At 46.7% G+C, this 144,179-nt stretch overlaps 1 protein-coding gene across 5 annotated transcripts; it reads left to right on the top strand.

Moving 5' to 3' along the window:
* The first annotated feature begins 59,138 nt into the window (after positions 1–59,138).
* GGPS1 (geranylgeranyl diphosphate synthase 1) lies at positions 59,139–116,444 on the top strand. Of its 5 annotated transcripts, none has more exons than XM_069215799.1 (4): positions 59,139–59,225; positions 79,493–79,587; positions 111,646–111,716; positions 115,323–116,444. In XM_069215799.1, exons 1-4 carry the CDS (start codon positions 59,146–59,148, stop codon positions 116,109–116,111), a joined length of 1,035 nt encoding a protein of 344 aa, XP_069071900.1. In that variant the 5' UTR covers positions 59,139–59,145; the 3' UTR covers positions 116,112–116,444. The 5 variants fall into 5 exon arrangements, with proteins under 5 accessions (XP_069071900.1, XP_069071903.1, XP_069071899.1 ...); XM_069215802.1 differs by having other exon boundaries at positions 59,140–59,229; XM_069215798.1 differs by having other exon boundaries at positions 59,156–59,351.
* Positions 116,445–144,179: the final 27,735 nt, after the last annotated feature.

Genomic DNA, 144,179 nt, shown 5'->3' on the forward strand with positions numbered 1-144,179 from the left:
CCTGTCATATGCAGGCACCTAAACCTGGCCTTTAGGAGGCCAAAGGTGCGTTCGATCACCCTCCTAGTACGCCCATGGGCCTCATTGTACCGTTCCTCTGCCCTGGTCCGGGGATTCCTTACTGGGGTTAGTAGCCACGACAGGTTGGGGTACCCAGAGTCCCCCACTAGCCATACACGGTGTCTCTGTAGCTGTTCCATCACGTAAGGGATGCTGCTATTCCTGAGGATGTAGGCGTCATGCACTGACCCTGGGAATTTGGCATTGACATGCGAGATGTACTGGTCAGCCAAACACACCACCTGGATGTTCATTGAATGGTAATTTTTTCTGTTCCTGTACACCTGCTCCCTGTCTCTTGGGGGAACCAAAGCCACATGGGTCCCATCAATGGCACCAATTACGTTGGGAATATGTCCAAGGGCGTAGAAATCACCCTTCACTGTAGCCAATTCGCCCACCTCAGGGAAAATGATGTAGCTCCTCACGGATTTCATCAGGGCAGACAACACTCTGGATAACACCTTCGAAAACATGGGCTGAGACATCCCAGAAGCAATTCCCACTGTTGTCTGAAATGACCCACTTGCCAAGAAATGGAGTACTGACATGACCTGCACCAGAGGGGGAATCCCTGTGGGTTGGCGGATGGGGGACATCAGGTCGGGCTCCAGCTGGGCACACAGTTCATGGATAGTGGCACGGTTAAGACGGTAGGTCAGGATAATGTGGCGTTCTTCCATTGTCGACAGGTCCACCAGCGGTCGGTACACAGGAGGATTCATCCGTCTCCTCGCCCAACCCAGCGGACGGTGCCTAGGAAGGACAACATGGAGCACACAGTCAAGCAACCCACAGGTACGTACTCACAGCTAGCACAGTAAACGATTCTCTATGCAGTGAATGGCGTGTCTGAGTGGCTATGCAAGGCCTAGGCCTGTGTGACGCAGTTGAAATTGAGCCATGTGGGCCCTGGAAATGGCGGCTGCCTGACCTGTGAAGTGTGACAATGGGATGTGAGGTCAATGCGCTGGCGTGGCACACCGCGGCGGGCGGCGGGCGAAGACCGCGGCGCGAAGCCGCATTGGTTAACATTGAAGCCTATGGGTTTCAGGAGCCAATGGCGAAGGGCGCCGGCGGTGGCGGGACGAACCGCCGCGGTACGCACCGCCGCGGACGTGACCGCCATTTTCTATCTACTTATCCACTTGCGACTTGAACTTTCACAGGAGAGGACCTATACTGCAAGTGTTGCTGTGACCTCGGTCTGGAAGGGACAATGGCTGCTGCGCCTGGGGAAAGGGCCCCTGCCTTCACTGGAGAGGAGTTGGAGAAACTTGTGGATGGGGTCCTCCCCCAGTATGCGCTACTCTACGGTCCTCCAGACCAACAAGTGAGTTTAATTCAATCTGGATTTGGGGCCACTGGCTGGCTTGGGGGCCTGGCGGGGGGCCTGGCGGGGATGGGGGGCATGTTGGGCCTGGCGGGGGGCATGGCGGGGGGCCTGGCGGGGGGCCTGGCGGGGATGGGGGGCATGTTGGGCATGGCGGGGGGCCTGGCGGGGATGGGGGGCATGTTGGGCATGGCGGGGGCATGGCGGGGGGCCTGGCGGGGATGGGGGGCATGTTGGGCCTGGCGGGGGGCCTGGCGGGGATGGGGGGCATGTTGGGCATGGCGGGGGGCCTGGCGGGGATGGGGGGCATGTTGGGCCTGGCGGGGGCCTGGCGGGGATGGGGGGCATGTTGGGCATGGCGGGGGGCCTGGCGGGGATGGGGGGCATGTTGGGCATGGCGGGGGCCTGGCGGGGATGGGGGGCATGTTGGGCCTGGCGGGGGGCATGGCGGGGGGCCTGGCGGGGATGGGGGGCATGTTGGGCATGGCGGGGGGCCTGGCGGGGATGGGGGGCATGTTGGGCATGGCGGGGGGCATGGCGGGGGGCCTGGCGGGGATGGGGGGCATGTTGGGCCTGGCGGGGGGCCTGGCGGGGATGGGGGGCATGTTGGGCATGGCGGGGGGCCTGGCGGGGATGGGGGGCATGTTGGGCCTGGCGGGGGGCATGGCGGGGGGCCTGGCGGGGATGGGGGGCATGTTGGGCATGGCGGGGGGCCTGGCGGGGATGGGGGGCATGTTGGGCCTGGCGGGGGGCATGGCGGGGGGCCTGGCGGGGATGGGGGGCATGTTGGGCATGGCGGGGGGCCTGGCGGGGATGGGGGGCATGTTGGGCATGGCGGGGGGCATGGCGGGGGGCCTGGCGGGGATGGGGGGCATGTTGGGCCTGGCGGGGGGCCTGGCGGGGATGGGGGGCATGTTGGGCATGGCGGGGGGCCTGGCGGGGTTGGGGGGCATGTTGGGCATGGAGGGGGGCATGGCGGGGATGGGGGGCATGTTGGGCATGGCGGGGGGCATGGCGGGGGTCCTGGCGGGGATGGGGGGCGTTGGGCCACTGGCAAGGAAAATGCTGACAAACTTGAACGTGGTATTTCTCCCTCCCTGTACGTGTCACATAGGTCCGCGCCCATGAGAAGATCGGGATTTGGCGTGCCATCGCCAAGGAAGTCCGGACCCTGGGGGTCCACCATCGACGGGGCACCCACTGCCGCAAGAGGTGGGAGGACATCCGCCGCGGGACCAAGAAGACCGCCGAGTCTCTGCTGGGGATGGCCTCCCAACGTAGGCGGGGTGCCTGCCGTCAACTGAGCCCCCTGATGTTCCGGATCCTGGCGGTGGCCTACCCTGATTTGGATGGGCGCGTGAGGGCAGCACAGCAGACACAAGGGGGTGAGTACAAGCATTATCTACTCTGTTGTCGCGCAGTGGAGGTGTCTGGGTGGGGGAGGAGGGCTGGGGGTCCCCCTAGGCCAGGGCGATATCTGTAGGCTGGGCACCCCCGTAAGCCCCTGTGTCCCCAGCCACCACCCTCAGTAGTTTGTCAGTACAGCCATCCCTGGGCCGTGTCATCCATGGGTGCAGTTGTCAACTCTAGGCGTGTAGGGCATGTTCCACGGAATGCGTAGCGGACCCCAAGTGCGCAACTTAGTGCAGGGGGCATCTGTGTCTGTCATGTCCGCTAACTGTACCGGAGATCCATGTACTCAATATCCCTTTATTTCTCTCTCCCCCCCCTTTTTGTTTGTCTTTCTGTGCTTGTGTGCATCAGCATCATCAGGCGGAGGAGAAGTGGCATCGGGGCAGGAGGGAGCTGCATCTCACATGGCCCAGGAGGGCCATGCCACAGAGTCAGACTGGACCAGTGAGACAGAGGGCGAGGGGAGCTCCACGACGGGGACGACTGGAGCCTGCAGCGACACGGACACGTCCTCGGAAGGGGGCTCCCTTGCGGGGGTGGCACCATCCGTGCCCCCCGCCATTACAGGTACAGCCGCCACCCAGCGCACCATCTCCGCCCTCCCAGCAGCCCCTCAGCGTTCGCCCCGTGCCCGCTCTGCCAGGAAGCCGGGCATCTCCTTCGCCCCAGGCACCTCAGGCCCTGCCCCTGTTACCCCCGCTGCCCTCAGTGAGGAGGTCATTGACCTCCTCCGAACGCTCATTGTTGGGCAGACTACCCTTTTGAATGCCATCCAGGGGGTGGAGAGGGAGGCTCATCGCAGCAATGCGTACCTGGAGGGCATTCATTCGGGTCAGGCTGCCCATCAGCGATCGTTCCAGGCTCTGGCCTCAGCACTGACGGCAGCCATTGTCCCTGTCTCCTGCCTCCCTCTACTAACTCCCTCCTCCCAGTCTCCTGTTCCTCTGCCTGTCCCACCCACACCATCAGACCAGCCTGCACACACCTCAACACCCAAGAGAAGCTCATCCAAACATAAGCACCACAGATCACGCAGACATTCACACACGCAACATTCCGATGCAGACATGCCAACAGTCACTACCACCTCTGTGACCCCCACCTCCTCGTCTCCCTCCTCCCTCCCTGTGACGTCTACACTCACACCTCCATTCACCTCACCATCAGCCAGTGTTTCCATCACCAGCACACCCTCCACTCCAGTCCGCACACGTGCAGTCACCACCCCCACTGCCATTTACACGTCCCCTGTGTCCTCTCCCACTGTGTCTGTCACCCCCTCTTCCACACCACACAAACGCAGCCACCCACCCACCCAACAGCCATCCACCTCACGACAGCCTATCCCTCCTGCACCTGCACCCAAAGACAGCAAACGTGACTCACCTACAACCACATCCTCTCCCTCCACTCCCATTCCCACTGTACCTCCCACTCTCCATTGTCCCAAGAAACTCTTCCTCGCCACTACTAACTTCTTTCCTGACCCTGAGCCCCCCCCTCCTTCTCGTCGGGGTAAGAAGAGCACCTCAGCCACCACCAGCCCTGCAGCCCCCTTGACAAGGGTGCAGGGGTATTGGAGCCCGCCAGCCCGCATGTCTGGATCTTCGCCCAGCAGCAAGGGGACAGCCAGCCCACCCCCTGGGAAGAGGAGCAGAAGGCGGAAGGGGCGCCGCAGGAGCCCGCCTTCTACATCCCCCCCGGACACCACCCAGAGACAGTCACCAGCCACAGCTCCAAAGGGAGGAAAGGGCCACAGGCCCACGACTAAGGAGGGCAAGGGCAGCAAGTCGGAGAGGTCAGGCAGCAGGCCTGCTGCCCAGGAGGAGCCCACAACCCCCATAGCCGCTGCCCCGGGAGGAACCGGCACAGCTGCCCCGGGAGAGCCCACCACCCCCATAGCCGCTGCCCAGGGAGGACCCAGCCCAGCTGGCCAGGAGGGCCCCACCACCCACAGCCCAGGTGGGCATTGAAGGAGCACCATCCCCGCTGCCCAGGAGGGCACCACCAGGCAATGAGCAGTTGGCCATAGACCGGCCGCCGTCTCCAGAACCGCTGAACTGGGCCCCGCCGTCTCCAGAACCGCTGAACTGGGCCCCGCCGTCTCAAGCACCGCTCCGCTGGGCCCCGCCGTCTCAAGAACCGCTGAACTGGGCCCTTCAAGGCAAGGAGCGCTGAACTGGGCCCCGCCGTCTCAAGAACCGCTGAACTGGGCCCCGCCGTCTCCAGAACCGCTGAACTGGGCCCCGCCGTCTCATGAACCGCTGAACTGGGCCCCGCCGTCTCAAGAACCGCTGAACTGGGCCCTTCAAGGCAAGGAGCGCTGAACTGGGCCCCGCCGTCTCAAGAACCGCTGAACTGGGCCCCGCCGTCTCCAGAACCGCTGAACTGGGCCCCGCCGTCTCATGAACCGCTGAACTGGGCCCCGCCGTCTCAAGAACCGCTGAACTGGGCCCTTCAAGGCAAGGAGCGCTGAACTGGGCCCCGCCGTCTCAAGAACCGCTGAACTGGGCCCCGCCGTCTCAAGCACCGCTCCGCTGGGCCCCGCCGGGCCCCGCCGTCTCAAGAACCGCTGAACTGGGCCCTTCAAGGCAAGGAGCGCTGAACTGGGCCCCGCCGTCTCCAGAACCGCTGAAATGGGCCCCGCTGTCTCCAGAACCGCTGAACTGGGCCCCGCCGTCTCATGAACCGCTGAACTGGGCCCCGCCGTCTCAAGAACCCCTGAACTGGGCCCTTCAAGGCAAGGAGCGCTGAACTGGGCCCCGCCGTCTCAAGAACCGCTGAACTGGGCCCCGCCGTCTCAAGCACCGCTCCGCTGGGCCCCGCCGTCTCAAGAACCGCTGAACTGGGCCCTTCAAGGCAAGGAGCGCTGAACTGGGCCCCGCCGTCTCCAGAACCGCTGAAATGGGCCCCGCCGTCTCCAGAACCGCTGAACTGGGCCCCGCCGTCTCCAGAACCGCTGAACTGGGCCCCGCCGTCTCAAGCACCGCTCCGCTGGGCCCCGCCGTCTCAAGCACCGCTCCGCTGGGCCCCGCCGTCTCAAGAACCGCTGAACTGGGCCCTTCAAGGCAAGGAGCACTGAACTGGGCCCCGCCGTCTCAAGAACCGCTGAACTGGGCCCCGCCGTCTCAAGAACCGCTGAACTGGGCCCTTCAAGGCAAGGAGCGCTGAACTGGGCCCCGCCGTCTCAAGAACCGCTGAACTGGGCCCTTCAAGGCAAGAACCGCTGGCCCTTTGGCAGACGTGGCAGGGCAGGATCTATCTCGGGCAGGGCTGCAGGATGTCCTCTGGCCAACTTGCCTCCTCCAGTGGCAGTGGGGTCTGTTATGGACTGTATGGACCGTGGCTTTGCACTCCCCAGGATGGCCCAGTGGGCAGGCCACCCACTGTATGGACTGTATGGACTGTGGCTTTGCTCTCCCCAGGATGGCCCAGTGGGCAGGCCACCCACTGTATGGACTGTTTGGACTGTGGCTTTGCTCTCCCCAGGATGGCCCAGTGGGCAGGCCACCCACTGTATGGACTGTATGGACAGTGGCTTTGCACTCCCCAGGATGGCCCAGTGGGCAGGCCACCCACTGTATGGACTGTATGGACTGTATGGACTGTGGCTTTGCACTCCCCAGAATGGCCCAGTGGGCAGGCCACCCACTGTATGGACTGTTTGGACTGTGGCTTTGCTCTCCCCAGGATGGCCCAGTGGGCAGGCCACCCACTGTATGGACTGTTTGGACTGTGGCTTTGCTCTCCCCAGGATGGCCCAGTGGGCAGGCCACCCACTGTATGGACTGTATGGACTGTGGCTTAGCACTCCCCAGGATGGCCCAGTGGTCATGGAGTCCCCTCGTGGATCTGGCGTCGTGTACTCAAGTGGCTGAGGTGCCCCCCCTTCCCTTCCCCCTGAGGTGCCTGTCCTATTTTCTTTCTGATGCCCCTGCAGTGTTCTCTCCGTGGAGTTCTTGTCGTGGGACTGGGCCTTGCCCCTTTGCACAGGACCCCTGTGATCCACGGACAGTGGTTGGACTACATTTAGTAGCTGTGTATATTTTGTAGATAGTTTATTTATTTATTGGGATTACTGGTGTACATATTTCAATATATCTGCCCGTTTATGATCTCTTCTTTTGGTCTTTGCATTATTTCGGAGGGGGGTGGTTTGTGGGTTGTGACAGTGATCTGTGGGAATGCATTGATGTGTGTGTTGTAGTGGGTGTGGGTGGGTGGGTGTGTGCCGGTAATCTTTTCCCTCCCCTGTGTCGTAGGTGCAGTACTCACCGATGTCTTCCGCGCCGCCGGGCGTGCTCCTGGTATATGAGCAGGTATAGGAGTGCGGGGATGACCTGCAACTCTGGTTCCATACTGCCGGAATCTCGCGTGGAGTGCGTAGAGGTGAGCGTTTTCCCGTTCGTAGTCTGTTTCCGCCGTGTTCTTATCGGCGGTGCTCCCGCCCCGGAAGAGGTGGCGGATTGGTGGGTCGTGATAGGGTGGGCGGTACATTGTCTGCCGCCTGGCTGTTGGCGGGGACCGCCGCGCTGTTTGTTTGTACCGCCGTGGCGGGCGGAGTGTTAATACGGCGGGCTGTGTTGGCGGTTCCCGCCAGGGTCAGAATTGCATATTTTAGACCGCCGGCCTGTTGGCGGCTTGGCCGCCGCTTTATCACCGACCGCCAGGGTCAGAATGAGGGCCTAAGTCTCACTGACTGCTGGATTTGCCGGCACTTGTCTAGACACCCTGAGGATCCTATAGGCCTTTATGAAGTACCAGTATCACCAAGCGAATATGAAAGAGGGGAAGTGTGTCTTGTACCAAATACCACTTGGAGATGTGACCAACAAGAATATCAATGGTACCCTAGGTGTGCGGTGCTCCCTAATACCCAGGCAGAATACAAGCTCTCCCCGATGCCTGGAGAGAATGCCACACTTAAAATGTTTCCCATATGTTTTGGTACCTATTTTTATGGGCAAAACCCAGAGGCAAAATACATGGGAAAGATCCCTCCTGAACAGTGTGTTTACACTTTGTTATTTGATATAAAAACAGGGAATTGGGATCTTGAAGGAGAGGAGAAAATAGACAGAAATTGGACAGCGTTAATTAATGGGACTCATCAAAATTACACTGTAAATTATTGGAACCTGACTGTGGGAGAAAATGAGATTCCGGTAGATCCAGAAGGATTGTTATATGATCCCTCCAGAGAACAAGATAGAAATGGGAAAAATTCACCTGTAATATTATCCCGGGTTTTCCTTGGCCCCCTCTGGACGGCTAGATGTTCATATGTTGCACCCTGGGCAAATGTATCATTGCTAAATACAATCTGGGAGGATTACAAGTATTGCAATAATTCTGAGCATGACACCCCAGAGGGTGTAGGATTGCCCCGAATAAAATACAGCATTATAAATTCACAAATCCAGGGAGGCATGTACTTCGTATGTGGAAGAACTGCATATAAAGTACTACCTCTAAACTGGGAAGGGATATGTTCACTGGCATATTTGGCACCCAACATTACTGTGATATCAAATATATCATCTTCCCAGCCCCTTAACATGGGGAGTTTTGCACATAGGTACAAACGAGGGACACCCATACTGGAGGAGCGAAAGAACTGGGTATTTCAAGTGCTACATGTTCTTATTCCAGGATTTGGAATTTTCGATTTACAACTGGCAATGATGAATATGTCAGCTGAATTAGCCATTGCATTTAATGCCACCAGGGAGGCCATAGGAAGTGTACAGATAGAGATAAACTCTGCAGCCCAATTGGCGATACAAAATCGGCTTGCCCTAGACTTGATTACAGTACAACAAGGAGGAGTATGGGCCTGATTCTAACTTTGGAGGACGGTGTTAAACAGTCCCAAAAGTGGCGGATATACCACCTACCGTATTACGAGTTCCATAGGATATAATGGACTCGTAATACGGTAGGTGGTATATCCGCCACTTTTGGGACGGTTTAACACCGTCCTCCAAAGTTAGAATCAGGCCCTATGTGTTTTAATCCAACATCAGTACCAGCAAAAGTGCTGTTATTTTGTCAACAAGTCATCAGAGATAGAATTGGATATTGGGAAAATAAAAGAAGCAGTACAGGTATTTGAAAAGGGGGGCCAATATGAAGGAGGCGATTTGAGTTTATCATGGTTATGGTCTTGGTTTGGGGGGTGGGGCTGGTTGTTTAAAGACATACTTTTTATAATAATAGCTATTGTATTAAGTTGTTTGTTAGTACAGTGCTTACCTGCTTTCTGTTCCTGTTTAAAATTGTGTAAACTTCCGCCAGTGAAAATACTAGAAACCAATCGAGCTATGATGCAGAGAGAAGAGATAAATTCCCTAATGGCTATTGACCCCACTATCCTCACTACAGATACTGGTTGCTCATACCCATCGGTTGTTTATGTCCCCATGAATGCAAATTTCAAGGAAGTAGGAGTAAAATTCAACATATATGAGGAAATTTAGAACTATTCAAACGTTGATTATGTTCAGAAGAAAAAAAACTCAAAAAGGGTCGATTGTTAGAATCCATTTTGAATTGCTTCGTTTCTTTTACACGTGTAAGTTTGAGCTTTTGTTGTCTCTGAACGCACTGTCTATCACATATGTTATCTTATGTATATTTGTTTAAGTAAAATAAGCCTGGTTCCACACCATAGGCTTGCAGCTGGTTTCTTTCCCTAACTGGGGCACTGTACTCATTATAATTGTGTGTTCAAAATAACTAACTGACCTCGGCTGTGGTATTTTGGGGAGGGAAAGGCTGATATCTATACCTTTGAACCACGTAATCCTTTGAAGGGTCTCAAGAATGTGGGGAGTCAGGCAGCTGCAGAGGGGAGGCAAGGACAAAGCTGGGAATGGAACCGGTGTGTGGAAACTGATTAACTCCTTAAAATATCTGTATGACGTATATCATTATTTACACATTTTATGTATCCTTTGATGTATGAGTATAAATATCACTGTTAAACGCTTCATGCTAGCACACTTTACTTCGGGCCTGGGATGCCAGTGGTAAACCTGTCCTCTTTGCTGCAGCAAAAATAAACAGACCTTTGGTCATTGATTTTTCACTCCGGCTCTCCGTGTCAAAAACTCCTTTGTAAATGCATTTGTAAGTATCTGCAAATATGTGCATTTGACAATACTCACACCTTCATTCACCTCACCATCAGCCAGTGTTTCCATCACCAGCACACCCTCCAGTACAGTCCGCACACGTGCAGTCACCACCCCCACTGCCATTTACACGTCCCCTGTGTCCTCTCCCACTGTGTCTGTCACCCCCTCTTCCACACCACACAAACGCAGCCACCCACCCACCCAACAGCCATCCACCTCACGACAGCCTCCCGCTCCTGCACCTGCACCCAAAGACAGCAAACTTGTCTCGCCTACAACCACATCCTCTCCCTCCACTCCCATACCCACTGTACCTACCACTATCCATTGTCCCAGGAAAATCTATCTCTCTACTGCTACCTTCTTTCCTGACCCTGAGCCCCCCCCTCCTTCTCGTCGGGGTAAGAAGAGCACCTCAGCCACCACCAGCCCTGCAGCCCCCTTGACAAGGGTGCAGGGGTATTGGAGCCCACCAGCCCGCAGGTCTGGATCTTCGCCCAGCAGCAAGGGGACAGCCAGCCCACCCCCTGGGAAGAGGAGCAGAAGGCGGAAGGGCCGCCGCCGGAGCCCGGGTTCTATATCCCCCCAGGACACTAGCCAGCCACCGTCAACAGCCACAGCTCCAAAGGGAGGAAAGGGCCACAGACTCCCGACTAAGGAGGGCAAGGGCAGCAAGGCGGAGAAGTCAGGCAGCAGGCCTGCTGCCCATGGAGGACCCGTCACAGCTGCCCAGGAGGAGCCCGCAACCCCCATAGCCGCTGCCCAGGGAGGAACCGGCACAGCTGCCCCGGGAGAGCCCACCACCCCCATAGCCGCTGCCCAGGGAGGACCCAGCCCAGCTGCCCAGGAGGGCCCCACCACCCACAGCCCAGGTGGGCATTGAAGGAGCACCATCCCCGCTGCCCAGGAGGGCACCACCAGGCAATGAGCAGTTGGCCATAGAATGGCCGCCGTCTCCAGCACCGCTCCGCTGGGGACCGCCATCTCAAGAACCGCTGAACTGGGCCCTTCAAGGCAAGAACCGCTGAACTGGGCCCCGCCGTCTCCAGCACCGCTCCGCTGGGGACCGCCGTCTCAAGAACCGCTGAACTGGGCCCTTCAAGGCAAGAACCGCTGAACTGGGCCCCGCCGTCTCCAGCACCGCTCCGCTGGGGACCGCTGTCTCAAGAACCGCTGAACTGGGCCCTTCAAGGCAAGGACCACTGAACTGGGCCCTTCAAGGCAAGGACCGCTGAACTGGGCCCTTCAAGGCAAGAACCGCTGAACTGGGCCCTTCAAGGCAAGAACCGCTGAACTGGGCCCCGCCGTCTCCAGCACGGCTCCGCTGGGGACCGCCGTCTCAAGAACCGCTGAACTGGGCCCTTCAAGGCAAGGACCGCTGAACTGGGCCCCGCCGTCTCCAGCACCGCTCCGCTGGGGACCGCCGTCTCAAGAACCGCTGAACTGGGCCCTTCAAGGCAAGGACCGCTGAACTGGGCCCCGCCGTCTCCAGCACCGCTCCACTGGGGACCGCCGTCTCAAGAACCGCTGAACTGGGCCCTTCAAGGCAAGGACCGCTGAACTGGGCCCCGCCGTCTCCAGCACCGCTCCGCTGGGGACCGCCGTCTCAAGAACCGCTGAACTGGGCCCTTCAAGGCAAGGACCGCTGAACTGGGCCCCGCCGTCTCCAGCACCGCTCCTCTGGGGACCGCCGTCTCAAGAACCGCTGAACTGGGCCCTTCAAGGCAAGAACCGCTGAACTGGGCCCTTCAAGGCAAGGACCGCTGAACTGGGCCCTTCAAGGCAAGAACCGCTGAACTGGGCCCTTCAAGGCAAGGACCGCTGAACTGGGCCCTTCAAGGCAAGAACCGCTGAACTGGGCCCTTTAAGGCAAGAACCGCTGAACTGGGCCCTTCCAGGCAGGAACCGCTGGCCCTTTGGCAGACGTGGCAGGGCAGGATCTGTCTCGGGCAGGGCTGCAGGATGTCCTCTGGCCAACATGCCTCCTCCAGTGGCAGTGGAGTATGTTATGGACTGTTTGGACTGTGGCTTTGCACTCCCCAGGATGGCCCAGTGGGCAGGCCACCCACTGTATGGACTGTATGGACTGTGGCTTTGCACTCCCCAGGATGGCCCAGTGGGCAGGCCACCCACTGTATGGACTGTATGGACTGTGGCTTTGCACTCCCCAGGATGGCCCAGTGGGCAGGCCACCCACTGTATGGACTGTATGGACTGTGGCTTTGCACTCCCCAGGATGGCCCAGTGGGCAGGCCACCCACTGTATGGACTGTTTGGACTGTGGCTTTGCTCTCCCCAGGATGGCCCAGTGGGCAGGCCACCCACTGTATGGACTGTATGGACTGTGGCTTTGCTCTCCCCAGGATGGCCCAGTGGGCAGGCCACCCACTGTATGGACTGTTTGGACTGTGGCTTTGCACTCCCCAGGATGGCCCAGTGGGCAGGCCACCCACTGTATGGACTGTATGGACTGTGGCTTTGCTCTCCCCAGGATGGCCCAGTGGGCAGGCCACCCACTGTATGGACTGTATGGACTGTGGCTTTGCTCTCCCCAGGATGGCCCAGTGGGCAGGCCACCCACTTTATGGACTGTATGGACTGTGGCTTTGCTCTCCCCAGGATGGCCCAGTGGTCATGGAGTCCCCTCGTGGATCTGGCGTCGTGTACTCAAGTGGCTGAGGTGCCCCCCCTTCCCTTCCCCCTGAGGTGCCTGTCCTTTTTTCTTTCTGATGCCCCTGCAGTGTTCTCTCCGTGGAGTTCTTGTCGTGGGACTGGGCCTTGCCCCTTTGCTCAGGACCCCTGTGGTCCACGGACAGTGGTTGGACTACATTTAGTAGATGTATATATTTTGTACATAGTTTATTTATTTATTTGGATTACTGCTGTCCATTTTTCAATATATCTGCCCGTTTAAGATCTCTTCTTTTGGTCTTTGCATTATTTCGGAGGGGGGGGTTTGTGGGTTGTGACAGTGATCTGTGGGAATGCATTGATGTGTGTGTTGTAGTGGGTGTGGGTGGGTGGGTGTGTGCCGGTAATCTTTTCCCTCCCCTGTGTCGTAGGTGCAGTACTCACCGATGTCTTCCGCGCCGCCGGGCGTGCTCCTGGTACAGGAGCAGGTATAGGAGTGCGGGGATGACCTGCAACTCGGGTTCCATACTGCCGGAATCTCGCGTGGAGTATGTGGAGGTGAGCGTTTTCCCGTTCGTAGTCTGTTTCCGCCGTGTTTTTATCGGCGGTGCTCCCGCCCCGGAAAAGGTGGCGGATTGGTGGGTCGTGATAGGGTGGGCGGTACATTGTCTGCCGCCTGGCTGTTGGCGGGGACCGCCGCGCTGTTTGTTTGTTCCGCCGTGGCGGGCGGAGTGTTAATGCGGCGGGCTGTGTTGGCGGTTCCCGCCAGGGTCAGAATTGCATATTTTGGACCGCCGGCCTGTTGGCGGGTTGGCCGCCGCTTTATCACCGACCGCCAGGGTCAGAATGAGGGCCTATATGTTCTGTCTTAGAGAGGACATTTGGAATCTTAAAAGGGCACTTCAGGTTTCTGCACAAGACTGGTGATGCCCTCCAGTAGTGTCCCCAAACATGCTGCAAAATCATAGCTACATGCGTAATGTTGCACAATTTTTCTATTAATAATTATTTTTAAGGTAAATAAAAAAGGAACATAGGAAATGTAAACAATACCACGTTTGGTGATGGTCTGAAACAAATTATTTCCTTTATTCAGGGTTCATTCTCATTTTGTGTTGAAAGATCAACTAATGTACACCATGAAGAACTTTTTTTTCACAATTGTTCAGTATTTTTCTTTAAGCAAACATGATAAGAAGTGAGATGCATACGAACAGACAATAAACAGATTAGTGCTTTCTACTAGCTCTGCTAGCACTTCTTTTCTAAGCAGTGCCTCCCTGTGTAGTATCACCAACATCTGTACTAAATGCATACTGGTGTGTGAGCCTAAGGTTTGACACATTAGATCCAGAGAGGCTACTTAAGCTTAAGCTTGATGCCTCTTCACTACACCCTAACCCTACTTTTGCAGGCCCTGATATGACACTGGTTTGTATGTTTTCTAGGGTAGCCGTAACTTGCACTAAGCCACAGGCTACATCACTACAGCCGTTACCCATCTGAGTCTTAATGTTGACAGTGCACCTAGATCAACTGCTAGTAGCCTGTGCCAGAGAGTTGATCGATCAGCTTATTGTATAAAACCTTACTATATGCCGGTGATGCCTACGTCTGTGTTGTGCAGTCCTCAGTGCTTAATTTGTGCTTGTTGTTTCCGGTGCTGAGCACCAGCACTTATTTTTGAGGGCCGGAGCTTATTCTTCTGCCTCAAGCATTATCTGCGAGCAAAAGACACATATGGGAAAGACGGAGGAAGGGAAAAACGAAAAAGCATCACAAAGGGAGAATGTAGAAAACTGCTAGAGTGAGCTGAAGGGGCAGGGAGTTGCTTTATATGGACTGAAGAGGCCCGAGATGGCTTCAGGTTTACGCAGCCTCAGTATTCCGTGTTCCCACATATAAATGCAGCAGCCGCGTGTTTAAGAGGAGGGTTTTGGTCACCGGCACGTTTTTATTTACAGATTAAACACTGGCAGTTCTGTTGCATTGCCTAAGTCTTTCAAAGTTTTTCTTCATAATCTGACCATCCTCAACTGTTTTCCCTCGGGTAGGTCGCTTCCCCGCCGCTGCACCTCCGCCTGCCCAGGCCCCTGCCAGGTAGATTCTTGTTTTTCCTCCTTTGTCCTTTTTCGTTCCTTTCTTGTATCTTTTTCTTCCATTTTCTCCTCTCTTGTTTCTTTTTCTTCCATTTTCTCCCATTCTTGTTTCTTTTTCTTCCATTTTCTTCTTTCTTCCATTTTCTTCCATTCTCCATTCTCCTCCTGTCCTTAGCGCTTTGCTCGTTTCCCGCTGCTGCCACCCTTGCGGCCCCGCCCCCCCTGCTCCCATTGGCTCTCCTTCCCTCCCGCCTCCCAGCTGACCCCTTCTCCCCCCTTCCTTCTTATGACGGTCGCTGCGTGGCAGAGACAGCGACCCTTGACCCTCGGGTAGGTCGCTTCCCCACCGCTGCAGCTCCGCCTGCCCAGGCCCCTGCCAGGTAGATTATTGTTTTTCCTCCTTTATCCTTTTTCGTTCCTTTCTTTTTTTTTCTTCCATTTTCTCCTCTCTTGTTTCTTTTTCTTCCATTTTCTTCTTTCCTGTTTCTTTTTCTTCCATTTTCTCCCATTCTTGTTTCTTTTTCTTCCATTTTCTTCTTTCTTGTCTCTTTTTTTTCCATTTTCTTCCATTCTCCATTCTCCTCCTGTCCTTAGCGCTTTGCTCGTTTCCCGCCGCTGCCACCCATGCGGCCCCGCCCCCCGCTCCCATTGGCTCTCCTTCCCTCCTGCCTCCCAGCTGACCCCTCTTCCCCCCTTCCTTCTTATGATGGCCACTGCGCGGCTGCGCCGCAGCGCGCCGAAGGTGTGCCAAAGGCAAGCCCGTCTGCGCCCGTCCGCGTCTGGACCGCACCCAGCGCCAGAACCCCTGGTCCCCACCGCACTCAAAACACCAGTCTAATATACAACGCCACCTCCCTCTACGCCCTCAACACCGGATGAACGGCCACCTGCTACCAAGCCAGCCCTCAACGAACCCCTGGACCCTTCACCTGCCAAGCCTGCAAGTACACATTCCACCGAACCTGCAGATCACCCACCGGCCCTCGCAACAACAACCACCTCAAATGCATCCTCCTCAACACACGCTCCGTCCACAAGCACGCCATCGAACTATGGGACCTCCTGGACACAACAGCACCAGGCATCGCCTTCATCACAGAAACCTGGATGAACGCCTCCTCGGCTCCAGACATCGCCATAGCCATCCCCGGCGGCTACAAGATCGCCCGGAAGGACCGCATCAACCAAACCGGAGGAGGAATCGCCATCATCTACAGGAACACCATCAACATCACGACCACCACCGAAGACACCCCCCTCGCCGCCGAACACATACACTTCCAGATCCACACCGACCCCAGAACCACCCTCAGAGGAACACTCGTCTACAGACCCCCGGGCCCACGCGCCCAATTCAGCGAAACCATCACAGATTTCATCAGCCCGCACGCACTAGCCTCTCCAGACTACATCCTCCTTGGGGACCTGAACTTCCACCTGGAAAAAAACGACAACAACACCGCCACCCTGCTCGCCAACCTCGCCAACCTCGGACTCAAGCAACTGTTGAACACCCCCACCCACACCGCTGGCCACACACTCGACCCCATCTTCTCCGCCAGCAACCACATCTCCTTCAGCCACTCCTCCGAGCTACACTGGACCGACCACAGATGCGTCCACTTCACCTTCAAACGGGAGACTCACCACCATCGCACACAACAAATCCCCTGCAGACGCTGGAGAAAAATCTCCACAGAGCAGCTCCTCTCAACACTGAGCCAAAACCCACCAGCCAACATCATTGACGCCAACAACGCAGCCCACAGCCTCACACAGTGGATCTCCAACTGTGCCGAAAACCTCGCTCCACTTAAAAGCCCCCCAAGCTGGACCAGCATCAGGAAACCCCCATTGTTCACGGACGCCCTCAAAGAATCCAGGAAATCCTGCCGAACCCTCGAAAAAACCTGGCACAGGGAACGTTCCACAGAAAACATGACAGCCCTCAAGATCGCCACCCGTAAACACCACAAGCTGATCCGCTCCACCAAAAGGACTTCATTCAAAGAGCGACTAGACAACAACACCCACAACAGCAAGGAACTCTTCAACATCGTCAAAGAGCTCTCCAACCCTAGCGCCAGCTCCAACGACATCACACCCTCACAAGAACTCTGCAACTCCCTCGCTACGTTCTTCCACAGAAAGATCGCAGATCTACTCGACAGCTTCAGACCCCAGACCCCGCCCCCTACCACCGAACCAGCAGCCCCCACCACTACACTCAGATACTGGACCCCTATCAGTTCAGAAGAGACCAGAAGCATCATGAATACTAACCACTCCGGCTCCCCCTCGGACCCTTGTCCCCATCACATCTTCAACAAAGCTGACTCCGTCATCGCGCCCCATCTCCGGAACATCATCAACAGCTCGTTCGCATCAGCCACCTTCCCCGAGAGCTGTAAACACGCGGAAGTCAATGCCCTCCTGAAAAAACCCATGGCTGATCCCAAAGACCTGAAGAACTTCCGCCCCGTCTCTCTTCTCCCCTTCCCTGCCAAGGTCATCGAGAAGACCGTCAATAAACAGCTGACCGCCTTCCTCGAGGCTAACAACTCGCTCGACCCTTCTCAATCTGGATTTCGAGCCAACCACAGCACAGAAACCGCCCCCATCGCAGTCACCGACGACATCAGGACTCTGATGGACAACGGAGAAACAACCGCCCTCATCCTCCTGGACCTCTCGGCTGCCTTCGACACCGTGTGCCATCGCACCCTAATAACCCGCCTCCGCACCACGGGAATCCTAGGACAGGCCCTAGACTGGATCATCTCGTTCCTCTCCGACAGAACCCAGAGAGTCCACCTCCCTCCCTTCTGCTCAGAACCCACCGAGATCATCTGCGGCGTACCCCAAGGATCCTCGCTCAGCCCAACCCTCTTCAATATCTACATGAGCCCCCTCGCCGCCATCGCACGCAAACACAACATCAACATCATCTCCTACGCCGACGACACCCAGCTGATACTCTCCCTCACCAAAGACCGAACCACTGGCAAAACCAACCTACAGGAAGGAATGAAAGACGTCGTGGAATGGATGCTCAGCCGCCTAAAACTGAACTCAGACAATAAGGAGGTCCTCATCCTCGGACAATCCCCATCCGCCTGGGACGACTCCTGGTGGCCCACGGCGCTGGGCACCGCACCAACCCCCTCGGAGCACGCACACAACCTCGGATTCATCCTGGACCCCCTCCTCACTATGACCAAGCAAGTCAACGCCGTCTCGTCATCATGCTTCAACACCCTACGCATGCTCCGAAAAATCTTCCGATAGATCCCGCCGCAACCAGAAAGACAGTTACCCATGCCCTCGTCACAAGCCGTCTGGACTACGGAAACATCCTATATGCAGGTACCACCGCAAAGCTTCAGAAACATCTACAACGCATACAGAACACCTCCACACGCCCCATCCTCGACATCCCTCGCCACAGCCACATATCCGCCCACCTGAAACACCTGCACTGGCTCCCCGTCAACAAGAGGATCACCTTCAGGCTCCTCACCCACCCACACAAAGCACTCCACAACATGGGCCCCGAATACCTCAACAGCCGCCTCTCGTTCTATGCGCCCACCCGCCAGCTCCGCTAAGCCAGCCTCGCCCTTGCCACCGTCCCACAGATCTGCAGAACCACAGCCGGAGGAAGATCATTCACCTATCTGGCAGCCAAAGCATGGAACTCTCTCCCCGCACACCTAAGAACTACCCAGGACCATCTCGCCTTCAGGAAACTCCTCAAGACATGGCTTTTCAAGCAGCAGTAACTCCCCCCCTTCTCCAGCGCCTTGAGACCCTCTCGGGTGAGTAGCGCGCTCTATAAATGCATTGATTGATTGATTGATTTCCCTAAGATTTGCTTGCCCATTGAGCAGTTGTGCAATTGTGACATTGTGTGATTGATACAAGTAAAATTCCAATTGACATTTTTAGTAATTTTGAAATGCAGCCACTGCATAGAAAGCATAGAGGCATCTAACCCTCGGAACAATTGAGATGTCTCAAAAGCATTTTTCACAGCAAGAAGACCAGCATTACGAGGCGCCTTGGCATGACGCCGCCGATGTAAAGACTTGTGAAGTATCTGTCTCTCAAAGGTGTTGCAGGGCTTTCCCAGGCTGGGGTTGGTTGATCTCCTCTCTCTGGGGAATCAGGGAGTGGTGAAACTGTAACTATTCTTCTAGTTGTTACTTGCTCTGTCTGTGTGGCAGGTATGTTTGTGAATTTCTCAATGTCACAAGGATTCTCATCAGTGCCATCTTGCTCTGTGACATGTTCTGTTGGTTGTGATACATCTCATGACATTGAGTCCAGAATAAACGTGCTCTGAGGAATTATCTGCCCATGAATTTGCATGTATAATATTGAAGCATTTGGTTTATGTTCTGCATGGTAAAAAGAGCATAACTTAATACAGAACAGTTTCAAACGGACGATGTGGAATACCACCAGTCACAGAAAGAAAGCAAGAAAAAAGATGGCATGGAAGGAATGAAAGAAAAAAGGCAGAAAAGAAGGAAGGATAGAATGAAAAAGGGACGAAAGAAGGATACAAAGAAGGAGCAAATAAAAAGAAGGAAAGAGTGTAGGAAAGAGCAAAAAGAATGCAAGAAAGAAGGAAAGAATGAAATAAGGATGCAAATATGGAAAGAAGGAATGAAGGAAAGAAAGGAGGAAAGAAAGAAGGAAGGAAAGGAAGATGGAAAGAAAGAAAGAAAGAAAGAAAGAAAGAAAGAAAGAAAGAAAGAAAGAAAGAAAGAAAGAAAGAAAGAAAAAAGAAAGAAGGAGAGAAAGCAAATCAAATAAAAGCAAGAGAAAAAGAAAGCAAGAAAGGAAAAAGAAGGAAATACATTTTAGAAAATAGTGTTACAACAGATGCAAAATAAACAAGATACAGGCTTGTTCTTTTCCTGGGCAAAGTTTATTAAAGAACCATTGATTAAACTGAGTCCAGAATAAAAGTGTTCTAAAGAATTATCCGATTATGAATCCACATGTATTATATTGAGGGTTTTGTTTAAGTTCTGTATGTATAGTCAGCCAATCAAACAAAGCTTTATTCGGTCATTAAAAAGAACAATCAGCGCATACTTAAAAGAAAGAATAATCCATATAAATAAACCATCAAATAAACACAAACAGCAATGAAAAGACAATCCCTGTGGGCTTGTACCACAAGTCATGCATATTTGCTTGAATAACTTTTAACCATAAATATCATAAGAAAATACAACCATCCCTACAAAATAGAGATGAACATTCTTTTAAAAAATGGATACATATGTGCCATGCGGCAACTAAAAACTCCAGCAAATAGGGTGAATCCACTTACGTCTTGAGATTGCGTATGTTGTGCAAAAAAACTGGAAATGTTCAGCCAAATCCTGGACTAGACCACAGGCCGGGCATAAATTTGATTCAGATGTTTTCCTCCAACTACTACTAAAAAACATTAATGGCAAACACCAGTAATGAAAGCAGTATACAAGCTCTTAGCAAAGGGTTCCGGAATAATGTCTGAAAAAGACTCAAAGCAGGGATTCCACTTTAATTAAAAAAATCGGTTAGTCAACCGCCCATGATTTGATCTGTATGCATAGTAAAAAGAGGATAACTTTATACAGAACATTTTAAAATGGACGCTCTAAAATACCACCAGTCACATAAACAAAAGAAAGAAGGCAAGAAAAAAAGAAGGCATGGAAAAAAGGAAGAAAAAAAAAAGAAATGAAAGAATGAAGGGTAGAAACAAAGAAGGGAAGAAAGAAGGACACACAGATGGAACATAAGAAAAAGAAAAAAGAAGGAAAGAAAGTAGCAAAAACCACAAAGAAAGCAAGAATGAAGGGTAAAATAAAAAAGAAGAATGAAATATGGACAGAAGGAACAAAGGAAAAAGAGGAGGAAAGAAAGAAGAAATTAAAGAAAGGAGGAAAGAAAGAAGAAAGGAAAGGGAGAAGGAAAGAAAGACAGAAGGAAAGAAACAAACAAAGACAGGAGGAAATATAAGCAGAAAGAAGGAAAAACAGAAAGAAAGAAAGAAAGAAAGAAAGAAAGAAAGAAAGAAAGAAAGAAAGAAAGAAAATCAAAGAAAAGAAAAGAAAAGAGAAAAGAAAGGAAGAAAGTAAGAAAGAAGGAAAGAAAAAAGGAAATACATTTTAGAAAAGTGTTACAAGTGCTGCAATTTAAACACAATACAAGCTTGTTTTCTTTCTGGGCAAAGCTTATTAAAGAACCATTGATGAAATTGAGTCCAGAATAAATGTGTTCTGAAGAATTGTCTGCTTATGAATTCACACGAATAATATTGAAGCTTTTGGTTTATGTTCTGCAGGTACAGTAAAACAAGCATCTCAATGCAATAGGTCTCACATTTGTTTGAGTTAGAGCTATTGGTGTTGTAAATGCAGAATTGGACTTTTATTGCCACATAAACTGGTCAACCCTGCTGCATAATTTGGTCCTCTCTGCCACATAATTCCAGTGGCCCTGCATTATTAAATCGCTTCCATTTACCTTCTTCCTTTATCTGCAGCAAAAAAATGAAAATACTGCAATTGTTTACCATCTAGGAGTGCACACCACTGAAAGTTTCCATTAACAGTTCAAATCAGAACAGAAGGAATGACTAGAAAACTACCAACACTGGCGGAAACACACTAATAAATTAAGCAAAGGACAAAACCGGCCTCCAAACTAGACATGTATGGTGTGCCCAGTGTCAGCCTTAATGATCAGTTTTATAGGCAGCTTTAAGGAATGCATATTAGACCTTTCTCCAAACACAAACAAACCACAAAACACCAAACATACTTGCTCCCACACACACTGCAGGCATACCTTAGAAAGTAGGAATGAGTATTCTTTTCTGTTCCTGCACTACTTAACTGCCATGTATTTTCAAATTTTCTTGTTTGTGTTGTAACAAAACTCTAAGTCCACGCCTGTAAAATGAAAACATAGTCACAGCCAATTGTTATGATAATATGAAGCTTATTCAAGCACAAGGCAGTATTAAAATAAGGGCCAGAGGAGCAGATAACCAACTACCAAACGTATAAGAAAAGTCCATACCACTGCTTTGCTAGAAAATAGAAAACGTAGGTTTCTGTCTATTTGGAAGGCTAAAAGTAACTTCTGACACAAACTCCACCTCTGCATACACAGATGCGTTTCAAACAAGCTTATATAGTACTTGAAGTACAACTTTGGTGCAACAGCTTTTAAAAACAACAGTGGCCTCAAAACAGCTTGACTATCTGGGACGAGTTAGGGGGTTATATAGATGACAAATCTAACCAAGCATCCATATGAAAGGGTTCAGCTATAGTACCAAAATGGCAGACAACAGTTTTCACCACATAGGGCTTGATTACAACTTTGGAGGAGGTGTTAATCCGTCCCAAATGTGACGGATATACCACCAGCCGTATTACGAGTTCCATAGGATATAATGGACTCGTAATACGTCTGGTGGTATATCCGTCACTTTACCGTCACTTTTGGGACGGATTAACACTTCCTCCAAAGTTGTAATCAGGCCCTTAATCTCCGCCTTCTACTTTGTCTTAGAGTACAACATTCAGTTATCGAATGCAGCTGCAGATTAAAAGGCCCAATATCTGGGCATACACTCAGTCAGCACCTTAAGAGTGTCAAGTAGCATCAAGCATATCACCACCATCCCCTTTTCACTTTACACATTTGAACATAAGAGACATTTGCCCCAATCTGAGACGCACAAGATATTGTTCTACTTATGAGGGCAGAATGAGTAACAAAATATTCCACTGGTAAAGACACAATGTACATAATTACCTAAAGGGATCTTCCTGATTTACGAGTGTGATGCAATTAGATTTGTCACCCAAGCACACAGAAGCAACACACCTTAAGTGTGTGAGAGAAGCACACTTTATTTCAATGGTTAAGGCATCTGCATTTATGAAAACAATCCACCGGTCAAAAGAATGATTGCATTACCGGCCACAGTTTCCACACCCCACATAAGAGTCTGGATTATTTGTAGGCAAGGGCAACAAACACCACGAGTCACATTTCTAACTCATCTATTGCAGCAGATCTTATAAAACTGGACCCTACTGTGCCTATTTACTTCATACCTGTCCTTAAGCATGGCGGCAACAAGGTTTTTTGCATGATCTAAAAGAAGTGGAGTGATGTTGCTACAGAAGATTCGAGGCAGAAAAATATCATCCATTAACATATCCTTTGGCTACATTCAACATTTCAATTTCACAACGATATACTAATGGGTAAAAACCATCTCTGAGAGGCGTTCAGAATATTTCTGCACATTGCATAACAGCGCCAATTCTTTAACACTGTTTCTACGGGGAGGCAAATTTTGCAAAGCTACAGTACCATGACAACATGCCACTGAATCCCGCTCACAGCGTGGCAATGATGGGATTCAGAAATTCACAATTAAAAGTGCAACTCCAACAGGAAAACTCAGGGATGGGCGGGAGGTGTTGGAGGACGGCAGTGTGAGCCGCTTCAAAGTGTCATGGCCGCCATGAACATGTGCGCCAAGGAAAGACACAAAAAAAGTAGTTTGCTCACAGTAAAACATATCGGCAATCGTGCAATAATCCATATAACAGGGTCAGTCTGCAAGGTGGTAACAAAACCGCCTCAAGGTGGGACAAATGTAAAGCATTTACCAGTGACGTCAAGGGATTTTTGCAAGGCAGGCCCAGTAACAAATGAAAGTGGTGGGCGTGAGATGAGCGTGGTTAAAAGCCCAAAATACTTAAAACAGGCCAAAGCACTTGCACGCTCGACCTAAAAAGGACAACTTAATGCAGAACAATTTCAAATGGATGCTGTAAAATACCACCAGTCACATAAACAAAGGACACTTGAAAAGGAATTTACAACAGCATTCGAGACAGAAACAGATAAAGCATGGAATGTGGCCTATGCTCACATCTGGTATAAAGCACGCTGCTTTCACATCAGCCTCTAAACAAAATGGCAACACTAAAGTAACTATACAATAAAAACAACAAATACAATGGAACTAAAGGGACGAACCTTGTGTGTGGATGTGCTCATTGTGAAAGAGAAAAATGCAGTAATTCAAAATAGAGTTAACCTATGGCTGAGGAAGGCTGACTCATTGCACCATTCTGAATGCTGTAGTGGGTGGAAAAAATGTGAATGACAAAACAACACACCAGTGGATGAAGAGACGTGGCTGAAAGCCCCTTAAAGTAAGTATTTTATAGATAGAATTTTAGTAAAATCAAAAGGTCTTGGCTAATGCCTGACCTACGCATATACCTGGCTTTTAAAGGTAGAATGCTGGAATACAAAAGACTCCAGAGCACGCACAGTGATGGCAGAGAAGCCACTCAGTCAACTTAGCCCACTTCTCCTTGACTGCTTGTGCTACGTAGTCTTCAACTTTTTTTTTGCTCACACTCTTGGTACTCATCTTCTCACAATGTTAAGTTAAAATGCTTATGAATTACCATGCACCACATCACTCTAGCTGAAAGAAGTTTAACAGCATTTACCACTCTAAAAAAAAAACATAACATAAAATAAAAATAAAACATATGTCCTGATGGGTAAAAAAATAAAAGCTTGATGGCTACAAGTGTTTTGATATGTATCTTTAGCCCTGCCAAGTGTCACGCATCTCATGTTAGTATAACGCATTTCTGGTCAGTTTCCCACATTACCTGAGATTGTCACGCATGTCCTGAAGTGCGGTGAAAGCTTCTTGCTCCAGTTTCTCACTTTGCTAGGTAAGCTCTGAGTAGTGTTTATAAAGGCCATAAGGTGGTGTTGGTGTACAACGGGAGGGGTATGATTCTCGATATATTACGATATTTATATGGTTCCCTCGTCTTCATCGCTTGATTTTGCTTACAAGAAAGTGTCACTCATAGTCGTTGAAATGTCACTCATAATTACATTGAAATTATGAAAATGTCACACATCGCAATCTGAAACCCTGGCAGCTATGTATCTTACAGTGGCGAGTCACCACGAGGAGCTGAGCAGATTTAAAAAAACACAAAAGAGACATTATTGGCTGCCTGTCTCGCCCTCGAGTAGTTATGACTGCTGAAGGAGGGGTGGAGTGAGGGGGTGGGGACGATATGAATGCAAAACCAGTGAGGGCCATTCCTCACTGTGACGTCAAGAAGCCTGCAACTGCAAAATGGCACTGCCTGACCTAGCAGGAACTATTGTGCAGGCAGCACACTCAAGCCAAACAAAAAACACAATGGGAAACCACATGTATTCTGGTCGTTGTGTTAAATTTGCAGACATAACTCACTTGAGCTTATTTTGCGTAAATATAGCAATACCTGGAATGTCTGTCTGCCCATTTCATACTGTGCACCCAGTCCCCTTCCCACGTTACATGCAATGCAAGGCAGGCCTGCTGCAACAAGCAGAGAACGAGCGAGAGCGGAGCAACAGGAGCCAGCCCAGTGAGGGCCACGATATTAGCTTGGGGGAAAGAACCACACCCGACTTTATTACGTCACCTCGGTTCCGCATTCCGTACGGATGCGCGGATCTTGATACAAAATAAAGGAGAGTCCAGGTGGCTCTCTACATCCCTCCCATGTTTTACTTCACACAGAATAGAAAAGAAATATACATACAGGCCATATCCAAACAAAGAGAAATCCCACAATAGAATGGTTGAGACTTGAACTAACAAACTACAAGAACATTAGAAATGCAAGGATGAGAGGGAAACACAGTAATAACAGAACAGAACAAAAAGGATACAAAGTCCCGGGCATAATATCCCTCTGGTGAGCAGGCAGCGATGACCCGACCTTATTTCCTAGGGATCCAGGGTACAGACAAAGGGGGTCATTCTGACCCGGGCGGGCGGCGGACGCGGAGGCCATTCTGACTTTCCCGCCGGCCCAGCGGGAAAGGCCCTGCAACATTGAAGCCGGCTCCGAATGGAGCCGGCGGTGTTGCAGGGGTGCGACGGGTGCAGTTGCATCCGTTGCGATTTTCACTGTCTGCAATGCAGACAGTGAAAATCATGCTGGGGCCCTGTTAGGGGGCCCTGCACTGCCCATGCCAGTGGCCCCACGACACCCGTTCCCGCCATCCTGTTTCTGGCGGTGAAAACCACCAGAAACAGGCTGGCGGGAAGGGGGTCGGAATCCCCATGGCGGCGCTGCTTGCAGCGCCGCCATGGAGGATTCTCCCAGCCGGGGGTAATCCGGCGGGAAACCGCCGGACCCGGCTGGGCGACAGCCGCGGTCGGAATGCCAAAGGAAGCACTGCCAGACTGTTGGCGGTGATTCCGTGGCCATCCACCCTGGCGGTCATAGACCGCCAGGGTTGGAATGAGGCCCAAAGTCTCTTAGCTGGCTGTTCGGCACCAGGTTGGGGCGTAGATGAAAACGTCCACCCCTGGGAAGTGATTCTTCCCGGCCGGCGTTTTCACCCGGGGGGTGTCGTGCACTGGGTGCCGCTACCTGAGCATCCTCTATCCATACCTCCTCAGCCGGGGGCTCAACCATTGAGTCGTCGACCTCTCCTTCTTTCCCGGATGTGACCGAAACTCCTGCTCTCCTGAAGTGTGATACGTTCCTGGTTACACGCTGCCTGCCTCGTGCGGCTGTTATCATGGCACCCCGCACACTGACGACCTGCCAGGGTTCAGGCTCAAATGGAGTTTGGAATTTTCCTCCCGGCCGGCGATTCTTCACTACCACCATATCTCCTTCCTGAAAACCCCTGTATCGACCTCGCCATCGTTCAGTGGCTTTCCGATTCATGCGTTCTCGGCACCGCTGGGTGGCTTCAACATCCAGCTCTGGTGATGTCCATTGAGGACCAGATGGGATGCAATCCCAAGGCGGAACTTTAAACATCAGCGCGGCAGGGGCACACCCTGTAGTACTGTGAGGTGTCTGGCGATAAGCACCCAGAAATTGCTGTAGACATTGCTCACTGTCTACTCTTTGTTCAACACCTATTCTGAGGGCTCGGTTTAGAGTTCGCATAAACCTCTCAACATCCCCATTAGCCTGCGGCCGGTAGGGCATGACCTTGCGATGATGTATGGCTAGCCCTTCCAGGTAAGACTGAAATTCCTGTCCATGGAATGTGGGCCATTGTCTGTTCTGACTTCGTCAGGGAGCCCAAACATGGCAAACGCCTTTTGAAGTACTCGAACGCCGTGGACGACACAACGTCAACAACGGGGAACTTTGTGCATGAGTCAATGAGGACGACGGTCAGCCACCCATCCGGGAAGCTCCCAAAATCCATACTCACTTTTGTCCATGGCTTCGGACTAGCCGGCTCAGTGACTACTGGACAGCTGGGTGGTTCCCCTGATGTGATGACGCATGAATGGCATTTTCCCACCAATTCGTCCACCTGACTGTCCATGCCAGGGAACCACACCTTTGCCAGCAATCTTGCCTTGGTTTTCGCAGCACTTTGATGACCCTGATGTGCTAGTTCCACAACTCTGGCCCACAAACTCTGAGGCAGTACAATTCTCCTTCCTCGAAGAACCAGTCCTTGACCATCCGTGGACAACTCATCTTGCACCCTCCACATCCCTTGCATCGCTACTTTGCACTCGTGATTGGCCACTTTTGTCTTTTCCAGGAAAAGCTTCCATTTCCTGTGTTTCAGTGCTTCTTTGACTTGGTTTAGTGCCGTGTCCACCTTGGTGGCGTCCACAATGTCTCTTACACCCAGGGCATTGGGACATGCCGATTGTACCACCATGTTGACACACACCTCAATGCTCTCCTCGTCTTTCTCTTGAGAGTCATCGGTCGTGATTGGGGATGGGTGGCGAGCTAAGTAATTTGCGGGGTTGTTCACCCCCGGTCGATAGATGACAGTAAACCGGTAAGGTTGCAGCAGAACAGTTCACCGCTCTATTTGCGGGGGTGCCAGACGAGGGCACCCGGCAAATAGTGCGACTAGAGGCTTGTGATCGGTCACCACCTGGAATTCTTGTCCATACAGATACAGGTGAAAATGTTTGCATGCCCACCTAATTGCCAAGGCTTCTCGTTCTATCTGGGCATATCGTGTTTCAACCGAAGACAATGCTCTGCTGGCATACGCAACCGGAACCCACTCCTGCGGCTTCTGCTCCTGGAGAAGAAAAGCGCCAAGACCTACTGGACTTGCATCCACTACCACCTCAGTACGTAGGTGCGGGTTAAAGTAAGCCATCGTTGACTTGTCTAGTAGCGCTGTCTTGATGTCAGCAAACGCTTTGTCTGCCATTGGGCTCCATTCCCACCGATGCCCAGTTTTTGTGAGCTGTCTGAGAGGTTCCACCATGGTCGCAAGTTGCGGAATGAACCTTCCACAATAGGTTGCCATGCCCAGGAAGCTTCTTACTTCTGTGGGGTTTTTCGGAATCGGCGCTTGACAGATGGCATCAGCTTTACGGGGGTCCACTTGTAGACCATCTTTTGAGAAGACATAGCCAAAAAACTCCACCGACATCTGATAGAACGCGCATTTCTTCTTGTGGAGTGTTAGCCCTGCCTCCGATAACCTCTGCTGTGTAGCCCTGAGATGTTGATGATGTTCTTCTCTGGTTTTGGAGTAAATGAGGATGTCATCACTCAAACTGATCACCCCTTGCAGTCCTGACAGCGTCTCCCTAATCACATTTTGGAATACTTCGGCGGCCGAAGATACCCCAAAGCTCAGTCTCTTGTATCGCCAAAGCCCCACGTGAGTTGAAAAGGTAGTGATGTTCCTACTATTGGGTTCCAGCTCCAGCTCCAGCTGATGATCCCCGGCATTGAGGAACAATTTCGAGAACCACTGTGCCCCATTCAGATCCGCTATGATGTCATCCATCGTAGGTGTTATGTGCCTCTCTCTTTTAATGGCCTTGTTGGGAATGCGCATATCGACACAGAGACAGATGGTGCCAGGTTGCTTGGGCTTTGGCGCTATCACCAACGGCGAAACCCATGGTGTAGGCCCTTCCACCTTCTCGATCACTCCTTGGTCTTCAAGCAGCTGTGGCTCCTTCTCCACTGCTGGTCGCAAATGGAACGGTATGCGTCGGTGTCTTAGGGCAACGGGCGTAACTCTGTGATTTATGTGTAGCTCAACACTTTTACCTTTAAGTCGTCCCAACCCTTCAAAGAGCTGCGGAAATTCGTTAACCAGGTGTTCAGCATGGGAGTCATATACTTGTCACACGAAGAATACTAATTCTAGCTCTTCTGCAGTGTGGCACCCCAACAGAGTGGCTCGTCTCCAGTCACCACATAGAACATTGCCTGTGTTGACACATGCCCGCTGGATACTGCCACTTCCACCGTGCCCTTTAGAGGAAGCGGCTCTCGGCCCCCGTAGTTATATATTTTAGTGGTAGTTGGGGCAAGCAATGGTGTTGGGGTCAACTGCCTGAATAAAGTCTCATCCATTACGTTCACAGATGCTCCTGTATCTATGAGCACCGTCGCCGATTTGCCGTTGATCTGGATGTTGCTCATGGGTGGTGGTTGCTTTTTCTGTTATCTCCCACCGGTGAACGAGATCACAAAGATGTCTTTGTCCTCGTCTTCTTCGAAGACTGGAGTTCTTTGAGCCGTGGTTTCACTGGATTCATCAGTCTCTTTGGTTACGCTTCTAACCTTGGCGTCCCTTCCTTTCTGGTTTCCTTGCCAGCCTCTTCCTGACCTGCACACTTTTGCAAAGTGGTTGTCTTTGCCACACTTATCACACGTTTTTCCTTTCGCCATGCACCCCATTGGTGGTTTGTGTTCATACCCGCAGCTTCTACAGGTGCGCGCGCTCTGTCTGACAAAGTTCGTTTTTCGTCCTGGCAGTTGACGAGTTTGGATGGCGTCTATCTGCTCTTCTTTCACCTGGACTGGACGTGTTGTTGACGTAGCTGCCAGTGATTGTCCTCTTACTGCCGCCATGGCATCCACCTGCACTTCTGATAGTTCGTGTGAACGTGCCAAAACCAAGATGTCGTCGAGGGGCATGCCTTGCAGGCGTAGGATGAGCTTCCTTAGTGCATTCGATCAGCATCCCTGAATAATCTGTGCCCTCATCTCCTCTTGTTGATTGAGGCCTACGCACAAGATTGATAGCTTCCTTAGTCGTGCATAGAACATGTCCATTGACGCAACATCCGTTTGCTGAGCCTGCCGGAGTTTGAAGCGTTCAAAGTCTGAGTTCAGCTGTGGGTCAAAATGCTTGTTCAGGGCTTCCACTGCTGCGTTGAAATCCGACTTATCACCTGTGTTTGGGAGTGCATCAAACAGTTCTTGCAGCTCGTCTCCTCCCATGAGCAGCATGAGAGATCTGCGCACAGCCCCGTCTGTATCTCTTGTGGCACAGAAGTAGTTTTCTAGTCGGTTTAACCATAGGCGCCATCTTGGCGATGCTGTGGCCGGATCAATCAGTTGGCTGAATGGGGGCAGTGCAGTGACTGAGGAGTGAGCACTGGCGCCTGCTTGCGCAGGCAGCTGGGGGTTTTCCTGCGGTGGGGTGCTTATGATGTCTCTAGTTATGTAGGCGCTTTGCTGTTGTATTGCAGGTTCCTTTCTTGTAGTCTCTATTTAATGATAGTGGTATCTCTTTTTTTTCTTTTGGGGATTCTACCTTTTTTTATTTCTTTTGCTTAGGTCTTTTTATTATTTATTTATTTTTTCCTCCCTTTTTTTCCCTTTCCTTTTTCCCAGTTCCTTTCAGGGCTTTCTGCCCTTCCTCCTTACTTGTCCGGGGCTGCTACCCCTCTGGCTCCTGTGCTGTGTTCCCCTCCCTGGGGAGCACAGCCTGAGCGCCGCGTTGCTTCGCGATGGGGTGTGCGCGTGTGTGTTTAGACGCGCACAGCCCCCATGTGGTGTTACAGGGCCTCTGGGTGAGAGTGCTGCGTTTGATCCAGCGCCGGAGGTGAGGCCGCCTTTGGTTCTTCTCTTGCCGCGAGCACGCCGTCCAGGCCGCGGCAAGGACCCACAGGGCACCGGGGCTTGTACGGAGACTCGCGACGGAAGGGAGGCGGGGCGCACCTCTTATAGCAGGGCGCGGCGCACTTCTTCCATGTTCGGTCGTGCGCCCTTCCTGGCCACATGTTCTTCGGCGCTCCTTTAGCACGGCAAGAGGGCGCTGTGCCAGTCGCGTTTTTCTTTTATTTAGTTATGCTAAGGGCTGCTCGTCGGCCGTAATCGGACCCGTCTGCGACGCGGGAGTATCGAAACCCGCTCGTCGCCACTGTAATGTCGTGAGGGCCACGATATTAGCTTGGGGGAAAGACCCACACATGCACTTTGGTTGTAGTCTCAAGGGGAACTGCGTCAGCGCAGCACCGACTTTATTACGTCACCTCCGTTCCGCGTTCCATCTGGACGCACGGAACCTGATACAAAATAAAGGAGAGTCCTGGTGGCTCTCTACAACCACCACCACACTCATCAAGCCGGCGTGGGGGAGAACTGAGTGGCAAGTGCTGAGCTCCTGTGATGGGTGGGAGCCGAACACTCAACACGCGACGCTTCACCTCACCTTGCCTCATCTCATCAAGAGGAGAGATGTGAGAAAATGAGAAAGGAGTGCTGGGCTGAGGCTGCTTGGTAAGTCCAGAAAGCATGCGGGCGGCAAGTGGCAGGCACACAGGATAGTGCAGTGTAGGCATTATTGCCTTGGGTTGAGCCACGAGCTAGCAGAAGCGACTGACCAGGTTGAGAAACAGCGTGTGGCCGGGTGAGCTCCATACCCACCCACTGTGTTCCCCCTTACCATTGCAGCCTAGCCCATTTCCATCATTCTGCGCCTCAGCAAGCCTGAGGCATCCCGCAGGTAGTCTCCAGCTCCAGCCATGGTGACGATCAGCAGCTCATGCCCCCTGCTACTCTGTGGGCGTCACTGCACTTGGAGGGGGGTGTGAGGCGGCACTAAAAAGAGACTTAATCTCACTCATTTGACACAGACATATGAGGAAGCATGTAGGAACAACAGCCTTTGGTCTTGCCCAGGTGCAATCAGTCAGGCATAAATGGGAGAGCAGCCATTACGCGCTTGGGTCCAACAACTGCACATCGAGTCTGAGCTGTTTTTTTTTTTTTTGCAGGGCTGTGACTGTAGGGGTGACAGTCTGTGTGCACCTGGGTGCAGGCACTGCCGAACCATCACAAAACCTCTTTGCCAGCATTTGACACATACTCGCCACGTGGCATCGGCGGCCTAGTCCTGGCCGGGGCCTCTGCAAACAATTTATAAGCCCTTCTCCATGCTAGCCCTCTCCTATGCAGAGGCCGCCCACAGGCTTCAATACCTGTGACTGCTGAGCCACAAGCTAGTTAATCTGCCCTTACTTAATAGACACTCTTCCACATTGATACTGGCATCGCTGTCCTGGCAAGTGTGGGGCTCCATTCTAAAACTAACAAGTGCTTTTTCACATTAGCCCTCCACCATCCAGAGCCCCCCCAACAGGTTCTACAAATAGTTGCCAGCCTAAGTTTAATGAGGTTGGGGGAAGTCAGGGGGCGATCCCCATAAGGACTGCCAGGGAAAGCCACATTTGCCAAACCAACCAAACAAAGTGACAATTTACCACCAAAGAAAGTCTCCTGTTCCTTACCGATACTGAACCAAAGGACCAGTTTGGAAGCTCAACAACTGGAGCTCATAGTCCTAACAAACGCACCACCAACTTAAAGGCATCATCCCGCAGCTTTCAGTTAAAAATATATACAGAATTCAATTTCTTGAAGGGCACTAGATCTGTCCTCTATTCCAGTAATGAGGGGATAACTGGAATGCTGACACCATTGCAACCGGAGGTTGCTGCCTACCCCTCTGTGGGAGACTGTAGTGACTAAAGCGCTTTGAGTTTTCCTGAAGTTCCAACACAAGGTCTGCGAGAAGGTGCAGCAGCCACTGGCGGGATTCCTTCCAGTGATAGTGACTTGAGCAATCAGATGACTCCCTGTACGGAGGAGGAGGGAAACATCAAGGAGAACACGGAAGGAATCACTGACCCAGGCTACAAGAAGTTTTAGTTGTTCTGATCAGCAGTTCTCTCTGCTAGTGGCAGGAAGCACACCCAACAGCACCACCGACCCCTTTGACGACACTGAAGGAGAAACAGTCATGGACCACAAATTTTTTTTGGGTGAGTTCAAGGTCTCACCCCGTGTAACATCTTCTTTGTCTCACGGAGCACATCAAATAACTTAAAAATCGAATCAAGGAGCAAGCAATTGGGCCACTTCCTCATCAATAGCCACCAAGCATAATCACGTTCTAGATGCCAGGGCTAGCAGGGAGCATCCAGACTAGCAAGACCAGGAAGAGGCCCTGGGGGAAAGCAACGACATCTCCTACCTCACACCTAAGGAATAGGAGGAGATACTAGCGTTGTATGCTCAGGGCCAACGTCACACAGTCAGTCTGCAAGGTACTGAAGCAAAACCAGGGCCCAGAAAAGTACCGTAGACGGATAGCATATGAACATCTCTTTTAAACACCATGCAGTTGTCAGTGTACCCTTGCAATGCAATATCAGTCTATCAAAATGGATATTCAGTTATCATTACTTAATACTACAGCGTACTTTGTTGCCAACACCGATCAGAAATCGATTGGTTGACTTAAACTTGCTTATTTAGCGATGCAATTCAAAGATAGGCAGGGTGGTAGTATTAGTATATTCGCTGAACATCCTATTTAGTGTCAGAAAGTAGATAAGTAGTATACAGTCTGGTATATTAAAACAAATCCCGGAAAAGGTGCTGAATAGTTACCAATGCCCTACTTCCCCAAGGCATAACCATGTACTAACCACAGTACATATAGAACAATAGTCAAGGTGGAACCACAGCACTGAGTGTGCTCCAATATAGTATAATTAATAGTGAAAACATCATAAAAGTTCCAGTCTGATCCAGTCTCTTTTATTGATGAATGCCATATTCTTCTTATACATTCAATTAGTAACATCAGTTTCAGTCAGGGAAAACCAGTCCTTCATGTATCAAACAACTCATCAACAGCCAACACGTGTTTCGTTATGACATGTGACTTTTCCAAGAATAGACTGTGTCAGACAGCATAATGGAAAAATCCACATCAAAGTAGCTGTTCGCAAGAAATACAGTTCGTTATAGTGTTGAAGTACCCAGAGGACCACTTATTATAAATCCAACAAACCAAGTCGTGTCTAGCATCCAAAGCCTTAATACAGGATACTTGGAATGTGACCGAGGACCATGATAGGTCCTAATCCATGTAGTGCTGGATCAGCGTGCAATGTGGCCGTGTCGCAGGAGTTTCAAAGAACTCCCACATCTATTAGACCAACTGAAAATTTCCTCGACTGAAGAACCCTCAGGCCCAACCTATTAGAGGCTCCCCTACCAAGGATACAACATCTTAGGGAAACTAACTGTGACCTTCAGATCATGCTGAATCATTAGCAAGATACAAAGACCATTATCCTCTTGCCAGAATACAAAACCAAAGGTACCTGCAACATCTAAAACAGGGGCAATGTACTTTGCTTATGAGTCCTGATCCTCATCCTGGAATATCTAAGGTCAACAGACCTTGCCTAAATTAAACGTTTCTGCTCTAAAAACTCATTTAGAGATTGAAGCAATGAAGGCTACCTGGAGGTCAACCGAAATTGCTCCGAAAGTGTTAAATGAGCAGTCGACTTTTAAGAAATGGGGAATAAGGTTGAGACCCTATCACAAACCAGGGTACCCTCTTCCTCTGCTATGTTCGGATCAAACAAGAGATGATGTTTGGCCACCCAAGCCTACACACACAGGGCCGTATTTATGACTCACTTTGCATCGCTCCTGCACTACGTATGTGGTGCATGAGCGACACAAACTTTAAGTGAGATTTATGAAACCACGCAAGGCCACCTTGCATGGCCCTGTGGGGCTTCATAAATCTAGAGTAATGTAATGCAGCACAAATCACTGCATTACATTACTCTGCGCCAGCCAGGCATTTCCATGGGTGTTGCATGGGAGTTCCTTTGAAGCCAGCAGCAGCCCAACTTAATGAAACAACACTGATAAATACAGAGGCAAGAGCAGATGTGAGGAGGCACCAGGTCCAAATGGTATTCCTCCTGCCCTGTTTAAGTACGACACAGGATACTGGGCGTAGAAACTTGAACTAGTCTTCCTTCAAATTGCAATTGAGGAAGTAGTACTGGCCTCATCTAGAGGGTCTATATTTGCTCCCCATCTTTAAGAGCGGAAATACATCTTCTGCAAAACACTGTTGACTCATAGAGGTCATTGCCAATGAGGCCAAATACTTTGCCGGGACACTTCTTGAGGAATTGACTAGTTTGGGCCTACGACAATACCATAATCCTGCCAAATTAGACGGGGTTTTCCTAATTGACTGGAACTACAACCAATATTTTGGCCCTATCGATCCTGATTGATGCGGCAAAAAGGCTCAACTATGCCTTTGCATCTTTGCTTCATCGACTATAGGCCAGCTTTTGATCATGTTGATCGGGGCAAACTTTGGAGTAAACTGGTACATCCCTCCGGCCCTATTGAATTTGCTCATACTGTTGCATATGGGCACGTGGGTGCAGATTTAGCTGGGCACTGGAACACACTTCTCTAGACAAATCCCAACAACTAAAGGTTTGAAGAAGGGGTGTGTTCTTGCACCCACTTTGTTCAACCTTTTCCTGGCAGGGCTAACACCAAAGTTAAATACCTGTAACTCACACCGTCCAAAATTAGGAGGTATGATTCTTTCCAGTCTATAATAAGCTGACAACTTGGTTTTAGTAAGCTGCACTCAGGTGGGGCTGCAGCGCTGGCTTAACATCATGCAGGAATATTCAATAGTAAATAAACTGGATATCAACTTAGGAAAAACAAAAACATGTTGATCAACAATGTAAGGAGGTGTGGCCAGCAACATGTCTGGATAGTCTCATTGCGTGCGAACTCCAGTCTCATCAACAATACCCCACCTGTAATCCAGCCATTTGAGATGTTGATGCAGGATCAACGGAGGCCTTCAGGACTGTGAGGAGGCTCTCACTCATGGAGACTGCTGATCCTGTGTCCGCGGGCGCTCCCCTGTACACCTGGCCGTAGAGATTGGAGGGGGAGCAGAACCGCGAAGAGGTCTGCACCCGGGTCAGCTCCTGTGATGACTTAGAGGGGCTGGGCTGCGGCCATTAAGTGCATCAACGAGACCCTCCTGCAATCAACCCCTCATCTCGTTGGTTCGGGGACGGAATTGTCACGACTGATTGGCCGTCCGCCCACGGCCTTGCTTTTGAGGCTGCTCCTGGCGCCGCGGTCCCTGGATGGGCTGCAGGTCCTGAAAAGCCGGTGTGGACCTGAAAGGCACAGGGGCCGTGGGGCTTCCCCTCTGTTTCTCTGTTGGTGGCTGGCAATCGCTGTTCGCCGAGGGGTTCCCTGCCCTGGAGAGACTCCTCATCAGCGGTGAGGACGTGGCACCGAGGGGGGCACCATGCAGGCTGCGATGGGGATATAACTGTTTCCTCCCCCTCTGTGCTAAGGAGAGCCATTAATTGCACTACAACTAGGGGGCCCCTTATGGGACTGGGGAGGCCCGCCTCTCTTCTCAAAATCTTGGCTCCTGCATAGCCCGGCAGCCCCCACCAGGAGACCGAAAGAACATCTAGGGGTGCCGACTGGATCCTTCCACTTGAGGGGCTTGACCACACTGGGGGGGTGGGGGCTCCTCTAGCCCCTCTGAGACGGAAAGCTGAGAGACCATAAGAGACTACTGGATTATTTATCTGAACCCCATAAGGATCAAACCTGTGACGAGTCCTCCCTAGAGACTTGTTGCAGACATGGCCAGAGACAAAAAGCCCAAACAACGTGACAGGGAAAGATGGACTGCTGCATGAGGGCATTTGCGCTACCACCTGAACCTGGTGAGCCCACGGTCCAAGGCGCAAGCAATGCAGACTTACTGCAGCCCATTCAGGCCTATAGGGACATGCTTGACATCAAAATTGGAGAGGTGCGCTCCGTGGTGTCCCTCCCATGCCAGGACTTCCCTCAAGATATCTGATAGGGTAACAGCGGTCAAGACCAGACTCATCGATTTGGAGGAAAAGGTCCCAACCCTCCACACGGGAGCACAAGAACAACACAAAACCAATGCGGAGGTTATGTATGTGGCAGATCAAAGATGCAGAAAATCACATCAGGCGCAATAACCTCCACTTTGTTGGTTCCCAGAAGGGGTCGAGGGCACTACCGTAACAGGATTTCTTTCCACCTGGCTCAGGGCCACTTTCCCTGATGACCAATTCCCCTCCTGTTTTGTAATTGAAAGGGCACACAGAGCCCTGCGGGGTCGGAACCCTCCTGGGCCCCCCCCACACTCTATCATCGCCAAGCTCCTAAATTTTCTAGACACAGATATGATCCTCCGCTTGGCACGCAAGATGGGAGATATACACCATGAGACTCCAGGATAATGATATTTCCCAACTACAGCCTGGAAGTGCACCGCCTCCACCAGACATTTGACGCCGTGAAGACGAAGCTCAGCGCCTTACACCTCCTATACATGCTGCTTTTTCCGGTCCCGCTGAAAGTCCTCTACCAGGGAAAATTTCTCTTTTTCCACTCCCCTGACAAAGCCTGGATGTGGCTGGAGGAGCGCCCCCTGGGCCTAGCCTGGTCCCACAAGCGAAACAAGAGTCTCAACGCCCCACCCAAATGGAGCCAGGCCCATGACTGGTCAGTGGCGACATCGATGTCCGATCCACAGAGCAGCCTCCACCAGACAAGGAACTGGTGACTGGCGAAAAGCTACTATGCCTGGAGGTCACTCCTCCTCAAAAGTGGCAACTGAACAGCCAAAGGGCATAGCAACACCATGGTGCAGGCTCAGAGGCACCACCCGCCTCCAGAAGTGTTTGTTTTGCCACAACGCACTATTGACTTGCTGGCACTGCTTTTTCTCCTCCTATCGACCCTTCTTCGCCCCCTTCGTCCTCCTTCCTCTCCTGTCTTTCTTCCCTTACCTGGCTCTGCCTCCTTTCCTCCATTCCCAGAACTTGTCCCTCCCCCTCCTCTCCATTCTGTTTCATTAAGTTACATTTTGTTTTGATCGGTTGGGATGGGAAGGGCAACAGATCCCCCGTGCTGGGCCTGTGTAGGAGGCTGGCTTGGCTTATAGTGGGTACCTTGTGGTACTTACACCTTGTGCCAGGTCCAGTTATCCCTTATTAGTAGATTAGTCGTGTTCTAGCAGCTTAGGCTGATAGAGGTAGCTATAGCAGAACAGCTTAGGCTGAACTAGGAGACATGCAAAGCTCCTACCATACCACATACATCATGTAGCACTATATCATAAGAAACACAATACTCAGAGTTACTAAAAATAAAGGTACTTTATTTTAGTGACAAAATGCCAAAAGTATCTCAGAGGATATACTCCCTTAGGAGGTAAGTAAAATACACAAAATATACACACAAACCAAAATCAAGTAAGTAAAACACTTGGAAAAGTAGGGCAAACACTGTAGAACACAATAGAATGCAATAGGAGACAATAGGCCTAGGGGCAACACAAACCATATACTCCAAAAGTGGAATGCGAACCACGAATGGACCCCAGGCCTAGTGTGCGTAGAGGGTCGCTGGGAGTGTAAGAAAACACTAAGGGTGTCCAAGATACCCCACCCCAAGACCCTGAAAAGTAGGAGTAAAGTTACCCTACTACCCCAAAAGATAGGGGATTCTGCAAAGACAACTGACTGCAGAGCACTGAAGACGGATTCCTGGACCTGAGGACCTGCAAAGGAAGGGGACCAAGTCCAAGAGTCACACAAGTGTCCAGGGGGGGTAGGAGCCCACTAAACCCTGGATGAAGGTGAAAAAGGGCTGCCTCCGGGTGGAAGAAGCTGAAGATTCTGCAACAACGGAAGGTGCCAGGAACTTCTCCTTTGGTCAGAGGATGTCCCACGATGTGCTGGAGGATGCAAAATTGTTTCCACGCATAAAGACTGCAAACAAGCCTTGCTAGCTGCAAGAGTTGTGGTTGAAGGTTTTGGGTGCTGCCAGGGCCCAGGAAGGACCAGGAGGTTGCCCATTGGATGAGAAGACAGAGGGGGTGCTCAGCAACACAGAGAGCCCATGCAGAAGCAGGCAGCACCCGCAGAAGCACCTGAACAGGCATTGAGGAAATCTGAGCACGGCGGTCATCTTAGCACAACAAAAGGGGGTCCCACGAAGTTGGAGATCAACTCAGCAAGTTGTGCAATGCAGGACGGAGTGCTGGGGACCTGGGCTATGCTGTGCACGAAGGAAGTCTTGCAAAAGTGCACAGAAGCCCTAGCAGCTGCAGATCATGCAGTACACAGGATTACTGTCTGGCGTGGGGAGGCAAGGACTTACCTCCACCAAATTGGGACAGAAGGACCACTGGACTGTCAGGGTCACTTGGATCCAGCTCCTGTGTTCCAGGGACCACGCTAGTCAAGATGAGAGGGGACCCAGAGGACTGGTGATGCAGAAGTTTGGTGCCTGCGTTAGCAGGGGGAAGATTCCGTCGACCCACAGGAGATTTCTTCTTGGCTTCCAGTGCAGGGTGAAGGCAGACAGCCCTCAGAGCATGCGCCACCGGAAACAGTCGAGAAAGCCGGCAGGATTAGGTGCTACAATGTTGCTGGTAGTCATCTTGCTACTTTGTTGTGGATTTGCAGGTGTCCTGGAGCAGTCAGCGGTCGATCCTTGGCAGAAGTCGAAGAGGGAGATGCAGAGGAACTCTGGTGAGCTCTTGCATTCGTTATCTGACGAGAAACCCACAGGAGAGACCCTAAGTAGCCCTCAGAGGATTGGCTACCTAACCAGACAAGAGCCTATCAGGGGGGGTCTCTGACATCACCTGCTGGCACTGGCCACTAGGAGGTTTCCATTGTGCCCTCACACCTCTGCATTCAAGATGGCAGAGGTCTGGGACACACTGGAGGAGCTCTGGGCACCACCCCTGGGATGGTGATGGACAGCGGAGTGGTCACTCCCCTTTCCTTTGTCCAGTTTCGCACCAGAGCAGGGGCTGGGAGATCCCTGAACCGGGCTAGACTGGTTTATGCAAGAAGGGCACCATCTGTGCCCTTTAAAGCATTTCCAGAGGCCAGGAGAGGCTACTCCTCTCAGGACCTTAACACCTATTTCCAAAGGGAGAGGGTGTAACACCCTCTCTCAGAGGAAATCCTTCATTCTGCCTTCCTGGGACTAGGCTGCCCAGGCCCCAGGGGGGCAGAAACCTGTGTGATGGTTGGGAGCAGCGGTAGCTGCAGAGAAAACCCCAGAGAGCTAGTTTGGCAGTACCCGGGGTCCATGCTGGAGCCCCGGAGATGCATGGGATTGTCCCCCCAATACCAGAATGGTACTGGGGGACAATTCCATGATCCTATACATGTTACATGGCCATGTTCGGAGTTACCATTGTGACGCTACACATAGGTATTGACCTATATGTAGTTCACACGTGTAATGGTGTCCCCGCACTCAACAAAGTCCGGGGAAATTGCCCTGGACAATGTAGGGGCACCTTGGCTAGTTCCAGGGGGCCCTCATACTTAGTAACTTTGCACCTAACCTTCACTAAGTGAGGGTTAGACATATAGGTGACTTATAAGTTACTTAAGTGCAGTGTAAAATGGCTGTGAAATAATGTGGATGTTATTTCACTCAGGCTGCAGTGGCAGTCCTGTGTAAGAATTGTCTGAGCTCCCTATGGGTGGCAAAAGAAATGCTGCAGCCCATAGGGATCTCCTGGAACCCCAATACCCTGGCTACCTAGGTACCACATACTAGGGAATCATAAGGGTGTTCCAGTGTGCCAATCAGAATTGGTAAAATTAGTCACTAGCCTGCAGTGACAATTTTTAAAGCAGAGAGATCATAAACACTGAGGTTCTGGTTAGCAGAGCCTCAGTGATACAGTTAGGCACCACACAGGGAACACATACAGGGCACAACTTATGGGCACTGGAGTCCTGGCTAGCAGGAGCCCAGTGACACAGGCAAAAACAAACATACATATAAGTAAAAAATGTGGGTAACATGCCAGGCAAGGTGGTACTTTCCTACAGCCTGTCTCGTGTATGCCTCACATGTTTGAGGGTTTTGCATGATGGCAGGATGGTGTGGAGGGGAGTTACAGTTACACAATAATGTTGGTTTTATTGAAACAGTATTGTTGGGTCATCAACCGACGAGACGATTGCGAAGACGGCTTAGTTCACACACATTGTGTTGGGGGTAGACAACAGATATCACCGATTAGACATAGTACACTCCACTGAGGGGGGCTCACAGCAGCAGCGCTCCGTCCTAACATGGAACATAAATGGGATGAAGAGCAAGATCAAAAGGGAACTTGTCACAGATTGGAAAAAAGACTATATAGGGGTACCCTAATCGAAATAAATGTAGCTCAATCAGGGAAAAATACAAGTAAGGGAAACTACTACGTGAGCTACAAAGTAAATAATATAAGTAGCTGAAGCTGCAGATAAACTTCAGGCTGGTATCCTTATGGGTACTGATGATTAGCTAATGATAATTCAAAATCTTAAATACAAACCATTAGAGGCCGCTGAAAATGAAAAAATGATAACAAAAGATACAAGAAACCTACTCTCAGTTAAATAGACTTTAATGAAGGGTAATAAATCTTTATCAGATGACATGACTACAAGACTCCAGTGCATCAAGCATCCAATGAACAAATAACTTATTAGAGAATTGGCTGCTGAAATTAAACTTTTGTCGTTTTTTACCCACGGGAATGGCCCTGAAGAAGGTGACCTAAATATTATAGGAACACCGAAACGCGCGTAGGCCTTTGGTTTCCCAGCTTATCCCTGCTGGCCCCTGGTTCCCCAGCTTATCCTTGCTGTAACAACACCACTCCGACCTTTTCTTCTCCAACTACAAATCAATTATTTGCTGCTTGGATTGTTATCGATATTTATCCATGTATTTCTGAATATTTTCTCTATATAATTGTATTTATTGTATTTCATGTATGTTAGTCCACTCATGTTGATATATATGTAAACAGTTCTTGGATCCATTTTGTTACTGTCCATACCTATTTTTATTTAGTTTGAGTGTGGTGTGTCTGAATTAGAAGTTTTATGTCATATTATCACATTCATTCTTTTCCCCCTTTCTTCAACATTCTTTTGTTTCCCCCCCCCTTATTTATTACACTTCATTAAAGTCTATTTAACTGAGAGTAGGTTTCTTGTATCTTTTGTTATCATTTTTTCATTTTCAGCGGCCTCTAATGGTTTGTATTTAAGATTTTGAATTATCATTAGCTAATCATCAGTACCCATAAGGATACCAGCCTGAAGTTTATCTGCAGCTTCAGCTACTTATATTATTTACTTTGTAGCTCACGTAGTAGTTTCCCTAACTTGTCACAGATTACCTTAAATGTCTCAAACCTGATGTGGTCCTCTTGCAAGAGATCCTCCTCAAGGGAACACAATGTCCCTTTCTGGGTAGAGGGACATATTCTGCACTGGCACATGCAAGCTTTAGGACTTGGTCGAGGGGAGTGGCGATATTGATCAGGAAGTCCCCTCTCTTCCAAGTGCAGCAACTCTGGTTAGATCCATTAGGAACCTATGCAGCAGTCCAGGGAATCTAGGGTAGGACAACAGTGACCCTGATTAGTGTCCATGCCCCCTCGCCTTCAATTCACACTAACAAAACTTATTAATATCCTACTTGAAGCTCAATCAGCGCCAAATATGGTGGGAGGTGATTTTAACGACATGATAATCCCCGACATTGATAAAACGCGTGCAACACCACACCAGCGCAGGAACACATCCCTGGCTCACTTTGCTGACAAACTGAGCATCAGGGTCCTATGGAGACGTCTCCACCCACATGGTTGCAACTATTTCTACTATTCCAGGGCACAGATAATTCACTTCAGACTTAACTACATTCTAGCACCAGCTGTGGAGGTAGCCACGGTACACAAGGCAGAATATTTGGCACAAGGACTTTCAGACCACTCCCCCTATGGGTGAAAATAGGGCCAAAACCCCAGGACAGCTCCAGTGTTTGGAGACCCAATGCTTTGGAACTCACTGACGAATCCACGATCCGTAAGGTGCGTACCGAAACCGAGCTTTATTTTGCTACCAACGTCAGCTCAGTGAGTTCCCCCGCCATACTGTGGGAAGCCTACAAGGCAGTGATGAGAGAAAGACTCCAAAACATTGTTGAATTTAAGAGGCAGAAAACTACCAAGGCAGTGGAAGCCACAGAAAAAAGACTCCTAACATTAGAAGCTAGACACATCATTTCACCTGACCCACTACTGACTTGGCAACTAGAAACCCTACGCAACGAACACCGGGAATTGACCACTGATGCAGTCCATGTCCAAATGCTGACCACCCATCACCGCCTCTATGAGGTGGGTGACAAGGTTGCGAAACTACTGGCCTGGCCGAACCACAGAGAGCTGGAGACTCCATGGGTTCTACAAATATGAGATGGGGAAGGCTCCCTGCACACTAGTGACGAGGCCATCACAAGAGCGTTTGCATCTTACTTACGAGCTCTTTTTGAGTCTTGTCCCCTAGGGGACGCTACCCAGATCAAAGACTATTTTGGGAATATAGACCTCCCAGCCCTTACTGCTGAGAGCCTTGACTTATTGGACTTAGACATTACCTTAACAGAATTCCATACTACTATATGTCGCCTCCGATCAGGGAAAACCCCAGGACAGAACGGTCTCCTAGCTGAATTTTTCAAGAAACAGTTAGATTTACTTACCCCCCACTTGCTCCAGCTTTACTCTAGAGCACGAGAAGACAGGATACTCCCCCCTGACCTCCAAAAGGCTATGATTGTAGACTTACTTAAGTCAGGAAAACCCCTGACCTCCTGTGGCTCCTACCGACCGATTTCCCTGATAAATGTAGAGACCAAAGTCCTAGCCAACATTTTAGCCACCAGACTTCTTGGAGTGACCACCTCATTGATACACAATGACCAATCAGGCTTCACGCCGAGACGCTCTACCTGGGGAAACCTGTGTAGGCCTCATAAGTGGCTGATGACAGTCATTCCTAAATGAGATACCCACCTACTGGTCCCCCTCAATGCTTAGAAAGCTTTCAAAGCCATCCACTGGCCCTTCATGACTCAGACCTGGCACGAATGAGATTCAGACCATACTTCAGGGATTAGAAGTATGGCTGCAGTGAGGATGAACAGACAGCTGTCCTCCAACTTTCCTGTTAGGTGATGAACCCGACAGGGATGCCCCCTCTCCTCGCTCCTTTGCCCTGACACTAGAAACATTGGCTTGCTTGATCCATGCCCCTCTGGGAATAAAAGGCTTCTGGGTCCAGGGTTCCCGAATTCTGGAAGAAGAAATCTCTTTGTATGCTGATGACATCCTGCTCTGCCTCTCCCATCCTAAGAATCACTCCCGGAGGTCCTTCGCTCCTTTGAGCTTTATATAGCCCCTTCCAGCTATTTGATAAATTGGGGAAAATCTGTAGTATTCCTCCTTGGAGAAAGTCTTGACCCAACGGCCCTTCCCCACACACTTAAAATAACAACAGAGGGATTTCAATACTTGGGGATGTATGTTACACCAGTCCCTGTGAAATGCATAGAACACAATGTCATGCACATCCTAACTGACTTTCAGGCAGACGTACACCGCTGAAAATGTCTTCCCCAGATGCTGCTCGGCAGAGCGCCCTATTTAAAATCATCACCCTCCCGAAATTCCTATACGCCCTACAAAACATATACTATGAGCTCCTGGATGACATTTTCACCAAAATAGACAGTGAATTACAGACACTATTATTAGCGGATGACCACCCCCAAATAGCCCTCCGTAAGCTCCAATGATACAACTACAATGGCGGCATCGCCGTTCCTGACATCAGGACCCACTACTCGGCTTCCCACCTAGTAGTTACCAATGACTAGGACTTCGTAGATGGTGATCAGCCCACCTACGCCCTGGAAAGGCCTTACCAACATTACTTTGATGGAGGTGGAGGACAAAGTGACCTGCTACCCGCCACTCAAGGGACGCTGCAGGCCTAGGATAGGGAAACCTCGTATGTCGGTTGGAAACACAAGATCACCAGCGAAATCCTGCTATGACTGTACAAGACCCTGAAAGAAATTACCAAGCTAGAGGGCTTCAAATCTTGGGACCAAATAGGTATTTTTCAAGTAGAAGATGTCCTGGTGGGGGGGTACCCTAAAGCCATTTGTTTCCCTAAAGAACTAATTCCAACTACATGACCGCCAATATTATAAATAACTGCAATTTTCACATCCTTTGCGGGCTGATCACACACCCCCAGACATTCCAGAGTATGCACCCTTGAAAAGTAGACTCCTAATGGGGGAAGTACCAGAGAAGGCAATATCCTACACTTATAAGACGATCAATAATAACATACCCGATAACCTCATAACATTACGGGCTCTATGGGAGACAGACATCAGTACACTCAACAATCTAGATTGGGAGGCAGCACTGATGTTCCCCCCACTAAGTGGCGATTAGAGCCAGACTACGTCTCATACAATTAAAAATCCTACACCAGATCTAGGCCCTCATTACGACCCTGGCGGTTTGTAACCGCCAGGGCCGCTGGACGCGGAGGCACCGCCGACAGGCCGGCGGTGCCCCGCGGGGCATTCTGACCGCGGTGGCTTAGCCGCGGTCAGAGAAGGGAAACCGGCGGTCTCCCGCCGGTTTCCCGCTGCCCCCAAGGAATCCTCCAAGCCGGCGCAGCTTGCTGCGCCGGCTTGGGGATTCCGACTCCCCCTCCCGCCATCCAGTTCCTGGCGGTTCTCCTGCCGGGAACCGGATGGCGGGAGGGGGAGTCGCGGGGCCCCTGGGGGCCCCTGCAGTGCCCATGCCAACGGCATGGGCACTGCAGGGGCCCCCGTAAGAGGGCCCCAAAATGTATTTCACTGTCTGCCTTGCAGACAGTGAAATACGCGACGGGTGCAACAGCACCCGTCGCACCTTCCCACTCCGACGGCTCTATTACGAGCCGGCATCCTCGTGGGAAGGGAGTTTTTCCCTGGGCTGGCGGGCGGTCTTTTGGAGACCGCCCGCCAGCCCAGGGAAAAACTCATAATACCCTCCGCGGTCTTCTGACCGCGGAGCGGTATTACGGAGGGCGGAATTCTGGCGGGCGGCCTCCGCCGCCCGCCGGAGTCATAATGAGGGCCCTAATGTCATAGACACCGCCTGCACAAAATGGGGAAAGCAGCCTCCTCATGCTGCCTTCGCTGTAGGTATGAGTAGGGCGACTTCATCCATACGATCTGGAAATGTCCAATTTTACAAACCTACTGGCACCACATGCTCTCTGGGCTTGGCACCATCCTGGGGTTACAACTCCCGAACGACCTTAAATATGTATTGCTGGGAATACCCATTGAGGTGGACATACCAAGAACGAAACTACTGCTGTGTAACATGGGTCTGGTGGTTGCTAAACGTGACCTTGCTAGGTGATGGGGTTCACCCGAGGAACCTACAATGGGGGAATGGCAGAAGGGCATGGCTTTATTTATGGCTGCAGAAAGAGTGACTTTTAAAAGTAGAGGTTGCCCTTGCAAATTTCAGAAATTTTGGGGAAGTTGGATCGATTTCTATGGATTGGACTCTGTGGAGGACGATGCTGTTATATTGCACAACTGACCATGTCATAGTAGTAACTGCTTTATATAGTGTTGACATCCCACTGCCAGAAATGCTGCTTCCACTCATGTTGACTAACAATGCAACTGTTTTGAGCAAATGCTGTCTTGCGGACATGATACATGGTTCCAATGGAGAGCCATTTGGTGCCTCTTATGTTTCTTTCTATGTTTTTTGTTGTAAAAAACTAATATTTTTTGTTTTTTTGAAACAACAAAAGAAGATCACCGACCTCGTATTGGGCCAGGAAGAGGAGTGGCCCAGTAGATGATTATAAATAATGGGGGACATCACTGTCACTGACAAAAATTGGTAATTTGCTCCTCAGAAAGATGCAATAAAGAGAAAAAGTAATTGTAGGAAAATGGCTCCTTGTTGCAGTTCCCCCCCCCTCCACTTTCTACCTGATATTGATGCTGACTTGACTGAGAGTGTGCTGGGACCCTGCTAACCAAGCCCCAGCACTTGTGTTCTTTCATTAAAAATGTATCATTGTTTCTACAATTGGGACATCCCTGGCACACAGGTAAGTCCCTTGTAAAAGGTACCAGTGGTACCAAGAGCCCTATGACCATGGAAGGTCCCTAAGGGCTGCAGCATGTGTTGTGCCACCCTAAGGGATCCCTCACCTAACACATGCACACTGCCATTGCAGACTGTGTGTATTGGTGGGGAGAAAAAGACAAAGTCGACTCGGCATCCCCATCAGGATGCCATGCACACAAAATACTGCTTGTGGCATAGGTAAGTCACCCCTCTAGCAGGCCTTAAAGCCCTAAGGCAGGGTGCACTATACCACAGGTGAGGGCATCGCTGCATGAGCAATATGTCCCTACAGTGTCTAAGTCTGTTCTTAGACATTGTAAGTACAGTGTGGCCATATTAAGTATATGGTCTGGGAGTTTGTCAAAACGAACTCCACAGTTCCATAAAATGGCTACACTGAACACTCGGAAGTTTGGTATCAACCTTCTCAGAATAATAAACCAACACTGATGCCAGTGTTGGATTTATTACAAAATGCACACAGAGGGCTTCTTAGAGATGCCCCCTGTATTTTACCCAATCCTTCAGTGCAGGACTGACTGGTCTGTGCCCGCCTGCCACTGAGAGATGAGTTTCCGACCCCTGGGTTTAGAGCCTTTGTGCTCTCTGGGGCCAGCAACAAAGCCTGAACGGGTAGTGGTGCTTCATACCTCCCCCCTGCAGGAACTGTAACACCTAGCAGTGAGCCTCAAAGGCTCAGGCTTCGTGTTACAATGCCCCAGGGCACTCTAGCTAATAGAGATGCCCGCTTCCCCGGTCACAGCCCCCACTTTTTGCGGCAAGCCCGGGGAGATAAAAAGAAAAACAAGGAGTCATCCCCTCAGCCAGCCTAAAGTGACCCCCTCCTTGGAAAATCCTCCCTCTTGTTTTGTAGAATTTAGCCCAATAGGGATAGGAATGTGCTCTCCTCCCCAAAGGGAGGGAGCACAAGGAGGGTGTAGCCACCCTCAAGGACAGGAGCCATTGGCTTCTGCCCTGTGACCCTAACACACCCCTAAATTCAGTATTTAGGGGCGACAATGAACCCAGGAAATCAGATTCCTGATGACCTACAAAGAAGAAGGACTGCTTAGCTGAAAAACCCTGCAGAGAAGAAGGAAGACAACAACTGCTTTGGCCCCAACCCTACCTGCCTGTCTCCTACTTCAGAGAACCTGCACCCCAGCGACGCATTCTGCGGGCCCAGCGACCTCTGCCGACTCAGAGGACTGCCCTGCAACTACAAAGGGTCAAGAACTCCTGGGGACAGAGGACCTGTCCAACCAAAGAATGAAGAAACTAGCTTTAAAAGTACTCTCACCTCACTCCAGAATCGTGAGTCCCCACGACTTTGCACCCGATGCTCTTGGCCCGTGTACAGAGACACCAACGACCCAGAGAGGACCCCCAGCTACTCAGACGACGTGTCCACCCTGGGCTGACCTCTCTGCAACCCCACGACGATGCCTGCAGAGGGAATCCCGAGGATCACCTGACTGCGACTGCCCAGGACGAAGATATCCGATGCCTGGAGAACCACTGCACCCGCAGCCCCCAGGCCTGTGAGAAACCGAATACCGGTGCAGCACTGACCAGCAGGCGGCCCTCACCCTTGACCAGTTGGTGGCTAGCTTGAGAAGCCCCCCTGTGCCCTGCCTGCAATCTCTGAGTGACCCCCGGGTTCCTCCATTGAATCCTATTGCAAACCTGACGCCCTGTTTGCCCAATGCACCTGGCTGCGCCTGTGCCGCCGAGGGTGTGTTTTGTGTGCCTACTTGGGCCCCCCCCAATGCTCTACTAAACCCCCCCTGGTCTGCCCCCGAGGATGCGGGTACTTACCTGCCAGCAGCCCAGAACCGGAGCACCCCTGTCTCCATAGGTGCCCATGTTATTTTGGCTCCTCTTTGACCTTGAAATGAGAAGTGTGGCTCAATGGTTAGAGCGGCAGACCCTGAGGCAGAGATCTGGCTCAAGACCAGGGTTCAAGTCCCGCTTTGGCAGGTCTTGGGCTCAATTCCCCTTGACCAGATAATTCTCGCCTCGGTGCCTAATCTAATTCATGGGTCCCACTCTGCAACTCTGGGCAATAGCTTGCTTAATCTCCACAACGGCCCCAACAGCGCTTGGATGCCTGGCTTCACCCTGGGGGTGCTCAGGAGTGGGCGCCTCACAGGGAAAAGCCAGGAGGGGTTCCATAGTGGTATGAGTACAGTGCCTTGAGACCCTAACGGGTGAGTAGTGCGCTATACAAGTGCTAATTTACATTTACCTCTGCACCTGACCGGCTCCGTGTTGCTGGTGCTGGGTGTTTGAACCCCAACGGTGGGCCACCAATACCCCACAGACTGAACTTGTAAGTGCTTTACTTACCGTATCAACTAAACTGTACTTACCTCCCCAGGACCTGTTGAAAATTGCAGTGTCCACTTTTAAAATAGCTTATTGCCATTTTATGAAAAACTGTGTACATTACTGTTTTGGTTCAAAGTTCTAAGCATTACTATGCAAAGTACCTTACATTTAATGTACTTACCTGCAGTCTGAATCTTGTGGTTCTAAAAGTGGAGTGGGAAGGTGCGACGGGTGCAGTTGCACCCGTCGCGAATTTCAGTGTCTGCAAAGCAGACACTGAAATTCTTTGTGGGACCCTCTTACGGGGGCCCCTGCAGTGCCCATGCCATTGGCATGGGCACTGCAGGGGCCCCCAGGGGCCCCACGACACCCCATACCGCCATCCTGTTCCTGGCGGGTGAACCGCCAGGAACAGGATGGCGGTATGGGCTGTCAGAATCCCCATGGCGGCGCAGCAAGCTGCGCCACCATGGCGGATTCCCATGGGCAGCGGAAAGTCGGCGGTACACCGCCGGCTTTCTGCTTCTGGCCGCGGCTGTACCGCCGCGGTCAGAATGCCCGGTGGAGCACCGCCAGCCTGTTGGCGGTAATTACCGCCAGGGTCAGAATGACCCCCTTTGTATGTTCTCCGTCTTTGAACAAAATCTGTGGGGTGGAGTCTTGCAAGGATTTTAGCTGCTGCTAGGAATCTGCAGTTTAACGTGAACCTGTGGATATTCCAGGAGATTGCTACATACTTTAATGTATCTACTGCTTTAGAGGGAGGTTAAGCACGTAGATCGACTCCGTTGGCACTTTAGGGATCCATGCACACTTTATCTAACTGATGTCTTTGCGGTTACTCCAGCGGGTTGCTACATATCTTAATGTATCTACTGTTGTAGAGGATGGTTAAGTACTGTAGATCTGCTCAGCGTGCACTTTAAAGACTTATACGCACTTTATCTGTTTGACTGATGTCCTTGTACCTGCTACAGTTGAAATTGTAAACTGATGCAAGGTTCTAAATGGTGCTGGATTTGTTTTTAAATTGTGTCTTTGTACTGTTTTTAAACTTTCCAATGGTTTTAAGTAAGAGAGCCCTATCAATAAACTTGAAGCTGTGGACAAGACAAGATTAATATGCTGTATGAAAAACAAATTACAGAAAAACAGCATCCTGAAAAAACTAAATTCTCGTAGGAAAGGAAATTAGGTAAAACATGAAATGTAAACCGGAGCTTCCTCGCTCACATGGACTACCTACATTTTATTGTATCCGATTACTTTAAAGGTTTTTACAATTGCTGTTGAGAAATCGATCAGTATTTTCCCCCTGAGTAAAAATGGGGCAGGAGGTCAGGCAGGCTGTAAGGCACTCCTCCCACCCCCACGGTGCTTCAGCTGATGGAACAATCCAGGACTCAGTGGGGCCTAGATTGGCAAACTGGTAGTGTGGGGGGAGACAAATTGGCAGTTGGGACAGTTTGAGGTGACAGAGGTGCGCTGTGGTCCCGTTAGTTAGGCAAAGTGTTTGTGCAGGCAGGTGAGATTTTTTGATAAGTAAACAAACAGTGTATTATGTATTGTTGATTAGATTAGCAAATTCGTCAGGATCAATTTTGTAGAGTCAGCACAATGTCTCGATTGTCTGACTGTGAGAGAAGCTTTACATACCTTGTGCGAGGCAAGCAGGGACAATCTTTTAAAGCCTGGGATATCAGAACAGGCTTAGTTTGGTCTTGAGAGGCCTCGCGGGGAAGCCGCGAGCAGGGTAGCTGTCGCTAGATAAATGTAAAACTAAAAGGAAGGATGTTACGGGGAAGAAATTGGAAACCCTGGCATCAGAGCTGAAGGGTGGCGGCTCACCGCTTGCGTTGCGGCTGGAGGTTGCTCAGACAAGTTGGTGCAGTCAGAGGCCAGGGCGTCTGCCGGTGCTTGCACCATGAACAGGAGACAGGCCTGTGTAGGAGGAGCAGTGGGGTGGAACGTCACATGGAAGGTGGCTGACTCGACTCCTCCATTGCAGGGTGCGATGGCAATGGCTGGCCACCAAAGGGTGCATGATGCGCAAAAGTCTGACAGTGAATTTTTCAGATGGCCCATTTTTTCAGGGCCTTTACAAAAGAGCTCAGTAGTGAATTATTCAACGCAGGACTAGGGTTATAATGTATTACTTGGCATGGAAACTGCTGTAAAAATATGGAATGTACACAGGGACCATAGTGTTGATGGTGCAGGTGTAAAAGAAGTACAGACAATGATGGTGCAATGGAGGAAGTCAAGTAGACCTCAGTTGAATACAAGCAAACAAGTGCGCTGTGTTTTATGACAAATTGCAACCGATTACAAGCAATGGGACACGAATCAGAAAATGTATGTCAAAGGGTGTGCTTACCAGCAGGTGGTCAGAATACAACAGTAGATACAGAGAGCTTGAGGACCACAAAGATCCCATCTTTGAGTGGCTTGCTGTCCACTACAAGGATGATGTTGGCACCACAGACCAGCAGATGTGACCAGAGACCAGTCAGGGCCAGTAACCCATTGGTACACTAGGATGAAAAACCAGAGAGGTGTTGTGAATCCTTTCTGTCATCTGGGACTGGCCTGGGGATGGAAGCATCAGCTTGCCAAACAAAACTGTTGAGTGGAGGACATTTGATGTGGGTGTGGGGAGATGGTGAAAGCAAGGGAGTGAGTGCAGCAGGTGGTGAAATATATGGCATGGCTGAAGAGGAGCTTGACTATGAAATTGAAGGGGAAGAGTTGGAAGATGGTGAGATCCCTCATTGGGAGGTGTCCAAGATACCAGCCCCTAAGGGTAATGAGGAATTAAAAAGAGGGAAGAGGTTGCTAATTTTCCAGAAACTTTGGCCCTCTTTATGACTTTGGCAGTGTTTTTGAAAGACCGCCAAAGCCGCTGGCGCCAGAAGACCGCCAGTGCTCGCAGTCTTCCGCCCACCATATTACGAGTACTGCAGGATTTCCGCCACATTTTGGGCGAAATCCTGCAGTAGTCGTGCTGGCGGGCGGAAGCACATGGGCGGTTCCACCACCGGCCCGCCCCACCAAAAGGACTCCACTTACTGTATTACGAGCAGTAATACGGCCTGCCAGTGTTCTGATGGTGGAGCGCTGCCAGCGGTGGAAGCGCCCATTCCCTGACAGACGACCTCCTCACCGGATAAGGTAAGTCGGGCATCCGACAGGGGAAGGGGTGGAAAGGTAGGGGTGTTGTCTGTGTATGGGGGTGTGTATGCGTGTTTGTATACGTGTGTGTATGGGTGTGGGTTTGTGTATGCATGTGTGTATGCGTGTGTGTATGGGTTTGGGTATGCATGGTTGAATGTGTGTATGAATGTTGAAGTGAATGCGTGTATGTCAGTGTTGGTGAATGAGTGTATGTGGGGTGCATGTGGGTGTCTGTGTGTGAGGGTGTGTATGTGGGGTGCTGTACCTGAAGGGGGTTGGGGAGTCCTGGTATGGAGAGGGGGTGTATTATGCTTGCTGGAGGTGTGGGGGAGTCGTCTGACGGTTACAGGGAAGAAATTCCCTGTCACCGGTGCTACTACCGCGGAAAGCCGGTTCATAATACCGCCAGCGGTCTTCATTGGACCGCCGGGTCGGAGATGCTCATCTCCGGCCCGGCGGGTCCAACAGCTCTGGTGGTCTGAGCTGGGATGTGGCACGTTGGCAGAGGCCAACCCACCACACTGATAATGTGGCGGTCTTCACTGCCAGCCTGTCAGCGGTGAAACCACCACTGTGGCCCTGGCAGCCAGTAGACCGCCAGGGTCATAATGAGGGCTTTTATCTGTTTTTCCGGAGAGATCTAGGTCAGACAGCAGTGATAACCAGATAAACAGAAAGAAAACACAAGAAGTTTAGGCTGGAAAGGCCCAGCAATCCCAGAGGAATGCCGTTTTACCAAGTGAGTATGATTGAGTTTGAGTAAAGGTACCAGTAGGCATCAGAGTACAAAAAAGGTTGTGAGAGCACATTCTGAAGACAAGAGGGTGGGTACATCAAGTGACTGCCAAAAATCAAAAGGAAACACAGTAAGGTCAGCCAAAGAAGTGTGTATGAAGGCAATCCAGGTAATTGGGGATGAACTGCCAAAAGGGAATAAGGAAGGAGTAGAAGATTTGGAAGGGGGTGCTACTTCAAGGGATAGACCTAAACATAATACCCGTACATTTGTAAATGTATACAAGTTATTGCACAGGGAAGTTCAGGCAGTGGAAGGTTCCAAAGTATGGGTATTGGCAAGAAGGTCGAGTGTACCCACTAATATTGATCTGTGGCCATCAGCAGTCTTAATTTATGTAATTTTTACATTTATGGACGCGTTTAGAAAGGCCCAAATGGATTTTGGAGGTATGGCATGGCTTCACTATAATGAGGAGTTCAGGGCAAGATTGGGTTTAAAGCCAGATAAGCGTGGGGGGGGGAGCAGATAATGAGTTATGGCTGCAATGGATGTATCAGACTAAACCCCTCCAACCCTGCACGCTGCTAGTGTTTTTCTGGTACACTGTCCCTTTCTGTGGAGACTAACCCTTGGAGGGATGGGCTCCTGGAGCAGGGGTCAAGCCCTTAATCCCGGGGCATGCTGGGGTTTCAATCAAAAACCCATATGAGTACCTACACAAATGTGCAAAAAGTGGTGGAAAACATGCAATATTCCAATGCTTTGTGGAACTGCCCAACATTGGTCAACCTGCAGGCGGAAGGGGTAGAGGGCCCACTCAACCACAATTTGGTAACAAAGGCTTCTACAACAATTAAGCTAACATAGTTGAATTTTTGGTTAGAAATGTATCCAAAAAAGGAAGATGCGTTCTTGTTACACTGGGGATTTCGAGATAGTTTCAAGTTAGGGTTACCAAGGTCCTAGACTGAGGCATTGTGCTGACTATTTATAATCAACAAAGGAGATGTCTCACATTGTACATCAGAAGCTGTGCAAAGAAGTAGCTGAAGGTAGGATGGTGATTCCCTTTGACTTTTGGCAAATTGCTAACCTCATCATATCAACAGTTGGGGTAGACACTCAGTGAATGATTTAATAGCTGAAGATGACACTGCAGTACAATTTGCCACAGTTGATGTTGCCTTAAAGTTGACTAGAGTATGTGGTCTAGGGGCTCAGTTAGCAAAATGCGACATATGTAGTTTTACTGTTGCTCTCAGTACATCCTACAGATTTGGCATTTTTGAAAATTTACTTTGAAGGTTTAATATTTGTGGATAAAGTTTTGCCCATGGGTTGCGCAATTTCTTGCAAACTGTTTGAAACAAGCATTTTTTACAGTGGTGTTGCTTGTTCCTAGGGGAAAAAGACTCGTGTTTGTGGGGCTGCATTGCAGAATTTTGAGTGTCTGGCTAATAAATTGGGAGTGCTGTTTGCACCGGAGAAGACTGAGGGCAGAAGTTTACAGTTGGCCTTTTTTTTAACTGAGTTGTGCACGGAGCTGATGGAAACATAAGTTCCTCATAGCAAAGTTGAAGAATTGCTTGAAATGCTGGAACAGAGTTTGACACATAAAAACGTTGAGTGAGAAAGGTCCAGCTTTTGTTGGGTCATTTGAACTTCACCTGCAAACTTGTATGGGTGGGAAGAGCCTTTTTGTAGGTGCTAAGTTTTTTGCTATGGAAGAAGCCAAATTGACACATCGTTGGATATAGATTTCAAGTGAGGTGAGCTGATTTGGAGATGTGTTTACTGTTTCTCAGGAAGTTCAATGACATAACATTTTGGCCCTTAAATGAGGATTTTAATTGGAATATTCAGATATTTTGCGATGTTGTGTACCCCACCAGCTCAGAGCAGGTCAGATGGAATATTGGTCACAGGACGCTGAGTCCCAACAATAAACAAATAAGACATCAAAATTGAGGTGCCGGGGAAAAGGACATGCAGTGGAAGAGGCAGGGGTATTGGGCATGGTATCACAAGAAGGCACCCGTGTGGGGTAGCTTTATGCTGTCACCTCTTGGGGGTTTTCTGGTGTGCTTGATATCTCTAGCATGTAATTTATTGAGTTCAGGACAGCGTCTTTGCACTTGCCAAAAGCAGTGATTGCAGAGAAGTTATGAGGATAGTATGGAAGGCTACAGGTAGCTTGATCCTGCCGTGAGGAATACAGAGCTCCGGCTTCATAGACATGTTGATATTGTGATTGGGGGAAAGGAAAGAAAGAGAGTACCATGATTGACAAAGATGCAGTCAAAGGAGGTTTGTTATGACAGTGATTGGGTGGGGCTGTGGATATGAAGATGTAAGACGGATCAAGCAGACCAAGGTACAAGAGTGGTGCTGAGGCGTGTAGGTGGGTTGCTGTGCCCAGTGGATGGTTGGAGTAAATTCAGGTGGGCAGGAGGAAGTCAAGGTGAGTTAGTTTTTTGTCATGAAAATGGAGAGGCACTAATAGCGTCTTAATTTGTAGCGGTCTTGAGGGAGGCGTTAACAAGTATTGGTTTGGATGGTAAGCATTTTGGCGTGCATTGAATTAGAATAGGTGCAGTCACAGAAGTGAACAGGCAGTTTTTTCCTTAGACAGCATCATGAAGTTAGGACTGTGGTCTTCAGAGTGTGATGTACGTTATATAAAGCAATTTGAGTAATTTTCCTTTAGTAGTTCTTAATCCACTTGTTCTCTCCTTCTCTTCAGGATGTGTGGGAGGTCCGGCTACGGCGATCTTATTTGTTTGGAACACTGGCCACCTTTTCATAGAATGGATGGCGAAACAGGCAGGAAAGAGACTGGGAAGAATGTGGGTATTCTTACAACTGAAATTTGTATTGATTGGTGGGGACAGGGTGGGGGCATGAAATGGGGGGAACTTTTACCTTGGCTAAATGAGCTGGTTCAGGAAAGGACATGTCCAGATGTTCTGGGTATACATCTTGGAAACAATGACATCATACAAATATGGGTTTGGGTTTAAGTAAGGCTATGAAGAATGATTTACTGATGATAATTGGCTTATGGTCAGGAACACATATTTTCGGACTGAGTTAGTTCCACATAGAGTGTGGAGGGGAGCAGTCAAGCAAAGCGTGGTTGAAGGGGCCAGGCGCAAAGTTAAAAGGGAGATGCAACGTTTTTGTCTTGGAAAATACTTTGGGCTAATTCAACACCAGAACATAGTGGAAGGAGTTTGATTTATTTAGACAGGATGGGATCCATCTATCCTTTTTAGGCAATGAGTACTTTTGGAGCTGCGAGAATGTTTGTCCAAAACGTTGAGAGTGAGGTGATAGTGTTAGTGCGGTATGGCTCTTTGTGCGGCAAGCCCAAGAAAAAATACTACGTTGTCAGATTCTGTGTAGTTTGGCTTTTTGGGGAATACTGAATGGCTCCTGAAAAGGATGGGGGACAGGAAAACACATTTAACAGGCTTTTACTGGGTGGCAGGCAGGCACAAAACTCGGACACTGAGCCCAAAAGGCTTTGGGGCCTTGCTGAGCGGGACCTTGGCTCATGGAGTAAAAAGGGACAGCTGGGGTCAGGTGTTGAAGGCCGATGAGTAAGAAGAAAAGGGTGCTGTGGAATGGTTAGTTGTTGCAGTTGGGGAGTTGCTTCATGTTGGGTGGGGGCTTAAGCATGGTGGGGGAGAGTTTATTTGATGTATTAGCGAGGCTGGGATTATTCAATTTTGACGTAATGTTTAAGGAAGTTCAAGTGCTTGCCTGCCCTAATAATGCTGCTTTTAATCTGATGAAGTGCCCTGTTATTGTCCCATATTGGCTGATGGGGAACCGGAGGTTGGGCACCCTGTAACGTCTCCCCCCACCAGAGTGCTTCAACTGATGGAACAATCCAGGACTCAAGTGTGTCCTGGATTGGGCAGCTGGTAGTGTGGGAGGGGGTAACGTGGCAGTTGGGACAGTTTGAGGTGACAGAGGTGTGCTGTGGTCCTGTTAGGCAGACAAAGAGTTTGTGCCCCTCTGTCCCTCCTCGTGTTTTCCCAGACTTCGTTTTTAATTCAGGTGGGGAACCTGGTTATTCCTTGTAATTTGCTGTTATCATTAATGTTTACATGTCTAGATGTATTTAAACATTGCAGTTAAGTTCTGCTACCGTTGTAAAAATGCAATCAAATACATGATTGCCAAACATACTATTCAGGCCATGCAGGCTTTCTAACCTGTAAAACCATCCACAGTGTGATTATTAGAAATGGGGGTGTGGGTTTTGAAGAATATTTGGAGTCCCTTCCCTTATGAAATCTTCTCTCACCCAGGACATAAATGACAAAAGATGGCCCATTACAGAGCGGATTACTACCACTGATTTTTTTCCCCACTGAAAACAAAGCACAGTTGTCAGCATAATGCTTCTTTTGGCCAGAGCCTGACTCGCCCATGGGATCATTTGAAGATCCCTGGTGTAATTAGTTAACATGTGGGTCCCCACCTGAGGAAGGCATTAAAGAGAGCTACACTGGCAGACAGAATGTAACTCTAAAACTTAACAGGCATGTAGGCAGTATGTATCCAGAATTTGTTCATATCCGTCCAATCATCCATCTATCCATCCATGTACACACAAGATCCACCCATCCACTTATATCCATCCATCTTCCCAGATCTATTAATCTATCCAAGCACCCACCCATCGGTGCTTCTCTATATCCTTCCATGCCCCCAATAAGAGCCATCTATCCACCTATATGTCCATTCAGCTGGACACCCATCAAGATCCATCCATTTACAGATTCATCATCCATCCAAGCATGCATCCTCCGACTATCAATCCATCCATACACCCAGCAACATCAATCCATTCACTCACTAAGATCCATCCATCTGCCCTTACCTATTCATCATCTATCCAACTACTGGTCCAACCATCCATACAAGCATCCCTCTTCTATCTATTCATTGATCTATCCATCCATGTATCCAGCAAGATCCATACATCCACTGAAGAGATCCTCTCATCCATCCATCCGTCTGTCGCTCCATCTGTCCATTCATCCATACAGGCACACATGCCCATCCATTAATCTATCAACCTATCCATTATTCAAGATCCATTCACTGAACCATGCATCCTCCCAACCAATGCAACCATCTATTCAACCTCCCATTTACACATTCTCAATTCATGCCAAAACTCTCCAGCCATCCATTAATCCACCCATCTATCTGTCCTGCTGTTTGTCTATCTATTCTTCAATCCAATATCTATCTACCTCAAGAAATAACAATTGAAACATCACGGTGCTCAATTTAATTGAAAATGTTCTATGTTAGTAAAAATTGTAGCATTATTGAGAGGAAAACAGTAAAATAACATTGTAAAGTCATAATAAAAGCCAGAAAAAAAGCACAAGCTAGATCTTCTAAAATGCCCTACAATATATTGTGTACTGTTAAAATATCTGTCGATGGCGTTCAGCGCTTAATAATCTTTGACGCTGCACTGAAAGCAAGTTGTGTTACTTGCATTACGTGGCTTCCAGCTGCATAATTACGTACAATCCCTTTAATTTACGGATAGGCGGGGAAACTATTAGGCAAGTCAGTAATTATTACTCTGCGCTATTCTTCTGTTTTTCCCCTTGGGTTTTTATGTTGAGCCCGATTCTAAATATAAAACTACACGTCCCGGAATACAATTCGTGGTAGGAAAGCAAGACTGTTGAAGGTGCTTCCAAGCAAACATCTAATTTGCCGCAGCAATCAGACAGTCAGATGTTAAACCTTTCTCCGTTAGCATTTCCTTTGTCCATTATGCCTTTGCTTCGCCTTTCCTGCATCAGTTTGACTACAAGGAGGTAAGCTGAGCTGGCCTACAAGCGCGACACTTACGCACTTCCTGTGACGCCGGAAGTAATGTCACTTGTAAAGCCTTTCTCTTTGGTGTACGCTGAGAGAAAGGGAGATGGTGGAGAGGCATTGTGGCATTTAAACGTGTGGGTATGGCGTTTCTCGTGCTTTTCTGCAGAGAGGCAGACCTTGAATAGGAAAATACGTTATAAGTTAAGCACGCTGAGATCAGATGAGATCGGATTCTCATCTCTGCCAGGAAGACTAGTCGGGTAATAATTGATTTGTTTTGGATGGAGAGCTTTTTCGGCTTCGTCTGGCTGATGGAAGGATACGTTTTTCGAGTACTCCGCGGGACACAAATAAACATGGCAGAAAATTAAATGCAACGCTTAATGGCACAAACGTTAGTTTTATAAAAAATCTAAAATATTGTTTGTTACATGTCTAATTTCTCGCAGGGGCGGTTAGTAGTCGCCTGGGTATAGTGTAAGTGCAGTTTCGAGGGCTGTAGTGATCATACCCCAGCAGGATGCACGGAGACGAACACGAATAAAAGGGGCGGGCAGAGAGAGGCCCCGCCGTATTTGTGTAACATTTGGCGTGTCCCACGCCACCGGTGCTCTGCAATAAAGGCGGCGGGCGGAGCTGCGTTGGCAGTTGCGCACCGACCGGTAAAGAAGTCATTTCGAGTCTGAGTTAATTTATGCGGCGCGCCCAGCTAGACCTACCGACAGAGCTCATAACCGCTGGGTTCCCGCTATACGGCATTACGGCAAGGTAACTACAAGTTACAATTTTATGAGAGTGGGGGAAAAAAGGGGTGCTAGTTTTGGACATTTTACTTTCAAGGGAATGGATAAAGAGCGAGGCAAACCGGTTCTGAGCATACTGCCTTCCACACAAGTGTACCCTTTTACTGAACAGTGTTGATTTCATTCTTAGTGAGCACAGAGATGTGTGTGAGTACACCTCGCAAAACAGTGGACCCCAATTAATTCACGCATGTATGAAAGGTAGTGGGTGTGGAAAACCCACCTGGGCTCGGGATAGTATATGATTTTTTTTTATTTTTTAATAGTGGCCAAGACTTGCTGTTGGTATCTGGACACACCCTGTTAGTCATAGGGTCACTCACTGCGGTTTGCTTGCTAATTATATGCAGTTATACGAGTCCGCTACTTGGGTAGAATGTGCTAAGTACAAAATTGGCTGCCAATACAAGTCTACATGCTTTGCAAATGCTTCTAGGTGAATTTGAGTTAATGTAAGGGGTTCTGACCAGACCAAAGAACATATATTCATTGTGGTCTTTATGCACATCGATTTTCGGTGCATGCTAGTGCGATGTGCATTTAAAAATGCGTACTAATAAAGATTGTGGAATTGTTTGTACAATACAGAAGTGTAAAATTGTGTGTGCATGCTAGTGTGATACTCGGCAATCTGAGCACAAGAGTGTATGTTTACAAAAAAAAGTTTGGACACATTTGTGTGCAGGTTTTTGTTACAGTTTGTGCGTCTTGGTGCATACCTATGAAAAATACACGTTTCAGGTGTCTTGTGAGTACCATAACTATATCTATCAGAGTGCATGTCTTTGTTTCTGAGTATATTCTCTTTTATATGGCTCATATTTCAAATTAGTGTGGTTTTAGGGGCACTGACATTTACATTTGGCGCATGTGAAAAGGGGGGGGTGCTTTTATTACTAGATTTTTTTTTTTTGATTTTTTAACCAGTGCAGCAGTTTTAAAAGTGCTGCAGAGTTCCTTGTCAGGCTCTTGCAAAATCATAAAAATGTTGCTAGACCTGCTGTTTGAGTAACTTGAATAATCTATTCTACCACAACTATAATGTACTTGTCCCATAAACTTTTCTCAAATTGTGTGATCCCAAGCAAATATTTTAGTTTACAGAGTCGCCTTTTTCTTCATTCTCACAAGTGCACATTCAAATATGTGAGCTCAGCATTTCTGCTGTACAAAGACTCTTCTGTTTGATTGAATAGACCAAACATTTGCTCCATGTATGAAAGGAATTTGCCCCACATATAGGGGACACATAATCCATGACTTGATTCTTACTTTACTAATAACGCTGCTATCAGGGCAGGAGTGTTTCTCAGTTTGTTTAAACACTCACTTTTAATAAATACATTACTAAAGCATGATGTGGTCACACACTGTCATTTACAGACACAATTTCAAGAAATGTCCAAAAAGCCTTCCTACTAACTTTCAGCTTTACTGATAAAACTATGTAATGTATTAACAATCTGTGAAAATTCTCAGAAAACATTTATTCTTTGCACATTACCAAGGAAAGTTTTTTTTTTTTTTTTTTTTTTTTTTTTTTTTTCTCTCAGCCTATTAAACATTTTTTTTTTTCATCAGACAGAAGTACAAACCATGGGCTTTCACAACTACTGAACTATATTTTGAAGTGTTTGTACAGTTGACTTAGGTTCTTCCTAACTCGCAACATTTAAATAACTAATACCCTACATCCTTTTGTTTCACTCTAACTACAGGCAAGTCAGGCAGTTCATTAAAAAAAAAATCCTAGAACTCTGCAGTCAGAATGAAAATTAATTGTAAGGCAAACTGACTTTTTTACCTCTGTGTAGGAAAGTACAATTTTTCTTGGCATGTTACCCCCAATTTTACATCCATGTCAGTATGTTTTTGTCTGTCTCACTGGGATCCTGCTAGCCAGGACCCCAGTGCTTCTAGTTTGTGGCCCAAATGTGTATGCCTGTGTAGTGCCTAACTGTGTCACTGAGGCTCTGCTAATCAGAACCTCAGTGCTCATGCTCTCTCTCTGCCTTTACATTTGTCACTATAGGCTAGGCTAGTGACTACAATTACCAATTCTAATTGGCATACTGGACCCCCCTTATAAGTCCCTAGTATATGGTACCTAGGTACCCAGGGCATTGGCGTTCCAGGAGATCCACTTGGGCTGCAGCATTTCTTTTGCCACCCATAGGGAGCTCAGACAATCCCGTACACAGGACTGCCATTGCAGCCTGCGTGAAATAACGCACACGTTATTACACAGCCATCTTCACTGCACTTAAGTAACTTATAAGTCACCTATTTGTCTAACCTTCACTTGCTGAGATATTTATGGCACATTGTCACTAAAATAAAGAACCTTTATTTTTTAGTAACTCTGAGTATTGTCTTTCTTATGATATTGCACCCATGTGACATAGTGGTATTGCAGGAGCTTTGCGTGTCTCCTAGTTCAGCCTTAGCTGCTCTGCTATAGCTACCTCTATCAGCCCAAGCTGCTAGAACACTACTACATTTCACTAATAAGGGATAACTGGACCTGGTATAAGGTGTAAGTACCCAAGGTACCCACTACAAACCAGGCCAGCCTCCTACACTCTGTCGCTGAACACAAAGCAAATGTGACAAGAACAAGATTTAAATGTCTTTATTGCTCCTTCACTTTCTGACCTGTTCTTTGTCAGTTTGCCAGAAGATGTGACTAGGGCCTCAAAATAGCTCAACCTGATAAAATGTCTCACCATAGCCAATGGGTGAGTGGCTTTTTTGAGGCCTGATTGTATAGCCAAAGCTTTCAGCCAACAATACAAGTGCAAAGTTAGCACTGGTGACTAATGTATCTGCTAAAGAGAGATGTCAGTTTTGAATCATCTAAGGTAGCGCAGAGGGTTAATATGCCCTCTGTAAAGAACATAGTATGTAGATCACAAAACTCTATTTTATATGCAGTGCTCAATAGGATACTTATTTTGTCACAGAGATCCTTTTGTTACTGTGCAGTTCATAAGTTACAGTCGTACTCTAGCACAGTGAGCTATGAACTGCCGTCAAAGAGCTGCATGCAAACTGCATGGTACAGGTTAGAATGTTTTCCCCTAATTCTTTGATTATCCTAATTTTGCTTAAAGGGGTTTGTTTGGGTAGAAGTAAATTATTAGTAAAGTCAACCCTAATTACTGCGTTAAGTTCTGAATACTGAGTTTATGCTTCCCCAGACTGACTACTGGTTTTAAAAAAAAAAAATGCCTATCGGTGTGGGCGACATGAATCCTACACCTTGTAGTGCCTTTGGTCTTATGGGATATTTTCTGTACACTGATGTGCACACATATGATTCACTGTCTCTGTAAGAGTGTGTGATGTAAAGTCCTCCAACACCCTACGTTGGTAAAAGAGGCGCTATAAAACAAATGAAATACATGTGAGAGGGTCTATGGAGAGACGAGGCACTGTTAGACGTGATTGTGAGGGAATCATTGATAAGCTTCAATAAAGATAACCATATCCTGGTGCACTGTAAGGTCATTGTTAACTATACTTTAAAAAGTAATACAATTGAATATAAAATGAAAAATTTGTTGTCAACAGCAGTTTCTGCCATTTATTTTTCTGTGGGGAGCCCCCCTCAACCCCACACCCCGCCCATTGTAGTGACCAGGGTCGTTCAGTATGCACTCTTTGGGGGCAGATCTGGCAAAATATGCCAGGACTGATTTGGGTTCCCAGTCCAGCCCTGTGGGGGCTGTTTGAAAGTGAAAGTGGTTGAATGTGACACTTCATTTCAAAAGAGGTGGCAGTGGGAGCTTGTCTCAAAGCCTGATAATGTTATATAAATGTCAGAATGTGATTGTCTACTAAAACGTAATCCTGATGGCATGACTGACACTTTATTATCTCATATCAAGAATAACTTGTGTTTTTTTGTTATTGTATACAAACGTATTTAGTGTGAAAAAACCTAGCACAATGAAAGAATCGCTTTTTGGACAGCAGAGCAATACATTAGGTGAGGCAGGCTCAGGAATAATATAAATGTCATCCCTCAACTTTAGATAGTTTATTACTGTATACATTATGAGGCAAAGTATCCACTTTTTCACTCTCCCTCACCATCTGCTTTTCTTCATCCCTCATCTCACCTCCCTCCTTTCTTCTCTCCATTTTCCTTTCATTCACTACCCGGTTTTCTTCTCTTTCTCTCTCTCACTGCTATTCTCTCACTAATTGCTTTTCACTGTGCTGTCTTTCCCTTCCACTTTCTTTTCTCTCCCCTTTTCCTCTTGCGGTCCACTTGTCCTCCCTTCTTCTTTTCATATGTAATTCAAATCATGTTCCTTTCTTGCACTCAAGTCTCTTTCTTCAGTTTTCTGCACTCTTCTCATTCCTTGCTTACGTTGTCTGTCTTGTTCCCACATTCTTCCTCAAGCACCCTTTTATCTGCTTTTCCTTCTTGCACCTTTCATGGTTTACACTTCTGTCTGATTCCTTACCTCTGCACCACCGTTCTTCCATACTTCTTCAGTGGAGAAAATGTTTGCATGTTGTAATCCATGCCTGATACAGTAGTGCAATGATGATTAATGCACTGTGAGATTGTTTCTACATTTTGGGCAGTACTGCTACCCACCCCCAGAACAGTGTGTTCCGGACTCAACTGCCCAGCCCAGTTTTCTCTCAGATTCCTGGCAAACCATAGCATGCACTTTTCTACAGACTGCACAGCAACTGAAAGCACTCCCAGCCCTCTTCTCTGGGGCCACTAGATCACTGAACTGCAAGCTTCAGCCGCACAGGCAACAAGGCTCTGAAACGCTTTCTCACAATGATGCTACTGCTTTGTAAAAGTCTTAGCTAGGCCACAAAGTGACATGTTGGACAGAATCTCGTGGTCTCGCACTGGCACCATTTCTCGAAATTTACAAAACTCCTTGGCCAGACCTGCCTGGCTTAGCCTTAACAATTTAACCTGCTGATTTTGTTTTTAATACCAACCTCATTTTAGGGCTTCATATATGTATCTTTTTTGGGTAAATTGTTTGTTTTGACTGGGGTTGAATGTTCTAAGATATCATATAAGTAATGGCGGAGCCCATAGGTCTGACAATGACAGCCGGCCTTTTGGCTTTGGCTGTGTTTTTATTTTGTCATGCTTTTTGCAAAACTTTATAGTTGCAGAATCTTATAGGAATGCATTAATCTAAAACTAAACAATTGGGTAAAAATAGCAAACATATATTTCGGCTCAAAAAACGCACATTGCATAGTAGTTCCTGGCTCTTAAGGGAATTATTTTGTGTGTGGATGTGCTTCTTGTGAAAGGGAGGAATGTTGGCACTGATAGTGAAGCTAGCGAAACAGCTGACCCACTGCCCTGGGCTGTATGCTATAATGAATGAATGGATGGACAGATGATACATATACATGACACCGTAACAGACCACTGTGTGAAGAGGGCTGGCGGAAAGCCTCAATAAGTATATTATACAGGGGTGTGGAATTTATTAAAATATCTACTTGTCCAGGGGACAGGTTGCTTCTCAAATCTACTTGTCCTGTAAAAAGATCTACTTGTCCCTTTGGTGCCATGTAGTGTGGCGACAAATTATGGCAGCAATTAATAGCCTCTCTGATTATGCCAGGGCTACTACCATAGTAGGGCTTGAATACTTGGAGTTTCAATCCCTACTGTAGCAATTTCCTTATTTTGCCACCTTTCTGCATACTGGGGCTGGAGGAAGCAGTAAGCAATAGTTCCAGGGCTGGAATGCCTTTGAGTCTGCAAACCTACTAACCTGAATGTTTTAAAGATTTTTACCAGCTTCTCTCTAATATTTTCCCATAATAAGAAAGGTTGGACATTTACTCCTGACAATGGCAGAATTAGAACTTCTTCCAGGGTTGGGAAGAAAGTGGCTGGAGGGAAAATGAACTTGCAAATGCTCAATAGATTTTCACATGAGCAAATCTACACATCGTATTTACCCACGCTAAAATACAGTTCACAAATATTTTATAGGGGTACGACATATACCATGGGTGCACTTTTGTGACTTTCTTTAAGAATTTGGCCACAAGTAGGTAGGTTCAGATTTGTGACCTGCAAATTGCGAGTCGCAAATCCGAATGTAGGATGGTGTCCTTGACACCATCTGTGATTCGCAAGGGCTTCGCAAATGCCCACATCATGAATAATCATGAGGTGGGTCGCAATTTGCGACCCCCTCACGAATGGTGGCCTGCTGAAGACAGCAGACCACCATGTCTGTGACTGCTTTTCAATTAAGCAGTTTTTTTTGTAATGCAGCCCGTTTTCCTTAAAGGAAAACGATATGCATAACAAAAACGAAAAATGAAACGTTTTCGTTTCATTTTTTCAGGGCAGGCAGTGGTCCACAGGGCCACTGCTTGCTCTGAAAAAATGTTTACAGTGACATTCACAATGGGAAAGGGGTCTCATGGGGATCCCTTCCCTTTTGCGAAAGTGTTAGCACCCATTTGAAATGGGTGCAAACTGCGATTGGTTTGCGCCCGCGTTCGCGGTCACAAAACAATCCTACATTGCACTGCGAGTTGCAATTAGGAAGGGAACACCCCTTACTAATTGCGAGTCGCAAACCCGTTTTGTGATTCGGTAACCAGGTTACTGAATCGCAAAACTGGGTTTGTGCATCGCAATGTGCTTTTTGCACGTCGCAAACAGCGAAAGTCGCTGTTTGCGACATGCAAAAAGCTACCTACATGTGGGTCTTGGTCCCTAATTAGGTCTGGTGTTAACAAAGACATTTTGTTTTTATTAAACTTCTATTTCTCTCTCTTTCGGCTGGCTTTACTGTGAGTGATCGCATTCTGCTCTTCCACAAGGAGCATATTGCCACACAAAGTAGTTTTGTTCAGTGTCAGGAACTACAGTGGCAATCAGTGACGTAACGAAACTGGAGGGTGCCCCTTTGCAAAGAACATGAAGGAGCCCCCTCTCCAGACTCACTCAGGGCAGGTGCTGTGCTGACGGGGCCCCCTGCAGGGCGGCTGCGGGGCCTTTGTTATGCCACTGGTGGCAACGTGTGCTTTAAGATTTCAAAAACTTTTTGGGGGGGTTTTGCCAATATTTGTTACAATGTTGAGGGCCTGGTAGCTCCCACAACAATAAAGTGTTACAAAAGCCATGTCAAAACAAGACACTCATTGATGAAACTAAAAGACTTATAAAAATATGTCAGATCAGTTGGCTTTGTCAGTGTTTGTTTATTTTCATGCTTCCCATAATCGTGTTGAAAATGGTTACACTGATTTTCCATTAGAAATATTTTTGGGAAATACTAGCATGCATCAACACATTTTACTAAATGACACTTCATTTGCATATAATCAGAGAGCATTCTGGGAGCATTATACTTAGCCTCTTACCCTAAACTTTTCAAACGTGTGTACACGTTTTTTTTTTTTGTACTGGAACCAACGTCAGTAGTGAAGTGTGACCTTAAAACATTTATTTACAGCACGCACCCTAATAATGAAGGCTTTCAAATAATGAACCATAAATACAAGTTCGAACAGCATTATCTTTTGGAAACTCTCTGTAAACAGGCAGCCAAAGGGTTTGTGCTGCAGGGGGTTGGGCCTACTTGTCCCAAGGACAAAGTAAACATAAAAACTTGTTGCCCTTGACCCCAAACAAGATGGTCTTAGCTAACCTCCTACTTAAAAATAAAGCTATGAGTCAGGGAAGCTCCCTACATTGTACTGAGGTTATATTGTGATAACAGGAAGACCTATTAGTGCCACAGACATTGTCACACATGCAAACAATCCTACAGTGAAGTTAGGGCGTTTTATGGTGAAGTCTCTTACTTTTAAGGTCAAGTGCAGATCTTTGGGGTAGGTGGCTGTGTAATAAGCTTATCCGAAACCTCTTCCTTGAGTTGATCAGCTATTTTCTGAGGGATTGCCAGGTTGCAAAACCACTAAGTACCATTCTGTTGACATAATTTTGAAAATATGGGGTTGCCCCAACAATAAATCACAGGAAATCACATAAAAGGGGATTGTGATTAAACAAAAAAAAAAAAATAGTGTCGTTTCTGATCTAGGTGTCTAGAATTTTCCATTTGCAATAAGGGGTCGGAAATAGTGCATCAACGTTTTGCAAATGACCATTATTTTTGTAACCTGACCTACATGCTGCTAGATCAGTTCACTAAATTCCGTACCATTGTGGGTTGCTATTTGACCTACCTCAATAATATGCATGAGGTTTTGTAGAAGATAAGTTTCATGGAATACCATTACTGTTCCATCTAAACTGTTTAATGGAAATGATCAGAATGAATGGCATTTACCATTTCATAGAAGCCAATTCATAGCATATTTTCGGGTTCAAAATTGGTTTAGGCATGCTTATTTTTTAAGATGTAAATGCAGTGGTTGCATATCTTACTTTTAGAAATAGTTGTGTCAGAGATATTTGTTTCGGTGTGTAAATTGAAGGGATATTTATGTTGTTAAACAATTATGTTGGACTCTTTTCTTTCACTGACTCTTACCATATCCAGACACCTCACAACCCCTAAACACTACCCATCCCTGTCCCATTACCATTCCTTAGCTACACCCATCCCTAAATCCTAAAAGCCTTTCTACGCCAACACTCCACCCATCCCTGAACACATCTCTAACCCTAAACTCCATCCATACATGAAACCTAAAAACCCCACCCATCCATATCACTTAAAATCCTCACCACCCCAAACTCAATCCATCCTTGAACCCTAAAAAAATTCCCTCACCGCCCTTAAACAGCACCCATCCACCCTGACACCTAAAACACTTACCACCCTAGACTGCATCAGTTCCTGAGCCCTAAAACCCCTTCCTATATCAAATCTCCACCATTCCTGAATTCCTAAAAAGCCCTCACCACTCTAAACTCCACTCAGTTGTGAGTGCTAAACCCCCCTCCCCCACCTCTACCCATCAATGAACTTTCAAAATCCTCAGCACCCCTAGACATCCATTCCTGAATCAAATCCTCTTTCTAAGCCTGAGCTCTACCCATTCTTGACCCCAAAAAATGCTCTCAGGACCCCCTAAACACTACCCATCCCTGAACCCCCAAAAAGTCACGCACTAGTCATAAACTGCACACAAGTTTAATGTAATTTTGGATTTTCCTTAAACTTATTGTTCCTTTAAAATGCTTATTTTAATTTTCGATTATTTGTATTTACTTAAAACTGTCTTTTCTTAACATTTTTTTTCTCCAGATTTTGTTTCCTCCGATGTGGTTTCAAATTGGAGATTTTAATTTTTTCATTAATCACATACTTCATTCAAGATCATCTTAGAGCAGTGGTTCCCAAACACTTTAGAACCACAACCTACATTTAGGAACAACAAATGTTCCTGACCCACCGAACTTTAGTGGACATGTTTCAGGACAATTTTTAACTGTAACTAAAACGTTGTGTGGTAGCACATTGTAATTTACAGACAGCACATTTTCTATTGAAATGACAGCTACAATTGCACAAACATTCGGTTTTGCTGATAAAACAATATAGCACACATAATGTGTGGAAATCTGGTTTCTGTGAATATTTACATTGGTAAATCACCAAGTAAGTGTCTTCTTTTTGATTATATTAAAATCTCTTGTTCTTGTGCACGTCAGAATTACAAAAAAAAAGTGCTTGATATTTACTTTTGTAACTGCTGGATGCATATTAGTCATCTATTGGTATTTACACTTTGTGTATTGCAAAAAGTAATATCCTGTATTGTCACATAATTCACTTTACAACCTCCTCTCAGTTTGCAGTCTGAGAAAGAAAAGTAAACACCAGTCCCCATGTTAAAAGAATAAAGCCTGACATTGACCTCTGTCTTTGAATCACTAGCAAATGTGACAAGTTAAACGCAGAATGTAAAGGCACCTTTATTTATTGTTTTGGCTGTTCTGACCTGCTTGTGAGTAAAATCCCATTCTAAGGTTATATTCGGATCATCCTTGAGTAATACAGCCCAAATCTGAAGTCATCACAAGATGTCGTACTCCTAGAATCATCCTGGAGTAATACAGCCTAAACCTGAAATTATCATTGAATCATCCTGCAGTAGTAAATGATCATCAGTTGGTTTCTACTGAATTAATCAGGAACCAGTCCTAGAGCAGAATCTGTGATGATTCTGGAGTTATCTCATTTAAATATTTTGTGCTATACATATACTTCAGGATGTTGCGACAACCGCCCCCCCTCAGATAACTTTGAGAGATCAGCTGAAGTCATCGGATGACTTACAAACAAGTGCAACGTCAAGTGCTTAGCTGCTAAGTTTCCCAGGTCCATGCATGATATGCTTCTCCAATTCATTTTTTCCCTTTGAATTCTGTGACTTGCCGTCCTGCCTTATAAGGACATAAAAACAACTAAGTCCCAGAATTCATTCATAAAAAAACCTGGACTGGAGCAACACAATGCATGGACCTGGTAAACTTGGCAGGACTGCAGGTGCTGACTTTAGGGTAGTATGACTGGTGCTGCCGCACTGGCTGCCAAGTGTGCAGGGCTCCATTTGCATGACAGGCTGAGGCGAGATATGAGCTGCGTGCAGAGATCTTTTTGGTGTGCCTAGCATGTTCTTGGGGATAATAAGAGCAGGACATCTCTGGTGGTTAATGCACTTGGTGGAATGATCTGTGATTTGTCTCTGCTCACTGTTGGGACTCATGATGAAGTAGTATAGAAGAATAATGTTGCAAATGCAACGTGTAACCTGCATATCATACGTTTGTATTTTATGTAGATAACTTAATGGGTTACTGCTTTTGTCACAGATCATTTTATTACTTGGAGTTCATAAATTATAATCCTTCTAATATAGCGCATTGAGCTGTGAACTGGTGTCAAAACACTGCATGCAGATTGCATACTTGCCAACAAATCCGATTCATGGGGAGACTCATGATTTTTTTTTTTTTTTATGCACCTAATGGCTTTGTTTTAGGTGCCTCCCGCTATTCACTATCTACTAACTAGGGAATCACATAAAATAATTTCACCTCCCTCGAGGTAGGTGTAAAGTTGGAGAAACAATTTATTTTCTACAAATCTTTCAAGCTCTGTATGTGTGCTGCCACTGACAGCACACATACAAAGGGGTAAAGTGTTAAACTTTGCCAAAGCATCTAATTTTGTGCTGGAAGGGGTATCCTTTTAGTATAAAGCCTGTGCTTGAAATCAATCACTCACCCTTTTTCAGAAACTCGTTCAGAGAGCCACTGGGCACTCACGGTTGCTGATCTCAACCATGGGAGGTTGAGGCCGTTTACACCTGGTGTCCCATGGTCCAACTTACTATGGATCCTAAGCAGCTGGGCAAAGTACCCCTTCTGCACTTGACTCTTAGTGGTAACTATGGTTGAGCAGTCCAAGGTGCTCTCAGTGGGGTAGTGTAAGTACAGGTCAGTGGACATGACTGATCACTCAAGGAGTGCACAGCAATGTCAATTAAGCAATGTCCAGTCAATAACCTGTATAAATAGTACCATATTTATCTTTGAGGTTGTGGGTCTAGTGTTTTGCACTAGCAAATCCCTCTCTTTGTAATGTGGTAGGGGTTATTCCAGTTCACTGGTGGCTGCATCTAGAAATGCTGACTAATAGCATTAACTCGAGGCTTCGCACTGACTCTTCATAAAATAGTCAAAATGTGTCTTGGTGCCATAGTGCCCTTAACAGCAAGTTCTCTGGGGTCCAATAGGCCTGTAACCAGTCTTACCTGCTCCAGCAGCCAGTAGGCTTGCAGTGTCTCAACGAGTGCCCCAAAACTGGGCACTCAAACTGCTCCAGTCCTGTGTGGCGAGTCTGCTGCACACAGCTCCTGCAGCAATTGGATATGCTTTTGTGCTCCTCCTGCGCTGTAAGTCTTGTGCTCTCTACACAGGAGGGGGACTGGGGTTTTGAATTCTTGCGGTCCTAACGATGCACACACTGCATCTTCCTCTGGGGGTGGGTAGCTTCGGCTCAGTCCTTGTTGCATCGTGGTGACCCCTGGGTCACAGCTCAGAATTCTCAGCTGACAGCCCGATCCTCATAAGCACGTAGGTACTGGCAATCCCACCTGGCTTATGGGGTTTCTGTAACTCTACCAGCCAGGGCTTGGCCACACAGTAGTCCATATCAGGGTGTGCCCTTGTGGCATATGGGATAGTCGCTAGGCTCTGTGCAGGCTTCAGCCGTGCTGACCTGCAGTAACTTTCACCCTTACCCTGAGTGCCAAGCTGTACTGTTGTATGGATCCTTAATGCTGATCTTTATTTTCATTGCCAAATACAGATCTTGTGTGTGCACCATGACATAGGCCTATTTTATGGATAGCGGTCTTGTGGAAAGGGAGAGGCACCCAAAGCGCTAGCCTCATAGTGGTGGAAGGCTACTGCCTTCGCCAGGAGTTAATCCGCCCCAGCGCAGTGGTGGCAGCACACTATATAGTGATCTGTGGTAGTCCGTAGATCCTTTTTAACCTGTGCCACTGGAGTGAGGCCTACAAGCTCACTCACCTTTTTAAAGTTATGCTGATATGTGCTTAACTCAGACGACCTACATCATTTAGATGTAGAGTGCTGTGCAGCATAGGAGTGGTGTCTGCGCTGGATGTATGTGTTCCTGGGAACAGTACAGGGATAGAGCAAAACTGTGCAGTACATGTATTAGGTATATGTATACTTGAGAGGGAAACATTACATGAGAGATGTGGTGCTGTGTAGGGCGCGCAAAGTGGAAGCATGTGCTGGATGTATGTGTGCTTGTGAGAAGTACAATACATGAAGGGTGAAATGTTGTGCAGTGTGCATGGTTAGTGTGTGCCTTCGTAAATAACACACCATGGCACAAAACAGAAAGGCTACAGTACTGAGTAGTGTACACCGAATATGTGTGGAATGAATGTATATGTGTCTGTGATGGCGCAGCGCAGGAGGCAACAGTACTAGTTATTGTGTGTGCATACACTGAGTGCCATATGCATGTAAGGATCAGGGGTGTGGAATTTCTATAGCCCGACGCCCAGTACATATTGTTTGTGAAAACTATTATGTCAATGGGTGATTGTATGGAGTATATGGCGCTCACTGTCAGTTCCCAATTACAAAATTATTCTCTTTAGTCCAGTATCCAGGATGGTGCACTTGAAGGAAAATCACCCTTAATTCCTTCCGCTCAGTAATCAAAACATCACTGATAACAACACTTATGAACATAAGGCACACACCCAATCAATGTCCACTTCATGTAGAATATCCAGTCTTTATTCGTTGCTTCTTGAATTTCAACCATGTATTCCAGCCATAACTTGCCAATTTAAGTCACGGGGTACAACCCTGACGAAACTGTTGTTGGCGGCAACTGGCTAGTGATGGCTGGAATACATGGTTCAAATACAAGAAGCAATGATTAAAGACTGGATATTCTACATGAAGTGGACATTGATTGGATGTGTGCCTTATATTCATACATATTGTTTGTGGTCGGAGACAACAAGTTTTCATGTTTATTTCGTCCTTGTGACAAGTAGCCCCAACCCACTGCAGCACAAACCCCTTGGCTGCCACTTTACAGTACTGCTTTATGGAGCAGGGAAGGGAGTTGCCTGCAGTTGAGGTAATATTTGTGTCCATATATTAATGTTGTTTGAACTTGTTGTTATGGCTAGTGCTTAATTTGTGCTTGTTGTTTCCAGTGCTGAGCACCGGCACTTATTTTTGAGGGCTGTCGTTTATATTTCTGCCTCAAGCATTTACTGCGAGCAAAAGACATGTGGGAAAGACTGAGGAAGAGTTCAAACGAAAAAGCGCCACAATGGGAGAAAACAGAAAGCTACAAGAGTGAGCTGAAGGAGCAGGGAGTGGCTTTAAATGGATTGAAGAGGCCCAAGAAGGCTTAAGGATTACGCTGCCTCAGTATTCTGTGTTCACACATTTATTTGCACCAGTCGTGTGTTTAAGAGGAGGGCTTTGGTCACCTGCACGTTTTTATTTACAAACTAAGCACGGGTTATGGCTTATTAATGCAAAGCGTTTATTAGTAGGGTGAGTGCACTAAATAAATGTAAGCTTGGACTGTACTACTCATAGTGGTTCCAGTGGAAAAAAAATTGCACTATGTTTAATGCCCCCAGGGTGCTCTCTGATTAGATGCAAATATTGGCAGAAGCTTGAAAGCAAGATTGTTGATTCTTTGCTTTCAAAATAAAATGTTCACAAAAACTCTAACTAGGAATACAATGCTAAACTCCAGTGAAATTTAAGGAACAATTTCTTAGAAGCATCATTCAGTAAAATGTGCCTGCAAGCTAGTATTTCGAGACATATTCACAATGGAAAATCGGTGTAACCAGTTTCAACAAGAATATAGAAAAAAATGAAAATAAACAAGCATTGACAAAGCCAGTAGGTCTGCCATTGATGGGAGCTGACAGGCCTTCACCACTGTAACAAACACTGGCAAAAAGCAAAAATATGTTTTGGTCTCAAAAAGCACCCATTGCCACAGTAGTTCTGGCACTGAACAAAACTACTTTGTTTGCTGTTATGCTCCTTATGAAAGAGCAGAATGCTATCACTCACAGTGAAGCCAGGTGATAGATGGATAGGGTGAGAGATAGAATTTTAATAAAAACAAAACATCTTGGTTAACACCAGGCCTATTACGTGCCCAATCCTTAAAGAAATTCACAAAAGTACACTCATGGTACATGCCTTTGCATTAGTGCTGATTTATGCATTTCTCAAATTCACAAGAACCTACAGCAGTAGACCAGGAAATCATACTCCTTGAAAGTATTTGTGAACTGTTTTTTTAGCATATGCAAATATGTACGTGTTGATATGATCATGTGAAAATCCTTTTAGCGCTTACGAGTTCACTTTCCCTCCAACCACTTTTTTCCCTAACCCTGGAATAAGTTTGACTCCTTCCCTTGTCAGGAGCAAATTCCCAGGCTTTCTCAGTGTGTTGGTGAAAACCCTTAAAATATGCAAGTTAGTAGGTTTGCAGAGTCTCAAACGGGCGTTCCAATCCTGGAACTATTGCTTACTACTTCCTCCAGCCCCACTATGTTGATCTGTGGAATGGTGGCAAAATAAAGAAATTGCAAGGATTTAAGTCATCATATAGTGTTAGCCGTGGCATAATCAAAGAGACTATTATCAAAGCTTTTATATAATGAGATTGCTGCCATAATTTGTCGCTGCACCACATGACTCCAAAGGGACAAGTTTTTTTTTTTTGTTTTTTTTTTTTTTTCCCCCTGGACAAGTAGATTTATGAAGCAGCCTGTCCCATGGAAAAGTAGATATTTTATTCAGTTCTGCACCCCGAATGATCTGTTACATGGAGGACACTGGGTTCCATTTTGGGATGCCCAGGCCTGCCTGGTGAAGACGCGGGGGGCAGAGGAATCACCCCAGATAGACTAGTGTATAGCTGCGTTCCTGTAAGCTGAATGGGGCACACTGGAGGAAGGGAGAGAGAGACTCTCCCTTTACACTTTTAAAGGGTGCTCTTTCATTCAGTGATGGATCACAAGGAAAAGGCCTGGACCCACCTCCGGAAGCAGCACAAGCGCCTTCCAGCCTGCCAAGACCAGTGTGCCCTTTGAGTAAGAAGAAGGCATTGGAGGGAGCAAGGGTCAGTGGAGAGCTCTGTCTAGTGGACGTCCAATGCAAAGTGTGAAGAAATACCTGCTGCACTGTTAAGGTTGTTGCCTGTGTGCAGAACAGAGTTGGTAACCCGCAGTGTCAAGGAAGGGCCACCGTAATTGAGCTGTCTGTCAAGATGCATTGATCAGGTTGAGCTGTGCGTAGTCCTGAGACGGCGACCCAGAATACTAGGAGAGGCCGACGTGGAAAAGACTGGAGCTGTAGCAGGCCGCAACATTGTATCCAGGAACCGCTGCCAAGAGCTTCACTGAGCTGATTGGGATGAAGCCAGTGTATTGTGAAATACGGTGACCCCGTATGCCGGGGCAGAGTCACCGGGGGCATCAAAAACTACAACTTGATCTGCAACCCCAACTGCAAAATATGTGAGGATGCCGTGGGAGCACCTACAATCCTTCACCCAGGCGAGCGACCCACAAGAGGATCATTGCAACAGCCCCCCACCCAGAGACAAACCGGGCACTTACCTTACAGGAGGAACCTCTGGTCGATTCTGGAGCATGACCACGAGTGAGAAAATCTGCACCCACTGAGTGAAGACTCGTGAGCTGCAGCAATTTCACTTGAACTTAGCTGCAGCTGCACCATGTGTCCACAGATGGCGTGCACTTAAGTATTCCTGACACATCACACCTGCTAATATGACTAATTTTGGGACTATTGGCCCTGGGGTAACTTGCTGCTAGTTAGTGTTGGAATACTACTGACTCTTGAGAATCGGGCTACTGGTGGGGTTTACCCTGGATGTTGCCTATACTGAATGGGTAATAACCACTATCACAATCACAAGGAAGAAATGAGGGCCTGGTGGGACCACCTAATGAGACACTAGAGTCCCGATGTCCGAGGACTGTAGTTGTGTATGCATGCCATACTATTCCTTTGTGTTGCTAGCAATAGAAATAAAATACTTCTACTTCTAGATAAAAGTGAATATTTGGTTGGACAATAGTATATTAATGCTGCTGCGCTCTAGTTGAGTTGTGAGTCCAAGTTTACTTTCCTGTATCCCTCTCTCCTCCAAGGGAAACTTGGACTGCTTGCATAATGGTAACCCCAAGAGTCAAGTGCCTAAGGGGTACTTGGCCCAGTTGCTTAGTAGTCTGGCCCGGGACATCAGAAGTAAAAGGCCTTGGCCCAGACAGTTGGGCCAATATACCCTGTGGCCCTCTGAACCGGGTTCTGACAGGGACAGTTTGGACAACAATCACTGTGGAAGTATGCTCCCTAAAATGTTAAAAATACCAACAGCTGGGGACAGATGATTCTCTGTGCTCATGTTGCTCACAGTGTCTCTACATACATCTGCTAAAACATGCTGAACAGCACGTGCTACATTATGGCTAAAAGACATTCACATTGACAGTGCCAATAGTTCGGCATTGCCAAGACTTATTGGCTTTGCAAATGTTTGTTTTAAGGTTCTTTGTGAGTTCAAAAATTCCTGTACATAATTTAACATAGTGAATAAAGTCTGCATGTTGATTAAATAAGTGAATCTTTGGCCATTGAGGGTTGTTTGTATGGTAAGATTTCACTGTATGAAGGTTAAGCGTTGTTGTGACGTTTTATAATAAACAGATGCGAGCCTATGAAATCTACAGTGATTTTTCTATTGAACCGATGAAGCCTTTAACTTTGGCCGGGCCTTACAGTTTACCCAACACCGGCCTTTTCAAGAGCATCTACACCAACGACTATCATGAGTAAAGATATAAAATCACAAAAATGTAGAAAAACACAGCTTGCAAAAACCATATGCAACCTCTCCCAGCCGGGGCTCACCAATATCATCACAGTACAAACCCCGGTGGTTGTCAGATTGGGTGGCGAACACCAAAATTCTGGCATAATCTGGTAATCCTTGAGATTTGTGAAAGAAAATACGCTCTATAGGCTTTAATACAGAGTAAATCTCCACGTCAATGCTTACCAACTTTATGATATTTTTTTCACAAATGTCAGACCTGGTGTCTTTATCATAACATTACTTAATAAACGGATCAGACCTATAGCCCATATCATTGGTGTGCCACCATAAGCAACTCTTTCTTGCGGTATCAAGACTACATTTTCCCACAAGCATAAACGTGTTTTTGAGTGGAAGCACGCAGATTCTGCACAATCAGACCCTGTACTCAAGAAACGGCATGTGTGTGGAACTTTAGCCCCTCTCTAGGTAGGATTCTGAAAGCTCCTGTTGGTTGATTACATAAAGTCACGCTAAAGTTGAGCTGTCAAACCAGACGGAAAAAATCCATGTAGATTAACGACTGCCATCCTTCTATCGTTGCGGCTACCAGAGAAAAGCACAGGAAATTATCTAGTAATGTCAGGCACTAATAGCTTTACAATGTATGTGCCCCTGAAAGTTTAGGCTCTTTTAGTGCGATAAATAAAATACTTGCAGCAGAGTGGAGGCCAAGCACACAACTTCTGCCCAGTCATTACATGTATTCCCGACTACCAATATGTGAAAACCCCACGTGTGTTTGTAAATCTTAAAGCCCTTTTTAAGACAGATCGGTCACATAATGTCTGACGGTAGCTGCACTGTCAGTCCAGACCTACATATTAGCAACTGGTGATGCACCAGGCACAGGAGTTGTAGCATTAAGATAGGTTGAATTAGATAATTTTGCCGTTGTACGCATAAGTGTAATAATGAATAGATTTCAGTGATGCAAACGTTTGTTCATGATGAGATAGGAAAACGTGCAGACCAAGGAAACCTGTTACCTGTGGCCATGTGCTTTACCTGCATATTAGTAGAGAGTAATGTGAATTTGAAGAAGTTGAAAAATCAGTTTGATTGCCAAGAAAACGGAATAGTAAATTATTTAAAGGAGGCTACTTATGCTGATGGAAAAGTGTAAATATCAATGAGATTAAATATTTTTACAATAATATCAGCAGGCATAGTGTGCCCTAATGAGGCTAATTAACATTGCACCCTCCACTGAACACACAAACCTGCTGTTTGGGTCGTATATGAGCATAAACACAACATTACATCATCCATGTGAGTGTGTGGATGGGGGTTTGAGTGGTATGTGTCCTGTTGTGATCCTCCATCTTGTTGATATGAGTTTGTTCAACAGCTTTAATCGTAAGGAGTTGGAGTTGTATGTTGGAGGTGTGGTAGTATGTTTCTGTAATGTCGTGGCCAACAATCATGGTATGTGAAGTATGTTTCATAGTCCGAAACGGTGTTTTGATGAACATTTGATGTGGTTTGGTTGGGTCGTGTGATGTACAGCGGTGGTTGTGGTGTTGTGTGATTTAGTTTTGTGAGGCTTATGTTGCACCTATATGTGAGGTAAGGGTTCTTTGGCAACGGCATGAAATGATGTTGTGATGCAGTGTGTTGGATTAAGGTGAGTACATCCATTTTGGGTGTGTTGCTACAGTGTGATATTGGAAGATACAGCATGAACAAAGAACTTGTGTGGATATGTGATATGTTGCCATCATATGGCACCTTACTACTCAAGGCGTACAGTGTTACGTGGTATTGTTGAAGAGGGATAAAAGATGTTGTTAGTACTACCAATATAATCTCTTGGAGATCTGTTTTGACCTGCACTGCAAGCCTGTTTGTACATGTGTTTATATCTTTGTCCCCATATTTGCGATGATTGGGTGGGGGCGTGAGTTTTGTGATGCGAGTTGTTTCTTTTCTTCTTCAAAGGATTCGATACAGAAACCTTCGGGCTTGCTGCTCATCAGTGGAATCATGAGTTCCTCGTAATTGGCACTTTTTGACACCTAATGTTTTTGAATATTTGTGTAGTGTACTCATAACTGCTTTAGGATATTAGTGGAGTAAGAAACTGTCACTGTGATAGTTACATTTGTGAAATGCCTCAATCATTTTCTATGATATATGTTTTAACAGGAGAGTTACCTTACATCTACACATTATGCAAGACTTAGGAGAAACACCGGAAAGGATCTTGCTGGAACCATACAAGTATTTGCTTCAGCTACCAGGTATGGCGTTTTTCGATCAACTAAATGTAACTAAGTTGTAGGATTTTATTTAATGGGCCGTTGCTGTGCAAGAAATGTAGCTGCAGTATTGTCAATTGAAATCTGTCTTTCCATGTTTTTTTTGCGTAACACTACACCTAAGGTATTTGTATGCTGCACACGAAGCCTTACATTATATTGCATTGTAACGTGTGAGAAACTGGCAGTAAGAGAAATAACGCAAACTTTCTAGTTAACTATTTTAGGATGGCGTGTAGATTCTAGAAACATGGGCTATGAATGTCCTGTATGGGGCTAGTCCAGACGGAGATGGAATAGATGCTTTTGACACATTTTCCTCTTGGCCGATGTATTGACTCTGTAACATGTATTTTTGACTCTGTGATGCAGCAGTTCTTAGCCTTATGACTTCTGTGAACCCCCAATCAATCTTTGTTGGAAGCCAGGGACCCTACCCAAGTTATTTTCACGATTTGAACCTCAAAGAAATACACAAAGGTAAGTATACACCAAAAACACACAAATTATGCCCTATTTTATTTTTTGGGCATACAAAAAATACACAAAAATCGAAATTGTAATGAGAACGTTGAGGCGTTTCAAGCTAGTTTTATTTCTGAGACGCAGTGATATGCTCGACTCCAGCATCACTTTGTAATTTTTGCTTGTAATAAGTGTGTAGTTTTGTCTACGCATGCCATTGCTTCAGTTGAGGCCACCCATACTAGATTTTGGTTGCTCCTTTCAATTGAGCATAGGATACCAACTTAATTTTTAGCTTCCAACTTCAAATTCCTTTACATTTACAGAGCATGTAAAATAGTAACATTTTACAATTTGCCTTTTTTAAGTATATATACTTTATTATTCTGCTAGTATTTTATGTACGTTCGTGGATGCTCTGAGTGGACCCCAGGGGTCCACTGCCCAAGGTTAAGAACCACTGCTGTAATGCACGTGGTGTTTTTTTTCTTTATATATATATATATATATATTGTGTTAACAACACTTATCTAGCACTTCTTGGAGAGCATAATGCCTACTGGTGTGGCTAATGCAGATTTAACAGATGAGAGGATGAGAGGAGGAAGGAGCATAAAATATAGGGTATGGGGAACATGGGTGGAGGGAACGACGTAGGTGGGAAAACATAACAGTATGTAGGGAAATATTAATGGGCATAAGCGTCAAGAGCCAAAATAACTGGGAGATGTTGCTATGCATGTTAGACCTGGAATCTTTTGGCGTAGTTTACCCTGAAGTTTTCTCGTTTTGACTGTGTGCTGCACTTCGATTTTTCTGGCTTTAGGACTCTCCACACTTTACCACTGCTATCCAGTGCTAAAGTGCGTATGCTTTGTGTCTAAAATATGGTAACATTGGCTATTCCATGATTGTCATATTTGATTTACTAGTAAGACCCTAGTAAAAGTGCACAATGTGTGCCCTGGGCCTGTAAGTCAAATGCTGCTAGTGGGCCTGTAGCTCTGGTTGGGCCACCCACTGCGGTGGCCTTTCAGACACGCCTCAGGCCTGCTATTGCAGAGCCTGTGTGTGCAGTTTAAACTGCCATTTCGACCTGGCAAGTGTACTCACTTGCTATGCCCAAACCTCCATTTTTATTACATGTAAGACACCCCTAAGGTAGGCCTTGATTATCCTCAAGGGCAGGGTGCCGTGTATTTAAAAAGTTGGACATGTTATTTCAAGTTTAACATGTCCAGATAGTGAAAAACGCTTGCATTTGTTTTTCACTATTGCATGGACTATCTCTCCCTTGGCTAGTGTGGGGATTGCCTTGAACATCTTCTAACCGTAATTTCCCAGTTGGGAAAAGATAAAAAAAATTGAGTTTGGTGTCTCTGGACTCAAAATTTAAAAACACATCTTTTGGTACTGGTGGTTTTTAAATTGTAGGCTTGAAAACGCCACTTTTAAGAAGTTGGCATTTTCTTACTTTACCATTCTGTGCCTTAGCCTGCCTCCAATCTACATCTCATCTGTGTAAGGTTAGGTGACAACTACTTTTGTGCATTCCATCCAGACATCCATAAATACAGGACACTCAACTCCCCCTGCATTCCATCTGCATACCGATGGGTCTTCCTGGGCAGGAAGGGTGGAGGGGGCTCTCACACTTCAAAGGCTAGTGGCCTGACCCCACACAAAAGACTGATAACCTCCCACAGACCTCCTGGCAGACAGGACTGGGCTGAAAGGGAACAGGACCACTTCAAAACCACTCTTTGAAGTCTCCCCCACTTCAAAGACACATTTGGGTATACGTACTGGGCCTCCTCTACCATATACTCAGAACACTTCTGGACTGAGGGCATTCTACCAGGAAGAAGAACTGCAGGGCTGTCAGGAGGAACTGCCACTTTGCTGTTTGCTCCTCTGCTGTGTTGGCGTGCTGCCTGCTGCTTCTTGCCCAGAGTGAGAGGACTGGATCTAAATCTACATCCTGCAATCTAAAGTTTCTCCAAGGGCCTGACTGAGCTTGCCTCTTGTTTTTGATGTCTCGGCGATATCAGGGTCTTTACCTGCATCTTGCTACCAGCACCTGGGCTCCTCAGCTGCGAGTCCTGTTCTGCCAAGTGGTGCCAAATCCATTCCTGGGCCCTTGGGGGTGAGTGTGGTGCTGCAGCACAAGAAGTGAAGCAACAACACCAGCACGCCACTTGGAACCGACGTATCCCACTGCAGAATTGCTGCTTTTGCTGCTGCCTGCACTGAAGCGGTGGACACCAGTCGCTGACTGCGCAACGCAGCGACCCCGACTTGTAGCGCAGCCCCGGCTTGGCTGACGGTGGACCGCCGCATCAGATCCAGTACTCACCGCTTGTGGATCTCGTCGCATCACCGATGTTGCCAGATCAGGAAACAACGCATCGCCTGGAAGCGTGACACATCCCCTCCTTGGATCAATACATCATCACTGACACCCAACGCAACCAAGGTACTGTCAGTGGGTTTGTGTGACTCCTGTACCTGACCCATACTCCATAGCAGTCAGACTGAACTTTTGGATTTTCCCCGGTCCAACTTGACCAAATAGCCCCAGGTTTGAGCTGTTGTCTTTTATAAGCACTGCATTTTGATTTAATCTTTCAAAATTAATAACTTGACTTGTGTTTGTTGAATTTTTGTTGTTTTGGTCTTGTTTGACTTGGATAAATATTGCCTATTTTTCTAAACTGTTGTGGAGTCCTTTTGCGGTGATTTCACTGTGTTACTGTGTATGTGCACCAATACTTTACACTTTGCCTCTTTAGTTTAGCCTGACTGCTCTGTGCTAAGCTACCAGAGGGTGAGCATAGGTAAACGTTTAGTGTGCATCTTACTTGCCCTGACTAGGATTGTGGTCCCTACTAGGACAGAGTTCAAACCCCTGTCAACTAAAGACCCGATTTCCAGCAATGCGTTTTGCAGTATTCTCTGTGGATCATATATAGCAGCTCCTGTCCCGAACAGGACACAGTAGTCCTGCCTCTATCTTGGAAGTGAGGATAGCAAGTTATTAAACAAGTTTCCATCTCCCTATCGCTCATGTCTTCCATGCCAGCCCTCTTCTGATCTTGAATGAAAGACGAAATTGCCACCATATTGGGGGAGTCCCTGAACTTCCTGATTTTCCTTCCTAATAATGACATACTCCTGAAGGTTTGGTGATGTAGATGTTGTCATCTTAAGAGGAAAGCTTCTCTGTCCATTCTTTCAGTTAGGGAGTCCAAGGTCCTTTGGGAGCCTGTCCTTGCATTTCTCCAACGCTGTGCTTGCTGACACTACTCGCAAGCACTTTTGGGGGAATAGTTCAGTTGGTAAGGGGTAGCATGCTGGGTCAGACTGGGACTTTTGCACAGTAGGTGAAAGATGCCTAAGGTGCCACAAAGTAGATTTTGTGTTCTAAGCTGTGTATGGCTGACTCAGGATAGATCCATGGCGCACCCCCTTTGCCATTTGTCGTCACTCAATTGCATTCCCCTGGTGTTTCTTGTTACATACTGTTAAACCAGATAGCTCATGACTGTTCAAGAATATAGCTGAATCAGCATGTCAGGCTTACAAACAGCGCTGTGCCATAGTATGTTTGCTGTGAGAGGCTTTCATGGATATCAATTTCCCCATCAATACTGGGACGTTAGGGGTTTTCAAGCCTTACTGTCCGAGGTAGCCATCGCTGCCAGTTGAGTAGCTGCTGCGGCTTTGTCTGGCTTTAAAGGCTTGGGGATGCCAAAGGCAGGGACTATCAGCAGCATCAGTATGCCTCTTCCCCTTCCTCAAAATCTCTTTGGTTCGCCCCCCTAGTGAAAGCAAGCATCCAGCACTGGGACACTTCATGAGATGTTTGCTTTCACTAGGGGGCGAACCAAGGAGATTGTGGGGATTTTTGAAGGCTTCAAGAGAGGTTGAAGTTCAGTTGCATTTCCTGAAAATGGCCGTCAACGTGTTTTTTATTTTTCTCTGTCTTGGACTCCGCTCTTTCCACTAGTACACTGTCTGCTCTTGGGAGTTTGTTGACCTCCTTAGTTTGAGAGCTAGTTAGGTTGGGGTGCCTTTATGGCACCCTTCATAGGTGCTGCTTGCATTGGCTCCTTGTTTCAGACACTACACACTTTAGTGTGATTAGCAAGGGGCAATTATGCGGCTGTATTTCCTTGCTAATGAAATAAGTGTAGAAGCTGCATGGTATGTTGCCTTGAGAGGTTCGATTTAAGGATTGACTTTACCACATAGCATGGTGTTACTGTAATCTAGCCTCAAAAGGAGTTGTGATTGGGTCATTGTTTGAAGTCATCTTTTGGTATACGTCTTAGTAGAATCAATTGATGTTGTGCACCCTTAAGTAGCATATTAGTGTCAGATTGAAGATTGAGTTTTTTTTCTCCAGAAGGAGGCCCAGAGATTTTGCACCCTTTACAATATCTGGGTTGTGGTCCAAGAAAACGCCTTTGTTGACCCATTGTTGTACAGGAATTGTACAGTTGGGTGGGCAGATTAGAAGAAACTCATGCAAACTGTAACTCTCTCCCTAAATGCAGTACTCGTGGCCTTACCCTTGATGGACGCATTTCCAAATTTCTTAATTCTCACAAATGAGATTACATATCACCTTAATGCAACAACTATGAATGAAGTATTATTATTTACTGGTTTGTGTTCATGATGTTATTCAATGATGCTGTGCTTTTAGTTGCTACTTAGTGGACTAACGGTTGTGAGGTTGGCCAGGCCTGGTGCCTAGCCCGCCACAGGCTGCAAACCCCAGTTGTGAACTGTTTTCAACTTTGTGCAATGGCCAGGCCCTGTAGCTAACGTACCCCTGGTGCCCCTTCCACTCCTATGCATGCAATTTGGGCAGCCAAGCAAAGTTTGGCCATAATTATTTTTAATCCTATCTTTTTTCATTTGTTTTTGGGAGTGCAGTCACAATCCTTAGAAGCTTTTGGGTCCAGGCATAGTTCACAAACCCGAAAGGCTGCCCACAGTTGTCCATGATCAATGTCGTGGAGGGCCCATGGACCCTGAGGTGGGTTTTGTGGATCTGGAAGCCTCACATTGCTCCATAACCATGCTGTGCAGTCAGTAAATCCTGTTGCAAAATCTTTTTATTTTTATGTTAACATCATTTAAGGAAGTCACTAGCCTAGGGCAAGAGTTGTGCGGACTCTTTCCCTACCCTCCTATCACTACTTGACTGTTTTTTTTTTTTTAATCTTTATTTTTATTTTTATCAGGATACAGGAACCAAGCCCCGAATCCTTTTGCCCCCCCCCCCCCCAGCTTCCCAACACCCATAGTTTCCCTTGATGGATATATACGAAATTTGATTTACCAAACCCAAATTGTAACTTTTTTTTTTTTGGAAGGTGTTGTGCTGATTCATTAAACAGAGCTAAAATTGGTAAGAAAATAAAAAATGTATTTTCAGTAAACTGATCTAACCATAACTGCACACTATCATCAGTGTGTTTTTTTTTATTTTTTTTTTTTATATATATATAAAATCAGCTGTCCCTGTGCTGCATCGCTCCTGCTCGTGTCTTTTCCTTGCTTTTTCTTCTCTTTTTTTTTGTGTGCCTTCTCATTGCTTTTTACTCATTTTCACTGCTTTCCCCTTGCTTCCCCCACTTTTTTGTGTGCCTTCTCATTGCTTCCCCAGTCTTTCGTGTGCGTTCTCCTGGCTTTTTCCCTCGTTTTTCTTGTGTACCTTCTCCTTGCTTCCTCCCCAGTTTTTTTGTGTGCCTTCTCCTTGCTTTTCCCCCCGTTTTCACAGCTTTCTCATTGCTTTTCCCCTTGTTTTTTTTCCGTAATTTCTCCTTGCTTTTCCATAATTTTCAATGCTTTCTCCTAGTTTTCCCTTTCCTGCATAGCCCCGCCCAAGCCTCCCAGTGCCCCTCCCTACTCCCAGGACCCACTTAATGGAGTCCCATCTCTCCCTATGCTACTGCATCGCTCTTGCTTCTGTCTTCTCCTTGCCTTTTCAGCACCTTTAGACCCTCACAGATGATTTGTTGTGCTTTATAAATGATTGATTGATTGAATCCTTGATTGATTGATGACATGTGATCAGAAGATGGCATGGTTGACTTTAACAACCATGTAGTACCCAAAAGTGTGGTAGTAACCCTACATTTATGAGTTGATAAAGAAGACCAGATTTGTATTTTTTAAATAAAACAAAGTATAGACCACTAATTGAGACACTTTTCTACCTAATGACTGATAACTTACATAAGAACAATAATGTTTGTGGACCCCAATCTATTTCCACTTTTCGAAGCTCCATCCAAGAGAGTTCATTCTTAGGTCTCGTTTGAGACAGGGCATGCACTGTTGCTCTCAGAGATCTATTGTTATGTAAAAAAAAAAAAAAAGTTTAATCACTTTGAGTCCTGCCGTTCCTTACAATCGGTTGGCTTTATTGTCACTTTGATTTCTTGTTATTGGTTAGCGGCAGCTGGATTCATTTTTCTGTCTTGCCACAGACCGCTTTGGAGGATTTGGGTTCATCTTTAGATTTGGCACACACACACCCACACACCAAAGCACAGAAGGGAATCAGCTGTGTGCACTTTGACTCCCTTGCCCTGGTTGCTTCTCCTCGTTCATCGCCGTTTTCATCATTGTACAGTCTGTCACCTTACGAAGCTATCCCCTGCCGAGCGCAATTAGGAAGACGGAGGGATAAAGACTGATAGCATAAATACATAATGAATGAGCAACAGTGCAGCCACACACACTAGATAAAGATATTCCCTCGCATTCCTGAAGGCATTCTTCTTTGGGAGTTTGGACTGCACTCTAAAGAGAATTATCAATACTGAAGATGCCACTGGCAAACTTCCTGTCTGGTGCGCTGAGAATACGAATCTATCAATGGTTCAAAGATATAGAACAGTCTCTAAACTTGAGTTGATGCATTTGTGTTTTGTGCGACTATGCATCTCGGCTTCAAGCTCACCTTTTCATTAATGTTACCCGACTACCATCTGTCTGGCTTCTCCTGTCTCCCCAGTTGCAATTGTGCTGTGCACATCACGCTCAGTAGGCTGCTGTCAGTCTGTGGTCCAGGGATGCCACCGTCCCTACAGTGGTTTTCACAGGACAATTACTGTGTGACCATGCCTTTCAGGATTGGTTACACACTTTCCTCCAAGGTAACAAGATCACAATAACCCTGCGTTTTTGTGATCTATTGACTCCTGCCTCTACAGCTGCTGTTTGAAGTAGGTAAGTAGAATGTCAGTAATGCTTCCGGTACCTCTGTACTGACTAGCTTGATTTGATCTATTAACAAATTAAAATTAAACCAGTGCCAGACTTTCACCCTTTTATGGTCCCGAAGATAACCTGTGGATGCATACCACAACAGGCCTCCATCTTCAAGACTTTACTTACACCCTGTGTCGTTAAGGCCAGATCTTGCTAATCATCTCAGTGCCATGCACATCTTTCTTGATCCTTCAAAGGCTTTATCATTGTACATGCATTGGCCACTTTGACTGTTGTCATTACACTGGATTTCACCAACTCCGAGTTCTATCCTTATTTACCATTGATGTGTCTGCAATGTAATTTTCTGCTCACTCAAAGCACTCCGAGGCGGCTCCCAAAAGCACAACATGCTTTACTTGCGTATTAAGTAAATGGTGATGGTCATGAAAAGAAATCTTTGTAATCTGGTTTTGAGGCTATTATTGCCTCTAATCTTGTCTTTCAGATTGAATCCAGGTTACATTTTGCGTTTGATATCAGTGTGAACAGGGATAAATTGTTGTACACTGAGTGCCACGCTGTGACCATCAGCAATTCTACTAAGTCCTCATCTCTAAGTGGTCAGTGCCCACTGACTCACTGTCTGGTTCTTTACAATCCATGCATGTAACACCACTGTTTTGAATTCTGCAACTTTTGAAAGCGGGGCAGACGTGAATTGACAAGGGGTCTTAGATTTATTACCATTGCTCCTGCCTTGAAAGGTCTGAACAGATTTATGGTGCAATCATTGGACCAGGGTTTTATGTATTTGCTATGTATTGTATTTTATGTATTGCTTCCAATCCTGCATTTGCTGCCAAAACTCTTATTTCCTTTGTACAGTCTGCAGTCTGAGGGGTGTGAGAATACTTTGTAAATCATATGTCCGGCAATCAACATCAGGCAGAAACTTAGTCTGCTGACATTCTGCTCCAGGGCTTTATATTCATCCTAGTGAATACCAAATAAAATTAAGCATGGACTTACCTCAACTTACCTCAAGTTCTTGTGTAATAACTTTGTATAATATATTACTTACAGCTTCCCAGAAGCGAGTCATGGCAGATCAGCTCACAACCATGCAGACATCGTCAACATTGGTGATACAGCACTTCTTACATAAGACGTCCTGTGGCCTTTGCAATTTAGACACATTATGAGGGGTCTAGTCTGCCAGTGCAACGTGGCCAGAGTAGAGTACATCTGGAAGTTGCAGGCCTGCTTAAGCACATTTTTTTTTAAAAAAAAAACGTTATTTATGAATATAGAATAACAACACGTAAACTGCACTGTTCGTAGGATATATCGCAGCATCTCAGCTTTACATTTCAGAACAGGAATCCTAAGTATGCATCAGATCTTCGGAAGAGTCACCAGAGATACAGGAGTACAACCTATACAGAAAATGATAAATTGAACTGATCAGTAAAGCTGCGAGAACGATTGCTGCTACACAAGCGATACCAGGGCTGCGGAACAATATAGCTCATGCACCAAATGCTCAACAGAGTGGAGCACTTTACAGCAAAACCAGCGCGCAAAACTGTCACTGAGTTCCAGCAGAACATCCAAATCAGGGCGAAAGCTACAGACATGAGCTAGACTGACTCCGCCAACAGAACATACCATGGAGGGAGGGAAGCTCAGTATCACAACAGCTCCGCTGGCAGAATAAAGCATGCATGCAGAAGGGTAAACGAACATCCATTCTTCAACGACAATTCTGCGGCGGGAGGAGGGGGGTCTGGGGGGGTAGGATCCCACTCTCCCAATTATCACAAAACATTTAAGTAGTCTACAGACACGTTGCCAGCCATGAATTATATCATCCCATCTCAGCAAGTAGCAGCCCCATCTGAGGAGTCCCCGGTAATCTCCATAGGGACCCCAATAGGGTATCAATCATACCCCTCCATCTCCCCAGGTCGTGCTTCGCGTGCTCATCCACACGTACTTTTCGAAGTCGACACTCCTCTATAGTCGCCCTACTCAACAAGATCCACCAACCAAGTATGCAGCGGAGGGGATGGGCTCGCCCTATGCATCGCAATATGCCGCTTGGCGAGTATGAGTCCCAGTTACACAAATCTGTAACTCATTTTACGACCTTTTTTTGGGTGAGGAATAAAACCAAGTAGGCAGTGTTTCCTAGTTGCCTCTACGTTAATCGCTGACGCTTCTCCAAGTGTCCACACTATTTGAAGCCAAAAGGGTTGAATCACGTTACATACCCATGTCATGTGGTCAAAATTAGTCGAGGCCACGCCACAACGAGCACATCTGTCTGGGCGCCCTGGAAATATTCTATGGAGGCAGTGTGGTGTCAGGTAAGCCCGGTGAATGTAATAAAAATGTGTCAGTTTAAATCTCACATTACTAGTGGCATCCTGTGCCAAGGAACAAGTTCTAGACCATTCACTATCTGTGAGAGGACCATACAGATCAGCATCCCAACTGTCTCAAGCCCCCCGTAATGCTTATCTGTCTGTCTTGTTTGAGAGCCCTGTGGAGCCGGGAAATGAGACCCCAGACACAACCTGGGTCAACAATAGTCGCCACAAGGCAGGATTCGATCGGTTCAATAGGAAAATCGGTCCAAATTTCACAGGCTGCCTGCGAGAGGCTAGCGAATTGCAGAAACTGACCTTGGTCAATTCCAAAAAGGGATTGCGCTTCTCGCCAAGTAATAAACACGTAATTTTGGTAAAGATCACCAGCGGTATTCCAACCGCTGTCTCGCCACTTCCCGAAGTCTAGTGTTGCTGCAGCACTGGCAAAGGGGTGTAGCCGCCACAGCTGAAGCAAGGGCGCATATGGTGCTTTACTCAACACCTTCACAACGACCTGCTCCCAGACCTGCGATACCTGCGCAACCAGGAAAAGAATTCCCCGGTGGCAACCGAGATCCCCTCATCGACAAGCACGGTAAGTGTGACCGACAGACAGAGCCATCCAACAGTTCTTCCTCCTAGTTAGAGCCGTCTTCGCACCACATGGCCGCATATTTCAGTCAGCATGCCGCATAGTATAAATACAAATCAGGCAGACCCAGTCCTCCGTCAACCAGATCCAGCTTCAGCACCACCAAGCGAATTCTAGGCCGCTTACCCGCCCAAACTAGGGACAGAAGCAACTTATCGAGTTGATGAAAAAGAGGCTATGGCATTACACAGAACGAGTTCGGCAGCATGTAAAGGCATCTTGGGAGGAGAATCAACTTGCAGAGTGCGACTCTGCCCATAACTGACAGTGGGAGGGAGGTCCAAAATTGGACCGAGGCCATCTAACACTCGGCCTATATTCAAGTCATATTGCAGATGGGGAGATTGTGTCCCCCGCATGCCCAGATACTGAAACGACTCCGTCTCCCACTCCAAATCCATCCGCGGTAACTCCGAAGTATCCACTGCAGAGAGGCCCGCCATAGGGAACAACACCGTCTTCCGTTGGTTTATTCGGAATCCCGATACCCTACCAAAATCGTCCATCAATGTCAATAAGAGAGGGACTGAGCTCTCAGGATCTATAACATACACTAGGGCATCATCAGCATACAGGGATATGGTGTGTGTTGTTGCCCCAACCTGTATGCCCCAATTCCGTAAGCGTATTCGTAGTTCTATAGCTAGGGGTTCCATTGCTAGAGCAAACAGTGGCGGGGATAGGGGGCAGCCCTGTCGAGTGCCTCGCTGTACGTCAAACGCCTCAGACACAAGCGCCCCAGTGCAAACCCGGGCATGCGGAGATGAGTAGAGCAGATGAACCCATGACAAAAAGTAAGGACCCAAGCCCATCCTATCCAGGACGGCCCATAAGTAATCCCAGGATAGGGTGTCAAACGCCTTTTCTATGTCCAAGGCAACACATGTGGCGCGGTCGGGGAGCCCACGCGTCTCATGCATAACATGTGATAATCTCCGCAGGTTGATGTGAGTCCCTCTTCCAGGGATGAACCCACACTGATCCTTCCCTACCAGTGAGGTCACAACCTGGCCTAATCACATTGCAAGGACCTTAGCGAGGAGTTTCCCATCTACATATAACAGCGACAGCGGTCGATAGGAGCTCGGGTCAGCAGGATCTCTCCCAGCCTTAGGTAGCATGATGATCAATGCTTCTCTCATCTGTTGTGGCAGCACGCCCCTCCCGTGGGCCTCTTGAAGCATTTCCAGCAGTTTAGGAAGCAGTGTTGCGGAGTATGCGCGGTAAAACTCGACTGGGAGGCCTTCAGGGCCTGGCGCCCTCCCAGAGGCCATGCCACACAGGGCCCCCTGAAGGTCTTCCAAGGAGAGCTCAGGCTCCAATTCCATCACCTGGCCGTCCCTGAGCCTGGGCAATCGAAGGCCATCCAGGTATTCACGTATCCGGGAGCTCACGTCACTTTGCGGAGGGGAATATATGGTCTTGAGGTGCTCCCATAGATGTGCGTTCACGCGTTTGACCCCGAATCCTATTACCGGTGGGACCCTGGAGAGATAAGATCAAGGGGATGGGGCGTTCACATCGCAGCAGCCAGGCGAGCAATCACCCAGACCGATCACCCTCACTGTGCAATCGCTGCCTAAAATCTTTACGAACATAACCATCTAGTCTACTCCACAGGGCACCTATGCGACCACGCACCACTTGACTTTCAGCCTCCAGAGCGTTACCATTGTCAATCTGACTCTGCAGAACAACAGGGTGTCCTCCCGCTGCGCTAATTCCTAGTCTAGTTTCTTCCGAATGCCATATGTCTTAGTGAGGCTTTCGCCCCGTATAATGACTTGAGGGCTTCCCATTCTATGCCGGGACTCTGGGCTGTGGTCCAATTGCCTCCAAAATAACCAGTCAATGCCTCCTGAATGTCAGGTCACCCAGTAGTTCCGGCCTCATGCGCCAAAGGGGGATCGCCGGTCTAGGTGCGTGGGTTCCGCATTCTAATAGAAGAGGGGAATGATCTGACAGAAATCGGACTTGATAATCAGCCCGACAAGCATCCAGGGTCCCGTCGTTTGCAGCTGTCTAAACGGCTATGTTCTCCATGAGTGGGGGTGTAACAGGAAAAGGTTGTGGAAGTGGGATGCATCTCCCTCCATATATCCACCAAATGTAGATTCTCCATTACACTGCGGGGCATGGCGGTCTTATGAGGCTTAGTGCCCACCCTGGGGGGGACTTCTATCCAAGACCCCGTCCAACACACAATTAAAGTCACCCGCCCAAATAATGGGCATCCCCGCATAGGGCACCAAGTCACACTGGAGCTTGTGTAAAAACTCTGCATCACCAGAGTTGGGGGCATATATATTTAGAATGCAGAGTTCCCGGCCATCTAACTCCCCATGCAGAAAGACATAGCGGCCTTGGATATCAGCGGTATAGCTCCTTAACTGAAAGGGGGTTTCGGGGGCCACCCAAACTGACGCGAACTTGGCATAAAATGAGTACGTTGCTGAGTACAGCTCACCCCGCCACTTCCTCTGCAATTTTTGAGCTTCAATTTCTAGTAAGTGTGTCTCTTGCAAGAGAGCAACATGAACTCCCAATCGCCTAAGATAAGTGTGCACCCTATAACGTTTTACAAAGGAGTTCAGCCCCCGCACATTCCACGTGACCATTCTAATCAGTGTACCTGCCATGCTCTATGCCAAGTCGTCATAGCCAGTCGCGACCCCCCCAGTCCTCCCAAAAGACTCACCATGCCACTGGTCCGGCTCAACAATCAGCCGCATATCAACAAGAAAGGTGCGGGTTGCCCTATCGCTACCGGAAGTACAGTGCAGCCAGTGCATGATACAAAACTCCAATAACAACTAAAATTAGAGTCCATAACCAAACAACCTCAACCCACCCCGGGTAAACACCACCCACAACTAGTGTCTGCCCACTCTGTGCGTGTGCCCCGCAACCTCCCCTGGAATCCAAAAGGTGGTGGCAGCACTAAACTGTACTGCTGCGGGGAACTGGTCTGGACAGAATCAGGTTACACTCCCACTCATCACACCCGACTACACAGACCACGCATGCATTGTACCCAAACTCAACAGAACTTCTCAGAAAGTAATTAGTAAGCCCCAACAGGTGACACTCCCTGCTACAAGACGGGGGGAGGAATAAAACAATATTTAGCCTAAGTCAAGCTAAGGGAGGGAAACTGAAGAAAGGGGGGAGAGATAGTGCACAACACCCCATAAGTCCCGCGACTTGTGGCCGCCCGAGTTCCCGCCAACACTTAATAGAGGAGATTAACAGAAAGGAGGAGGAAAAGTTGGGGAGAGGGGGGATATGAAAGGGAAAGGAGGTAGGGGGCACGGGAGAGCGGGCAGCGGGGGCAAGACCCGAGTCTGGCAACAGCCACTGCTTCGCACACCTAGTTCAGGTATACATTCGTACAGTTCATTAGGCGTTGGTGCTGTCAGAGTCCTGTGTTAATCCATCATCCAGGTGGGGGATGAACCGGATCGAGAGGACCCCTCTGCAGTGACGGCCTGCACCAACAGTCTCGCCTCCTCCTGCTCCCGGCACCTCCCGTCCATGCTCAAGGTGCCATCCGAGCGCACTACCACCCTGGCACTGCGGGTAGCGCGACGTCACCTACTGGTCTGGCACACAATGGACTGCCCGCCAACCGTTTTGGTAGGCCTCTTACGGGTTCCTCCGCTCCAGGACCTCTGTGTACTGTCCCCATCACCAAGCTCCAACCAAGCCCATACTGCCTCGGGTGACTGAAAAAAATTAGAGCGGCCAGCATGCAGAAGCTTCAGTTTAGTGGGAAGAGTAACATATAAGTATACCCAAGTTCTTTCAACCTGCGTTTAACACCCATGAAGGACTGTCGTTGGAGCTGCACCTCCCGAGTGTAATCCGGAAAAAAGCAGATTGTGTGATTCTCGTGAGAAGGGTCCCCATGTTTTCGCACTTCCTGAAGGATTGTGTCCTGGTCCCTGTAGTTGAGGATCTTGGCTATGAGCGCTCGAGGAGGTGCACCCGGCGGAGGGGCCAGTGCCCTGTGTGCGCGTTCCCCTACAAACATGGCTGACAAGGGGGCGTTAGGCAATGCTTTTTTTAATCCAGTCCTCCAAGAAGGTCTCTAGGTTTGTGCCCTCTGCGCCCTCCGGGAAACCCACCACATGGAAGTTGGACCTACGCGCTCTTCCCTCTGCATCTTCAACTCTCCATTCCAGTTTGTGCGTTTTAACCTCCAGAGCAGCCACGGAGGTCTTTAGGGTGTTGATGTCAGTCTGCATGGAGGTCACCTGTTGCTCAGTCGCCACCGAATGCTCGGAAACCACCCTCAAATCCGCCCTCAGCAGGTTCACATCTACTGCCATGGTGGCAATTTGCGACTTTACCGACTGACCCGAGGCCTCAATGGCAGCCAGGATTTGCGCACCTGTGGGCTCACTTCCTTTGTTCAAGGGACCCGGGGGTTCTTGTGGCAGAGTCCCACCCAGAGACTGCGCTGTATATTGGTCCATCCGGGTCTGTTGAGTTCCCTTCCCCGCTTTATCCTTTCCCATGGTGCAATTGCGTCCCAGAGCCTCCTTCACCATACACTAGAGCACCGAGGGTCCCAACTTGCAAGACAAGATCAACCCGCAACTCCACGCTTCTATTGGCAGCAGAGGCACGAGGAGAACTTCACAGTACCATCTGGTCCTCGCAGGCCAGCATCTCGCATAGGCCCCGGCAGAACATCACCACTGTGCGTGAAGACCACACCATAGGCAGTTGGCCCATTGTGCAGTAAGTCCGCTATGTCCAGAGTTCTACTGTTGAAGGGGGGGCACCAGGTCCAATGTCCCAACATCCGCTCCGTGCGCAACATGCGCAAAGACCCAGTAGAGAGGGGGGTGGAATCCGTACCCCACTGGTGCCGATCTGGTGGGGCAAGCAGTCGCTCTCTGGGCAACCTTCTCACTGAGCTCCCTGGGTGGCACCTCTCAGCATCTCACTCCACGAGCTGAATGGGCAGTTGACCCGGCGGCCACCACGTTGAAGACCGGCAGTGATGTAGAATCCAGCCAACAGGGGGGAATAATCACTCCACACAGCCCCCGGTGGTGCAACACCACCGAGCGCCACTGCCTCCTCGTCGGCGGTCGATCTACACTGCAGGGGGGCATTGGCCCAGTTGAGCCGCACTCGTTCTGGGTGACCCACCAGGCCCAAGCCAGATGCAGGCCCATCCTGCCCCCGCAGCAGAGCTGGATGAAAAGGAGATGGGGGGGTGGTCCGTTCCCCTCGTAGACCGACTGTTGCAGGATTAAGGTGCCAATTCCAGGGGGGCCCCCCCTACCTCCAAAACCGCAGGCTGGCATACAGCGATTCTCCAGGATCAAGTTTTCAGCCGACCCGCCTGGCGGCTGCCATATTAAGGTCAGGCAATCCTTGGGGGCCCGGCAGCATGATCCGCCGCCAACACAATCCCGGCCCTTCGTGCCGTACCCCCACTAACCAGACCCCCAAGACCAATCCGCGGGGTCCACGGCGCCTCGGGCGGACAGGATGTTGCAGGATCTCAAATGCGGGGCCGCGAGCACTCTACAAGTGCATCCAAGCGGCCATCTTGCCGGCCACGCCCCCGCTTAAGCACATTTGATGGATTTGTAAATCATGTGCAAAGAAAGCTGATAAAGAAGCTAATGAAAAACACTGAGTCTTTGCTTCGTCTCATCAATACCTGCTGCAAACTGTTTCTGATTGATATTTCTCATTGTTGATTCCTCACCTTTTAAATTGCTGGACTCGATCTTGAAAACTGCAACCGCTCTCACATGCTGTTTGGTGGCATCATCCTCTGTCACAACTTTGATTTAGCTTTAGTGTAATGTCAGAGAGCTGCATATACATTCCATCCTGTAGAATAGCATGAGTTCCTCTTTTTCCAAGCTCTTTGAAGCAGAACCAGAGTTCTGCCCCGAGTGTTTTCAGGCTTTTCCCAAATTCTGTGTCAGGACAGGAGTCGAGGATTATGCATAACCTCCTTTATTTCTCTCCAGCACTTCAAATAACCAGCAATATAAACTACATTTCCCAAATCCATAGGGGCATAAACCTAACACTGCAGCCAATCAGCGTCCATGAAACCCTTGAAGAGGTAAGTCTGTTTCCTGTTTCTCCTCTGCTCCAGCAGTAGATGAGTGTCATTTGTTTCCTCTCAATATATGCAGTTGAGATCTGTATACTTTTTTTGCTTTGTTTGACTTTCTTCCCTTTCAGGTGGGTTTAAACCCAGAGCACGCTCCGTTAATGGTTCTCTTTTTGGCTTGAAAAACCCACAGGATCAGCCTTGCGAATCCCTGTACAGCTGAGGAGAAGTGTGAGGGGCTGCGCTTCAGCACTATGGTCCTCCCAGCGCGTGAGGGGTGCTACCCATTTTCGGCTCTGCTTACAGTCTCTGCCGAGGAACTGTGCTCTCCTCTGTGGCTCTGGAGCAAAGAAATCAGTGATCCCTGTCCTTGGCGCCTGCTCTCAATTTCGTCTGCAGCCAATTCACATGACTGGCAGGCCCAGTCCCCAAGAGCCTAGAGTGAGACTCCCTACAGGGGTCGGTGTGATTACTGTGTACGGGGGCAGTGCTTGCTCCGCCAATAGGAAGTCCGAGCGCATGGTGACACCCCACCCTAGCCCTAACTTGAAGTCGGCCTAACGGCCCTGTAAAACACCTTTGGAGGGTTTCCAATTACATCACTGCCACTTAGGTGGTTGAATCCCAACCACAGATCCAATCTCTAATCAACTGAGGGTCTAAAAGACACAGATGAACTTTGCCTGAGGCCAGGCCAGATGTAAGACCTTCAAGCCCATTATGTAAGAGGGAAAGAATAGGCATATTTAGAGGAGGTGGAGAATGGCCCTTGAGCAATAAACACCTAGCAGAAACCATAGATGTCTCAGTACAAAAAGTGCTTTCTACAGCCCTGGCACCTCTGAAGGGGAAACGTTTGTAGAGCTGACGGCAAACTCCCCAGAGCCCCTCCTCAGACCTCCCAGGACCGTTTGGTTCAGTGGAAACTCGTAGGTAGCTCAAACCACAAAAACACCTCAGGGACCCTTCACCCCAGGATGCTTTTGACCATCTAAAGAAGGCATTCCCTGGCCAAAAGACAATATGTTGGGAATAATCAGGCCCCGTGCCTATCTCCTGGCACTCCTGGTCCAATGGTGGGTGCCCTCCCCCTTCCTGTATTACGACCACTCTGTTCCCCTCGTTCCTCTGATGGGGATAAAGAGCAAGAGCAAGGTCGTCCATGGCTCTCTAATTCCAAATGTTTGACATCCGCTGTCGACTTGGGGGCCCCAATGGCTCCACTAATAGCGGATATGTTGGATCCTGATGATATCTATCACCCTAGATGAAACTAATGGATCCCGCCAGACAGGGTGGCATCTTATGTGGTAGGCCAACTACTTAAACCACTTGAAAAAAGAGGTCCGCAACAGGTTGAGAGCAGAGTGCCTCCTCCCTACTCTGAATGGAAAAGTTTTCCTTACTCCGGCGATAGAATCAAAGATGGCTATGCTTTTAGCCAAATACAGCAAGGATCTCAAAAATGGTATAAAATGCTTACAGCGCTGATGCCAGTATAGATTGTTGGATCTGACGGGCCCTTGATTAAGATGCTAGACATAGCAGAAAAAGCCAAGCAATCCGTTTCATTCATATCCCGAGATACTCTCTGAGTGGGCACAAAGGGCTGTAATATTTTTAAGGCAATGCTAATGTGCCATTTCCAAGCTGGGTGATTTAGCCTTCATAGAAGTGGGGCAGGTGACTCTAGGGGGCCTCTTTGGAGAACCGTTCATGCAATAATTTGGGAAATTTGTTTCCACATTTACTTCCCTTGATAAAGTCCATCAAAAAGATTGTTTTTCTGCCAATGTTTTCCAATGGCCCGGCAGGGGTAGGTGGCCCTTGGCCAGCCACTCATACATCAACGCCTTTTATCGTGGAGAGCATACCAAGAGAGGTCTCTACCAGGACCAGACTAAATTCGGGAGGTTTGGCTGTTTCCCTCACAAGGCACTGGAAGAGGTTGTTTCAACTGAGACACATCTAAAGGCTTAGCTTCCGCCAGTAACTACTCAGGTAACAGTGCTACCCACGCACAACATCCGGGTGGGGGGGGATTAAAATTGGGTTCTATCGACTTCAGGTTCATGGGTATTGCAGACAGTTTGGGGTTTCTATGTAGAATTGTATGGGTTGCCAGCCCAGTCAAATCCTCTTCGCCCTCTTACCTTTTCAGTCGATAAGAAGCACCTCATATTCCAGGAGGTAACGAGTCTGCTAGACAAATTCGCAATTGCCCGGTCATCGTTCCAATGGGTTCCTCATGAGTACATTTCTGGCAGAGAAGAAGGCCATGGGATTAAGTCTTGTCATAAATCGACGGGAATTGATCAAATGGTTGGTCAACTGCCATTTGAAGATGGAGGGCAGTCACCTCCTCAGGGACATGTTTGACAGATTTGATGGTCCGACTGGACCTCAAGGATGCCTACTTGGTCATTCGTATCTTCAACCTCCACTGGCATTTTCTCCAGTTCAAATGGTGCCACCAGACTTTTAAGTTTAAATCACTCCTGTTCGGTCTATCTTAAATACTTTGGAGCTTGACAAAGTTCCTCAGACAAGTGATGGAAATCCTCCGGACACATAGCATATGACTCATCTTCTATTTGGACAACATCCTCCTGATGGACCAATTGCCTGTGATGTTCACAAGACACCTGTCAACAACTGTCTCCCTTTTAGAAAGCCTTGGGTTCGTGCTTACTCCCTCACGTAGGATCAAGTTCCTGGGTTTCACGATAGATTCGGTGCAGACTTCTCTGAGCCTGCCCAGCAAGAAGATATCCAATACTCACCAGGAGATGCAGAGTCCTGGTCTGACTCAGATCCTCACTTCACCAACTGACCCGAATTGTGGGCCTCTAGTCCTACTCTATTTAAGTGATCTTTCCAGAGCCCTTACACTTCAGAGCCAGACAGCGCCTCAAGGCATCCCACTTACAGGGGGGTCTCGCATATTTGGAAATGGGTCCACTCTTGGAAAATCCAGGGAGAAGATAAAATGGTGGTTGGGGCATAGGAAGAGCGACCCAGATATCATTATAGAATTGGAAGCCAGCTTGCGGGGCCAGATGTGGCAAATCGTCTACAGAAGGAAGCTGGTCAGATCAAGAAAAACATCTGCATGCCCGTTGTGTAGATCTCTTGGCCAGATCCTTTACGATTGGGTGCTGGACCAGGAACAGAGGTAAATGCTGTGTACTTCTAAGGATGGACAATAAATCGGCAGAGCAGTATATCCACTATCTGAGAGGCACCAAGTCGAAGGTACTCAACATATCATGAGGAGTTCTGATCATGCAGGAGTTCTGGCAATACTGCCTTTCCGATCAGAAGTTGGTGATTGCGGAATACTTTCCGGAAACAGACAGCGATGTGGCGCACTGGAATTCCAGGTATCTCAGATTCAAGTACGTGGTGACTGGATCCTCTGGTGTTTGCTTATCTGAACAAACTTTGGGGCCCGTTTTTCATAGACCTCTTTGGATCCAGGATAGATCATTAGATCAACAGATCCAGGAGCTTTGGTGATGGATTCCTTCCTCCCGGATTGGAGTCAGGAACAGGGCTATGCCTTCCCACTGTTTGCTATTATAAGGTTGTCTCTACAGATCAGGAGACAGGCAGCGGACTTAGTCTTAATAACTCTGATCTGGAGATTTCATGCAGGGTTCCCAGTTCTTCTGGTACTTTCCTGGGATTCCCCCATCCACCCATAGCTTCACATTCTGAGGAATCCAGGGGGCCTTGCACATGCAGCGATTCAGGAAGAGGGGTTATCTCTGATAGTATGGAGGATTACAGACTAGGATAATTTCAGACCAAGCTCAAAAACTATGGGCGGAAAGTACCCCTGAAAGATATCTTTCAGCATGGAAACAATGACTGGGTTGGTGTCAACTACACCTGGATCCCATGGAATCTGGCATCGTTCATATTTTGAATTTCCTGGTGGAAATGTATCCCAAAGGTATGGCCTACAGGTCAGTAAATACTTTCAGGTCGTCTATATTTGCTAGTCACCTACTGGTGGAAGGTCTGATGATAAGGCAATACCTATTGGTCTGCAAACATTTGAGAGATATCAGCCTATGTCTTCCCTCTGAACCAATGTACTCTGCTCCATGGGATGTGAACTGCATTCCCAATCTCTTCCTGTCATGGCCTCAGAATAAGTATCTGAGCAGGATTGAATTATCAGGTAAATTCATTATGTTACTGTGCATTGTATCTTGCAGATGTATGTCTGATGTCAGCTCTCAGAAGCTCACGGGCAGAAGGTATACGCTAGACGGAGGAACCTTCAGCATATGCAGGCCTACTATAACGCAAACAAGAATGATTTCCTACCCTACCCTACCCTGCCTTTTCAGACTGTCCCAAATTGTGAGCGGTTATGCTTGAAGGCCTGTGACTGGGCTACTGAGCAATTCAGACCCATCGGAGAACAGGAACTTATGGTTGCCTTAAGAGGAAACCTTTGAAAGCAGTTTTATCACACACAATCGTGAGATGGGTTCCCTGGGTCATGCAGGAAGCAGGCATTGACAGTAACATTTTCAGAATTGACTCATCAATGGGAGCAATGGCTTCTAAGGCATTCTCATTTGGAGCGAGACTGGAGGACATTATAAATGCAGCAGACTGGTCATCGAAGTCCACATTAAGAGGTTTTACTTCAACTCGTTGTAGACATTGCCAATTAGGTGGTAAGTAAGCTTTAAACCAGCATAATCTTCACCTACAGTTCTGACATCGAATGAAAAATCTCCTGGCAATCATAAAGGAAAGTTTATTTTCCATCATGGACTCTGAGGCAAGGATTCTCCCATCCACACATCCTAGGTGATGGTTCCCCCCACCACTATGGATGCAATATGTGATAGGTGAAATTTCTCATTGTAGAGTAAGTAAACCACAAATTATATTCAAGCATGTTGAGGACATATTAATGAGGACAGTGATTTGTGGGTTTTTGTTACAGTTTTATTACAACCTGAGATGTATTTTTACAGGAAATGAGCAAAAGACAGAGTGAAGGAGAATCTCATCAACACAGCAGCTGTCGTGCAGAGAGAGAGGAAGAACAGGAAACAACCTTACCTCTTCATATGTTTCATGGATGCTGATTGGTTGCAGTGTTTGGTTCATTTCCCAATGGGAAATGTCGTTTATGTTGTTGGTTATTTGAAGCTGCTGGAGAGAAATAAAGAAGATAGTTATGCATGATCCTCGACTCCAAGTCCTTAATAGAATCGAAACTTTCCATTACAATTGCTAGGACATTTTTCATTCTTTCACGATTGCCATCATAGTATGTAGGGTTATCTTTGGCTAAACCAAAGTGGTTTAAGTTGTGTCTCCCTAGCAGGAATTAGATGGTGTCACAGATCTACATGGCATCTGTTTTTGGTGCCTCCGTGACATCCACAACTTCAAGTCCTGAGGTAAATGCCTCCTGATGCCTCTGAAGACCATCAGAAAGCCAAATTCTACATCAGCAAACCTAAACCCAAGAGGTCGGTCCTGTTTCAAGTTTTGAGGTCATTTCAGGTCCCGGTCACCATCCTCTGGTAAGTCTAGGACAGAATCGAAAGACGAATCCAAACGCAGACATAAGAAGTCAACGCGAGGTTTGGTGCTGCCACAATGCCCCTGCTTTTCGGACAAGCTGCGTAGTTGACGATCCAAGCGCCTGACTCTGCCTTCAACATCTGTTTCTGAGATGATCCCAGGTCTGGAGACCATGCATCCTAGGTTTCATCAGCTCTGCAGTATGTTTAGGTGCCTCAACACAATTGCTACAGTCCTCAGCGTTTAGTTCTTTTGTAACGCCTCTTTGGCTCTAGCTGTGTCAGTTTTGGAATATCTCTTGAGTCACCCAGAAGATCTGGAGTCTGTTTAGATGAGAGCTTGCCTTATGTCTTACTGTGCAATCACTTAGGCACAGCTTCTGAATGAGGATGGCTCTTTTTCTGCCCCTCTTCCTCGACGTCTGTCTTACTGGAGATTGGAGGCCGTTAGGTCTTGCCTACCAGACAGCTTGTAGCTGTCTGTTTGGTAAAGACCACTTGTGGACCATATTTCCAGTGGGCTTAGAGCCCACCCATTGCTTACCTTTGTTTGGATTTGCTGTCACTCTCATTGGCCATTTCCTTGTTTCTACTTTTATGGTTTGCCTTCCTCTTTTTAGCTTACTTTTGATTGATTGACTTCCGTGGTTCACATTTTAAGAATTACCTTTTTCTTTTTCATTATGCACTCCATGACTGTGCATGTGTGTTCTTAGTACCTCTGTTGTGCCGCCCTCCTGCATCCCACACTTGTGTACCTTCATACCAGTTGCTTCCATTCATGCGCCCCCAGGCACTGCTTCATTGCTCCTCTACCCCTCGTAGCCCTAGAAGAAAAATGTTTTAATTTTGATGAATTTGGAGAGTGGTCCCAGCTGCCATTTCCTGTTTGACCACTCCACAGTACAAAAGTGTTTCCACATGCTTCTGTTGCTCTCTACACCCCACCCACTCTGTTGCTTCCACCACTTACCTCCAAACTGCTCTTCCATTATATCCCAACCCCCTTTAAATAGATTTTTAAAATGTTATATATAATATAATTATTTATTTAAGGGCCCAGCAGCTGCCGTTTGCTGCTGGGCTGCTCCACATTGCAAAGAACTGGTTTCATGCAGATAAAACTGCATTTTTTTTCTATTTGCCAATCCAGGTGGTGTCCACCAGCAAAGATCTCTAAAAAGAGAAATAAGGAAACAATGACACTCGGATTATTCCATAGGCTTGTGCATGTGTAGCAAGGCACGCATATTACATCTTCATTCAGCTGCAAAAAACAAAGGCCAGGCAAGTAGGTCAGCAAGACGAGACCTATTAGCTTTGCCAATGCTCTCATTCCTGTAACATCCAGGGACTTGAACAGGCTCTCTACAATAAAGATGATGATGAGTTGGCAGCTTATTTACTCATCTTCCCACATTTTACTTAAGCTGTCCTAGATGGACCTTCAGAGTGCCAATGGCTAGGATACTTCACCTGAGACCAAAATGAATTCACTGGTAGAGCCGCATACTGCAGTTAGTGCCTTCTTTGTAGTGGTACTGCACAGGGCTGAGGATGTCTTGGATTTGCAGTTGCCCACAGTTCAGACTAAGGCAAAGCTATTGACAGATTCTGCAGCTTGCTCCATTAAATGTCTTTGCCCTTGCTGCAGTTTAACGAGGCCCTGAGTCCCTCATGATAGCATGTTGCATACCTTGTTGTGCTCCGCCTTTGAGGCTCAAAATTACTCTGTGACACAGGCCAACTCTAGGGGATCCATCCTTTCCAGTGCAGCATCCGACTCTGGAGACTTGATGTGCAAGCCTGAACTAGTAAGGTGACTTGTAATGCCTTCACCTACTACAGCTCTCAAAATAGGGCAACACAAAAAATGTATTCCTTGGGCAAGAGATTTGTTTTATTTGTCAGTTTAGCCTTCCATGTCTTGAACACTGCTACACACAGGCCCTTTGCGACATGGTGAGTAAAATGTGTCTGCCATCACAGAGGAATTAAAGAGCTCCTTTGCCCAGAATGTATGTTATGGCCAAGACATCTTTAGAGCTGACCTTAGTACTTTAGATTGTCTCTCCTAGGGGATGGACATCAGTCATTATTTGGTTCCTAGTTTATATGGGTTAACCTGGCTTTTCTGGAAATATCCAAACTTTCCTTATGAGCATGCCATTCAATATATCCATACTCTTTGGGGGGGGAAGCAGATTCTGCCCTTGTATAGTGTTAAGGGACAGTATAGCAGCAATGGCTCATTCTTGGGGCCTTCTTTCTCCCGCTAGCCACTTTTATCAGCATTAGTGAAAGTTCTGAAGTTACTCTAGGAGCCTTGCCAACTTAGAGGCAGCTGTCTCGACCTGTCCAGCCCTTTCGCAGCTCCAAAGAAAGAGCCAGTAGCTGAGGACGTAGCCACAAGCTGATACAGCATTTCTCTTCCTCCTCCAGTCTGCTGCAGCTGTCACCAAACTGCTTTACATCCCCTTCCAGTGGTCATCTGGGACAGGTAAGGGGTAGAATCCATCCTGACCAGCTGGTGTGTAGTTATGATGAACAAGTTGTTCAGTTTGGTTGCACCCTTCCTTTTTATGCTCCAACCAAGTTTCTCCTGTTTTTGCCCAGAATTTAGCAATTTGAGTCTTGAGAGATTTTCTGACTCGCAAGTATCATGGTGATGCCGGAGACAGTGAGGGGCACAGAATGCTATTCCTAATATTTCCTCATTCCTAAAAAAGAACAATTGGCTAAGTCAAATAATGGATCTCTGGCCTTTCACCATCTTGGGGTAGGAAACGGCTACACATTTCATTTTTGGACTTTTATTCATTACAAGCCCAATTCACTGGTGAAGTCAGATTTGGAATGAATATTGAGAAATGGGGATGTTTATAAAGTTGTTTATTTGAAGCTACATCTGCATTTTGATCTTCTGCCAGCCAGTAATTAGCCTTTGAATAGGTGTGAATGATGTGTGAACTTGTTCGCAGGAGCAAAGAATAGGCTGACCTGAATGGGCAGAAGTGAGTCATCTGAACCTGGCAGGCATTGCAGAGAGAGGCTGTGAGGATCCTTTTTGACATTGCAGTGCCAAATCCTGCTTGGATGTCGCATCCTGTCTGACCCGTCTCCTGGGGCTTTTCATATGGCACTTCGAAGAGTCCTTCCCTCTCCCATGCAAATGTTAATTTGCACTTGGGCAGGGCTTTTCTTTTTTTCACCAGACAGACAGGCCTCAATCAAGGCGGACCTCTTTAACATTACTGTGTCAAAGCTTGTTTAACAGGTCTGTTGAGTTTACATATAACATTTTGGTCGCATTATAAAGGAAAAAGACAGGATGCCAAAACGGCTCTTGTGTACTCTGTCTGGTTGCTGAAAACTCAACTTTGATCTACCAGGCGTCTGTCTCTGAAGTTGTTGTTACAGGGACTGACTGCTTCAAACTGAAGAGAGAAAAAGACACACATGCCACCATGGTTAAAGTTAGCTCCAGGAATTTTTACCGCATTAGTTAGGGCATCCCCAGCGGGCATTTGCACCCACTAGCCCTTGCCAGAAATAATGTGGCATCTCAAGGCACCCACTTCAGAATGCCTATGACTTGAGGAAGATCAGAAGATGACTGAACCTGCTTTGAGTCTCTTAGGTGCTTCTCCTGATTTCCTGGGAGACTTAAAAAGTGTACTCTTTCAGTGGATTGGGTCTTAAAGGACTAGTCAGAAGGAAAAATATTTGACTAGGAGTAGCTTGATTGGTGTATTCGACCCACACTTCATCGCGGTCAGCATCAAATTGCACAGCATTCCTATTCCACCGCAACCATGGCTTTCAGTGGCACCTAATGCTTCTTGAATCTATTTCCTCTTAAGATTTTACAAAGGAATATCTATAGTTCCCTTCATTGGATTTGTGTTATTTTGGTGTCATTTTATAACATTTTGCATTTTCAATTTTGGGATTTTTGTGGTTTTTCATTTCAGCTTTATTGCTGTTTTAGTACTGCATAATTACTTTATACATTTCTCCTAAAATAAACCTGTCTGCTCTGTGCCGTAGATACTGGGGGGTTGAGCTCAGGGTTTATTTAGTGACTTAAGTGGTTCTCCATGACAAGGACGGTGATTATTACTTGAGGTGGGTACTTTCCACCCTCACTTAATAGCCCTATTTCTTACAACACCTAACATTTTTAATTTTGAGGTCAAACAATACACAGTACAGACTCTGACAGCAGAGGAAATTAATGTGGAGGCCCTATTGCTTGAAACGAAAGGTGGATGGGGATTTGTGATGAGGTGGGCTACTGCCTCCCCAGACAAAAAGGAGATTACTAGTCCTCTTTGGTATAGCATGTGTTGTAAAGATTCATCCTTAATTCAGAATGTTAGCCTATGCGGTGGTGATATAAGTCTACCACCCTATAATGTTCACCACTGAAATGACTTTTGGTTGTGCTCTATTTGTGTTCTTGATTACATATTGTATACTGGGGCTGCATTGACATGATGGACGTGATGGAGGTCAGTGAGGGTGGAGGAATACATGGGTCCTCGCCATGGAAATGGTTATGATTGTTTCTATACAGGTGCTGTATCTTGTGGGATGAGGAACTGGAGCATTTAGGGATCAGACAGATGATTGAGATTTTGAGTAAACACCATCATCTTACTGTTAAATTTCTAAATGCACAAGAGAAGCAGAAGAAAGTTCTGTCCTTTTTAGACACACAGCATATTTACATCGGGTGTTACAGGAGAGGCATTTGCCTCATCAAAACCCCCTACGTTTGCATCACGATGGAGCTCCTGTACTTTTGTTTTCCATCTTACAGTTCGTTCTCTAGGGGTGTTGCCATTATTATTGCAATTGTCATGTGGGGCATTTTCGTAAGAGCTACACAGTGTAAGATGCGAATGGTAAATATGTTATAGCTGAAAGGCAGGTAATAGATAGAGGGGTCAAACTCTGATGCCCCTACTATGCTTGACTATATGTGACATGTAATCACATTACAATACATGCAGGCACCCATGGATGCTCATTAATATTTAGGGTGGTGATTCAACCCTATGCGTTGTAGGTAGCATGTCACTGCTGACTATGCTACAATGTCCCTAAAGACGCGACACTACTATATATGAAAGTTAGGGCTGCTGGATGTTTGGAAGATATTAAATGATACCAATACATACACACATTATTCTGCAGTACATCACTGCTTTTTCTTTATAGACGTTTGGCTTTGGTGGATGTCATTGAGGGGATGGGCCCATGTGGCTAGTAACCTATCACAACTTTATCAGATCCTTCTCCAGTGTTGATGCAGTTGAATGTGCTGCTTAGAGCTGAACTGCCCCAAAAATGGCAGTTCCAGAAATAGGCACTCAAAGACGGGTAACTGCTTTGGCCATTATGGTCTACTTTACTAGTAAAGTAGGTCATGTCTCCATTTGGGCTACACCCTGGGAGGCCTTTCAGGAGATTATAAGGAGTGGTGTAATTTCTAAGCAGGCGGGTGTGCTGAGGTCCATTATAACCCAGCTCTTTAAACCAGTGCAGGAGATATCACGATTAGAGAAACCTTTGCAGGCTAAGCCACATTCTGGCCAGGTGCTTGCAGATCTCAGAGTGTCTACAGAATAATTTCGCTGCCTGGGTGGTAATAAAGTTGCATACCTGGGCAAATATGTGCAGTCTAGGAAATATAGAGAGGGCGCGCGTCCATATGGCATGTTAGGCTGGCCACTGAAGAGTCATCAGCAATATAACCTAATTCCGGCAATGTTAGATGTTCAGAACCAAACTCATTGGACTGCGGTGGAGGTTTTTTGCACATTATGAGCTGTTATATGTGGCCCATGAGTAACAACATTTAAGGCACTACATGGACAAGACAAAATTGACATGATTAGAGGATTCAGACAGAGAAAACTTAGGGGCCCAATTATTTTTGGAGGACGTTAAAAATGTCATAGATGGACTTGTCAGTGGAGTTTTATAAAGCATATAGAGATAATGTTGCTCCCCATATGCCCGCTGTATATACTGAGGCTTTGGTAAAAGGTATGCTGCTGAGGTGCCATGAGCCAATTATGACTGCATTAATGAAGCAGGAAATAATCTTACTAGCTCACTCATATAGTCTGGTATCTCGGTTTGTTATAAATGTTAGTTCTAGTGAATACTGTAGCTAATAGATTGACACCCTTAATGTGGGGCCCGATTCTTCTGGAGAAAAAATACCGTATACTTGGTAGAAAAGCAGCATAAAGTATGGTTACCCTGCTTGCCTTAATAGAACAGTTAAATCTTGATCTGGCACCGACGTCTATATTTTTTGATTGATTGCCAGGGATGGGAATACATGCTATAACAACTGTGTCCGAACAGATCATTTTTTAGTTTAATTAAGCTGTACATAAACCAGGCTGTAAGATTAAGAATTAGTGGACACCTGCCCAGTCCTATAGTGGTGGGAGGTGGCATATGGCAGGGCTGCCCACTGTCACCTTTGATATTCTGCTGGCTATGGAGCTGCAGGCGTGCGTGGTCAAGGAAACACCATTGGTGACTGAGTATTGGATTCACACCTAGTCACATGGTCATATCATTGTGTGCAGATAATATGCTGTTGTTTTCAAACAGCCTGCAGATACTCCCAGTTATACGAAATACAGTACTCTTTGGTGCCATATACGGGATTAATATTAACTGTGAAAAGACTAGACCGAGATATTCCCTATGACTCAAGCCACAAAGGGATAGAATGTTCACTGTGCGGGTACACAGAATCTGTTACAAAATATTTGGTAATAATGATCACTAGATTAAAAGAGATGACAATCCGAGATAATTATTTTCCTGCTATATATACACTTGCTGCACAAGTTGAGAAGCGGATCAAATTGCCATTATCAATAGCTGGCCGAATACCCGTTAAAAATAATAGTACTGCTGTGTTTTTTGTATCTTTATGCAAGCACCCCCATATTACCTTTCAGTTTTTTTTTTAGGTGTAGTGGTGCAACACAGAACCGTCTGACCTGGGTAGGGAAAGACGGAGAATAAAATGCTGGCTGTTTGCCCTCTCTTATTATAGGGGGGTTGCCGGTGGCAGATTTGAAACATTACCATTAGGTATTCCAGCCTCTCTTTGAGCTATTCGGGCATCTCCAGTCTCCTCTGCTGCCTCGTGTGTAGGTAGAGGTAGTTGTGCAGGGTACACTGGCAAATGTATTATATTGGTGTGCTGCAGGCACCCAGGAGGGAATGCCCCTGGTACATTGTACAAGTAGCGTGGTAAAAGCAAAATGCACCTCCTTTTTCAAAGAAGCTAAGAAGTTAGACGCACTTACTAGCATCATGAGTGCATGGGTTGGTAACCAAGCGGTATTGATGATTTGCAGACAACTGGTGTGATGTCCCAATGTTGGTAATGGATAAGTGGGCAGCAGACTTAGGTGAACAGCTGACCGGTGGAGATATTGTTGTGGACTAACTGAACTTGTATCTCCCAACTACAGACATCAACTGATAAGTTCCTCCACAGAGTATATATAACTCCAGAAAAATTGCATAAGATGAACCTAGACAAAAATCATACATGTCAAAGATGGAACTCTGCATGCTCAAGTTCCTGCACCTGGCATGGCAGTGCCTGGGTGTATTTGTGGTGAGCAATTGTGTAGATCAGTGGTTCCCAACCTTTTGACTTCTGTGGACCCTTACTTTAGACTTACTGGAACCCGGGGACCCCACTGAATCATTATTGGAATCTGGGTCCCCCCCCCCCACTGAGTCATTACTGAAAGCTGGGGACCTAATCTGTTAATATTATTTAATTTTCTAAGCATTCATAGACCTCCCCCAGAGGAGGCTTTGCGGACCCCTAAGGGGCCCGGACCATTGGAGTAGAGCTCAAGAAACTTGATTTATGCTCTTCCAACCTTGTTACTGGTAATGTTACTAGAATATGTGAGTGAGGTTCCTCACCCAGTCCAGCTTGCTGCCTTGCTGCTACCACTGGCGAGGAGGCTTGTGGCAAAAGGGTCCCTCTAAGTGTGCATAGCTAAGGAAAAAGGTGCCCTTTGGTGCCAGTCCAAACAAAAATATACTTTACATTGTTACCAGATAAAAGCAGGCCTAGGATATTTGACAGCCATTTTTTAATTATTGTAAATTGCACTGGGTGGTTGTGATCACTAATAGGGATTCTGAGTAATTGTGTACAGAGTAAGCCTCTGTTTACCTCCTCTGGAGTGATAGACGATGATGAAATGTGCTTCAAGCCATATGGCGCCTCCGTTGTAGTTCACTTGGCCCAGTAGATGTGTACTCTGATGTAATGCAGTTCCGCAGACTGTGAAGCCTATGGCGGTGTATAAACTTATATGAAAAAGACTTTCTTATTGCCTTCACTTCTCATCAGTCATGTCACTGTGCTGTAGGAATTGTATGTACAGAATCGATATACCATCTTTTTTCCTGCTAAGTTAGAACTTAGAACTCTGGCTTTGTTTCTTTCAAAACTGATGTAACCCTTTTCATGTGAGGTAATTTATTATTCTTCATGCATTCTTCCACATTCCTCTAAAGAGGAGAACAGGCTTCACCGGCTGAATCCTAAGTGGGCCCTTGGTTACTGCATTGGTAGGAAAAAGGAGCACAGTGTGGACAATCAACTTTTTGTTGGCTTCACTAGTTCAAAGAAAGGGAATGGTGTCTAGAAACTGACCTTATCAATTGTGGTTGTCCTTTGCTGTGCTGTACTTTGGCCAAAAGGGAGCCTTCAGAGTGTTGTCACACTCATTCCTCCATGGCAGGCGTTGCTACAACACCCTTGCCTAGATGCATTCCTGTTTTGGGTGTACACCATATATTCATCAGGCAGGTTTTGCAAACTTTCAGGTCCACAAAGACCTCTTAGCCTACTCTGTAGTGTGGGACATCTAGTCACTACTCTGATCCACCAGCTTGTGATAGCACTACTTAGGTATTGTTTTAAAAGGTGAGGAATCTTTGGTTCGAGGAATCCATAAGAACAGCAAGTTACTTATAGCAGTGCTCCCTCTGGTGGATACTGTTCTGGGGGAGGTGTTGTTGGGTTGTACTAAGGTTCTAAGCTAGATTTTGGACTGCCATTTCCTCTTTTTTCTGTCACTCTGCGCCACAGAGTGTAGAAAATCTATATGAATTGCCTGATGTTAGTTCGAAAGTTGGGCGTCAATCTGCAGCTCTGTGATATCACATCCAAACTTGAGAAGGTAAGGGTTGAGGGTCTGATGATGCCACACCCTGCATGCAGCGGCTGTTGCAGATTTCTCCAGATCCAGTCTGGTGCCTGGCGAGATTCAGAAGGTGCATATTGTGTAGTTAGAATATCCACCAGAAAGAATGTTACCAAAGGTTAGTAACTTGTTCTTTTTGAGGCCAAGTATTTAAGTTCACTATATAGTAGCGCTCATTTGTACAATTTATCTAATATGATCATGTGCAAAAAATAAATGTTGATAAAAGTAAATTCTGACTTTTTTTAAAATTATGTGTACCCTAGATTCCAATATAGGGTCATCATGTTTAGAATATGAGACATTAATTTTTTCAGTACTAAAATTACTAGAACAGCTTCACCATATAATTTTTTAATGAGGGAAATCTGCTGTTTTTCAGGAAAGCAGGTAAGGACGAAGCTTTCACAAGCCTTTAACCACTGGCTGAATGTTCCAGAAGACAAAACACAGGTATTTTTATTTTATAAAAGTATTTCTGTTTGTGCAATTTGTATAGTCTTATTAAATTCACTCCCAATTAAAAATTAAGATTTCATCACTGACGACTTAACACATTTTTAATAATGCTTGCTGAACAGTATACCTCAGTACTGTATGCAGGGCCAGCAAGCATTGCCCTATTTTTAGATGAGGAACACACCCATACACAACTGTAAAAGTAGAAGACATCCATCTTTGATCTCTGGGCATTTCTTCTTTTCACTAACACGGTTGTCAGCCTTACAAACCTAGCATGTTATGGTGTGAGCTTAGATAGTATAGCATCTATATTACACTAAACTCCACTCCAACATTTATATCCAGATGAACCTAGGAAAGTCCTGTGTCGGTCTGGGCGATGGCTAGCGCACTGGTTGGCACAATGGATGAGGAGATCTGTCTAGTAGGAACCCCCTGGCCGTCGGAGAAAAGTTCTGTAGGTGCTGCCGTGACCTAAATTCATAATGAAGGCAAGGCAAATGCAAGATCAGAGAAATCTTACTGGTATACTTTGTGCATCACGTGAACAGAGGGAAGATTCAGGCTCTTGGGACCAAAGCCCAGACTGAGAAATCTCCTCGATAAGAATTGCTCAGTCTCACTCATTACATTCTAACCTCATGGACAACTGTGGGCCATTCTTGCAACCTGACTGTAACTCTTGTCACTTGGAGTGACAAATCTCCAGAAACCTTTCACAGCCTCAAATATTCTACAAGTGAAGCTCCTCTACTAAACGCGTATAGTCCACCATTCACAGTGCTTGTAGATGCCTCCCACAAATGGATTCGTACTTTCACAACTCATTGTGGGAAAAATAGCATCTTTTTTTTTATCAATCGCTTTTTCCTTCCCACAGAAGAAAATCTGGCACCAGTTGAGAAATATTCACTGTCCAGGACAACAGACTCCAGAGATGCTTTATGGCTGTGAAAGGTGACAACTCCAAATTGCTTTAATTGCACATTTCTCATGCAAATGTGCAATTCACCGTAGTGCCCAAGAGAAGTATGTCACATGAGAAGCCAGTATTTTACATGTTTGGTTTGTTTAGAGCAATATACGGTTAGAAGACTGTTACAATACTCCTGTGCCACATTGCTCCTGGCTTCATCGATCTGACACACCTGGCATGCTTCCTTGCGCATAGGACTTGTCACAAGTCCTCTTGGCTGTAGTTTGTAATGTTGCTTACTAGTGGAGTAATGCACTCTGCTACACCTGGTTGTCCACACTACCTGTACCTCTTTTTATCAAGAGATGGTATAAGATCTCTTTTTTGTAACACTTCATTAAGAGCAAGGAATCGGCTCCAGAAATGAGGAAGAGAGTATTCATTATTATTGCATAGATAGAAGTAAGTCATGGGTAGAACTCAGTTTCAAACTTGCAACAAGAACCGAAGGCTCCACTACTCGAGGCTGCTGTGAGGGTCATGTGACAGGAGCTTCTATAATAGACCAGATTGTCATGTCTCTGCCTAGAATTCAAGTTGCTTAACAAACGTTCATTGTGTAGAGTGCCATCTTTGCACATTCTCTGCACGTTTCCAGGTGAGACACTACCTTTCGCTGATAACATGAGGCCAGACCCTGCTTTTTATGTTAGTTGCTCATAGGTTTCTGTATTTTTTATCTTCCATCTTGCCAAATTCGAGGCTGATTACCATTGCATTGACTTGCATACCGTCCCCATCCATGCCACTTAGAGACACCCTGTTGTCTCTCTGCGATGCTGTGATCCCTTGACTCGAGTTCCATCTGAGTGTTGTTACTGAACAAAGAACTGTGACCAGAGGCACCCTCAGCGATGAACTACTGAAAGTGAGGGTCATTGTTTATGTGCATCACCAGAGCATTAAAATGACTGTAGTGGTGGTCGCATCCCAATGGGATTTGTTACATGCCAAGAGACCGTCTCCAGCACGACTGAAGAAAAACAAAAACAGTGAATTGAATGGTTGTAATAATCTAAGCCACTGGTATTTAACTGGTTGCTTTGCAGTCCACCATTACTTTGTCAACCTGGGTGGAAGTCCACATGTGCAAAAGCTAAATGTCATAACTCGCACTGAAGAGAGACAAAGCCAGAAGTTGGCTGACCTACCCTCATTTTGTAGGCTGTGTTGGGTGGTCACAAAATGTGAATGGCTTTGAATCAGACCAATGGACGCAGGGGTCTTTGTATGTATGTATGTGTAATACATATAATTTCATGAAATGTTTCTTTTGAAAACATGACCCTAGTAAAATAACTAAAGCTGCTTTAAGGCCATGCCAAAAAAGTGACGGACTGACTGTTTCAATTAATCTGAATCACTATCAATTACTTAGTGGTTATACCACTATAAATTAACTTTAGAATAACACTTGGGCAGCCGTGGGGATGTCTTGGTAGAACATGTTACTGGACGAGTAATGTGTGTGGCTGGCACTGAGGAGTGTGTTGTGGCACCTTCCTTTTCAAACTTTGCATCTCGGGCATGGATGAGATGCTGAGAAGACCAAAACTATTCCTAATTATTTGTAACAAAACCAGCTGTATTAGCATTGAACGTTTTTGCGTTCCAGGGCACATGGCGGGGAAAAAGGGGTCTGGCATCTGATCTCACATATACTGGGGACAGTTTATGGTTATTACTACCTGGTGATCTTGGTAGAATGAAAATTGAATTTAGCACCTCTAATTCGTGAAAGGAAAACTTGTGCTTTTTCAGCGGTTATAGCGGCAAACTGATTTAATAAGATATATTCTAGAAGCACCATGATCAAGCTATTATAAGCTTGCCCCGCCAAACTAAAATTGACATCCTTGTCCTGTGTCTCATTTAGCTATTAATTGGCAAAGCAAAAATTGACACGATAGATGGTGTTGCATTCAGTGGGAGCAGGCCTCGGATCAGGAAAAGAGGTGTCCGCTGTGGTTTTGTCATTTAGTTATCAGATAGTGTGAATGCAGACTGGGCTGTTTGAATTCCCTGCAAATAAGATTTTGCTTTTTTACTGGACAATTGAGAATAAGATTGTGGGAGTAAGCAGGCATTTGGGTTTGTCTACAATGGATCTCAGGATTGAGAAGAGTAAGAGAAAAGAAATTTGCAATGGGCAAATTTAAGGAATGCATAAATAAAAAAACACTTTGCCAAGGATTGTAGAAATATCACCTCTTAACTGGGTTAACAGCCTCCTCCTTAAACCAGATCCCTTTGTAGCTCAGTGACTGTTGCCTAACTGGACATTTCCGAACCTTAAAGGTTATGCAGAGTTGGGAATGGGGGTTGTGGAAAACTTGATGTATGTAAACGTTTGTATTACCTTCTCGATTTAATTACTTCGCAAAATTGATGGATCTAAAATCACCCACTGTTTTTAATGTAGTGCATTCGTTTTTTCTTTATTTGTGAAAAAATATTTTCTTATGATTTAATTTTCCGGATTTTTTTTGGGGGGGGGGTGTACATTAAATGGAATCAAACTAAAAATAAACATTAAGTTGTCTATGTTCATATTTATCACAGACTTTGATGTGTGAAGACGTTGATGTTCTTGTTACTGAAACGTGATTCATTTGTTTTAGATAATCATTGAAGTGACAGAAATGCTCCACAATGCCAGCCTGTTGATAGATGACATTGAAGACAACTCGAAGCTACGACGGGGCTTTCCTGTGGCCCACAGCATATACGGCATTCCATCTGTGATAAATTCAGCAAATTATGTTTATTTCCTTGGTCTTCAAAAGGTTTTGACTCTCGGTCACCCAGAAGCTGTGAAAATATTCACCCAGCAGTTGCTTGAACTGCACCAAGGACAAGGTTTGGATATTTACTGGAGAGATACCTACACTTTTCCAACCGAAGCTCAGTATAAGGCTATGGTCTTGAAGAAGACAGGAGGACTTTTTGGATTGGCTGTCGGCCTCATGCAATTATTCTCAAGCTATAAACGTGATTTGAAGCCCCTTCTTAACACTCTTGGCCTTTTTTTCCAAATAAGAGATGACTATGCCAATCTAAACTCTAAAGAATACACTGAGAACAAAAGTTTTTGTGAAGATTTAACAGAGGGCAAGTTTTCTTTTCCCACCATACATGCAATATGGTCAAGACCAGAAAGTACTCAAGTGCAGAACATCCTTCGTCAGCGCACAGAAAATGTAGATATAAAAAAATACTGTGTGGATTATCTTGAAAAGGTGGGCTCTTTCGAGTACACCAGGCAAACCTTGAGAACCCTTGAAGCAGAAGCCTATAAAGAAATTGAACAGCTGGGGGGGAACCCACAGCTTGTATCACTAGTAGAACATCTAAGTAAACTATATACAAATAATGACCAGAATTGTGTACCTTTAGGTGTGAATATGTGATTTGCTATTACTATTGATGTTATAAAATTAATATACTGCCTTTCAAAAACAAAGACTTCTTCTTGCAGTTCCGAATGATCATTAAAGTGATATAAATTTTAGATCAGTCACGGATACATTTGCAATCCTGTGAGTGTCTACCCAATGTTCAACTTGACATTTATCATAAGTGTATTTAAAATGGTAAAAAATATTTAGCTGTAAATAGGATTGTTAACAATATTAATTTGTATATACCTTCCTAAACTGAAAACCAGGACATTTGCTGTTGAATATTTGGCATGTGAGTTTGAAAATGACAATATATTTAAAAAGCAATCTTGTGGAAACAACTTTGACTGTCCTTTCTGATTTGCTGCTGTGCGCATTAGCAATGCCAGTCAGATTTCATTTTTGTGAGTGCCTTGGGCTACTTTTCTTTCCAGATTAGTGGACCTATCCATGATGCTGGGAATCCTACCATTTTTTTCTAAATTTAAAGCTGCAAGAGTCAACACTTTGTTTCAGTATCTGCTGATTCTGAAAATAATTGCAGATAACGCAGTGAAAACGCATTCTTTACACATAGGGTAAAGGCATTTTGGCTATGTTTACAAATCTCAACCAGAATATTGTAGTTCTGAGCAAGAACAGTTATTTAGTAATTTCAGAAGTTTATATAAGACCCGTGTAAGCAACTGTTTAGTCACTCCAACATAAAGTAAGCAGCAGGTGTGTCTTACAGGCATGATGTTGGGTGATTAAAACATTGGATGCCTATTTTAAACTCCTGTAGTCAAAATAGGCAATATGCAAATTGTAAATTACAAGAGGAAAGTGAAATCAGTCATTCGGCATATTCTTTTTTGGATTATTAATATTAATGTATTGTTGGGATAGCATATGGTTTTAGACCATTGAGGGGTGGATCTGCTCTGCTCAAAAAGGGATTTTAACAATGTACTCAAGCACTTAGACTGAGGGCGTTCGTAAAGGTAGAGGGACTGTGAGGCATGGGGTAGGTAGGGTGGGGTCATAAGGTTCATTGTTGGGGAATGTAATTGAGGGTAAAAAATAAAATCTTGGTGTCAGCTCAACTGTTGCTGTATGAGAAGCTGGGACAACCGTGGAAAGTAGAATAATGGTAAACAGGTAATTGGGCAGTGTTTGTAGGTCACAGCATACTAGACAGTGCAGCTGTCTGGTTTGCTCAAGACATCTTGGGGACTTTTGGAAGCCTATAAATGCATCCTGCTTCTAATTGCCATTGGCTTTGTGGTTTGTAACTCACAAGTTCTGGCTTTCCATTTGCTGGCTAAACTGTGTTTTTTTATTTATTATTCCACAAATTTGTTTTCTGTTAACAGGCCTTTAAATCTTGTTCTTATCTTGCCACATTTGCTGTGCATTCAAAGATCAAGGTCAAATATCAGGTGCTATTTTCCAAGGGTGTTTGTTTACTTTTCTTTCTCTGACTTAAAAGTGGGAGTATTTATCTCACAATATTTCTGGATACAGGGGTAGGAAAGAGTTTTTTTTTTTTTTTCTTTTCTAGCACACAACATTATTTAAATGAATTGTGTGAGTATTTCAGAATATATCGGAATTATGAACGCGGAAGTGAAGCACATTTGTTGTTATTTCTGAAGTGTGTTGGAAACAAATACTTTAATATGATCAAAACAAATCATTAAACTAGGTGATGCAATTTCCACACATTTTTGTCTGCACAGTATAGCTTTATTAGTAAAGCTGTATGTCTGGGCAAATGCAAATGTCATTTCAATTGAATATGTGTTGTCTGTAATGGCAGTGTGCTACCACACCATGAATACTCCACTTGATGTTGCTCCACCCTACCGTACTCCACTCCACATCACTGCACTCTACTCAGCATCACTGCTGTCTACACCCATTGCACACCACTGCACTCTGCACCACTCCACTCTATGCCACTGTACTCTATGCCACTCATGCTACGCCTCTTCTCTACCCTGTACCACTTTACTCTATGCCAATGCACTCTTCCCTGCTCTACACCACTGCACTTTTCAACACTGCACTCACTCTACACCACTCCACTCCAGGCCATACCAACCTACTCTACAAAACTTCACTGTACGCTACTGTACTCTATGCCACTTTGCAACACTGCACTCTACGCCACTGAATTCTATGCCAATACACTCTACGCCAATGCACTTTACTTTGTAACACTCCACTCTGTGGCCCTGCACTCCATGCCAATCCACTGTACACCACTGTCATCCACTTTACACTACAGCACTCTATACCTCTGCGCTCTACCCTACACCACTTCATTCTACTGCAGAGGTTTTCAAAACTTTTAATGCCATGCCCCAGAGGTGGAAAAACAAAATCATTGGGCCCCCCTCACAATTTTTCACAGTTATTCTAATAAGTTGGAAATGTTTAAATATGTCTAGGCTTATTTAAACATTGCAATTAAGTTTTTGAAAATGCAATTCATTCTTTTCTGCTTAAAACAAAGCACTGTTATCTGCATAATGCTTCTTTTGGCCAGAGCCCGGTGCGCCCCGCTACCCCTGGGATCACTTGAGGCCCCAGTAGGGTGGCCCGCTTCCCGGTTTGAAGACCTCTGACCTACTGTATGCCACTGCTTGCTACGCCTGGAAGTGAGAAGGACTGAACTTGAATATTTACATCCCCAGAAGCAAGTGACTCCTAGGGCTTGCTGGCTTGCCTCCTGCTCTTCTTCAGTCTCAGGGACATCTAAGACTGCCTGCAACTCTCCAACAGCACCTGGACAACGCCATCTGTGAGTCCTGCCTTGACAAGTGGTGCCAATCTATCCCTGGGCCCTTAGAAGTGTTTTTTTTCTGTGCTGCAGCTCTCAGCATCGACGCATCAACACAGTTGTGCTGATTGGAACTGCTATATTCTTAATCAACACATTGTCACTGCAGCAGAGGATGGGGATTGCATCGCCGATTGCCCGGCTCCAGATCGAAGCATCATCTTCATCACAAAGGGGTTTGACACCGCACCACTGCTCGAGGATTGACTGTGCAGCTTAATGACGAAGCATTCCCCTTACTGTGTGGATCAGAACTGGCACACCTCCTTCGCATCGTATCCCCAATGTCGACACAACCCTACACAAGGTACTGTTTTCAGTGAGACAAGGTTGGTCCCTGTAGCTTGCCTGCGTTCCATCGCGATCAGTTGAACTTTTGGTTTTACCCCAGTCTAGCGTGACTAGATAGCTTCAGTTGGTATTGTAAGTTTCTAAGCACTACAATTGCAGATATTCTTTAAAAATTCATATCTCAACTTCTACTTACTTGATTTTTGTCACGGTGGTCTTGTTTTGTTCATTAAATTAAGATCTATTTTGCTAACCTGTTGTGGAGGGTTTTGTGTGTGATGATTTCACAGTTTTTACTATATTAACTATTGCACAAATACCTTACACATTGCCTCTTATGTTAAACCTGACTGTTCTGTGCCAAACTGCCAGAGGTTGAGCACAGGGTAATTTAGGGCATGTATCTGACATACCCTGACTAGAGTGGTGGTCCCTACTTGGGTGCATACCTTTGCCAATTAGAGACCCTGTTTCTAACAGCTAGTATCACAAGAACTCCAAGACATCACTCTGACCCTTTAATTATTTATTAGAAGCTCCAAGGTTGTTGAAGGTTTTAGTATGTTATTTGTAAGACCAGGTGTTGGAATGTAGACCTCTCCATACTACAGATTTCAAGTTTGTCAGCCATATTTTGGCTAAGAATAGAATTTTTTGGACTGAATACTGCATGGCGCTTGCCTATGTTGTATGGTATTCTTTCCAAGTGATCTTGGAGGAGTGATTACGGAGTATAACATTCAATTGCAGGAATAAAGATATGGTGGAAAAAATCTCATTTCTAGGATTGATATTTTACAGGCAGCTCATTTAGTAGAAACTGATGAGCAAAAGTGCAATGCTATGTTTATCGAGCTGCTCTAAGCTCAGAAGGACTACACCAACTTGTTGAGTAAAGAAACACTTGAAAAGTTGGCCTTTCATAAAAATTGAGTTCTACAGATTTGAGGAACAGATTGGAAGGATATCGGATTGGCAAATAAAAAGTACTGGAAGTAGGCAGTACGGATGTTTCCAGAGCTATTGCTGGAAAGTCTTAATTTTATTAAATACACAAAGACACATATTTTGCTGTCATACTTGCTGTGTTTTTTAAACATGTTTCTTGGATTTTAACAAGATCAGACTTTGTTCTCTCTTGGCATATTTTCAGCATGTTGACATTTCTGATACATTTGCCGTCCTTCCCCACCCCTCTGCATTCATTAATAGAGCTATCATTAGTTTACACACCATAATAATGTTGTGTTTGCAGTCTATTGTTGCAAGTATTGGTACCGTGTTGAGGTTCATTGATCCATTTCTTTCTTGTGAATTTCACAAAAATCTCCTAAACCTTTTTATCTTTGTTGGGAGCATTTCTTTGTGTTACCATATGAACACTGATTCAACCAGAATAATGTTCCTCTATGTTGTGATTATGTTAATTATTATTATTGATGTTTAACCAGTCTTTTAGTCAGTCATGGGTATTTGTGAAGTTTTCCATGATACTTTCCCTAAACCTAAAGTATTTTAATTGTTTTTTCAATATCTTTTCAGAGGGACAAGTCCCTTGCTTGGTGAAGGATTTACGCCCCTGCCCTAAGAGCCCCACCTGCAACTGTATCTGAATCCTTTGTACAGATCTTTGATCTGGGAAAATACAGATCATGTGCATGCACCCAGACCTAGGCCTGTTTCATGGATTGCAGTCTTGTTCAACCAAGAGGGGTGCACAAAGTGCTACTCTTGTAGTGGTAACCAAGAGATAAGTAGCAAGTGCACGGTGATGGCAGTTTACAGTTTTTGTGGCAGTGATCAGTAGTGTGAACAGGCCTTTGTTCTATTGTCACTGGAGTGGGGACCTCCAGCCCACTCATTTCATGTTCCACTGCTGTGTACTTAACTTGCCCTTGTCCTACACCATGTTAGTATGTACGGTTATGCAGCGTGTTTGTTTGCGTGTGATTGCTGTAATGTATTTGAGTTCTGGAAAAAACCTGTAGTTAGTGGGTACAATGACGAGGGAAACACTACAGAGGCAGTGAATCATAAAGAGCAGGGCTGGGCCCTTTGCAACCTTTTGTTGAGCATTTAGAAGTGAGGCTGACATCCAGGTGTGCTGCTCTAGTCACTCCCAAGGCATGTGCTGTGGGGCTGTCAAGACGGGTTCTGAGAAGTATATTAAACTGCAGCAATAGGGTTTATTGATACCATGGAAGCATATGATAGCATAAGCGTCCTGTCTAGGTCAGTAATTTTGCTCATCATGTTTCTCAGAATGGTGTCAGGTTTGTCTCGGTCTCTATATGTTGGGCCTTGTATATATTTGTAACTATGGGGGTCATTACAACATTGGCGGTAAATGGCGCTTACCGCCGTGCAGAAGACCGCCAACACACCACCGCAGCCGCGGAATTCCACCACAGCTATTATGACCCACAGCTCGGAATCCGCCAAAATTTAGACACCCACACAAGTCCGCCACACCAAAGGTCAGTGATAAACTGGCGATAACAAAACCTCCACCGTCACGCCAACAAGAATACGCCCACACTATCACGACCCACGAATCAACACAGCGGTCTTTCAGCCGTGGTATTCCATTGGCGGTACACACCGCCGCGCTCAAAATACACACTCTCTTACAAAACACATCCACATTGGACAAATCGAAATACACACACCTGATACACATACACACACCACTCCCACACAATCAATACAATATAAAACACACCCACATCACCCACAAACCCCTACAACCACAATTGCGACTGAAGGCCAGAGAGAGACACCACCAGAAACAACACTAGCATCCACAGGCACTCAACACCATCACTCACACAACATCCACGCACCTCACACAACACACCCCTAAATATCACCCCACACATCACCCCACACACCACCCACACCACCCCATGGCACTGCAAAGACACCCCAGGTTTTCTGAGGAGGAGCTCGGGTTCATGGTGGAGGAAATCATCCGGGTAGAGCCACAGCTATTCGGATCACAGGTGCAGCACACCACCATAGCTAGGAAGATGGAGCTATGGCGCAGAATCGTGGACAGGGTCAACGCTGTGGGACAGCATCCAAGAACTAGGGATGACATCAGGAAGAGGTGGAACGACCTATGGGGGAAGGTACGTTCCGTGGTCCCAAGACACCAGATTGCAGTTCAGAGGACTGGCGGCGGACCCCCACCTCCTCCCCCAGAACTAACAACATGGGAGGAGCAGGTCATGGCTATACTGCATCCTGAGGGCCTCACAGGAGTAGCTGGAGGAATGGACTCTGGTAAGGCAAATCTTAACTACTTCATCCCCCACCCCTACCTGCATGCTATCACATACCCCCACCCTAACCCCCATCACTCCAACTCCTCCCACATGTCCCACTATCACAAACCACACATCCCAAACCCAAGCCCTGCATACAACACCAAAGCATGGACACCCATCACCAATGCATGGCCACTGCACATACCCACACACCCCCCTAAACCATTATCACAGAAGGTCCCACACAAGAATGCAAGCTCTGGGGTACAGGGTCACCCACCCATTGCACACCATGGCACATACAGATGCAATAATCATGCCTTTACACCCCTACCCAACGTCACCGGACAGGAGGGTCCAGACATGTCCACTCCACTCACAGAAGAGGCCCACAGTGATGACCGCAGCTCTGTCCAACTGGATCTAGATGACCAGCCCGGCCCATCTGGGACCTCGGGACAGGCAGTTCCCCTCACACAGTTGCAGGCCACTACAGAGCTTCCCCCCCTCTGGAAACACCAGCACAGCACCCACCCAGCGGGCCCATACCTCTGTCCCCAGGACACGTCAAGCAGCAGTGTGTCCACCACTACAGGGAACCCAGGCTAACCCCCCCACTCCAACAACACCAGGGACCTGGGGGCAGTGGTAGTGGGCACACGGTTCAGGGGACAGAGGCCCAGGAACACAGGGGAACTGGGAGGGCTGCTGTGCGACAGGGGGAGGACAGGCCCAGGGAACCCACTCTCCACGAGGCCCTCTCCAACATCATGGGAGCCTACCACCATTCCCAGGAGACGATGGCAACGGTACTGGCCAAGTTTCAGGAGGCCCAGCGGCTGCAGGAGGAACAGTATTTGGGGTTCAGGGAGGAACTCAAATCCATCAATACCACCCTGGGCACCATTGTAGAGGTGCTGAAGGAACTCGTCAACACCAGGAGGGACACTGTGGCACAACAAGGGGCCCCTGACACTAGCCTGGATGATAAACTGCCCACCACCGGCACAAGTGGACAGGAGGCACCGCCACAGGACCACGACACCAGAACCTCACCCCCTGCAGATGGAGAACCACCCCGCAAACGGTCCCTGAGATCCAGGACAAAGACAGAGAACAATGCCAAGACCCCCGTCCAAGAAATGAGACCACCCTGAATGTCATCCTTCTGTCCCACTTTGTCACCCTGTCCATCCTTAAACTGCCCTAGCTCCACTTCCTCTGCCCCTTTGGACAATGCACCTGTGAGACTAATAGACTGGACTCTGCTATGGACATTTCTCCACCATCACCCCTGACCAATTTACAAACCCCGCCACTATTTTGCACTTAAATAAACACCCTTAAATCACAAAACAATCTGGAGTCAGTCTGAAATGTGTATTTGCAATAACTGTGGAAAAATGCTATATCCAATGTATTGTCAACGTACCTATGTCACACAGCTCTAGTCCATGCGGAAACAAAGCAGATGTCACACAGTGGGACCCACATCTGTGAAACTGAAATAGAAAGTGACAAATCAGGGTCCATACACTGGGTGAAAGTGACAGACAGATGAGAGGTAGAATTATATCAGATGTAGCAGGCAGTGTTGTCTTCTTACCTGTGTCTCACTGGAAGTATTGATGAATCACCGTGTTCCTGTTGTCTATGTCCTCTTCTTCTGCTTCCTCGTCTTCACTGTCCACAGGCTCCACAGCTGCCACAACACCTCCATCTGGACCATCCTCCTGCAGAAAGGGCACCTGTTGTTGCAAAGCCAAGTTGTGAAGCATACAGTAGGCCACGATGATCTGGCACACCTTCTTTGGTGAGTAGAATAGGGAACCACCTGTCATATGGAGGCACCTGAACCTGGCCTTCAGGAGGCCGAAGGTCCTTTCTATAATCCTCCTAGTTCGCCCATGTGCCTCATTGTAGCGTTCCTCTGCCCTTGTCCTGGGATTCCTCACTGGGGTCAGTAGCCATGACAGGTTGGGGTACCCAGAGTCACCTGCAAATGACGAGGGACAACTGTTAGACACACACTAACTCTTCGGGACATCCCCAGACCCAGAAACCTAGTCACACTGTATTGGGTCCATGTCCTCACCTAATAGCCACACACGGTGCCTCTGGAGTTGCCCCATCACATAAGGGATGCTGCTATTCCTCAAAATGTAAGCGTCATGCACTGAGCCAGGAAACTTGGCATTCACATGGGAGATGTACCGGTCGGCCAAACACACCATCTGCACATTCATCGAATGGTAACTCTTCTGGTTTCTGTACACCTGTTCACTCCTGCGGGGGGACCAAGGCCACATGTGTCCCATCAATGGCACCTATGATGTTGGAGATATGTCCCAGGGCATAGAAGTCACCTTTCACTGTAGGCAAATCCTCCACCTGAGGGAACACGATGTAGCTGCGCATGTGTTTCAGCAGGGCAGGCAACACTGGACAACACGTTGGAGAACATAGGCTGGGTCATCCCTGATGCAATGGCCACTGTTGTTTGAAAAGACCCACTTGCCAGGAAATGGAGTACTGACAGGACCTGCACTAGAGGGGGGATTCCTGTGGAATGGCAGATAGCTGACATCAGGTCTGGCTCCAACTGGGCACACAGTTCATGGATTGTGGTACGATCAAGTCTGTATGTGACAATTACATGTCACTCCTCCATTGTCGACAGGTCCACCAGCGGTCTGTACACCGGAGGATGCCGCCATCTCCACACCTGCCCCAGCGGACGTGCTCTATGGAGGAGAACAGCGAGCAGAGAGTCAACCAACACTGAGGTACGTAAACACAACTTAATTCCATCATTTTTTTAAATCAATATATGCCTGTAGTAGTGTTTATGCAAGGTCTAGATATGTGTGACGCAGTCAAAATTAATGCCATGTGGCCCCCTGAAATGGCAGCTGCCTGACCTGTAATGTGGGACAAGGGGATATGAGGTAACTGCGCTGGCGTTGTACACCGTCGCGGTAGGCGGTTGAAGACCACAGCGCAATCCTGCATTGGTTAACTTTGGACCCTATGGGTCCCAGGAGCCAATGACGATGTACGCCGGCGGTGATGGTACGCACCGCCGCGAACGTCACTGCCATTTCCTGTCTGTTCACTCACTTGATACCTGATCTTCGACAGGAGAGGACCTACACTGCAAGTGCTGCTGTGACCTCAGTCTGGAAGAGACAATGGCTCATGTGTCTGGGGAAAGGGCCCCTGCCTTCAGCACGGAGGAGTTGGAGAAACTAGTGGATGGGGTCCTCTGCCAGTACACGCTACTCTACGGTCCTCCAGACAAACAGGTAAGTACACTGTGAGCATGCCGAATGGGCAATGCCTGTGTGGAGTGGTGTGGATGAAAGATAGGGGGGGGAGAATGAGGCATGCATGAAACGACGGTGAGTGCATGTGCGTCATGGCAAGGGTAGGGATGCGGGCCAATGACTGACGGTGCGGACGGTTATATCTTCTCCTTTTCCCCTGTACTATTTGTGTAGGTCAGCACCAACCAGAAGAAGGATATTTGGGGTGCCATCGCCAAGGAAGTCTGGACTCTGGGGGTCCACCACAGACGGAGCACCCACTGCCAGAAAAGATGGGAGGACATTTGCCGCTGGAGCAAGAAGACAGTGGAGGCCTAGCTGTGGATGGCCTCCCAACGTGGGAGGGGTGCCTGTCGCACCATGACCCCCCTGATGTTCTGTATCCTGGCGGTGGCATATCTGGAGTTGGATGGGCACTTGAGGGCATCACAGCAGCCGCAAGGGGGTGAGTACACTCATTCTGCTGATTCAGCACGCATTGTAGGTGTCTGGGTGGGGGAGGTGGGCTGTGGGTTCCCTTGGGCCAGGGCGAGTTTAGTAGGCAAGGTCCCTTCTTAAGGCAGGCCATGTGGCACCCCACCCCACCTGTGTTCAGAGCCAACTACACGTAGTCAGGTTCCCGTGACTTCCATGTGTGCAGCAATCGGGCATAGGCCTTGTACCCCATGTCCCTGTGATTAATTTGGGAACTCTAAGTGCACGGCGTAGTGCAGGGGGCTTCTGTGTCTGTAGTGTCAGCCAACGGTAGCTGTATTGCATGCACTCAACATGTCTTTCTTCTGTCTTCCCACCCCCCTTTTTGTGGTCTCCCTGTTCTTGTGTGCATTAGCATCATCAGGCGGAGGAGTAGTGGCACCGGAGCAGGAGGGTGCTGCATCCCACATGGCCCTGGAGGGCGAGACAACGGAGTCAGAAGCCACCAGTGGGACAGGGGCGAGGGGCGCTCCCCAGCGGGGACAGGAGCTGAAACCAGCAACACGGACTCCTCTGATGGAAGCTCCCTTGCGGTGGCGGGCCCCTCTGTGCCCCCCGCATCTACAGGTACAGCCGCCACCCCCCTACCAGCACTGCCCTCCCAGCAGCCCCTCAGCGTGTGCCCCGTGCCCGCTCACCCAGGAGGGTGGGCGTCTCCTTCGCCCCAGGCACCTCAGCCCCTGTTGGGCAGTCTACCAGGGTGTAGAGAGGCAGTTGCAATAAACAAATGCATACCTGGAGGGCATTCATTCTGGTCAGGCAGCCCAACAGCGAGCTTTTCAGACTCTGGCCTCCGCACGTATGGCAGCCATTGTCCCTGTGTCCAGCCTCCCCCCTCCAACTTCCTCCACCCAGATCCAAACCCCTGTACCTCAGCCCAAGCACACCATGAGACCAGCATGCACACACCTCAACACACAAGGGAAGCTCAGGCAAACATAAGGGTGTGTAGAGGTGAGCGTTTTCCCCAAGTCCTGTTTCTGCCGTGTTTTTGTTCACGGTGAATCCACCCTGGAAAAGGTGGCGGATTGGACTGTTGTAATACAGTGGGCGGAACCTTGTCTTCCGCCTGTCTGTTGGCGGTTACCGCTGCTGTGTTTGTACCGCCGTGGCAGGCAGAGTGTTAAAGTGGCTGTCTATGTTGGCGGTTTCCGCCACGGTCGTGATTCAATTTTATTTACCGCTGGCCTTTTGGCGGTTTTACCGCCGCTTTAACACCGACTGCCAGGGTTGTAATGAGGGCCTATGTGTTTCCGTCTATCCGTTGATACTGTGCTTTTGAGGACTGAAAGAAAGGAGTTGTTAGCTGTAAGAGAATTGTTTTGAGTGACTCTAGTATTGTAACATGGGTTAACTATCCTCGAGGTGTATTTTTATTTTGTACTAGCTCCATGACGTCCCTTACCATCCCTCAGTCATGTAGATCAAAAGGTTTATCTGTACCTGCTTTCTGCCACACTTTGAGTACATGTACCATGAGCCCTGGGAGGCCTATTATTGGTGTGGGTGGCTCATGGAAATTTAGTTTTTGCTTGCTTGACACAAAGTTTCCAGCAATGGTTCCGTGCATGCTGCTTTGGTTTCGTTTTCATGTCCAGAAGTTTTCGGAAGTCCTGGATTCTTCGGAAAGGCTTTCACCTGGTTATGGAGGTCATTTTTGATTATCAGCATACAGGGTGAGACTTTGTTGTATCCCCCTTTTACTTAAGACTATCCCTATTTCTGCTCCCATTTAGTGGTTTACGTAGGTGAACAGCTCCACTGCCAGTGTAAATAGAAATGAAAGAAAGAATTCCTGCCTTGTGCCTCTCCCTATCTTGTAGGGTCTGAGACTTCTTATGAGTTTTGGTTGCTGGCTTGTAATATAGCCGAGAGATCCGTTGAAGTATCGCCTCTCTCATTCCTACCCACCAGATGACTGCTTTTAGATGCTTCCTTTCAACTGTCAGAAGCCTTTTCTAGGTCGATAAATATTACCTCCGTTTTTGTTCTTACTGAGATGTCTGATCTAACACATGGAAAAAACCTTTGTATGTTTGCAGATGTACTTAACCCACGTTCCAAACGGTATTCTTTCCACTGTAATAATTGCGGAATATGGGGCATTATCTAGTTAGAAATAATTTGCTTAGGGTCTTGTAATCTACTTTTAACATAGACAGAGGACTATAGTCGGCTGAACCAAGCGCCTCCCTACTCCCCTGGGAGCAGGCTCTATTTTTACATGTTTAGTTTCCGGGGGCAGCTTTCCAGTTTAGAATAAGTTGGCATATAGGACCATTAGTTTTAGAATTAGGGCCTTAGTGTATACCTTGTAGAATTCGATATAGCATCCCATCCATGTTGGATGTTTTCCACATGTTAATGTGTCTATTGATAACTTTATTTCATGTTAGTTTGTTGGTGCAACCGCAGCCTCGCTGTCCTCAGGGGACAGAATTCGGACCTGCACTTTTTATAGGCAGTGTGTAATGTTTTGGTCCTTTCCTGGTTACAGGAGTCCTATAGGGCCCTGTAGTAAACATGAAATTCCTGTTTTATTGCCTTTTGTGTATTGTCTATTCCCCCTCTTCTGTTAGGTTTTTCAAGGATAGGTGTTGGAAATTGGGTTACAGGTTGAGGTGGGTGAAACCCTACTTAAGCAGCAATTATTATCTCAGTCAGAATGAAGCACATGTGAAAACCAAATTAACTTGTGCTTAAGCCTCTGGTAGCTTTGCAGAAAGCATTCAGTCTTAACTTGGAGGCAATGTGTAAAGTATTTATGGAGCACTTCAAACCACAATAAAGTGAAAACACAATACAAGAAAAGTTCTACACCAATTTAGAAAAGTAGACTAGAATTTAATAAATTATTTGCAACCAAAATGACAAAAATCCAATTAGTAGAACCGGAGATATGCAGTTTCACAATTTTAAGTAAAAATGGTGCCTAGAAGCACAAAGCACCAAATCTGGTTATGTGATCGTGCCGGACTGGGACAAAGTCACAAGTTCAGGTTGACCACGATGGAGTGTAGGCCAGACACAGGGACCAAGTTAGACCTGCTGACCAAGGTATATTACATCCTGGTTTGCAGAGCATTGATAGATTCCTCATCGAAGATGTGTTGCAATGCGGAGACCTGCCTCATCGTCAAAAAGCTGTCAACAAGGGTCTTGCAATGTGAAGTCCTGCATTGAAGATGCACCATGTGCCGGCAGTTCCAAAGAAGTGGCGGGGCTATGATGCGTTGACATGGAGGGGCTTAGCAATCGAAGGCGTGCGATGAGGATGCATCATGCAGTGCCGGTTTCACGGAGACTGAGGGCTGTGATGCAAGGTTAGGTGTCGGGATGCGCTACGTTGCAGTAGTTCTGAAGTGGGGCTGTAAGGAGTTGCGTCACACAGCATTGATTCCGACCAAGGACCACAGCTCGGCTGGCAGAGCACCTTCAGGCCCACTTTCAGGACTGGGTTGGCACCACCTGGGGGTGGTAGGGCCCAGAGTAGACAGAGTCCAGGTGCTGGGTTTATAGTAGTTGGAGCCTTTTCTGTCTTTGAGGCTCTGATCTGGATGCCAGCCAACAAGCCCTTGGAGTCACTCTGGTGGTCCTGGATCAGAATGAAGGTTCAGTCCTTTCACTCGGGCAGCAGAGGAGCAGTCCTTCTTGCAGGGCAGCACAGCAGTCCTTTTGAGTCTCCCACAGGCCCAGATGTTTATTGAAGAATTGAGTCTAAGGTTCCAATATATATAACTGGCGCCTACTTTGAAATAGGAGAAGGCTCTGTAGGTTTCCACCCCAGAGGGTTTTTGAAATTTCGTACCTCCCTTCCCTGACCCCAGCTCTCCTACGGTCACAATAGGCTAGTGTAAAACCCTTTGTGAATGTGCTTAGGCAGAGCTGTTGTGATGTCCAACAGCTCCTCTCCTCAAGTCAATGATGCCCCATTCTGCCAACACCTATAGTCCTTTGTCCCACTGTCATGTAAGCAATACACAAAGATCACCTGCCAGCTACACCCATTCATGTGACTCAGGATAGAGCCTGGTAGCATCAAATGGCTAGGACAAAAAAATGGCAATTTTCTTCAAGTGACATTTTCTGAATTATGACTTCAAATCCAACTTTACGATTAAAATGGGTTTTAAATGACAATTCTTTAGATACCAAACTCAACATTCATACTTGCTCCCATTTAAAAGTTTGCACTTATTAAATGTAATAAGGCAACCCGGTGTTATCCAATGGGAGAGGTAGGCCTTGCAGTAGTGGAAAATGAATTTAAGACTTTTCTTCTACCAGGACAAGTATTTGTCCAACCTTTTAAATACACTGCACTATGCTCTCTTAGGCGGTTTAGAGCCTACTCTAGGGGTGACTTCTATGTATTAAAAAGGAAGGTGTAAGCCTAGCAAAAGGTTTATTTTGCTAGGGCGAAATGGAAGTTTAAAACTGCACACAGAGGCTGCAATGGCAGGTGTGAGACAGGCTACTTAAGTGGGTGGCACAATTAGTGCTGCAGGTCAGCTAGTAGCTTTTAATCTACAGGCCCTGCGTACATGCAGTGCCACTTTACTATGGAATTACAAGTAAATGACATGGCCTAATTGAGTGAAAGCCAATGTTATCATGTTTACAAGAGTGAGCACAAGCACGTTCGCACATGTTACCAGTGGTAAAGTGTGCAGAGTCCTAAGAGCGAACAAAAACAGGTTCTCAAAACAGAAGGGTGAAGGTAGAAAGTCTGGGATGAACCTGCAGAGTGGGCCAAGTCCAACAATAGGCCTATTTCTTGTCTCTATCGTGATTACTCTTGCTAAGAGTCTCCATGATTTATCACTGTCCATATGCGTATATCATGCAGTCTCTATAATCTAGTCCTTTAATCTGTTTTGTGCCTATGCATAATCTTCCTTTCTTGGCTCTTGGTGTACATTGTTTGTCCTCTCCAGGTGTTTGACTTTTACTTCCAACTTCTCTAGTCAATTTTATAGGCTCTTACTTATAGAGGTACTGGCTTCTTGTTTCTCAAATCTGACTCCAGCCTTCTTTCCCTCTAGACCAACTGACACAGAATCAAAGAAAATAGAACAGTTTGCCAAGAATATATTTTTGGCTGTGATCATGGCTCTCAAGTCTGTCTTCTTGGTTGATATTTACTTTCTCTGTTGGATTCAGCATAAACAGTCATTCACAGTCAGTCGTAATACCCACAAGAACACTTTATTGAGCTGATTGGGGATGGTCAGGCTGCAGCAAAGCAGATTATAGTCTGGCCTGGATACTGCTGATTTAGTAGCAAGATCAATAGGGATATCCATCTAGTTACACCTAGTTACGAAGTTCGAAGTTTTTTTCCAAGATGCACCAACCACACTGATGGATCTTCTGTTTGATGGATCTCTTCTCTTAGATGCAAATGCAGAATCTGCACTGGAGAGTTTTAAGGACAGCAAAGCAAAGGCCAGATCCCTTGGTCTCAAAACCCAATCCAGAGATTACATCAGTTTTGTGGCTTCTGCAGGTGCTTTTCAGTTTGAGGCCATCAGCAGCTCGCCAATCAGCAACAGCAGCAGGAGCAACAAGGGAACCGTCTCTACAAACATTCCATAGGATGAGGCAAAGGATGAACATGGGCTCTCCCTTCCACACCCTCTTCTTCCCTAGCTACCACAGGGAAACAGCACATCAAGTTGGAGGACAGCTGTCTTCCTTTCCACACGCTTGAAGGGCCATTATTTTAGATCTTTAGGTGTTGCATATTGTGGCAAGAGGATGTGTCCTACTTTTCCAAACATGCCTCTTTCTTCCCCATCTCCCCCCAACCCTCTGTCCAGTTGCACCCCCACCAAACCTTCTGCAGGTTCACTACAGAAAGGTCAATCTTTACTTCTAGTGGGTATGAAGGAGTTGTTTCCAGAGAAGGAATGGGATGCTATTCCTAGTACTTTCTGGTCCCCAAAAAGGGAAGAGGTCTATGCCTGATCCTAGATATCAGGGTTCTGAACTGGATCCTCAAAAAGGAGTTCAAAATCCTGTCCCATATTGGTGTGACAGCTTGAATGTATTTTTTTTGTATGTAATCACCCATTACTGTTAATAAAAATCCATAAAATGCTGCTCCCTGGCTCAGGTTATGCTTGTTCTGGAAGCAGATGACTGTCTGTTGGCCTACAGGATACCTATTTCAACATCCCTATCCTACAGTTACATGTGAAGTATCTGTCTGGTTTGAGCATTACCAGTTCGCAGTTCTTCTGTTTGGCCTCACTTCTGCTTCACAAAGGTAATGGCAGTTGTTGCAGCCCATCTCAGACGGACAGGAATGTGGTACCCCTGTACTTGGGCGACTGGCTCATCAAAGCCAGCTCTTGAGTGATGGTGTTTCTCCACTTGCAAGCAACATCCACACTGTAGTTCAACCAGGGCTTTTTGATCAATAAGCCTAAATCTCTGCTGGTACCCTCTCAATGCATCCTGTTCATTAGGAGCAGTAATCAACACCACACCAAGTTGAGCCTTCCCTCCTCAGATGGTTCAAGATGTTCAGTCTATGATTCCATGATTCTTATGCTTGCTCGGTCTGCTAGCCTGCTGCATTCTGTTGGTCACACATGCATGCATGCACGAGGGCCCTTCAGTGATGCCTCTGCAGACCGAGATCTCCCATGCTGTAGTGGACCTATAATGGCGGGGTGTGAGCAGCATCCTTGCACAAGGGAAGCAGTTTCACCCTCACCCTATAGTGACAGCAGTAATCATGGATGCCTCCACTCTAGGTTGGGGAGCTCATTTGGAGGAACTGCTGATCGAAGGCCTCTGTTCTCCAGAAGAACAGATATTGCACAGCAATCTGTTGGGATTGCGGGTGATACACCTGTCTCGCAAGGCCTTCCTCTCTTCCATTCACAGTCACTCTGTCCAGATCTTTGACATGAAGTCCCTAATGTCCGGCTCCATCTTATGTAGGACCTGACTCCATCTTAGTACATGGAGGTCGCCCTCTTTCTTAACTTATACACTGGACGTCGCCACATTCCCCGATTTATGCAGAATCCTTGTCATGCCTGCCTTTCAACGCAGATGTCTCTTAGCCTAATCTTTCTAGGAACTGTGATAGCGTCAAGTTCTTTAATTAATAACATAAAATACATCCTCTAATTTGAGATTTGGCCGGGTCAAATGTCCATCCCTCACCAGATTAAGGTTAATAAGAACACAGACAGACATATAATCAAAATATTGTAATGTAATGCCTTAAATGTTCATAGGTTAAAGTCTGGGATGTATACCTTGATGCCAATAATCTGTCAGACATTCCTAAACTTACGTCAAAAATTCCCATTTCTGATAAGGTTTAGTATAAAAGGATGGCCACTTGACCTCTTTGTCGGTAGAGGTCTGTCACCCAGATTATTTCCTGAGATTCTGCCTTAGACGGTCTCACCTACTGCTGGCACACTTTGGTCCATATTTATACTTTTTTAGCGCTGCATTTGTGTCATTTTTTGACTCAAAAGCGGTGCAAACTTCCAAAATACAATTGTATTTTGTAAGTTTACGCTGCTTTTGCATCAAAAAGCGGCGCAAATACGGTGCTAAAAAAGTATAAATATGAGCCTTTGTACCTTGCAAATGCTATATCACAACTGAAGCTGATAAAGCCAAGTCCCGGAGGAAGACCGACCATTTGCTACAGCAGTGTTTGTTTGCCCTTCACGGGGAACACTGTCTTCCCACTGCCACTGATAAAGTCAGCATTTGCTGTCAACAAGGGATGCAGTGCGTCGTTTCTCTGTAAGAAATCCTAGACTGCAGGTTGATTTACCTTCCATGCTCTCTTAGCATAGTACATAGAAGTGGACGTTAGGGTGTTAGATTTTAGATTACATTTTAACAATGTCAGAAATATTCATTTTATTCTCATTATTAATAATGTTACTTTTTTATATTATCATGTGTAGTTGTTTGAGATGTACTGGTATACAGATTGGTCTTGTAGTAATAAATACTTTTAACTTAAAGTATTTATTTTTCTTAGTGCAGTGTGTGGTATTGTGAATAACACAAAAGGTCAGTTACTGTTTCCATGGTGCCCATGATCCCTTTATGGGATTGTTAGTGACCCAAAAGCAATTACATATCAAATAGGATACTGCTGGGCTACATTAACCTGTTTTTCGCATTCATTGTGGTGCATTGAGCCACGTTCACCTGTGTCACCCATGGGTGGGAAAACACCCCTTGTAGAGTTACGCCAAAGTTGTAACTTACGCAATAGATAATACAACCGCAAAGTGATATATCATCAAGAAAGGGAGAGTAGGGTCACATTTCCTCTGCCAAGTAGCTCTGTTACTCTGGCCCTGGGCTCAGGCCCATCAAATCTGCCTAGTAGTAAATCACCTGTCTGGAGTGCTCAACATGCAAGCAGGCAATCTCAGCTGGTGTCATTTTGCCGACCACGAGTGGCAACCTTATCCGGAGGTAGTCCAAGGCATCTTTTCAGCTGTGGGGGCTTGTCAAATAGACCTGTTTGCCCCTCAGAAGAATGCTCACTGCCTGAAACTCTGTGCCCTCCAGTATCTGATGCAGGGATAATTGGGGGACCTGTTTCTTTTGAAATGAACTTTATGCTTCATTTCTTGTTTCCTCCCATGCCCTTGATTCCTAACGTTTTGAGGAAGGTTCTCCTTGACCTATCCCAAGTGATTCTGATTGCCTAGGACTAGCCAACAAGGGTGTAGTATTCAAACCTTATTCACCTCTCCTTGTCTCTTCCACTTCATTGCCCTCACAGGGTAGACCTTTTTTTGCAATTGCAGGTGTTGGCTCTACATCGCAACCTCCTTAGCCTGCATCTACATGACTGGAGGTTGAACGGACTACCTGAGTTCCTTTTCTTTACCCCCCTGAAGTGGTGGATGTTACCTATGTTCACAAAGACACTCCACCGAGACAGTATTCTCAAGCAGATGAAGCAAGTTTGTCTCATGGTTTGTGGACAACTCAAGAGACCCTCTTCAGGGCCACCTGTCCAATATACTACAGTTTGCTCTGCCGCTGGCCCAGCAGTGATACCCAGTGGGCATTTGCCATGGCTACCTAGTAGCTCTGTCAGCGTCTCTACATGTTTGATGAGCTGGCCCTCTTTGAATCACCCTTTGTTCTGAAACTCTTAAAGGGGCTCACTAACAAGTTACCCTTAAGTCCTTTTATAATGCCCTCAATAGGACCACAACCGTGGTTTTACATATCTTATGTGTTCCATGTTTGAACTGTTGCACAGTTGTCCTTTGTGGCTCCGCACCTTTAAAACAGTTTTTCTGATCTCTATTGTCTGCTAGACGTGTCAGCGCACTACAAGCTTTATCTGTAAAACCTCCATGTAACACTTTCTTTCCACTTAAGTTGGTGATAAGAACTAGGGCTGCATTCCTGCTTAACGGGGATACTTTCTTCCACCTAGCCCAGTCCATTACCCTCCCAAGATTATACCCTCCTTTATACCCAACGAATAAGGAAGAAACACTCTGCCATCTTGATACCAGGAGGCTGTTCAGCATGTGCATGGAGAGAACATGTGAATTCAGACTGGGCATTCAGTTCTTCATGCAATATGTTGGAAAGATGAAGGGCAAGGCAGTGCCTAAGAGGATGTAGACAAGATGTATAATTATGTACATCAAAATACACTACACAAGGAACCACCTGAAGATATTTGTGCTCATTCTACCAGAGCTAAGTCTTCTACCTCAGCAGTGACACACATTTACAAAGCAGCGACCTAGGCATCTTTTCACACCTTTACAAAGCATTATTGTCTGGACTTTGAGATGAGGAGGGAGGGACACTTTGCTCGCTCAGTTGTTCAAGATTTCTTGGTGTAACCGACCATGGACCCACTTTGATTTTGAGAGTCTATTCAAAAGATGAGGAATCTTAGGCAGAAGCATCCACCAGGAGAAAAAATTATTTATCTTCAGTAACGCTCTTTCCTTACCACCCCACTCAGCTCCCTCTGTATGACTCCTGATACAACATGATTTCTTAATGTGGATTCAGTATATTACATAAAACTGCTTCTACTTTAAGGATGTTGATTTCATCTGATTGCCTCGAAGGCTTGTTAAAAAGAATGGATGATAACATGTCATCACGCCAACAGGGGTGCTTAAGGCTCCAGTAACGTCAGGAGGTGTTGTGTGCAGCGCTTCCAATCAGTGTAGGAGAGCTATTGAAGAGCTTCCGGGTCCAGACTGTGTAATTCAGCCTCTAGATGGGTATCTCTTTCTGGCATCAGAGCTTAATGTTTTGCCTTTAGTACTTGGAGAATGAGATTAGATCAGAAGTGACAGCCCACATTTTATTGCTGGCATTTTTATATGACATAAATATTCCTCATGGACATAAGAGTGCTTAATGTACAGGATGCTGAGCCAGGACTGAGTTTCAGATCTCGTTCCACATGCTACAAGGTCTGCAGCTGTAGCACCTAGGCCACTTTGCTTCCCATGAAAGCTTGGCTTGAGGTTACCAGTGGACCTCGAGCTGAGCCAGCGCCAGGCTTCTGGCTTGAGCTTTCAGTAGCTTGCCCACCTGTAGTTGACAAATGGAGCCACTTGGCAGCTGTAGTGAAGATTGTGTCTCTCGCACAGACTGAGTACATCGCATGTTGCAAAACTGCAAGATTCGCCCATACACAGAACAGAGGCATGCAGTGGTTACATTTGTTGCAAAACTGCAAGATTCGCCCATACACAGAACAGAGGCATGCAGTGGTTACATTTGTTGCAAAACTGCAAGATTCGCCCATACACAGAACAGAGGCATGCAGTGGTTACATTTGTTGCAAAACTGCAAGATTCGCCCATACACAGAACAGAGGCATGCAGTGGTTACATTTGTTGCAAAACTGCAAGATTCGCCCATACACGGAACAGAGGCATGCAGTGATTACATTTACAACCATATTGACAAACTAGGTCTAGGATAATGTTAATTAGATTTTAAATTTGGGAGACACGTACATGTGTCCTTTGGAGGTGTGGTTTGCTTGAAGTACCAGTTCCTGGTAACTAATCTATGACACCCGGGTTATGGCACAGGCAGATGCTGTGCAAGCTTCCATTGTCCTAGGACATGTGGTCTTTTTATGGCATTACTTCAAAATAGAATGAATACAATGTCTAGACTTTAAGGAGTTCAAGAGCGCGGGGTGCAGAAGGTGAACTATTATTAGAGAAAGGGGAGGTTATTTCACCACTCTTAAGAGTGTATTTATCTCTAATCAAGCAGCAAATATATTATTGTATTCACTTTTTTCTAGAACAGACCTAAAGGGTGTCCAGTTGTGGAGGCCTCATTTATGATGTGTTCATAACTGGGGGTCTCATCTAAAATACAGTGTCTGTAATAACAGAAGAATTCGAAGTCTGAATATTGGTTAATAAACTTATTGTAATAAAAGTTCTAAGCCACAGAGAGTGCCTTAACGAGTCACAATGAAACTTAGAATACATCTTAAAGCATAACTGCAACAGTGAGTCACGAGGCTCTATTATAAAAGAATTGTGTATACAAGACTAAAAAGAGAAACACAGAAAGAGAAGATAAGGAAACATGAGAAGAAGATGAGCTCTAATAATGTTAAAACTTCTTGAAAAATTAGAAGCACCCTTATGAGAGTGTATCTGTGATTGATTTGAATTTTTATCTACTCACCCACAGAAAACTTGATTACCTTATTCGTGTGTGCAGAAGAAACACAGGAGCTCTGACCCATGGTGTTGAGTTTGGCTTTCTGATACGTCGACTTTCTCAAGCTGGGGAGTGAGATCTGTGTGAGGCACTCTTCCTTTCAACTATTGAAATGGGGAAAAACAGTTGAAACATGAGGTGAACAATGATATGCTCAAATTCTTTCTTCAAGAAATCTTTTGCACTCACATTTATTTGCACTGGCAGCTTGAACAGGCTCCGCCACAACTCTGTTGAATCACTCTACTAAACCATTCATTTGTGGTCCATCTCAGGCTGATTTAATTTGTGTTATACTATCCTCTGACAAACTGTCTCCAACTTTGTAGAAAATCTGACGTTTTTAAGACAATACCTCTTGAGGCCAACCTTCCCTGCAGAATTGCACAACTTTTGTAATACAATGATCAGACGAAAATGCATTCCTCCACCTTTCTTCTGATAATTTGGGATTACACTGATCTGATTAAAAATACCCTCTAACACTCATCAATAAATTCTTAAGTTATGACCTCATCCAAATGTATTAGCAATCTAAGTAGGCAATCAGCTGTACCACTGGAATTACTAGCCACATATTGTGCATCAAAACTGAAGTTTGGACAAGATTCTTACAAGTCTAGCTGAAGCTTACCCAGTGCTGTTATTCAACATCAGGGTGACATGGGTTTTATGATCAGTTTTAATAAGGACATTCTTCCACAAAATATGTTTTGTTATGTGTTCTTGTAAAGCACATTATCACCTGAGAGGGTATCCTGGCACTGGCTGGGTATGTGCCTAGCCCTGCATTTGGTATGTTTGGTTTATTGAAAAGTCAGGTCTTCAGTTTCTTGCGGAATGCGGGAAGAGAGGAGGATGCTTTGATGTGGAGTGGGAGGGCGATACATACTTTAGGAGCAATTTAAGAGCATGCCTGTCCTGATCTAGCTCTGTGTATGTATTCTGCGGTGTGCAGATACCTGGGTGGTTGGTGGAAGGAGATGCAAGTGTTCAGATAGATGGGGCCTAAGTTGTGTAGTGCCTTGAATGTATGTTTCAGGTGTTTGAAATTAGCTGGTTTGTGTATCTGGAGCCAGTGCATCTCCCTAAGGTTTGGTGTGGTGTGAGTTCTGTGTGAGTGGTTGAGGATGAGTCTGGCTGCTGAGTTCTGGGTGGACTGTAGTTTTCTAGTGAGTTGCTCGGTGATCCTTGCATAAATGGTGTTCCCGTGTTTCTTGGGATCCTTTTGAAGATATTCCTCTGCATCCTCATGAGTGTGGAAGCAAGATGTATTATGGCGTTCCTTTGTGCGATCATGTCCTGTTTGCTGTTGATGATTATTCCTAGGTTCCTTGGATGGGCGCTAGGTGTGAGTGGTGGTCTGAGTTTGGCTGGCCACCCGTTGGAGTCCTTGGTGAGATTTTCTTGCAGAAGATCACTACTTTTGACTTGTCAGTATGGAGCTTGAGAAATGCACCTCAATCATGCAGACAGTGAATTTATTTCTTGTGTTAGGGGTCTTCTCTGAGTGGGAAAGTATTAGTTAGTGTCGTCGGCTTAGGAGAGGATGTTGATGTGTATGCAAATAACGTTGGCCAGAAGGAGATGAATGTGTTGAAGAGGGAGAGGCTGAGCGATGGACTTAGGGGCACTCTGCAGATGAGTTTGTGGACTTCTGAAGAGTAAGGTGCCGAGCTTGCGTTCTGTCCGTAAAAAGGACCAGATCTACTGGAGTGCCAGTGCCTGGATGCCAATCTTGTGCAGGTGCCTAATGAGGATGGGATGTGAGACCGTATCAAATGATTCAGAGGAGTCCAGGCAATGAGGGCTGCAGTGTCCCTGTCAAGGACCATGCCAATGTCATCTGTGCTAGCGATGAGTGCTATTTCCGTACTGTCGTTGGGCCTGGTGTTGAGGAGCTGGTGGTTGCTGAGGTTGTCAATAAGGCCTCAGTTGATTAGTTTCTCTAAAACCTGGTTGGGTATAGGAGGAGGCACATGGGTCTGTAGTTGGAAAGTGTGGCTGGGTATGTGGATGGTTTCTTGAGGCATGACAGTGACATGTTTCCAGGTGTCTGGAATTTGGCTGACTAAAGGGTGACTTTGAGGATGGATGTTAGTGCTTCGCTGATCGGCAGGAATTCTTTGGCGCAGTAGCAATTACCTTTTTGGAGTTGAGTATGGGCTATGAGGTCAGGGTTCGTTCTTCAGCCGTGATGGGAATTTGGCTGCGACAGTGACTGGGTCCCGTTGAGGGAGAAAGTTGCTTTATGTAGATGTGACTTTGTTACAAAAGAACTCCAAGAGCTTATTTAAAAAGTCTTGTGAGGGGTTGATGTTGCTGGAGGTGGCAGGAGACACGATGAAATCTTTGATGATGCTAAGATTTCCTTGTAGCGGTTAGTGCTGGCATCAATGCGATCTACATGAGCTACGCACTTAGCTTTTCATATCTGCTAGTGGTAGCGTTTAAGGGCTGATTTGAATATATCCTTATGATTTGCATATATCCTTATCTGTAGGGTCTGGACTTGTCTTCCTTTGCGCTGCAGTTGCTTGAAGTGGTGTTTCATCAGTGTGAGCTCCTTTGGGTACCAACTGGCCTTTGTTCGGGCCCTTGTCGTTGGGTTGTGCTTGGCAGGAGCCAGGGTGTTGGTGCATGTGGTGATCCAGTTGTAGAGGTTCTTAATGGCTTTTGGCAGTTTACTGGAGTGCTTGGGACAGTGCGTGGAGAGAAAGGAAGCCTTCTCTGTGATGCTTTTCCAGTTGCTGCAGGGGGTTCCCATGGTGGCAGGTCTGTGGTGGTGAGGAATAGATATGCTGAAACTGATGAGGGGGTTGTCTGTCCAGGTCATAACTGCTGGTTGTTGACTGTGATCTTGCTGATAAGAAAGAAAATTGAGTCCAACATCTAAAGTTAGGGTAATTAATCTGCTGGTAGATGAAGATACCCACACCCAATGTGTTTTAGCGACAAAATGTATACATTAAATAATGTAAGTGAAAAGAGTGATGGCTGGGGCATACCAGATCAAATGGGTAGATGTGTCCAACTCAGGGGATTTTCTTTTGGATGAAATGGGTTGACCCTGGGGCAAAAGAGGAAAACACCCAAGGATGTTTTCCCCAATTCCTCATCAAGAGATCAGACAAGCTGGATAGATCGATTTACGACCCATTGTGTCAAACTCCAATAGATCGAACAGGATGTGCTAACAGGAATCGCCACCATCCATTATACTAAGAACACTTGCACTTCAATCTAGGTCACTACAGCATACCGCATGGGCAATAGATCAGCCCACTTCAGGCATTAGCTCTCTCGTCCTGTGTGCATTCACATTTTGCCTGATGACGTGCATTAGTGCATAAAAACTGCTCTTCCATGTCAGGGCTGGTGGGCCAATACTTTACGATGTCAATGCATTTTGCTTTCAATTCTTTATCCTCTTATTTCATTAGTGACCCTTGTGTGTTTATATTATGTTTCAGTCAACAGTAATTCAAAGTAAGTAGTACCTTTTCTTTACATTGGTAAGAATCATATTTAATTGTGAAGTGTGTTAAAATTGAACAATGTTTCAGTACCTCTTCTAAGTACACCTGTATGCTAAGAAGAATCTGCACTATTCTATTAAAGTTTTAAGTGATTTTTTTTTTATTTAAAATGTTTATTACAAGTATACGACCACTATGTTTTAGTTTAAATCTTTTTAAATAATTTGGCTCCTTTGGCTTCACAAATGTTTTTTAATCAGCCATGCTGTACAGCATTGGCAGTGCTGCACAGCATGGCTAAAACAGGAAAAAAAGGATATGACAGGCAACTTTTTTTCTTTTATTTACTGAATCCAGTAAAGAAAAAGACAAAAGTAGTGTGGAATTGTTTTTTTTAAACTGCATGGGATAATTGGGGAACCAACATAAAGGCCGGCAGAGAGAAGAAACATAGATCAACACAAGAGAGAGCAATGCAGAGATGGGGGGAAGAGAAGCACACATATTAGAGCAGCGTGGAACTGGGCAGAAGAAGCTCATGAGCGAGAGAGCAACGTGGGGGAACACTTGGGTGAGTGCCTCACATAGAGGTGTGGGGAAGAAGCCCAAGGGAAAGAGAGAGCAACACAGAGCGGTGGAGGGCACAAGATAAGAACGCAAGAGAGACAGCTGGATAATACATACACTCTGATGGAGTGCTTCAACAAAAAGAAAAAAGTAGTTTCTGAAAAGTGTGTAGTGGAAGAACACAAGTAATGCACCATGCTCCTGGAAAGGGGCAAAAACAAAAAGCAGAATAAAAAAAATTCTAGCTTTCGCGTCCAGAATTTTCAATTCTATTTAGGACACAGAGGCGAGGATTATGCTTCTCTCTCTTTACTTCACAGAAAAAACAGCAGCCAATGAAACACATTAAAACACAAAACTACATATCCCAAGATCCCCAGTACTCCATATCACTGTCCAGTCATATGTCATCCTTATATATATATATATATATATATATATATATATATATATATATATATATAAATGTCCCATACAACAAAGTCATTCCTCTTTCTTTGCGACAGACCGAAAACATAACCTGACTCTTCAACTGAGCGAACCTCACCGCACAAATCCTTCCCAGCATCATCAACCAACAGGGATCCAACATGCCAGGAGACTGACCTCTGAATTCCGGGCTTCAAGCACATTTACTATGCCCACCTAGGATAAACAAAACATACCAGTAATAACTTTCCAAACAAAGGATCAATGGGTGGGTATTAACAAAAACTAATTTTATAAATACATGAAATTGACATAATCTTGTCAATCCTACGGATGGGATAATCCTCGCCTCCGTGTTCTTAATAGAATGGAAAATTCTTGACACGAAAGCTAGAATTTTTTTTATTCTATGTCAGGACAGGAGGCTTCGGATTATACTAGTTCAAAGCTGATCCACCACTACTGATGCTACATCAACAATAGGTTTATGATAAAACACTTTGAATGAAGAATCTGAGGACCAGTCTGTAGCTGTCATAATGTCCTCCAGATGAATACCTGTACAAAAGAGTTTGAATGACATAGCACCCCGAGCTGAGTGGGCTCCGAACACAAAAATATCTACACCAGCTTTGTTTAGCAATCATCTAACCCACCTGTCCAGAGTAGCTGATGAAACTGGACCAATAGGCTTCTGTAAGGAAATAAGTAATTGGCCCTGGATATCATGACAAACTTCACGAGTAGATTCTTCATAAGCTTTGAATCATTTAACAACACATAACTTTTGATGATGAGGAAATGCAGGATATGAAATACATTTAAAAGCCGTTTTTGTTCTTTTGGAAATTGTAAAAGATACTCGAGAAGGAGTAAATGCCCGCTAAATCAAGCTCCTTCACATCGGAGACCCGTTGGCAAGATATTGAACAAAGAAGTACAGTAAGCTTCACCAACAACTGTTTGCGTGAAAGATGCTCGTTGCAAGGTCAGGCTCTCAAAAAACGCAAAACTATATAAATGTCCACAAAACCGAATACTTAGGTTGTGGAGGTTTGACCATCGTGATTCCCTGCAACAATTTGCATGCCAAAGGATGTTCTCCGACCAGATTAGCCTCTACCTGGGTTTGACCTGCCGATATGGCAGACCTAAAATTATTAATGGTCCTATAGGCCAAGCCCTGTGCTGCTAAATACGAAAGAAAATGAACAATCATATTAAAGCCTGTTCCCATTGGATTAATACGTTGTTCACCACACCAACTAGACCATCTTTTCCAAGATGACTTGTATCACTTGTAAGTGGATGGGGCCCAGGACTGGGAAAAGAAAAACAATGCGTTGTCCGAACCTCCTGGCACTTGCCAGCATCTCCTGAAAGTCTCAGTGCCATGAGAGACAACTGCTCTGTCAGTATCATGGGATGCGGTAATCCCGCTGGGTCCAGCAATAGAGATGGATGATCAGAGATGCGCCTTGGCCGAGCGCATGACAGAACCATCGCCATTGGAAACCATGATTGAGCCTTCCACAGAGGCGTTACCAAAACCATCTGCGCTGACTGTCTCCTCACCTGAGAGAGTACACTCTGAATCATGGAGAATGGAAGAAAGGCATACAAGAGTCCCGTCTCCCATGACTGGAGGAATGCATCTGACCCCGCTGCTA

The sequence above is a fragment of the Pleurodeles waltl genome, chromosome 12 (genome assembly GCF_031143425.1).
Source record: "Pleurodeles waltl isolate 20211129_DDA chromosome 12, aPleWal1.hap1.20221129, whole genome shotgun sequence".
In the NCBI taxonomy this organism is placed as follows: domain Eukaryota; kingdom Metazoa; phylum Chordata; class Amphibia; order Caudata; family Salamandridae; genus Pleurodeles; species Pleurodeles waltl.

Excerpts from the sequence above, each read along its gene's own strand:
- GGPS1 (XM_069215799.1), top strand. The coding sequence starts at position 59,146 with ATGTCACTTGTAAAGCCTTTCTCTTTGGTGTACGCTGAGAGAAAGGGA. Across the intron at positions 59,226-79,492 it reads GCATTGTGGCATTTAAACGT|GAGAGTTACCTTACATCTAC; the intron begins GTGGGTATGGCG and ends ATGTTTTAACAG. Across the intron at positions 111,717-115,322 it reads TTCCAGAAGACAAAACACAG|ATAATCATTGAAGTGACAGA; the intron begins GTATTTTTATTT and ends CATTTGTTTTAG.